This window comes from Crinia signifera, chromosome 4 (genome assembly GCF_055691185.1).
Source record: "Crinia signifera chromosome 4, ASM5569118v1, whole genome shotgun sequence".
Classification (NCBI taxonomy): domain Eukaryota; kingdom Metazoa; phylum Chordata; class Amphibia; order Anura; family Myobatrachidae; genus Crinia; species Crinia signifera.
This window is the reverse complement of record NC_139220.1, coordinates 90,491,988-90,610,539: the sequence shown is the minus strand read 5'-3', so window position 1 is coordinate 90,610,539 and position 118,552 is coordinate 90,491,988. Positions and strand designations below refer to the sequence as shown.

Sequence of the window (118,552 nt, the reverse complement as noted above, 5' to 3'; positions counted from 1 at the left end):
TTCGGTGAAGGCAGCATCTTAACAGATTTACTAAACGTTTGGTTTACAAAGCAATCGATAATCAGCGGCTCTGAGCGATATTTTTATTGCAACGGCAAAAGTAATTAATGTTAAACCAGTGCATTTTAGCATTATTACTGTTGCCCTTTTGTTGCAATTTGTCAAAGCTGTAAAACGCAGGATATTAAATCTACGGCTTATTGTCTAGAACGCAGCCTAATGAGAAACCAGTGACAATGTATTTAGCTGCACACATCAGCGAGACAGGAGACAATATTTTACAGATATATTCTTGTTACTTTATTAGAATCTTATTTACATTTTACAGTGTATCACCCCAGAAAACATTCTTTATAATATTTGTGTATACAACTTTCATAGGATGTTATCCTTTCCAATGAAAACAGACTTTAACAGCATATGTACTTCTATCTTACACATAGTTCTATATACTTACTGCGCAGTAAAGCTGAATTACAGAAGTCGTCAGCAGTGATGAGGCTAAAGTGACACTGTTCGTTATGTAATGGAGGTGTTGCTTTAACCTGTCTCCAGTACAAATAGCAAGGCACATGTGAGGAAACCAAGGAACAATGGTATATATGAACTATACTGATGCTTAACAAATAGATGTCCCTGTCCCCCTCTCCTCCATTGCAAAACAGAACATATATTGAGAAATCAAAATAATATTAAGTGGAAGAGGGGGCTAAAGACTGATAATCTTGACTCATGTACAGCCAAGACAGCCCCTGGCTCACTACACTACACTTGGCCCCCAGCACAAGACTGGCCAGCAGTCCACCATTTTTCATTTGTTTCACAATAAGTGCACTAAACAAATATTTCAAGTCAAAAAGCTATTATCTATATTAAACCCAAGCAATATGTATATATTAATTTAGTAAATACCAAAGAAAATTATTATTATTACTTAATTAGATCCTTCTCAAACTATAACTTAATTTTATTGCCATATACATATTTCATAGTATAGCTTTTGGCCTGACAGAACATCTCAATTACGGTATACATGTTTGGGCTAATGGGAGGCATTCACACACCAGTGGTTCTGTGGTACTGGTGCACAAAAGACCATTCTAGAATTAGATCCTAGCACCGTGATATACTCCCATATTAAAGAGGTTATCCCAAATTCACATATTATGGTAAGAAATAGCGGTTAAACATTATGACCTGTCATATGAACTTCTACATATACAGTACTTGGCCAAGCAGTGGATGGAGCAAGACTGTGTATTGAAAAGACAACACGCTCACAAGTAATGTGACTAGACTGATATGGGGAACACTCAGCAGAGGAAATGATCACAGGACAGGAATGTGGCACATTTGCACTAATATTAGGTGCAAAATCTCATGGCACACACATTGGATGGCAATAATGGGATCATTTTACACCAGCAAAAATGTATCCTAACTTCTGTGGGCAATCAAGTAGATTATGTTGTACAAAAGGTGAGTTTTGGTTTATAAGGGTTATTCAGAATGCAATGGAGAGTGTTCTACTAGCAGTCAGCAGCTGTTACTTGTGGGCGTGATTACAGTATGTGAGGCTAGAATACGCACTTACAGCAGATCCAGACTCACGCCAACTCGCTCACAGACCCACACGGCTGCATACAGAAAACAGTGAGTTTGGGCCGCCAGGGGGATAAGTTTGGTTGCCGGCGTTTCTAGGCCAATCAAATGGTAACTCATGCAGGCGACAAGTTCGTTATGTGATATGACTGACAAGCATTTTTGTACAGACTCACCCCTAAGGCACAAAATAAAGACCCCAGCTTTCCCAAGGTCTGTATAGTCTCAGTATATTGGGCTCTATGATTTCCAGCCACTCTGGCACCCACTTCTATCTATACATTTTTAGATATACTTGATGTGCAAATAGAGTCCATTGGTAAAGTTGCAACAAAACGGTCAGCTCCTTCTGCATAATCAACAGCAAACGTCTGAATGATTTTTATCAGCTCACAAGAACCTCATGAAGCTTCAGCTGAACTGTACGAATAGAACTTGGCAGGTTTCTGGGCTGATCCAATATATCCTCCAACTTCCTCAGGCACCCGGAAGAACATTTCCTGCTCATGCTTCTTCTGTTCTAGGTCATCCTCCAGAGCCTGTTGTAAATATAAATGCTATCTTACTATATTTACAAGCAAGGATAAACCAATTTGACATAATTATATAATCATAGTGTGAAGGTCAGGAAACACAAGTGATCCGGAAAATTAGGACCATTAGAACCCCACCCGTCACATTTTCCAGAGGTAAATGCTTTGCAGTAGAATCTCTAACCCATCTACCATTCCACAGAACCTCGGTAAGGTGATCACTAGGTGTATAGAAGGGAGAAGAAGCACATCGGGCCTCTGCACCCCCTGTTAGACATGTGACAACCATGCTCTAACACTAGCTGTGATTTTAATGCCAACAAGCTGATGTTATTGCATAAAACCTCATGCGTTTCATTGCAAGGTAAAAAAAATTCATATAAAGGGATACAAATAAAAAATTATAATAATGCCAATCAGCCATTAGCAAACCAAAAATAAATTAAAAACTAGTTATTCTCTGCTTAAGCAATATAGATAAAGTGTGTGAAAATTGGTCTGGTTACCAAACATATGGTCCCAAAATGATATATACAGTATGGGTGGTTACAAATACAGACCACATAAACATAACATAAACAGCCTAGACCAAATGTACAGCTAATACTACCAGGATTAACAGGTCAAACACTTTACAAATTATTCATGAGGAACACATATGTGTAACAGGCCGTACACAGGGGGCATTCAGCCATTTTCTGAGTGATTTTACTAAATTACTCTGGAAATGTCTTAAATACGCATGTGCCGGTAAATTACTGTATGTGTAGGCCATAAATCGATTTAAATGTGCGGCCCCGCCGTACTGAATCCGGCAGCGATTAATAACCTGCACGCAGGTTACTAATCAGTTAGGGCCAGTGTAATTAAGGGAGAACACTGACCCTGACACCTCGCTCAGCACACTGCGCTGTGTGCTGTGCGAGACTGAGTAGCTTCACTCAGAACGCTCATCGGCCTGTATTGCAATATTGGGATTACAATAGAACACAGTGGGGAAAGTTGGGCAGGTCAGGTGGTGACCAGTTCATGCTGCGGTGTGTGTGCGCCGATAACTCGGTGATTTGGCAGTAAGTTAGGACATGTGGGATTTATAGAGGATGCCTCCTCATGTATCAACAGCTTTCGTTCCGTTACTTCCTGCACCACAACCAAAACAGAATCTCCCAGTCACCACTAGGTGACAGTATAGCACTGTTAGACCTTTCTATAGTATTTCACAAAGTACCAGGGACATTACTTTAGAACGTGTCTATTCATAGATGTCTAGTACCTCATGAATATTGGCCACAAAGTCTTGTCTCAGACACCTACATGTATTTAACTGCAGCAATTGAAATTTAACGACACCCCCCACCCCCACACAGCAATGAAAACGTATGCTTATAGCCAAATGTAACTATTTGACATCCCAGACGTTCTCCGTGGTAAGGCTGTATTCTCACCTTCTTGCGCGGTCTCAGTTTCTCCCTCCAGTCTCTCAGCATGTGTATATGCGCATCATCCAACACCTTCAGTTTCTGGGTCTCATGTTCCACAAGTAGATGACACTTTTCATTCTAGAAACAAATGAGTGGAAGTCAAAAATAAGTGCTCAGTGAATAACAGCAGGCGAAAGAACCATACAGCCGCAATATTACATCAGAGAGGAAATCCGTGCGGAGTGAACACAGTCAAGCCTTTACTTACCTGTGGGCCTGGTTCTGATTTGTAAGCCAATGCCTACATAGCTCTGCTTTTTACAGCCTATGGACAGTGTGCTCAGTGACGGGGGTGATATCTATCAGCGCTGCTATCTACAGGAGAACATGGCAACGTATGTACGGTCCGTAGGACTGAATATCCAGTCACCTGCAGCTATCCATATCGGCAGCTGCAGGTGTTGTTGCTCACATACCAAAGCAGGCTCCGCATTGGGGGTGAGACACAGTATATCAGCACTAGGCAGACATCTCAGCCCTGCTTCTTCACCTTGGGAAAAATGGGCAAAGCAGGAAGTGTTATACCTGCAGGATAAGTACAGGTATAATACATCTAATATTCTGTTCCTGAGCATCATCGTACAAGGTCTAACACACCCATACTTTGTAGGCATTAGATATAAATCTGTGTATCCTGATTAACTGTGATCACTTTACCTGAAGCTGCTGCAGCTCTCTTGCATTGCTGTCGCACTCTGCCTGCATCTCCTGTTGCTGACATTCGTGTTTCTGCTGCTGCTGTGCTCTCTCTGCTTTCTGCCGCTTCTCCTCCTGCTGAGAGAACTGCAGAAGACAATAAATAAATGAATATGAAAAAGTCATAGAAATAATGAAAAATATATGTTCTACTCTATGGGGAATTCAGTGATCGGTACTTGTGTAGTTTCACAGCGTACTCTATGGGGAATTCAGTGATCGGTACTTGTGTAGTTTCACAGCGCCAGCTCTGCGCTATGCTATGTTTGGATTCTGCCATTTGAATCTTGGCAGCTCGCCAGCTCTAAGCTACGTTATCAGCGTAGTGCCTGTATGGCGCCAGCTCTGCGCTACGCTAACTTTGGATTCAGCATAGCACCAGCAGTAGTGCTCATAGGCTGCTGACGTTGGCCAATGGCTGCCTCACTTTTACGGCTGCCTTACTTTGCTAAGCTAGTGAGTGCCTCTCTCACAGCGCTGGCGTCAGCATGATATCCTGTCTTCTGTGGAGAGGGGATAATGTGGACGCCGGTGGAGAGGCACTCCATCTGTGCGATACGTTGGTGCGTCTGAGACGCCCATGCGTCTTAGTAACTATTGTGGCTGGGTACAGTAACTAGGTGTTCGGGAGCGCGTGTGTCTCATGCACAAAGAGGCATTTGCTAGTGCTCCATGTTACATACTGGCAAATGCCTCCATTTGATACCCCCACTATCCACGGCAGCCTGAAGCGTGGCGAGCGCAGCGATGCGCGTCCTCCCGACCTTTTCATACCCCACTATCTAGACTGGCGTGGAGTTTATTCTCTAAAGTGTGGCGAGCGCAGCGAGCCACCGAGCCCGAAGCGTGGCTAGCTTCACATGTATTCCGCGTCCGCTCGCCACGCTTTGGGCTCGGTGGCTCGCTGCACTCGCCACACTTTATAAAATCAACTCCACGCCAACGTGTATAGTGGGGGTATGAAAAGGTCGGGGGGACGCTGCCGCGTAGTCTAGGGAACTGACAAACAGTACAGGGATGCTCACGCCACTACCGCGGGAACATTTTGCTATGCTAACCACCCGATTCTGAAAAGGTACGCTACGCTAACTACGTAGTGGTGCCGTGAAACTACACAAGTACCCAATTATCTATGCAAATTTTACGAGTGTTTTTTTTTACACTTTGAAGATTCATACTATTCAATTACAGTCCATAAAATTTTCAGTTTTCATTCCATAACATATAAGGCCAGATGTACCAAGCTTAAAAAGTGACAAAACGGAGAGTGATAAACCAAACAACCAATCAGCTGCTACCTGTCATTTTTCAAACACAGCCTATGACCTAGCAGGTTGGAGCCGATTGGCTGGCTGTTTATCACTCTACATTTTATAACTTTTCAAGCTTAGTACATCTAGCCCATAAAGAGATGTGCTAGATGTACTAATTAGCAGCGATAATTTACAACTGCTAACAGATTCACCAGGGGTGGGCTATCCTATTAGCCCCGAGGCCAGCTCACTTACCCCCAACTGCAGCATTTACTATATCATAAAAAAAAAGTCTATAATTGGTGGGCCCAACAATCACCAATTGGGCTAAAATCACTATATTAGCCCAAAATAATAACAGGGCTAATAGAATATGGCCCGCAGAGTGGTATCCAATTAGCCACGATTTACCAAAGCTAATACATGCACTCAGGGCTGTCACAAGAAGCTGGGTATACACTGGAGCGATGGGGATTCGATCTGGCATCGGAACGAATCCCTGTCCTCAAAGATTGCCCGTAATCACTGGAGCGATGTCATTAGCATAATACAGGACACTAGCGATATATGCAGGTTTGATGTGCAGGCACATGTATATCTGACAAACACTGGTCAATTTTTGCCAAATCGAGTTATAGGCCGTCTGATCTGGCAGATTGGACAGTCATATCGCTTAGTGTGCATCCAGCTTTTGCCCCAATGCCGGTGCTTAATGGGGATGGAAGTTCACCTGCCTTAGTCAGAGAAGACCAAATGCTAGATCAGTAACCATTTTCTCTGAGATCGTTGCCACGAAAACCTAGGTCTGACTCTTAAGAGACTCCGTTTTTGGGTGAATAGGGATCATTTTCACATGGAAAAACAAGCTACAATGAATGTGCAGAAAGATATACATTTTATAAAGGGGGTGTGGCAGCTTAATTCTAAATTGCAAATAGATACTCAAAGATGCCCAGTATTTGTTTTATAAAGGGGGGTGATGGGACAAAAAACTGTATTTTCACTTCATTGAAAACAATAAATGCATTTACAGCCCTTGCATTGCAACAGAGTCTGTTCCGAGAACAAATTGTTCCTTTTTTTACGCCTAAATCAGAAATAGGCCAAAGTATATTGACACTTATTACTAGAGATTCCTGTGTTGCAAATACCAAATTAATTTAGTCGATTGAATAAAATAAAAAATAAAAGTGGTTTTGCGCGTATTAAATAATGCTATGATGGGATTATTATGGGGCAGTACAGACGGTGTAATGGTTAGCATTACTGCCTCACAGTGCTGAGGTCATGGATTTGATTCCCACCATGGCTCTAACTGTGCAGAGTTTGTATATTCTCCCCGTACTTGCGTGGGTTTACTCCGGGTACTCCGGTTTCCTCCCACAATCCAAAAATATACTGGTAAGCTAATTGGCTCCCAGCAAAATTAACCCTAGAATGTCTGTGTGCGTGCATATGTGGTAGGGAATATAGATTATAAGCTCCACTGGGGCAGGGACTGATGTGAATGTTCAAATATTCTCTGTAGAGCGCTGCGGAATATGTGTGCGCTATATAAGAAACGTAATAAATAAATGAATAAATTATTATGCTGGAATATGCCCCGATGTGATCTGTGCCATCCACCTGTTTAATCCGCTCTCTCTGCTCAGCAGCACTTAAAGTGCTGATATGTAGGCTCTTCTTGTACATGGCCATACGAGTCTTTCCTTCACTCCTCTGGATTTTTGGCAAGCGGGTTCTTTCCTGCTGCTGCCGCAACCGGAGCTGTTCCATCATACGCAGGTTGTACCGCTGCATCTGCTCTTTTTCCTAGAGGGGGTAAATAGATCTCCTTTACATGAGTCAAGCAAAATGCATGAAGACAAAGCTGCAAGTATCCACAAATGCATTTTTAAATAATGTAAGTAATAAAAGTAGTTTTCCCATGAATGTACATTCTTTACAAATGCTTACTTGTCCCTATTTGTGCAATCTACTAACCAAAGAACGAGGACTGCTATTTTGTAAGAAAAAACAAGGTCAGGTGCTTCTAATGATCAAAGCGTTGGGTATAGCGTTGTTGCATTTCAACTCCTTGTTTGAGAAATACACAACCATCAAAATTCTGTTAAGAGGCCATGGACATAACAAGCATGCAAGGTACTGCGTTGGTGAAGCAAGCTTATGTCAGACAGCTGAGCTGCGTGTTCAACAGGGAGCCAAGCAGTGGCGTAACTATATACATGTGGGCCCCATAGCAAAGGTTTGTAAGGGCCCCTCTTTATCACCAAATGCTGAAAAATGTATACAGCACATGACACTTTGACAGGCAAAGTGGGCCCCTCTCAGCTCTGGGCCCCATAGCAGCTGCATCCCCTGCACCTATGGTAGTTACGCCCCTGGAGCCAAGATTTGATAGCTAACCAAGACTTGTGGATTGAAACAAGAGTGAGAATAAATTTGGGTAAAGCATGCGCTGCAGGATATAAATGATGAAATAAAGCGAATCCTGCACACCAACGCTGCACAGAAGCCTCTCCTCTAAACGTGGGGGTCCACACGGGTTACTTCTGGCCTTTTAAGCTACTAGTGAAGGTCTTTACCCTTAATATTTATGGATGGTTCAGCCATACTTTTTAGTGGCTCTGCAGATGCCTCAACAGTCTGTGGATATCACTAGGGGTAACCACGCACGACGCAAAGAGAATTTACATTGCGCTATTGTGGTTTACCATCTTACAGCTATCAAGGTAATCTGGGAAAAAAAGGGAATCGGTGGAGTAACAAACTATTTTGTACTTAAGGATCAACTGAGATTGGGCCAGCAAAGACTCCTCATCTAAACAAGTGGGCTCTAAGATATAAATGCATTAAATACAGGGGTGTATTACTAAATGACAGAACAGACTGGCAAGCTTTTTTGATGCACAGTGGGATCTTGGAAGACATCACCTTCATATGTTTTAATGGGGATGCGGTCATTTGGTCTACTGCATTATGGTAGAAAGTCATTAGGTCGAATCCATTAGGTCGACATGCTAAAAGGTCGACATGACTAGGTCGACATGGGAAAAGGTCGACATGATTCTAGTTCGAAAGGTCATTAGTTCGACAAGGTCATTAGTTCGACAAGGTCATTAGTTCGACAAGGTCATTAGTTCGACAAGGTCATTAGTTCGACATTGTCTATGTCGACATTCACAAGGTCGACATGGAGTTTTTCACTGTTTTTTGAGCCAACATGTGCCGACAGGCGGTATTTCATGCCCTACCATCCACTAGGGCGTGGTGGGAGAATAAAATAGTGTGCCGAGCGTAGCGAGGCACCGTGCCCGACGCATTGCGAGCGCAGCGAGCGATGCGAGGGGATGCAGTGCACTTTAAACTGTGTCCATGTCGACTGTGTTGACATTCAGGTAAAAAAACAGTGAAAAACCCCATGTCAACCTTGTGAATGTCGACATAGACAATGTCGAACTAATGACCTTGTCGAACTAATGACCTGTCGAACTAATGACCTTTCGACCTAGAATCATGTCGACCTTTTCCCATGTCGACCTAGAATCATGTCGACCTTTTAGCATGTCGACCTAATGACTTTCTACCATAATGCAATAGACCAAATGATCCCAACCCGTTTTAATGGACACAAGCACACTAAAGTCATCAACTAACTAGGATTGTTTTAAGAGCTCACTTAATATTCTGTGGAAACCATTACCAAAGTCAATGAATGAAGAGAAAGAACAGTGAAAACAGTTTAATATTCTGGGGATATGGGGGGACAGGACAAACCTGCCCAAAAAAAAAAACATTTTGACTCTGCTGAGATCTATGAAACAATGTATCAACTGTTAGGGCATACACACGGGGCGATTTCAGCCCCTTTTCTAAGCAAACCCACTTGATCGCTTATAAAAGGAGCACAGAAGACTCCATGTGTCTTGCAGCAATGCCAATGTGCGGTCTGGCCTGTCAGTACTGACCGCGGGGAAAGCCACACCGGTTGTAAAAATCATCACAGTGTATTGAGCGGGTGTCCCGCTTTGTGCTGAGTTTTCATGCTGCAGCACGTCGCTCAGCTAAAAAAGCCGGGTCGCCCAGTGTGTACGGAGTTTTACACAATATAAGCCATAACTACCACTGCATCTAACAATTGAGAATAGTCTCTTGGAACATAGTAGTACTTTATAAACCTATAATGGGATACTGTGTAACTGGCAGTTGGGTTCAAGAATGCATCTCAGCGGTAAATACAGAAACATTCTAGCCCTTTGGAGACTAGGTTATGGTAATAGCAGAGCACACCTTCCACTTATTACATTATAATTTAACCAGTTTAGAATTTAGATTGTATGCTCCTTGTGTGTGTGGCCTTCCTCCCCTCACAGCCAGCTTCTCCTGCACACCACCTATACTCTACACCTCCTCCCGTGCTCTCTGTCGACATAACTTCACTTGTTTGCTGCTTTTCCAACTCTTCCAGCAGCAGTAAACCTGATAGTTGCGCCCATGCTATTGGATACAGGTTTCAGACTTTTGCTGCATACTCCCCTAGCTTCTATAGTTGTATTGTGGTGCTGTTATATGTTTTCTGTAGTGTGCTGTACAGTTTTACTTTGTACTGCCTTATTGCTAGTCCTATGTATAGGGCTGTAGACTACTTGTGGCACCACTGGCATTGGTAAAGTGGGTGCCTCCTGTTTCCAGGGAGGCCCACACCACACTCCCTGCACTCCTGTTTAATTACTTACCTTGCTGCAACAGATACAGAAATCACCAGGAAAATGGCAACGAGGGAGCCATGTTCCTGGAGACTTGCACACGAACGAACGCGTGCACACACACGCACACACACACACACACACAGAGTGGAGGGGGTCTGCATATGGGCCCCCTCCTCTTAATCCTTCCCTCTATGGCACCCTATTAATTAGGTATAATAATGAAGACTGAAAGCCTTTATTTTCTAGGGTGTCAAACACCATCATAATCTCTGAACATGATCTTGTTTTCGCTGACCTAACAAAGGACAATGTACTGTAGAGAGTTTGTGCTTCCCCTCCTACTACTTTAAAAATGGTGACTTTAAAATGTAAAATGCAAAGCTAAATGCCAGGAAATCATAGATAACACCGGTCAGTGGTAAACCCTAGTGTTATTGGCAGACATGAAAGGGCATAATGAGAGTTCATACAAATGCTTGTTTGGCCAACAAATGCAAGAACTACAAAGAATAATGTAATGATTTAGAGGTCAGCAATTTACACCTAGCATGTGAGGAACTGTGCACACATTAATCCTAAGGCTTATTCTAAGCTCAAACAAATCTTGGAAAATTCTTGAAACAGCAGGCCAAAAAAAATAAAAAAAATCTTTAGACAGGGTAATAATTCCAGATTTCATAAGCACATGTGGCCAAGAGTAAAAAGTAAACATTGCATTGCAAAAGCAACAGAGCCACTGACAGGGACAGTCTATAGCTTTCTATATTTCTATATTGTGCGATATTAGCACAATTCCAGGTCTATTAGAACCTGCTGTAAACAGTTATTCCAGCAGATGACCCTCTAAGTCAGGCATGTCCAAACTATGGCCCTCCAGATGTTGTGAAACTACAAGTCCCATCATGCCTTGCCACAGTTTGCTATTAGGGAATGCTAAAATGATTGCAAGGCATGCTGGGATGTGTAGTTTCACAACAGCTGGAGGGCTGCCGTTTGGACATGCCTGCTCTAAGTGAAGCATAACCCGAGAAGCTGCACTTCCACCGACCATAAACCAGCAGAAAAACAAAATATAAAGTTATCGTGTGAAGTATCTCTCTAGAGGTCAACATCCTCTTTCAAGTCCCCAGGTCTTGTTGGCTTCAATGGAAACTATTATAAATACTGTGGAAAGAAAAAGTGTCTATATTGTGGTTTTTGTGGATTATATTTCAATTCACTTACAGAAAATACACTCCTCATTTCCAAGCCACACAAAAATGTGGCACAAATTATCCCATACAGAATGAGGATTATCTTCTGGGCTGTAGAGACACATGCCATAGATCCTCCTCCTCTTACTGACATCTGTGATTATGACATACCAGTTTTCACAATGCCATACAAAACATCAAAATATAAAAACTCAATCAAGTACAAATAAGGGGGAAGAGAAACAATAGCTTCATTAAAAACCAGAACAAAAAAGGCAATTATATTACAAAACTACAGTACAAAAAGGAAATCCATCATGCCAAACAAGCAGGATTCTACAGGTCTCAGTAATAAAATCTGCACTTCAAAACAAAATTCATTAATTTTGAAAAAGGGAGGATGTTTTTGTCTGAAGTTTACAAGACAATAAGTCAGGGGTGTCCAAACTTTTTGCGACGAGGGACAGATTTTGTGAAGTGTAAATGTGTGGGGGCCAACCATTCAGACTGACATTCTTTGAATCATTAATCACATCAAAATGGTCCCCCACTCTGCCCCCATTCACTGTACGTTTCCCACTCTGCACCTATTCACTCTGTCCTCCAGCCTGCCCCCCTTCTCTTAATGTCCATCAGTGCCTCCATTCATTGTATATCCCCAAGCCTGACCCTCCTTCATAGTATGACTCCCATTCACTGTATGAACCCCATTCACTATGTACCCCACTCTGCCTCCATTCACTGTATGTCCCCCAGCCTGCCCCCCCTTCTCTGAATGGCCATCACTGCCTCCATTCACTGTATGTCCCCCAGCCTGAACCTCCTTCACTGTATATCCCCCACTCTGCCCCCTCCCTTCTCTGTATGTTTCCCAGCCCCTTGTGTGAGCCAGAGGAAGGAGAGGCAAAGCAGGCACTGCAAGGACAGGAGATGCTTGGGCTTCAGCTGCTGCCCTCCTCCGCTCTGCATGTTATGGGAGCAAGTTTCCCCCTTGCTGCCCCCCTCCCCAAACACTGCTGTCACTGTGATTGTGGAGTAGGGCGATATACGATTGTAGCAGCAGGGGTAGGACGCCAAACACATCTGACTGTCACGGCCAGCACCTCCTCACTGCAGCAGACAGCAAGGTAAAGGCGTGCTTTAGTGTCCTGTGCTTCCCACATCTGATGCTCTGCCCGCTTCCAGTTGAAGGCTGCGGGCCGCTTGAAATGACAGCACGGGCCGCAATTGGCCCCCGGGTCTGACTATGGACATGCCTGCAATAACTACTTAAGGAAGAAGGATTTCCCCCTTTTTTAAACTTGAAAACTCTAGAGTTTCTCAGTGTCAAGACATGGAAGATTGGGCTATTTATTTCTATCCAGTCATATCCCGGCTTCTAGAATTTCTTTAATGTAGGGTGTTATTGTCAAGTTATCCGTTTGACTAGAAATTCTCAGGGGCCAAATAATATATCATAGGAGACTGCAGCCATTCATATGAAAGTGAACCTGAGTTTCTTGAAGTCATAACTTCAAGGCTTTCTGTACAGTGAGGAATTGTACCCTGGTGATATCACAGACCAGCAGACAATACATTATAACGTGGCACATTGTTTGTAAAAAAAGTGGAGGTTTTTTGAAACATTGGGAGCCATTGTGTAGTTGCTAGTACAAGGAGATGAGGAGGTCCTCTTTTAGCCCGCACTACCAGTAAATACTTAGATACGCTCTTTTACTTATTAAGAACATTTTCAGTTCTAAACAGGAGTTAATTTAGGAGGGGAATTTAATTGCTGCTGTAATTTAGTGATATCAGTCGGGAATACACATATATCTGGGAACTTACCCTGCATCCTATGTGGTTTTATCTGAAAGACCAACATTTTTCATATTGGGGAGGAGTGTAATTGCTTGGAATAAACATCGGCCATGAAATTGTGGTAAAAGGCCTAATCCGGGGCGGAGTTCCTCCTATATCTGCTTTCTTTTCTTACCAGGTGCCAAGGAAATAACAAACACAATTTCTTGGAATACAATGAGCCACAACACATTTAGCTAGGCCTAAATCTGCTGGTATACTAAAGAATAAATCCATTACTGGGATACATATGCAAGTAATGGTTCCCCCCCAAAATGAAGTCTCCACCTGCATAAGCTTCCTACAAGTAGAACTTGAACAGCCCCAGTTTCCTATTTCTCTCGGCTGTAGGAGGATATCTGGGAAGGGTAAGTAGGATTGGGCATGGCACCTGAGACCTCTCCCTCAAACCGTCCCTCAGGTTTCACCAATTTCCACCCAATGGTAAAGACAACCTTCCTTCTTTCTAAATCCGCACTGGCTTATGTGTTCTATATGTGTGCCAGTGTGGATATCCTGTCCTTGGTAGTTATAACATTCTAATGTCTGTTTGCTTTGATGTATGCTCTACATTCCATACAAATGTGTATAAAGTATATAAATATTAATTCAATGCAGACGTTCACCATGAATAGCTGCTCAGCTGAACAAATCCCACATGGCTTACACACTGCAGCGTGAGAGCATGCACTAGTTCTGTACCTTGTCATGCTTCCTTAGCAGCTCATGACGCTGTAAGAAATATTGGTCCTTCAGTTGTTGCTTCATCAGTTGGTGCCTTTCCTGCAGGTGGCGCTCTTCCAGTTCCCAAATGCAGGCTTCTCTATCTTTATGAAGAAAGGAATTTTATAATTAGCCCAAGCAGTAAACCTCTTTACAAAAAACAAAGAAAATCCCACTTTATTTATAGGTCGGAGGTTTACAAAGCTGCTTAGTGGAACCCAACACCAAAATGTTTCACTGACACTTGCATCAGATGCATAGTCACCCTGCAATTAATACTGCATATATTATGCTAAGGTTTGTATTTTGCCCTCTGTAATGTTGTTTCCAAAAGTGCAAATGTATACCGCACATACTGTTCCGGCATTGCGTACATGCCCCTGTGCTGGTGGGTAATTACATGGATTCACGGTCCAAACCTAAGCCAGCTGATGGGACGAGTTGCTCAGGTTGACCATGTTCCTTGCTTAGTACAGATTATGCTTTCTCTCCCATATGCAAATAAATATAATATACAATATAAAATACAGAACATGTTTTATTTTGCGGGAAGATGCAGTCTTTATGCCCTCACAAAATGACTTCCATTTTTCAATGTCCTCTAGAGTCTTTAATTATTTTAATGGGTGTCATGTTGCACCTTGTGAGGCACATTTGTAGATCTCCTGACACCATGTAATATAAACACAGAAAAATGATAATCACAGTCCTAATGTCCTCACTTATTACCACCTTACGACATGAACTAGGCTGAAAGTGGGTGAAGGGTAGCAGGATGGACTTTCTCTCTGCTCTTCCCACCAGGCAATATTACTCCTAAAATCTACAGATATGAAAACCATCTAAGGAGTTAAGGGAGCTCTTAGTGCAGCCGTGTCCAAACTATGGCTCCAGCTGTTGTGAAACTACAAGTCCCATCATGCCTTGCTACAGTTTTGCTATTAGGGTATGCTAAAACTATGGCAAGGCATGCTGGGATGTGTAGTTTCACAGCAGCTGGAGGGCCATAGTTTGGACATGCCTGCCTTGTAGGACATATTAAGCATCCCCCCTTCAGCAATGTCTTAAGGAGCCTGAGTGTGGTAGATTTGCACAACAAACCTTGTCATGCAGTATCAGAAGAGCTGTATTAATAAGGTGTGACAAGTTGTGTGAGGAACAGATCTACTATGTAAAGAGAGGGCGAGCTAAGAAAGACTGGTGACACAGAAGTTAAAAACTACAATGACACAGATGTATTGGCACTACATTTGCACACTGTCACCTTTTGGTTCCCTACAGTCTTGCGGCTCTGCCTTTAGCACCCACCACGCTCTACCCCCGTAAAGTACAAATTTAAAACTATGCCTATAAAATGATTGTCTTTTTTTTTTTTTTGTAAAACCACACAATCAGTAGAGCACAATAGTCCGTCCTGTGTGGTCACCTCTGAGGAGCTGCTGCTTCTTGTTCAGAAACTCCTTCTCCTTGTTATAGATCTCTTTCTTGTTCTCCAAGGTGATGACGCTCATTGCCAGAGACATATCCTCCTTCTGCTTGTTTAAGAACTGCTGCTCCTGCAGGTAGTACACAGAAGAGGCTCAGACGTGAGCAGTGTCAGCAACACAATAAGTTACTAGTCTGGAACATTAATGCAAGGAATTTCCTGATGGGTTCAAATCATGTAAATGCAGCCAGTGTTTAAACTAGTGAAGTTAAAGAAAAGCACAGCCTGCAACTGTGCCGCAGATCTCAGTGCTACATTCCTCAGATTACTGGGAACACAAAAGCCGCAAAGAAACTAATCCAAGAAGCACTTGGCAGATCTGCAGTTTCAGGTTGTGAGTCCTGAATGAGATAGTTCCTTTAAGAACAGAGGTGTAGTGTTACCTTAAAGGTAAGCCATACACCTTGTTCAGGGTCTTGCACAATGACTGCTTTCAATGGGACTTTTTATAAGCAAGACATTTCTATAACTTAGGAAAATTCAGATACCCAGCTGTCCCTTTGAGGGAATCCGGGTGCTAAAATGCCCTTTTAAGAAAATACTGTAAAATTCCCACTTATGGATCTACATACAGTACATGAATGAGGTACAGAATGAACTAGAAACTAAACATAAGCAATGATCATTTCGGACGTAGACGGCCCTTTTCACCACCCATAAATGCATTAAGCAAACACTTATTTGTGATTTCAGCTTCATTATATCTCTCATTGCAACAAACATGCCAGCTAAGCCCCACAAATAGGTCATGTTCTGTTGGTACCGTCGTTTGCTTTCTCTGCGCAAATTCCTCCATTTTCAGTTTCATACTTTCTTTACGTTGGTTCCTTGGCAGTTTCTCCACAGAGGCTTTCACCTGTAGACATGGCAGAGGGCGAAGGGGGAGTGACTTTAGTATAAAAACAGTATGAGCAAGCAGGAAGTATTTAAAAAAGAACATAATTATTTTCCGTTGGAGCGAACACGGCCCTGACACACATAACAAGCTTCCTCTCCAAATTAATCAGACCTAAAAAGTTCTCTGTATATGTAATATTAAAGAAGCCAGTACATTTTTTATAAAAGTGTAACTTCTTTTAATCTATGTAATAAAAAATATATATAATATAAATCATTTGCTGGAGAACACTTAAAAAATATCTTATTAACATATAGCAACGCATTACAATATATTTCCAAAACACATTCTTTTCCCCGGTTTCTCTATTTCTTTGTGCGGCCCGAGCAGGATGAGCATCTGGACATTGGCAATGTGATTTGTTTCATCTTAAAGTAACTTTTTAGTTGGTGTACAGAGCTGTATAAAAGAAATGTCAGCTATATATACGTATTTATCCAGCCAGAGGCCTGTGAAGTTACCGCTCTTTTGTGGATCTTAAGTTGCTCAAGGAACCTTGCATGAGCCCGCTCTTGCTCTATTCGAATACGCTTGGACTCATCCCTCCTTCGCACTGCATGCTCTTGCTCCATGCGCTCAATTTGCTGTTTTTGCTGCCGCTCCAGCATTTCCAGCTCCGTGTCATAGAACTTTTTCTTTGCCTTAGGGACAGAGATCATATAGAAATGTAAGCCTATACTACATAGTGAGCCAGCAATGGCATGCATACGGTTCTCTACATACTCTACAGTCTGTAGAATCATAGGGATGATGTATCAAGCAGTGAATTGAATAGCGTAGCGGACCAGTGGAGAATAGCCGATGGATAGAAACGGATTGGTTGCCAAGTGAAACCTGTTGCTAAGGGAAAAATCTCCACTGGTCCATTTCTCTACTCTTTTCACTGCTTGATACATCGACCCCTATGTTCTCCAAGTTATGGCATTCTGAAGTTGGTATGACATACCCAAACCCCCTGTCCTAAGCAAAAAGATGGCGTTCAAATACTTTAATAAACCAAACACTTGTTGCTCCTATTATATAGTAATAATTTAGTAAAAAGTAATAGTTGCTGTAATTTAACGCAGTTATGAAACAGGAGTGAACATATTATCATATATCATTTTACACACAGTATGTCATTGTTCTGTTATCAGTTATGTAAAGGTAGATAGGATGACTATTATGACTGTATTATGCTTCTATGGTCTTACTGAAGGAAGTTCAAAGAAAAAATGTCTCAAGGTCACAAAAATCTTATCTGTAGATAACTTCTTCATGTAATATAAGGAATATAAATATCTATATAAAGCGACTTGAAAGTTACGTTTCTTCCCTGCTCATCCTTTTTGAATACAAAGCTTTACTTTCAACTTTTTATCTGTAATAATATTTTTTTACTTTTTCTACAATTATTTTAAACTTAAAAAACGAAGCCTTTAATGTTATGTGACAGAAGTCGTACATACATTCATTTCCTGTTCAAAGCGCCGTGTCATCTGCTCCTGCTGCAGCAAATGCTTTGTATTCAGTTGGGTCTGATTCCTGTGCTCCTCTTTCTGTAATAATCTCAATTCCCGCAGCTCCTGGCGCCTAAGATGAAAATAAATAAATATATTCATTCTTGGTTTGGTACCTTCTGCAAGTTTTCCCTATAGGTGTCTCTTTCGCCACCTGCATGGTGATAAAATATTTAAGCTGGTTACACATTAGATGAGTTTGGGACATTGGGATTGGCAGAACCCGGTGGGGGAGCTGGCATCAGCAAGTGCATACACAATATGCCGATGCTGGTCACCGAGCGATGCTGGTAGTGGTGTGTTTGAGTAAGGACCATGCTTTCACTAGTAATACCCACCGCCACCCTGCATGTACAGATGACAAAGCTATCTACCCTCAGCAGTGCACATCGTTAATATAGTGCATGCACATTACATGATATGCACAAAAATATGGTTAACCATGGTTATTCTACATATTGATTAATATATATTCGTCTAGTGTGTACACACCATTAGACTTACAAGATCTTTTAAAATGGTTCCATAATTTATATTATCTTGTATACAGTATATACACAAATCTATATAGTGTTTCTTAATAGTATCAAGAAGGTGCATTAAAGTTCTTTTGGTGTGTTTCCTAGGCCAGGTGCCAATGTAGCATCTGTATACAATATCTAGAATTCAGCCAAAAGTGGGGATTGTTTCCATCTTCCCCTTCCTGGCATATGTTCTTTATAAGCAGCCTTCATTACAATAGAAAGTCCTGGGCTGTTTGTTTTTGTCTTTGAGCAAAGAATGATGACCACCTGCCAGGTACCATAGGAAAGGAAGTGGGAGGCCACATTGCGGTCTTTATTAAAATCAGGTGATACATGTTGCCACAAGCGAACACAACTTTAAAAATTATCCTTTTTTAATTATTTATTATTTAGCAGAAAGCAAGTTAGAAAAAAAAGTGTAGAAAATAAAAAACACATTTATTTGAGAAATCCTTACTTCTTCCTTTTTGCACAAGTACCATTCAACATGATAAGAATTCATGCAATAAAATGCAATAATAAAATAAATCAAATCTGTAAAAGTAGTCTGCTGGGTACCTCAGAAAGCGCATCTCCTCATCTTTTTTGTCATCGTCCCCAATAATCTTCGAGGTTGTGATGCTGACCTCCACACCGTCTACTACATATCTTCTTGTACGTTTCAGAGTCTTGTTGTGAAGGCGAGTATCCTGCAACATGCCAATAGTTATACAAGTTATACCGTATATCCCCGATTTACTTTCACTGCAGCGTTGGAAAATTAATATCATAATTCAATAAATCTGATGTCGTGGACACACAGAATTACTGCTGCATATGTGACAATGGCCCTTATTCTGATCGGTGCGGATATATCCGCGTGCGTTCGGCCCGCCGATGTTTTGTGTCTGCGCATGTGCAGAGGCGTTTCTGCGCATGTGCGAGCGGGGCGTACGGCCAAATCCCGCATGATATGTGAACACTCCGAACAGGGGGTGGAGAGGGGCGTGAAGGGCTATTTGGGCTCATTACCATATGCATACGCCCAGCGTTTCATGGGAGTTCCCATGAAAACGCTGGGCGTACGTATGGTAATGCGGCCGTGACGCACGTGTAGGGGGCGGACATATGACATCGCCGGATGTCAGCTGCCTGCCCAGATCCCTGCTTTTGCACGGAAAAATGTCCGTGTAGTCTGAGGTTGCGGGTGCTGGTGGAGCACACGGTCCTGCATTCGATGGTCTGCGACCATCGAATGATGGGGGAGGTTCCCTTAGATGGAGGAGGCGTATCCCGTGAAAAATACACGTGTGGTCCGTTCGGACAGCTTCTTACCGCATACGGACGGAGTTGGCGATCCGTATGGAAGGCGGGGTTTCGCACGCACGGTCCTGCCCGCATAATCGGCTCCGGCCGCACCGATCAGAATAAGGGCCAATGTGACTATTGTACAGTTTTTTTAAAAAAAAAACTGACAACCTGTAGAGGGCAATCTGTCTCCAATTTAAAGGTAAACTACATTGCAAATATGTAAACAGAGTTTGACGGCAGGCATGAACCACTTGGACCATCTAGTCTGCCCAATTCTTACCCTTTGATCCTTCGTTCTATGTAAGGATAGTCTTAGGTCTATCCCAAGCATGTTTTACATTGAACAATGCCTGTACAAGAACTAAAAAAAAAAGTCTTCATATTTGACTTAATATGATTTATTATTTTGGTACTTATGTATTATCTGGGCGCCCGATTTTTTCATTGCATGCCACTACTTAAGGCATGCGATGCGATTTTTCATTGTAAAGACCCGATTTTTAATTGTATAGTCAACCATGGGTGATTTCATACCCCCACTATCCAACTACGCACGGAGTCGATTTTATATAGAAAAGAATAAGGACATGTAGTTTGCACTAACATGTACTATCAGGAGGCGCAGCAGTGTGCATCACAATAATAAACAATATTTTTTATCAATGTAAAATTTTTATTTAAAACAATAAAAAATGCAATAACAACAATACATATATGTGCACTTTAGAAGTTTTTCAATTGCAATTGTATAACAGACATACAAGACAAACAACATTTAACACACAGAGGCTTTTTTGAGCATCTGTGTGTTAAATGTTGTTTGTCTTGTATGTCTGTTATACAATTGCAATTGAAAAACTTCTAAAGTGCACATATATGTATTGTTATTATTGCATTTTTTATTGTTTTAAATAAAATTTTTACATTGATAAAAAATATTGTTTATTATTGTGATGCACACTGCTGCGCCTCCTGATAGTACATGTTAGTGCAAACTACATGTCCTTAGTTTCTTAGTCCCAGACCCCAAAATTCCTAGTGGCACTGAATTATTAGATGGTCCTTGCTCCCACCATTGGAATTCAAACCCGCCCATTATGTAAATAGCCTTTAATATGAAAGATTTTCAGCAAAGTCTTTCGCCTCCTGAAAATCTCTTGCTCTTTGGGGAAAATAGCTCAGTGTGTGTACGCACTACTTTGGTGAAAGGTATATCTGTCAGAGATTTTGGCAAAGTCTTTTCAAATGAAAATCTTCTAGTGTGTATGGGCCTTTACACTTTGCAAAAGATCTCCAGTAGAGTCTGGCAAAGTTAAGAATATTCCTTAAAATGACCATGAAAAAATGTCAGTGGTACACAATACAATGATCAACATTTTGTAGATTAAAATTATATAAAATAAATCAAACCTAGGTTGGGTTGAATGGACTATAAACATTCTTAACACTATTTCTGCAGTCGCCCCAAACAGCCTTCTTGTTGCACAAGGACCATGTTACGGTTTGTGCTGAGTCGTCTTTGCATGAATGTGTGTCTTAATCACAATGCAACAAAAACTGCAACACTTTAATCTGTGTGACTGTTAAACAGTTTTTATTAACAGCGTACGACTGCCATTTAACATTAAATAACATTTGCTATAGTGGCAAGGGGTGTAATAATTACTCAGGGAAGGAAGGGCCGTCTATGAAGATTTATTTGTTACACAAAATACTTTGGATTCATTTATATCCTTGTACACATGGCAGTATTTACCATACAGAATAACAACACAGCTGCAGCACAGAAGTAGATGTTAATCGTCCAACTTTCAAAATAGTGTTTACCAACCACCATATCGTATGCTGAAGGTACAGCCATGAGAATATGTGGCGCACTGTAACTTATTTTGTAGCCTATAACACCGCAGGCTGCAGAAGTTCTAAATAGGGTTAGGCATGAATGTTTCAGCAATTGCAATTCTTAATATGTACATAGAATTTGTAATTGATCAGACATTGCTAGTAAACAAAGGAGAGGTCAGATGGTGATAACATTTCAGGAATGCTAAGAAGCAGGTTGGTGGAGTGATTCCAGGAATCACCGCTGTGATGCCAGCAAACTGGATGAATCATTTACAGCTTCTTCAAAACCAGAAATGAAACACAAATGTAAGCTATACTGGCTACGTGCACATTGCAGTGATGTTGCACTAGTGTGATACTATGACAGACGCTACCACCACCACCGCACACGTCTACCAATTGTATGTAAATCTGTTTGTCGCGCTCTCTCAATTAGCAAGTTGTTTACCCTTAATCTTTTTTGTCGCAATGCTTCATGGTATAAAACATTTACATGAACCCATCCAGTGACCAAATGGTATAATACTGTTTCTCAGAATTTAGTGAGGAGGAAAACTTGGGGAGACCGCAGAAACATAAGAGCTAGTGTCGGCGTCCATGAATGAGAACAGCAGCAAATGCACCATGACCAGTAATACTGATACCGCGTACAACAATCCAAACAAGCAAGACTTATGTGGGCCATACATTTGACTGACAGTCAGAGAATTAGGAAATTCAACATGGTTTCAAAATGTTCGACATTCTGATATCCAATCATTTCAGGTCAGAATCCTAGTTTCACTTAATCCTGGCATTGGCAAAATGGAGAACTGCGTAGGTACTAGATGTATGGACTACTTTATCTTTCACAAAGTTAGCAGCAATACTCTTTTCTCTGGGTAATGACAAATACCGAGCTAACTGACTTGCCAACTCTGCTACATGCTGCAAAATCATTATCGCTACAGAGAGAATTATTTGGTCAGCTATAGGTTGTTGTTGTTATAATAAATAATAATAATAATAATAAAGTGATTTGTAAGGCAACACAGTGCTTCATAAAGCTGGAGAGAATGAATAAAACAGGGATATAAAAAGTCAGCCAAAGCAAAAAGCTTACATTGTAGTAGGAAAGGGCAGGGTAGAATAGGGCAGGGTAGAATAAGTGGAAGTGGAAGTAGAATAGCAGTGATGATAGAGCAGTGTAAGAAGTAGGGTAGGCGCTAACACACTGATCTTAAGAGTGTTTATAGGTTTGAATGCTGTAAGAGTAAAATTCGACATGCTTTATGTTTTATAACATATGGGTATGGGAAGTGGAGAAGACATAAAGGGATCAATCATATTAGTGCCAATGGGTGTGAGTTGCTGTTCGGGCGCCGTTTAAACTCTGAAAATGGCACCCAAATTAAGCAGATATCGCACCCTTCCCAGGGCCGAATTTTCTTACTTTTAAGCTAAATTAATCCGCAGTAAAGTGCGCCCGGTGCCGTGATGATTCATCTGCACCTAATAGGATCGACCCCTAAGACAGGAGTGGAAGATGAAAGGGCACTAGGGAGACTATACTGTAAATGGATGTGGTTAATAAAGCTTGTGATAGAAGTTCCTTAATACGAACCATTGTAGGAAAGCCAATGGAGGAATTTTCAGAGGGGTGCTGGGATGTAGATTAAAAGAGGATTAGCCAGAACTACAGTATTTAGAATTGATTAAAAGGAAAGATAAGATGATAGAAGAAAGCTTAAGTATTGTCTTAATTTGGAAAAGTGTGTATTCTAGTTTAAAAGGTAATGGAAAGGCAAGTGTCTTGCGATTGTAAGGAGTAATGGGCCCTACACACAGAGCGATATTCAGCCACATTCTGAGCAATTTTACACAATTTTACTAAATCTCCTAGAAAGTGGCTGACTATGGCTGTGTGTGTAGCCCACACAGCAATCCAGATGCACCTGTCTCCAGGACCTTGATGTAGAACAGCCCTGCTGGTTAAATTCAAAGCGATCGCTCCAAAAGGCCCTGCACATCTCCGCATGTGTGGTGACCTTCTGAGCGATCACAGAAGCTGGTGAAGGGTCCAGAGCATTCAACCGTGGCAGTGACTTCCGTACAGCTGAAGGAGGAGGTGGTTTGTGGTGGCTGGAGGAAGCAGCAGGCCCTCAGGAGAGGTGCCACTGGATGCCATGGTGTTCTGTGTGTTGGGTTCCGCTGCTGCAGACACCCGTCCTCTTATTTTAGCCAGTACACACCAGTGGGAACAGCTGCGAGAATGTGTCTTGACATTCTCGGCTCCTCCCCTGAACTGGGAGTTAGTCCCACCCAGCCAATCAGGAGTGGGCATGAGGAAATCTCTGCTCCTGATTGGCGATGACTAACTCATTCTCACTGCTGTCCCCAGGTGTGTACCGGCTAAGAAGAGGACATGATCTTCACTTGATGGCTTGGTGAGTTTAATTTCCTTCCACAGGTACCCAAACTGATTGTACTGGATTCCCACTTGCTGGGACTTGTGGTTCCACAAAAATACATAATTATTAATTTTATTTTTAACACTCCAATCAGTCCGATGCCCACCGCCCTGAGGCCAGCACAGGCTTCAGGCCGGGCAGGGGGTATCCTGTCTATGGAACTCTATGCCCCAAAAAGTTCTAGTATTTTACCAATGTCCCATTAGGTCCCAAAAAATGCAACCTAAATGTTAAGTTCTCCTGCTAATATTATTTAGTATTTATTGCTGTAAATGCAACTGCAAAGCACTGAGTCCTACTGGGAGAAAAGTGCTACATAAATATTACAACTCAGGGGTTCCCAATCTTTTTCCAATCACGGCACCCTAGAGTATCAGAATTTTGCCACGCCCCCCCCCCCCCCCCCAAAAAAAAATATAAAATTAAGTCGTTTGTGTTTATATGTGCTACTTAGGTTCAGTTATGTGTTAAAAGGGCAGGATTTGCTTCGGTTTGTACACATTTTCCGATTGGCAGCCTTCAGCATTGGTTTTGTCCATGAATAATTGATAAAATAATTTGAATTGGTCCTGGGCCACTAGCCGGGGGCACCCCAGCAAGTGTCCAGAGGCACCCTATCAGTGGCGTAACTACTTATATCGTGCCCCCCCACCGCAATTCCCCCCCCCCCCCCATGCCCATACTCTCCCAGCGCTGGCTCCTGCTGCTATAATGAAAAGTGACTCTTAGAAAATGGCCGCCCCCATACTGCAGACAGAAAACAGTCTGCAGTATGGGGGCAGCCATTTTCTAAGTGTCCGTTTTCATTATAGAAGCAGGAGCCGGCGCTAGGAGAGACGGGACTGTGACGGCACGGCAGGCAGGTACCGGCAGACAGCAGCGGGTAACTATAGCCCCGCAGACCCCCGGCGCCCAAACTTTCTCTGCGCCTCCCCGCCACCCCGGGGGGCTGCGGAGCTATGGTTACGCCACTGCACCCTATGGAGTCACGATCTGAAATCCATACACATGGAGATTAACAATTCTTTAGCGAAGACATTTTATAACACTTTAGAAAAGTCAGAGGCAATCTTACCCGGATTGACAATGAGCCAGTCTCTTTATTTATGGAAAGATCAGCAGAAAGGTTCAAGCTGAGGTCCACACTGTCCGAGGCTGAATTACTTCCTGAATCAGAATCCCTTTTGGGTTTACTGCTGAAGAAACGAGAGTCGACACTTCCATTGGAAAGACGATCGTGATGGCTGCCCTTTGGCCTGTGGTTGTTATTTGTAGGTAGTCCATGGTCTTTTTCCCTGCCCTGAATGTGCTTTTCAGGTACCCAGTTGTTCCCTATGTGAGGACCAATTAATGGGTTGATAAAAATTATATCAGGTTTCACATCTTCTGCATCGTTAAGGTTTTGTCCAATGTCCTCAGAAGATATTTTACTTTCAGCTTTGCTGCTTATTGTACTATCAGGACTAGGTAGATTTGACTGTTCTGTGTGAGGCTTTATTCCATTACTTATGGGCTGCTTGTATCCTGCTTTATCCTTCTCCACATTAAAGGGGTATTTGCCATTATTCTTTGCAGTAGGCTAACCAACAGAAAAAACAACATTGTAAACGTCACTGGAAACAGTTCATTTGTATGACAAAGGAAATGTTGTTATACAACCTAACTGGTATCTGGTTGGTGGACAGACAAACGTGGCCAAATGTAATAGTCGCCAAGTTCGATGGCCGTGATGCCACCAAACTCTGCAAAACCACAGCTTGTAAATTATTGCCCCTTTAAAAAATCCTGTTTTGTCTAGAATCCTGCACAGCTGGCAAACTCAGAGGCTATTACAGTCTGCCAACAATGTCCAAGTTGACAGTCAGTAGGTCTCCACCATATTGTTTACTTTCATATTGCCAAAAGGTCAATACGAGTTGTTTTTGCTATTATCTTAACTTATTTATATTTGTATGTATTTATCTCCTGTCCTTAAATTCCCAATACATAGCATGATTCACTGACATGCCAAAAAAACAGAGAACATTGTCAATAAGTGGGATTGCTACTTACAGAGACTGGGTCTGGAGACTCCTCATCTTCTACTTCTCCATTTTCTTCTATTTCATCCAATACTTCAGCTTTCGCTTCGGCTACGAGATCCCGCAGAACTCGGATACCAACTACTTTGCTCACAAAGGGGTGCTGGTACATCAAAACAAACAGGGATGTGCATTAAACACTCACACAGTCTTCAGGCACAATACAGATATCTGGTAAAGGGGAAAGTACTTGCCTATTGTAATCACAACATGAAATTATTATATAGATGCTAGTTTCCTTAGCATGTACAGTAATGGTCGGTATAATGGACAGATGTAAAAAGGTACAAAAATCTTTGTTTGCAGTTCAACATTACTGTGATCAGGTAGTTAACACATTAATGGTAGATTTATCAACAAGAGATATTCTTGTTGTCACTCATTATGAATGATAAATGGTGCTCCAGCCAATCGGCTGCTAACTGTGATGTGACCGGTACTGATTGGCTGGAACACCATCTATTATTTTTACAATAAGAGAGATCAAGAATATCACTGAATGCTAAATCTGCCCCTAAGAACCTGACTGCAAAAGGTAGTGGCAAAATGGGCTGAAATCACTTGCAAAAAAATAGTATGGCACAGAAATTGCGTATCTATCTTCATAACATGTGCAGCGCGTTCGCTTTATTTTTACACTAAACTTAAGATTTCAGTTTGGACATACCTCACCCAAATCTAACATCTGTGGACTACATGCCAAAGCACACAGTATTTCCCCTACATAGAATAAATTGTAACATGGTTTGTTCCAGACAAAAAAAATACTTTTTTTTTTTCAGGCCCCAGGTTTTTGAGGTAAGTTTTTTGTCAGAACCAAGTCTAAAGCGGTAAATTTGCTAAGGTGGAAGTTCTATTAGAGATGGGATGTTGCTATGGGAACCAATCAGATTTGATCATCTTCTAGAAGGTGCTAAATAAGTAAGCAGAATCTGATTGGTTGATATAGGCAACATCATACCCTCCAACATGACCCATCCCATTAGGTACAAAATGCTCTGTTCCTGGACTTCCCTGCTAGTGACAGTTACAGATGTGAGCCTGCAGCACAGACCATTATTCAAAGAGGGGGAGTCACACCTACTGCCAGTGATGTTTGGGGTGGCAGCTGGTGTGGCAGCTGGTGTGGCTCCCCTTTTGAATATTGGACTGTGCTGCAGGCTCACATCTGTAACTGCCACTGGCAGGGAAGTCCAGGAACAGAGCATTTTGTACCTAATGGGATGGGTCATGTTGGAGGGTATGCAACATTCAATCTTCAATAGAACTCCCATCTTAGTAAACTTACCCCAAAGAGTCAGTGGCGCCATCTGGCATGATTTAAGTAGAGATAGATGTGGGCACATCGGTATATGGATGCAATGGCAGCTTGGGCTCAGTCTGCAATGACACCAGTGCAGACAGTACATAACATTCACAAAATAAGGACCTCCCAACTGGAGTATATAAATCGCTGCTTAGAAGAAAACATATTTGAATTAGCAAGAAATTAACATGTCTTTTCAGATATTTGTCTACCTGAGAACACAGCGTGCCACCACACCTCTCCCTCCTGTCTGATGTTTAAAGCATCCTATTCAGCAATGGTACATTTTCTTGTGTGCACTTTAAGATGCATGGTGTAAAAATATACAATATATAGCAACTTCTAAAACTGTAAAACAAGCATGAGGGACAAAAAACAAACAAACTGATATATGCAAAATCTTCAGCTAATCATTAGGGGGAAGAAGAAGCTTGGCTCACCTCCAGAAGTTGTACCGCGCTTGGCCTGGTCTCCGGATTCTTATCGAGAGCTTTTTTCAGGAAGTCCCGGAACTCCTGAGACCTTACAACACCACAACAGTTGGCAAAGTCATTACAGATACAGTACAAAAGGGAACATATCAAAAGCTTGAAGCATTCCTTCTTAGCTTACTCACTTCCCTAGCATATCTGGCTAAGCTCCAGCCCAAAGCTGCAAAGATGAACGCTTTATAAAAGTGGACAGGGGTCCCGAACATACTTATTGTCTAAATATGTAAAAGGAAGGTTTAGGATATTTATAGGAATAAACCTTCATGGATACACACCTAGGATATTGTACTTTAAGATTTTCCACTTATTTTGCTAAATTCCCCAGTTTTTAGATCTCTGTACAATAAAAAAATGGTGGCTCCGGTTTATAGGTCGAGAGTAATTAGTTCGATGTGCACTAGGTCGATACAAGCAATAGGTCGACATTGAAATGGTTGACACAAGTTTTTTACTATTTTTTTCACTCTTAACGATCCACGTGGACTACAATTGGGAATGGTAAAGTCAAAGCATGGCGAAGTGGGGGAATGCGTTACACTAATTGGGGGTCCATTGTTTGCTTGTGTCAACTTTTTGTCAATGTCTACCTTTTCCTGTATTGAACTTTCACTGTTGAACAATTTTAGACCGAATACTCCACAATTTGCATTCTGTTAATCAATATTAATGATCAGGGTTCTACAACAAAACAAAACACATTTTGTCAATCTATACTTTTTGCAATCACATACAAAACGGAAATAACTCAGGGTCACAAACTAAAATGACAACCCTTACCACTTTGAAGGAGCAGAGAGGGTGGGTGGCTCTGATTTGGCAATTTTCAACAAAACACGCATGGGATTAAGTTCATGGTGTGGAGGTTCAATCTGTGCCATTTCAATGAGCGTTATACCCAAAGACCAGATATCCGCTTTGTAGTCATATGGAGCGTCCTTCATAGTCTCACACATCACTACCTCAGGGGCCATCCTGGAAGCAGAGAATGAGAGGTTATGATAAAAAAAGGCATTTCTCTGTTATGTCCACTGCTGTATTTTTCCTAATGTTCTGTACTGCCATAACGGGGTAATGAACAGGGAAAATGTCTGTGTAAATGGAAAGCACATTGCTGCAAAACATTCCTCGTACATCTGGATATGAGTATGCTGCAATGCACAGAACAAAGCAGCTGGCTGTGACATCCAGCATTCCTAACTTAAAGCAGCGATCGCTCCTGGTGCTTACAATGATGTAGGAGAGGGTCCCTTTCATTACGCAGACAAGGGTGAAAGCTCACACGCCAGCTCACTTTTAAGAAGTCCTCATGTCATTACAGCCCTTCTCATTCTCCTGTGATAATGCGCTTTCCCCAATGGCCCAACTAAGGTCCAACTAACGGTGCGTACACACGTACAGATTTTTCTGTCTGATCTATCTGGTGGGAACAAAATACTGGAAATGTATGGGAGCAAATGACAATCAAAAATTTCCATCCAAATGAAGGAAAAAAAGAAAAAAATATATGCTTTGATAAATTTGTTATATCAGAACGATTAAACAATTTGTCTGACTGATCACTATCTGTTTTCAAATGTTTGGGAACAATTTTTTAATTGTCATTTGCTCCCATACATTTCCAGGTTTTTGTTCCCACCAGACCATGAGAATTGTACAGTTAGTGCTAGCTGAGCAAGCTCTTCATATGTTAGAACAATATTGGGGCTCTAGCTAAGTCTGGCATACATTGCACCAGTTTGCACTGTGCATGCCAACAGTAAGGTTCAGACCACCTGGCTAGGCTGTGATAATTCGCTGCAGTTAAACGCCACCCTGCCGACTGCACACCCACCATGCCGCCCGAATAACCACATACGATGCGAGCGCATGTGTATGCTTACATGCCATCCGCCCGTCCCAAGCAGACAAATGCTGGGAGGACCCCAGCGACCACCCCCTACCTGTCACTCAATTTAAAAAAAAAACCCTGGCTGACAGCTAGTGCAGATACAGACAACAGAGGACTGCGACAGCATAGTGAATTAAATGCCCAATTGTGTACATACATACACTCCTTTTAAGCACATCTATTTAGAATTGTTTTCCTTATGCCTATGTGGCTACCTCCACTTGAATTATGCAGTTACACTATTGTTGTATAATTTACGTACATGCCACCATCCCATAAATTAACTAATTGCATTACATTCTCTTTCCAGCTTTCTTTTATGTGCTTAGAAACCGTAATGCTCAGCTGTGGTTATGAGACACAACAGCTGGGACTGCATGGGCCAATAAGTTAATATTTAATGAGGGCAATAGTTTTAGGTTTTATTTACTTTTTTTATCTCTTTAAATCTGTTTTTATATGGGGGTGACTCAAGGCTCTCAAATGGATTTCCGCATATTAAGCGTGTTTCTTACTCACTGGTTACATTGGCTGCACATTTCCCCTTGTTTTCACTAAATACTAAGGAATTCCCCAAAGTGGTCTTGTGGAGCAGCCATACATAGTTCCCCTCACATAACAGAGAGGAGTATAGCCAGACTGCTGCTCTATGAAGAGAACCATGGAGACAAGAACGCACTGTATATAAATCCCCTCTCTCTGTACATTATATTCACTCCTGTAGAATGTTTAGCTCATCCATTCCTGCAATGGCTGACTTCCAGGGAACAGTCTGCCAAAACAACTTGCCCGGCTTAGATGGATCAGAATTGTTTAGTGACTGCTGAAAAGCTACAGGACAGGTTTTCAAATAAAGTAATTCCATGTGTGAAATTATTTAGATTGTTCCCATCTACAGACAATTCAGAGAGCTAACCTATGTGCATCACTCTACATTCCATCCTCACTACAGCTGTATAAGTTTCGCACACTCACCAGTATGGGGTGCCAATGAAGGAGTCTCTCCTTTGCAGAGTCTTCACGTTTCTTGCCGACACTCCGAAGTCCGCTGCAATACAAGAGAGAGAGGGGGGGAGAGAAGGAATCATTGAATATGGTATATAAGAGATCAGCTAGGTGCCATTGCTATCATGCTTGTATTTTTCATTATGATCCCTTGGGATCAGTTTTCTGCTCCATTTAGATCAGCGCTGGATTAAGCCTTTGGGGGGCCCGGGGTCCCTTTAAACAGGGGGCCCCCTCCCACTTGTTATTACTGACCGCAAACTGCACGGGAGATTATTACACTGTCAAAACAGAGTAAAGGCAGTATAAACGTAGTCAGTGGGGGGTAACTGCATGGGGAGGGGGAGATTAACATAAACATAAATATATACATAAAATACCACATGAAAAGCCTGTGTTTGTCCCTCTGTACCTTACTCTGTAGGAGCCCTGACGGGCTCAGCGCTGCCTCTAATTACCAAACCTCCCATGATGAGGCCACTGCTGCTGCGGTCCTTCGTGGGCCTGAGAAGTAGATGATGAGCTCCACCAAGCCTCTCAGCCTCTGACCTCTTGTGCAAAGTCTCATGGGACTTAGTAAACTCTCAGTAATGCATGGCACATGTGTGCAGTCAGTAAGCCTTGGCTCCTGATGCTCAGCACCATTAATAATTGTCACATTGGCAGATAGGCGAAGCTGCAGGACTACCCCACTCCCATGCACACAACGTTTAGCTAAAAAAAAAAAAAAAAAAAAATGTAAAATGACATTTATATTTAGCAATTATATAATACAAGTTATAAAGTTATAATGCAATGTTTAAGTGGGAAGATGTTCTGAGAAATAAATCCCATTATCATAGCTGGAATTTTACTGCTCAAAATGACAATTAAAGACATCCTGGATGGAAACCTCAACTAAATAGTTTTACTTCTTTTTCTCTGCACTTAACAGTTAAACTGGTCATACATCAGAACGACCTGCATAGGACATTATCGTATGCAGGTCATAAGAGTGATTGTATGTGCTTTACACCACACTACGACCACAAGCAAAGCCAATGTATCATATGCACAGCACTTATTTATGGGCGGAGAATCAACTGCTCGACCCGCAGGACTGTGCATCAAGTCGATATTTCTCTCGATGTGCACACAAATCGATCGCATGGCCTGTCGGAAGAATTGTCCCTTCGGGCCTGTGAACATTCAGGTGTATGGCCAGCTTTAAAGAAGCACAAAAGTCTGCATTTCTGGACTTCGCCAACAATAAGATGTTTATATACAGTATAGTGGTAGATGCTCAATTAGTTTATTAATACCACTCAGGTGCATTAGAGGGAGGGGGTAATACTGAGTAAGTAAAAATACATTGTTTCCCCCAGCTCAATGAATGGTATTAGTCTTGAACACTACATGATAAGATGTTCTAAGACTACTTGTGGAATGACATGATTTTTTAGATTTCCAGGAATCCTGTTGCTAGTGCTATGGCTTAGCCTAGTAACTATGCTGTTCAGCTCACAGCTACCTTTGCCCCATTTCCATGCATCATTAATCTGTACTTCACTGTAAGATGCTGGCCTATACTGCAGGTTGTTTAGTAGATCCGCCTGTAGTGTGGCATATAGTACTGCATGCAGCTCTGCAGAACTTCATTGATGTTGCTGCACTTGTTACCCTATTTATACTTCAGTCGACACATGTATTTGCGGAATGTGTGCGCAGGAGCCACATTAACAAGGGTACTTCAAGGAGGAATAAACTATGAGACAGTCAACTGTAGAATGCATAATAATAATAATGCTGTTACTAGCAACTGTGGCTATAGCCGTTATGGCTACAACCCATCAACTGCTAAAGATTGCGGTTGAAGCAGGACAGCTGATAATGAAGAGATACAAGTCTGGGCGTGTTCCCTGGGCAACACACTTCCTTGCATACTGTGTGTTCCCACTGAGACTGGTCAGGCAACCACAACTTGTTTTATTTTGTTGAATTTATGTAGCGTCACTATACAAAACAGTTACCTTTGGTGAGGAATCAACCGATAAAGAACCCTTTTCCATACCTCCCAACAGTCCCGATTTTAGAGGGACAGTCCCGATTGTCAGGGCCTGTCCCGCTGTCCCACCCGCGGGCGGCAGTGTCCCGCGGTGTGGGGGGGGGGGGGGGGGGGCTGTTGGGAGTCCCCCCTCTCAGCTGCTAAGCAGCGGGGAATAAACGCTGTGCGCATGCGCACAGCGTCTATTCCCGCAGCCAGGGGGCTGGGGGCATGGCTAGAGGCTCACAGAGCCTCTGGGTCATGCCCCCATAGCGGCAAAATGGGGGCGTGGCCTCGCAGGGGAGCCGTGAGTATAGGCCACACCCCCAAATTAAACCACCCCCCCCCCCGAAAATTTAAATGCGCCTCCGGCGCGCAGCAGCAGCGTCCCGACTGCTGATCTTCAAATGTTGGGAGGTATGCTTTTCTATAATATTATTTTGCTTTACTATAAAAGTGCCATGTGCACAAAAGGTATTCAGACTTTAGGCTGTGAATTTTTTTCCCCATGTCACCATATGAACATAGAAATCGATGACCACTTGGCCCAACTTATCCTTTTTGTACAATCTCATCTTGATACTTTATTTTGGTAAGGATATTCATATGCCTCTCCAAAGCATTTTTAAAATTGCTCTACTGTCTAAAAGACTCAATATACTATTCGATCTGGGTCCATATTCACCCAATTACAGTGTATTGGGACAAGAAAACGTCCCAGATTCCATGTGTATGACATCCGAGTCCATTTGCATCAAATTTGAGGTCATCAGCGGCACATTGGTATAGCATCCGATAAGGTCCCTGGTCAACCGGATATAAAAAAAATAAATAAAAACACACATACAAAAAGAATGGGTGGCCAATCAGAGGTTGCCCCCAAAATTGCATGCGATTTATAGCATGCAACATATGGCAGATCAAGTGCCAAATCGTAAGTGAGCCCTCCCGGGAAGCTGCAGGGAAGCTCAGGAAAACTGCATCAGACTTGTCCTTAGGAAAATTCGGCCTAGTGTATGGGTGCCTTTAACCTCTACCACCTCTGTTATGCGACTTCTCCCTCAGAGATTTTTGTCCATCTAGCTTCTCAGCTCAGCCATAACTACAGTATTGCAGTTATACCCTATTCTAAACAAAGTTTTTATATCCTGGCACTGACAATAGAATGATGAAATTGGGAACAAATCTATAAGCAGCACACAGGACAGGGGATGTGGCAATGAGCAAGGCAGCAGTCTACATAGGCAGAAAAGAGTGATAACTGCTCAGTGTGTAAAAGAGGGACAGCGAGAGAGCTCTCCATAAAACAGAAAGCTCCCAGAGAGGAAGAAGACTTGGCATATGACAAAACCGAATAATAATAAATATATATGCCGCCCTCCCGGGAATTTGTATAGATAGCTGCAGTATATATATATATATATATATATATATATATATATATATATATATATATATATATATATATACATATACATACATACATATATATACATATATATACATATATATATATATACACATATACATACATACATACACACACACACACACACATATACACACATACATATATATGCTACACGCACGAAGATTGACTCATTTGAGGGTATTCATCTCAATACAATCAAGAGTGATAAATCCCAGGACTGGCTGGCCCGCCTCAGCACACAAATTGAACAGTACCAAAAAGACCTTATTCAATTCAAAAAAGCAAAGTGTGAGACTGTCAATCGTGATTACGCTGAGTTCAAAGTCTATAGCTGGGCGTACGGCCGGGACCAACAAGAAGGGAGAAGACGCACACAACGCAGAAGGTATCAGTTTGACACAGATAGGTCAAGTGATCAACCTTCATCAAGCGACACAGAATGTGCCAAGCGGCCAAGAGGCAGAGGCAGGGGAAACCCGCGCCCCCCTCTAGGAGTTTTAACCCGGGCGAGGAGAGGACCCAACGACGTACTAGAACCCGGCGAGGAGGCCAGTGGGTCAGGCACGCGAAGAAAGAAAGCGTCCCAGAGGACATAACCCACAATTTGTCTTCCAGAATTCTCTCCCCCGCAGAACACGCTGTACTCAACAAAGGTCTTTCCTTCGTGCCCACCTCATCCCCTAATGACTTCGAGGACAAAATCGACCTTTTCAAATTCGGACGGCGTCTAAGACTAAGAGAACACTTTGGCAATAACCCCAGCAACACAGCTGACCCGACGATCAAACTATCCAAAACCTCTATGTTTGATCCGAAATCTAATAATGTGGCTTTGAAATCTTTCCTTGACTATATGGACAACGTGATAGTGTCCACAACCCATAAAACTACAGACCATCCCCAGAACCTTACCACTGATGAAAGGAAAGCCCTCAAAGACCTGGGTGGGTACACGGATGTGGTAATACGTTCAGCTGATAAAGGGGGTGCCTTAGTGATCCAGGATACAGTGGATTACAAATCTGAGATCTACAGACAACTATCAGACGTCACTGTCTACAGAGAACTAAAAGATGATCCGACGGCCCTGTTTAAACAAGAACTGGACAACCTACTCCAAGAGGGAACAACAGCATCCATTATCCCTGACAAGATCAGGGAGGTTTTATCCACCGACCATCCCAAGGTACCCTTACTGTACACAATACCCAAGATCCATAAGGATTCTTCCAAACCACCGGGTCGGCCGATCATCTCGGCAAGAGACTCGTTGTTCTACACTGTGTCACAGTTTCTGGACATGTTCCTGCAACCGGTGGTGCAGAACCAATCCACATACCTGAAAGACACTAATACGTTTTTAAATAACTTGATTGCCTTACCTGTTCTTCCCCCAGGTTGTTCGCTATGCACGATTGATGTGGTCTCATTATACACCTTGATAACGTTATAGTACTTAACATTATATATTTCTTATATCATATTAGACTTGCTAGCCAGTATTAAGTATTGCTAAAATGTTATTGTGTCTCTCTCTTCAGACTGCTGAAACAGTTAAAGTCAAATGTATATCTCTCTAAATCCAGTTTCCATTAGAAAAACTAGACATTACTGAAAATGGGCCCCTTCAATGTAAACCAAGATAGTACAGGAATGTGAGACCTCATATGTTTAAACAAAAGAAGTATGTTCTACTTAGACTTACTGCAAGAGTCAGCATAATATAGAAGCAACGCCCAGTCTATAGAACTTCGCTCCTTTAATGGATATAAGAGATACCATTTATCTTACGGTTTCTTACGTTACTCAAGTCGAACCAAAGTTTTAATTGTTAACCCCACCTTAAGGGGTGTGTTGTATATGAATATGCATGTTTTTTTGTAATGAACACTCCTTTATGGGAGTAAAGAAATGGTGACTTTATGTATAAAAAGGCAACAGCTGATATTAAAAACACATCTCCTTCACCATCATCTGTCTGACGGTCAGCGTAACTGTGTCGTGTGATTTCCAAGTACTGAAACTATCCTGGGGCTCAAAATACAAGCCATCATTTGGGGATCTCGTTCGGGATTGAAAATTTGAAGGAATAGAACTGTGTATTGTTCTCTGCTGAAGCTACGTTACATATCTGAGTGAGTATAATCTGTTTTTAATTATAAGACTGCTTTGCTCGCTCAGATCTGTTAGTTACCTATGTAGTAAGCAGAGTGTAAATGTACATTTCAGTTCTTCCTTGTAGACTTCATTATTATAGAACCAGAAGTACTTCGATATCACACAACATTAAGTATAGCTGTAATATTTTTGTACTGTGTTTGTATTGTCATTGTAACTATGTGTGTCTACTGTGTGTCAGTAACTGTATGTTTTATGTTGGATGACTGGACGCCATCTTCACGAGGCGTGACTGATGATCGATAAACACTGAGTATTACTTCTGGTTAACGCTCAGTTGAAAAGATCTAAAGCGTATTTGTTTGTTTGTCTGTTTGTCTGGTAAACACAATATAAGTCATGAGGTGTAACAGTGTTCACAAGACTGTTAAGACTTTGATAGAAGCTGTAATAGGCAGGACCTGGCTTTCATCAAAGACTGACCCTGGCAGTCAGTTTGAACCAATTAGGATACAGCCCTTATGAAACTAAGTGTGTTTTACGTACATGTTAAGTGTTGCCTGATTGTCTGTCTATGTGTCATTTAAACATCAATAAGCGTAAGGTGTATATAAATCAAGACAGACCTGGGACCACCAAAGATATTTCTACTTTGTAGCCTCTTATAAAGGCTAGGAACTGTCTCTTTGGTGATTAGCAGGTCAATTTCATCTTGAAAAAGCCCTTATGATATAGTGTCTTGTGTCTATGTAATCATGTCTCATAATGTATCACATGGAACATGTTCAGAATGTAAATGCAGCATAGTTCTAGAATTTATTTTACCTGGCCTGCAATATAGAGAACCAAAAGTGCTTGCAGTAAAACCACAAGCACATTTTAAAGTACAAATGAAGAAATTGATATTGACAGTGTGCAGACTTTGTTAAGTGATCAAACAAACCCACACTTTAGCAATTGTTATAAGCAGCAGAGGAAGTGCTTAAATAGAAATAGACGACATCAGCACGTTGCATTAAGGACACAACACGCTCTAGATCATATTTAAAGTGCTCAGAACAGGGTGCCTGCCCAGGTTATGAAAGTGGTATCATTGTATTGTCCTGATAAGTGGTTATGATATTTTGACTTAGATTGAATACAGGGAACTGAAAGCCGCATCTATATTAAACTTCAGCCAATAGGGCACAGTATACCTTTCTGCACAACGTTATACACTGCTTTCCGCAAGTGGATAAGGCCACACCCAGAGGGATTAATTACCCCAATGGGAGGAAAAAGTGGAAGGTTCAGGGAGCGCTCCCCCTAGAGGTTGTGGCAGAAAGGGAAGGTAACAAATCGATCGGTTCGATTTTAAGAAGGGTTAATTTTTCCTACAAATGGAACTTTAAATCCTGTCGCATGGAAGCAATTTCAAGTGACGAACGCTCATTGGCTACAGAAAAAAGGTTATATAGATACAGTTAATATATGGCTTACAGTGTCACAAGAATTAGATGATGAGAAAAGAAAAGTTAAGGAGTTGTCATTTGCCATAATCACTTACCAAGACATAATGCACCACCACAAGTAGATAATCAGGTAGATAATGCACCATTTGTACACCAACCACCACAGGTAATTGAGCAACCCCAGGCAGTGGGGGGGACAGAGCATAGAAGAACTAGACTTGTTCGCAGCAGGGGGCACCACTCCCAAAACCACAATTACAACAGCAGGTAGAAATACAGCTGGTATAGCCAGGTCAGGCATAGGGACTGAGGAATTGTATCCAACTTCAGATTTGCAGGCCCTTAAAATTGAAAAGTATTGTCCACAGAGGAAGTGTCCATTATGTGTGTTTTGTATACCAGAAGGAGGCACAAAATGTCCAAATTGTGGGAATTGGGTAGGGTCAGAGGTTTTTACCATGTGACCCAGAAGTAAGATCTGTAATAAGGCTAAAAGATTATAACTAAAGTCCACCCAAAGATGGGTTATCTGAGGCTAGGACACGCAAACAATTAAGAATAAAAATAAGTATCTTAAACAAAGACAGACAGTATAAAAATCCAGATAAAAATAATGGCAACCAAAGTAACTATAAGAAGAAATTAAAGTTTTGTTTTTTATTTAAAAATCCTAGGAATAAATAAATATGTGCCCAGATCAAATAACTGATCTGAGAAAAAAAAAAAAAAAAAACTTTATGTTTGAAAGTCTGTAAGTTGGTAATTTTGGAAAATATCCTGGCCAGGAGAATAAATAAATATTTTAAATTTTCCCTATATTACCAATGAGCAGAATCAAATGTACAGTTTTGTGTTCAAAGTAATGAACTAAAATCATCAAGTTTGTGACATTACATGTGTGTAATGTTTAGTGTACATTTCAAATTCATATGTATGCAATTATGATCTTTGCATTTGGTGAATTTTAATACTAAAGTGTATTTGAACATTCAGTATTTAACATTTAAGCACGTTAAGGATTTAACTGACTGCATGACAGCCAAAGGTCACGAAAGGTTACGTAGCTGCAGTATGTAACAGTGAATGTCTTTTTATATTCAATGCATAGGACGTCGACAACAGCTGCTATTGTAGTACGCTAGCTAAAAGAATCATTTTTTAGGATTGAATGCACTAACTTTAAAATTGTTTTTTATTTTTATTTTAGAAATCTGATCAGTATTTAAGTTGTATGTTTTATTTGTTTTTTAAAACAATTATGTGACAGTAACATTTGTTTTTTTTGTCTCCTTAGTTAAAGATACGAGCTGACTGCTATTTCTGTTCTTTGTTTTATAGAATCATAGCAAACTTTTCAGTACAATTAAGTGTATTTTTTGCATATCAGATATTTCTTATTTTTCATTGGGTATTACTACTTGAATTTTTCCTTAAAGTAAGAAAATATGTGGATATATGCACACATACTCAAACACATATGTGTGCATTTAATAAGAACTTAGTATTTGAAGGGAATGTTATACTTCTTTACTATGACATTATTTGGAAATTTAGTTTTTCGTTAAAAAAATGTAGTGCTAAGATAAACACAGTTCCTATTGGTCATATGTGACTATGTTATCTTTCATAGCCTAATATGAACAATGATACTTTACTGGAACATTGTTGCAAGCCACAGAGTGGCGCATTCCTGTTTTGGATATTTCATTAGAAATTTTATGTTCTGTGTTTAGTTTGTATGGTCTCTCCGGATTAGCTTTCTAGGTTTTGCATTAGTTTTTGGGGTTTTACCTTATTCAATCGTTCTTGTATCTGTGAGCACAGTTGCTCCTATGGATCTATAGTTTAAGTGTTCTGTTAGGCTGCACAAGTGTAGCTTGTGTGCTCATTAGTGGATTTTATAGTCTGTTTTGTGTCATTTGTGGGTATAGGCAGTTTCTCTCTTATCACCTTACAGTCTCCACTGCTACTTTGTAACAAATATAAATCCAATATATCCAAGGACTTACTACCTCAAATAGAGGCTGTATGTGTTTCTCTCCCAATCATCTATCACAGATTCTGCTGAAGTTATCCTCCCAGACTGGATCACATCCCAAGTACCGGACAAGCTGTGGTCTAAGGGAAAGATGGACACTGGCAAGCTGAACGTACAACCTGTCCAACTGCAACTAAAGTCAGGAGCAGTGCCAGTATCCGTAAAGCAAAATCCACTGAATCCTGATCAAAGAGTCGCCATCACCAAGCAACTACAAGCTTATCTACATTCCGGCATCCTTGTTCAATGTAGATCCGAATGGTCGACGCCTTTGTTTCATGAATAATTCATGATCTAAGAGAGGTCAACAAGAGACTGCTAATTAATTGTCCCATTGTGCCTAATCCACACACCTTGCTGAATCAGATCCCACCATCAGGGGCCTGGTTTACGGTGAGCGATCTGGCAAATGCTATGCCTATCACTAAAGACTCTCAAGAACTGTTAGCTTTTACACATGATGGCAAACAATACTGCTGGACAAGATTGCCTCAAGGGGGCGCCACTAGCCCCAGTGACTACTCTGAAGCAATGTCACTGGTTCTCCAGGCTTGGAGACCCTTTTACTCAGAAGAAACTCAGCTTATCCAGTATGTTGATGACCTCCTATTAACTACAGCTCTGTAAGCAAAAAGTTGTCTTCCTTGGACATTGTATCTCTCAAGGCATCAAACACCTGACAGAAGACAGAAAGAAGCTAATACTACAAGCTAAAATTCCAAAGACTGTTAAACAAGTCAGGTCATTCCTGGGCCTGGTGGGCTACTGCAGGGACTGGATACCTCTTGCATCAGTTTACATGCAAACATTATACAATGCAATCAAAACAGATGGTCCACATCCAACAGATGAAGACATGGCTCAAGCAGTTCAGCAATTAAAGTTGGCCATTGCCTCTTCACCTGCCCTAGGCCTACCAGACTATTCTAAACCTTTTACCTTGTATTGCCATGAGGAAAGAGGACATGCTTTGGGAGTGTTAACAACAGATCCACGGAACAAGACAAAGACTTCTTGCTTACTATTCCAGCAGGCTTGACAATATCATTCAAGGATCACCTACATGTATTAAAGCTGTAGCAGCGGCTGCTGTATTGAAGGATAAGTGCATAGACATTGTTCTTAATCATGAACTAACCATACAAGTACCACATGCTGTAACAGAAATCCTACAACAAGCAAGAACCAAACATCTTTCAGCAGCTAGACTCACCAAGTACGAAGTGTCCCTATTGAGTGCAACCAATGTGGCAATCAAGAGGTGTCTCACTCTAAATCCAGCAACGCTCCTCCCAGCCCTGTTGCCAGAACAGAAGGAGTATGAACATAAAATGTTCAAAAGGAGGGAGAATGAGAAAGAATGAGGGAACAAGCACCTTCGGGCAGCACAGTATCGTCTACAACAGCCCAGAGAATGGAAGTAGATGCAGAAGGTGACGGTGAGGACAAAGATGAAAATACTTGTACTCAAAATTTTTCTCATGACTGTCTTGCTTTGATGGAACAAGAAACCCAGACATTGCCACACGTCCAAGATATGCCCATACCCAATGCTCATTACGAACTATATGTTGATGGGTCCAGGTACTATGAAAATGGCACACCCTACACTGGATATGCCGTCACTACCGACACTGAAGTAGTAACTTCTGGAGCCCTACCAGCACACTTATCAGCACAAGCAGCTGAACTTGTGGCCCTTACTAAAGCATTGGAGCACGCAGAGCATACAACAGCGAACATTTATACAGATTCCAGATATAGCTGGGGAGTGACAATGGACTATGTGTTGATCTGGAAAAAGCAGAGACTTTAAAACAGTTACAGGTAAACAGATACAACATGCTGACCTCATTTAAAAAAAAAAAAAAAAAAACTTTTTCAAGCATTAATGAAGCCATACAAAGTTGCCATCATCAAGATTCAAGCACACACAAAGAATCAAACAAAAGAAACAAGAGGAAACAATCTTGCAGATGCAGAAGCTAAGAGAGCAGCAAAAGCCCAGCCAGTAGGAAAAAGACACAGATTCTACAGTAGAGAACAATCCTCATCATCTCCAGCCAGGAGATTGGGTATATCTCAAAAGACATGTTCGGAAATCACTTGAGCCCAGATTTGATGGTCCATTCCAGGTTCTACTGACTACACCAACATCAGTGAAGCTAGAAGGAAGGGATACACTCATCCCATTGTAATCAATTATGAGTTAAGTTTGATGATGCAGTTTGCTGAAATGTTATTGGGGCCCAAATCTGATAAAAGTCTATGGGGATGTATTATGTGTTTGGCAACCACAATAGTGGCAATAATATGGTTATGTACAGTACTAGAGGTACCAGATTATGCTAATAACAACAGTACAGTACAAAGCACCTCCATAGTCTATCCCAGAGCACATTATGTGAGAAAAAGGGAAGTAGCAAACCCTGATCATGAATGTAGAAATTTACCACACATCTCAAGGTGTATTTGTGAGTATTGTAGACAGTCACCTGAGGAGACATGTATAGAATGGTGTAAGGCCCCTACTGGAGAAAACCGAAATATGTTGTTGCAATTACATAATTTGGTAGGGAATGCCCTTAACACTACTGCTCTCAAGGTCCTACCTCAGGATGAGGAGAGTGGACATTTATCCCCATCACATTTGAAGAATGGGCACTATTTGAAGATGAACCATTCAAAGCATCAGTAAGCCAATACTTACGCAAGGAATCCCCTAAACTGCTAGCACACCTAATTACCCCAAATGTATCTTTTTGCATTGAATTGAAAAAAAAGAAAAAGGGTGAAACCATACTTGGCTATAATAAACAAAAGATTTCCCCCTCAAACACCTACTTAGGAACATTTCATCCTTGCTCAAAGGCCCCTTTTAGAGTTGGTAGTGCCCCTGACACCTTCAAATTAGGATTACCTCCATACCAAATGTTTTTAACACCATATGATGATAAACCTGCACTAAGGGAAATGTTAAATATTGGAGTGTGGCCAGGGCCAGGATTCCCTAGTTGGATGAATGAGACAGGAAGCAATCCTGACCAGATCGTAGTTAATGGTACAGTAGCAGGAAAAGGATTGATTAACCTAAAACAAATGTGGGATAGCATACCTCCAATTCTCCCAAATAATTTGTATTTTTTATGTGGGAAATACGCCTACAAGTGGCTTGTTTATGGTGACTATGGAAATTGTACACTAGGACGCATAGTACCTGCAGCGCAAGTGATAAAGCATGAAGATCTAAAAAACATAATCAAAGGCCAAGAAGGCCTGGTAGGGAAGTATAATCCCATACACAGGGACAGAAGGGAAATAAAAGAAGCAGGGAAAAAGGCAAGAAAGCTAATCTACACACCCTGGCATGAGAGAATGGGATTTTTGGACCTATTTGGGTCAAAATCATATTATAGAGTTGAATCACTTGCAATGTTATTAGATAACATTACTGAAATATATGATAACACCTTCAGATATGTAGGTAGAAAAATCCAAGAGGTAATAAAAAGAACAGTTACAACACAGATTAGTTCTGGACCACTTAACGGCACAGACAGGAGGCTATTGTATGACCTTATATACTCAGACAGGAATATTGTGTTGTACATTTATTACCAATGAGACTGACAATGCTCAAGAGACAATAGAAAAACATATACAAGAGATAGAAGAGGAAAAACGAATTTATGCCACTGAGCATAATACACCTGACACTCTAGGAGGAAATTGGGGCTGGCTATCATTCTTGAATCCATCCACATGGTTTTCGGGAATCAGTGGATGGTTTATGGGAATTCTCATGTTCAGCCTTAAAAATTATAGGATTATGCATACTGGTTTATATTGTTGTCAAGATATTGATGTGTGTTTTCTCTGTCTGTTTGAAACAGTGCCAGTCTGCAATAACTACAACCAAGTACAAACAACTCATATCTGGAAGGACACAGAAAGCAGAGGATCAGTCTATTCCGATGGATGTGAGCGAACAGCCAGTTGCTCTCTGACGGCAGGGAGAAGCTACCTTGTTCTCAGGGCTATAACCCACTAGAACCATCTGATGTGACTAATCCTTAGCATAGTGTAGGCAGTTTGTATTGTAAGATGTCCGACCACTATGAGTTTTTTTCTTACAGTTATAATAATTTTTTTGTATGTTTTGTTTACTACTGTATGTAAACAATGTAATCTCATTTGTAATGTTTAATTATTATAAAAAGGAGGGAAAATGATAACGTTATAGTACTTAACATTATATATTTCTTATATCATATTAGACTTGCTAGCCAGTATTAAGTATTGCTAAAATGTTATTGTGTCTCTCTCTTCAGACTGCTGAAACAGTTAAAGTCAAATGTATATCTCTCTAAATCCAGTTTCCATTAGAAAAACTAGACATTACTGAAAATGGGCCCCTTCAATGTAAACCAAGATAGTACAGGAATGTGAGACCTCATATGTTTAAACAAAAGAAGTATGTTCTACTTAGACTTACTGCAAGAGTCAGCATAATATAGAAGCAACGCCCAGTCTATAGAACTTCGCTCCTTTAATGGATATAAGAGATACCATTTATCTTACGGTTTCTTACGTTACTCAAGTCGAACCAAAGTTTTAATTGTTAACCCCACCTTAAGGGGTGTGTTGTATATATTCATATACAACACACCCCTTAAGGTGGGGTTAACAATTAAAACTTTGGTTTTTTTGTAATGAACACTCCTTTATGGGAGTAAAGAAATGGTGACTTTATGTATAAAAAGGCAACAGCTGATATTAAAAACACATCTCCTTCACCATCATCTGTCTGACGGTCAGCGTAACTGTGTCGTGTGATTTCCAAGTACTGAAACTATCCTGGGGCTCAAAATACAAGCCATCAACCTCGATTCCACATCATCGTGGCATTGAAGCGGTTAAACGTGCTGTTGTAGCAAGTGATTTGTACAAGGGTCCTGATGCACTGTTCTTTATACAGCTGCTAGATCTGTCATTGTCGAGAAATTATTTCCTGTTCGACAATAAGTTCTATTTGCAATGCTCGGGGGTCGCGATGGGTTCTTGCGTGGCCCCCAGCCTTGCAAATATTTTTATGCATGAAATAGAACGCGACATTTTTCTCTCTAACCCTGCAATTGCATCAGCCATCATTGCGTTCTATCGCTACATAGACGATATCTTTGTGATCTGGTCTAAAAGTGCTGATGAGTTCCATGACCTTATGACGTTTGCCAATAGTTGTGACAGTTCCATTAAGTTCACCTACACCTGCCATCCCACAACTATAAACTTTTTGGATGTCACTGTGACGCTTAATTCCAATAATCAATTGAACACGACTCTGTTTAAAAAACCCACGGACCGTAACACTATTCTCCTCAGCACCAGCCATCATCCTCCATCACTTAAGTGGGGTCTCCCCTACTCCCAATTTTTGCGAGCATTCAGAATTTGCAGCAGGATTGAGGATGCAGAGGTAGAGATTAATTCCATGATTAAAGATTTTCTTTCTAGAGGTTACCCGTACACATTACTCAAAAACACTAAAGCCAAGGTGCTCAGCCTCGACAGGCATACTGTCCTGAACACAGCTACCACTAAAAATCTTGACAACAAAATTGTCTGGACTCAAAAGTATACCACCAGTAGTAGTGAACTAGTTAAATCTGCCAAGAAAATCTGGCCCCTGGTTTCCACGAACAAATCCCTTCCCAGCTTGCGCAACAGCTCCTTCTTGCCCTCTTACAGGAGGGGTAAAAATTTGAAGGACTGGGTAGTACACAATGATGTGAGTAAACATGTACAGAAACCACAACGGCATTTTTTATCCCGTAAGAATGGCAATTTTAAATGCATTGGCTGTATAACCTGCTCTAGTCTTGAGACTGGTGACCATTTCTTCCATCCGAGAACGGGAGAAAAATTTCTCATCAAATATCCCCTCACGTGTAGCAGTCGACACGTTATTTATTATATTAAATGTCCATGTGGTCTTTTGTACATTGGCAAGACCATTACTCAATTCAAGGAACGCATTGCCAACCATAGGTCAGCCATTAGAGCTGCCCTAGAAGGGAAAGGTGCCGAGCAACCGGTTGCGAGGCACTTCAAAGAGTTCAAACACACATTACCCTCAATACGCTATAAAATGATCGATAGCATACCACCATCCATCAGAGGGGGTGACCGTGATAAATTACTGCTGAGATTGGAGGCAAGGTGGATAGATCGCTTACAGACGGTTCATCCACTAGGTCTCAATGAGCACCTCTCGCTATTGTGTTTCCTCTAATTTTCATGTTACTATATCTTCTACATTACAGCTTACATCTGTACCTTGGTACTTTTGTATCTGTGTCATGTCCGTTTCTCTGTATGGTCGACACCAGTGTCATGTTGATTGTTTCATGTTGACGAATATGTCCATTTTTTCATTTAAGTGCGTACAGTTGCAACAGTATTTTGCTATTTTATATCGCATTTCCCACGAAGCCTATTACATGTTCTTGCCAGTTGATTTCGTTATATTAATGCATTTATCTTCAATGATTTTTCATAGATTTCCTTTATATTTTTTTCTTTTTCACTAGATATTTGGGCTACTTGTCACTCTCCCACATACACGCCCCCTGCCCTGACTGACACCGCCACATCATCGGCGCCAGGATGACGTCACAGGGTCCAGGTTGGCGCACTCACAGGGAGTCATTCTTGTCACTGGGTGGTTTGCACTTGACTGTTTGCATAAAAGTAAGTACTTCAGTTGTATCTTGCATGTCTTGATAAAGGGTTTGAGTACCCGAAACGTTGACTTACCGCATTGCCTTTGGCTTATTTATTTTGCGATGTACCTGATGTCAGTTTGACGAGTGCCGCACATCACAGTGTCTGCTACATATTCTCTATCTAGAGATTGCGCGCACCGCACAAGTTGTTTGATGTACGGATGAGTGCTGGGCATTTCTGCTATATATATTCCACGTCTGTTCTACAAACGAGGAGCCCGGGCACCACCACCGTTTGTTTCATTTGATCCAAGACTTTCCACTCAGCTGCTGCTGGCTCTCTTGCCCTGATCCTAAGGGCATGACTGAGCAGGAACCTGTTCCAGGCTTCAAGGAACTTTCTCTACAGATTGGACACTCACTGGTCCTAACAGATTCGGATGCTGACCAGATACTTTTCAAAGACCAACTAAAGGATGTTGGCTCGGGTGATACGATTGAGCAACTCATCACCACACTTACACGCCTGAAGAAACGTGAAGTCGACTTTTATCTCCACGGGGTCACTTTGTCAGATTATTTTAGAGAGAAGAAAATCCCTAGAGGTTTCAGGATAAAGAACATTCCTACTATTGGCCGCTCAAATCCTGAATTCTGCAAGAAATGGACAGCGGTCCTAAATAAATGTTCCTATGACCTTATCCTGCTCGTAATTGAGGAATCCAAGAGGGAACTAACTGCTACACGCACGAAGATTGACTCATTTGAGGGTATTCATCTCAATACAATCAAGAGTGATAAATCCCAGGACTGGCTGGCCCGCCTCAGCACACAAATTGAACAGTACCAAAAAGACCTTATTCAATTCAAAAAAGCAAAGTGTGAGACTGTCAATCGTGATTACGCTGAGTTCAAAGTCTATAGCTGGGCGTACGGCCGGGACCAACAAGAAGGGAGAAGACGCACACAACGCAGAAGGTATCAGTTTGACACAGATAGGTCAAGTGATCAACCTTCATCAAGCGACACAGAATGTGCCAAGCGGCCAAGAGGCAGAGGCAGGGGAAACCCGCGCCCCCCTCTAGGAGTTTTAACCCGGGCGAGGAGAGGACCCAACGACGTACTAGAACCCGGCGAGGAGGCCAGTGGGTCAGGCACGCGAAGAAAGAAAGCGTCCCAGAGGACATAACCCACAATTTGTCTTCCAGAATTCTCTCCCCCGCAGAACACGCTGTACTCAACAAAGGTCTTTCCTTCGTGCCCACCTCATCCCCTAATGACTTCGAGGACAAAATCGACCTTTTCAAATTCGGACGGCGTCTAAGACTAAGAGAACACTTTGGCAATAACCCCAGCAACACAGCTGACCCGACGATCAAACTATCCAAAACCTCTATGTTTGATCCGAAATCTAATAATGTGGCTTTGAAATCTTTCCTTGACTATATGGACAACGTGATAGTGTCCACAACCCATAAAACTACAGACCATCCCCAGAACCTTACCACTGATGAAAGGAAAGCCCTCAAAGACCTGGGTGGGTACACGGATGTGGTAATACGTTCAGCTGATAAAGGGGGTGCCTTAGTGATCCAGGATACAGTGGATTACAAATCTGAGATCTACAGACAACTATCAGACGTCACTGTCTACAGAGAACTAAAAGATGATCCGACGGCCCTGTTTAAACAAGAACTGGACAACCTACTCCAAGAGGGAACAACAGCATCCATTATCCCTGACAAGATCAGGGAGGTTTTATCCACCGACCATCCCAAGGTACCCTTACTGTACACAATACCCAAGATCCATAAGGATTCTTCCAAACCACCGGGTCGGCCGATCATCTCGGCAAGAGACTCGTTGTTCTACACTGTGTCACAGTTTCTGGACATGTTCCTGCAACCGGTGGTGCAGAACCAATCCACATACCTGAAAGACACTAATACGTTTTTAAATAACTTGATTGCCTTACCTGTTCTTCCCCCAGGTTGTTCGCTATGCACGATTGATGTGGTCTCATTATACACCTCGATTCCACATCATCGTGGCATTGAAGCGGTTAAACGTGCTGTTGTAGCAAGTGATTTGTACAAGGGTCCTGATGCACTGTTCTTTATACAGCTGCTAGATCTGTCATTGTCGAGAAATTATTTCCTGTTCGACAATAAGTTCTATTTGCAATGCTCGGGGGTCGCGATGGGTTCTTGCGTGGCCCCCAGCCTTGCAAATATTTTTATGCATGAAATAGAACGCGACATTTTTCTCTCTAACCCTGCAATTGCATCAGCCATCATTGCGTTCTATCGCTACATAGACGATATCTTTGTGATCTGGTCTAAAAGTGCTGATGAGTTCCATGACCTTATGACGTTTGCCAATAGTTGTGACAGTTCCATTAAGTTCACCTACACCTGCCATCCCACAACTATAAACTTTTTGGATGTCACTGTGACGCTTAATTCCAATAATCAATTGAACACGACTCTGTTTAAAAAACCCACGGACCGTAACACTATTCTCCTCAGCACCAGCCATCATCCTCCATCACTTAAGTGGGGTCTCCCCTACTCCCAATTTTTGCGAGCATTCAGAATTTGCAGCAGGATTGAGGATGCAGAGGTAGAGATTAATTCCATGATTAAAGATTTTCTTTCTAGAGGTTACCCGTACACATTACTCAAAAACACTAAAGCCAAGGTGCTCAGCCTCGACAGGCATACTGTCCTGAACACAGCTACCACTAAAAATCTTGACAACAAAATTGTCTGGACTCAAAAGTATACCACCAGTAGTAGTGAACTAGTTAAATCTGCCAAGAAAATCTGGCCCCTGGTTTCCACGAACAAATCCCTTCCCAGCTTGCGCAACAGCTCCTTCTTGCCCTCTTACAGGAGGGGTAAAAATTTGAAGGACTGGGTAGTACACAATGATGTGAGTAAACATGTACAGAAACCACAACGGCATTTTTTATCCCGTAAGAATGGCAATTTTAAATGCATTGGCTGTATAACCTGCTCTAGTCTTGAGACTGGTGACCATTTCTTCCATCCGAGAACGGGAGAAAAATTTCTCATCAAATATCCCCTCACGTGTAGCAGTCGACACGTTATTTATTATATTAAATGTCCATGTGGTCTTTTGTACATTGGCAAGACCATTACTCAATTCAAGGAACGCATTGCCAACCATAGGTCAGCCATTAGAGCTGCCCTAGAAGGGAAAGGTGCCGAGCAACCGGTTGCGAGGCACTTCAAAGAGTTCAAACACACATTACCCTCAATACGCTATAAAATGATCGATAGCATACCACCATCCATCAGAGGGGGTGACCGTGATAAATTACTGCTGAGATTGGAGGCAAGGTGGATAGATCGCTTACAGACGGTTCATCCACTAGGTCTCAATGAGCACCTCTCGCTATTGTGTTTCCTCTAATTTTCATGTTACTATATCTTCTACATTACAGCTTACATCTGTACCTTGGTACTTTTGTATCTGTGTCATGTCCGTTTCTCTGTATGGTCGACACCAGTGTCATGTTGATTGTTTCATGTTGACGAATATGTCCATTTTTTCATTTAAGTGCGTACAGTTGCAACAGTATTTTGCTATTTTATATCGCATTTCCCACGAAGCCTATTACATGTTCTTGCCAGTTGATTTCGTTATATTAATGCATTTATCTTCAATGATTTTTCATAGATTTCCTTTATATTTTTTTCTTTTTCACTAGATATTTGGGCTACTTGTCACTCTCCCACATACACGCCCCCTGCCCTGACTGACACCGCCACATCATCGGCGCCAGGATGACGTCACAGGGTCCAGGTTGGCGCACTCACAGGGAGTCATTCTTGTCACTGGGTGGTTTGCACTTGACTGTTTGCATAAAAGTAAGTACTTCAGTTGTATCTTGCATGTCTTGATAAAGGGTTTGAGTACCCGAAACGTTGACTTACCGCATTGCCTTTGGCTTATTTATTTTGCGATGTACCTGATGTCAGTTTGACGAGTGCCGCACATCACAGTGTCTGCTACATATTCTCTATCTAGAGATTGCGCGCACCGCACAAGTTGTTTGATGTACGGATGAGTGCTGGGCATTTCTGCTATATATATATATATATATATATATATATATATATATATATACATACATATATATATATATATATATACACATATATATATATATATATATATATATATATATATATATATATATATATATATATATATATACACACATATACATACATACATACACACACACACACACACACACATATACACACATACATATATATATAAATGTTGCACAAAACCTGGCATGCCAGGAAAGGCGGTTTGGTGCAACCGCAGTAACGATGTATGAAGACACATGAGTATTGTTACTGCTGTAATTTAGCAGGTGCAAGCTGTCCACCCAGCTAGGAAAAGGATCAAACACAAGGGTCTGTTTCAGGAGAACTATTTTATGAAGCTCGACTTTTGCTTGTAAAATATATTTTCTATTCTCTATGGTCGTTTTATTAGCAGGGATGCATCTTTACAGGATCTCAGCAGTTCTGAGACGCTCACATTTCTGCTTACCGTTCCCAGCAACAAGGAGGATTCCTGGAGTAAATCAGGGTTGCCGACTTTAACATTCTCCTCTCCGGGAGAAGCCCGGAGAGGAGAGTTTCAGCAGCCGCTCAGGGGGCGGGGCTTATGAGTGACATCACTAAGTCCCGCCCCCATACTGTTAAAAGCAGCGAATTCAGGGATCTCCATTGAGGGGGCGGGGCTAAAATGACGCGATTGTGCCCTTTTAGCTCCGCCCCCTCCTCTGAGACCCGAGGATTGCGGCATTTTAATGCCGCGATCCGGGGGTCAGCGGGGTCCCCCCTGAATCCGGGAGGGTTGCCCACCCTTCCGGGGGCCGGGAGGGGGTACCCGATTTTCGGGAGACTCCCGGAAATTCCGGGAGGGTCGGCAACCCTGGAGTAAATTTGTACACTTCAGACCTGTTCTTTTAGATCTTTGCTTGCGACTATATATATTTGAAGTATAATAGTTCTTTAATGTTCTGATTTTCTACTGCAAATTCATGTAAATTGAGTTATAATTGATCTAAAACATGTCTATGTATGCAGCATTGCGGTGGCTTCATCCTGTAATATCCTGTTTACAGCTGCTGCAGCTTCCAGAGATCGGCTGCATTGTGAAGGGGGCAAGAAGTAGCCCTTAGGCTTCTATAGAGTAGTGCTAGAATAAGCTGGCATTAAAGTGGTAGTGGAAACACAGTGGTCCCACATTGATACATCTGAATATGTGGTAAAAACCCTGAAAATAATGTTTTTACCGTATTTCCTGTTTGATACATCCAGGCCATTAAGCCTAATTCAGCATGGATCACTAATGCTCAAATAGAGCAATAACCGAGCAAGCCCATCTCTACCCCATGCATTCCTGTCAGTTTGACTGACTGAAAGCTGGTGATTGGGGATGGAAACCTGCTATTTTCTGGGTGTGCCCAGTCCTTGTTGTGGAGGGTCTGTGATGTCTCAGTCACAGATTAGTGGAAGCTTTAGATCTACTCACAATTGTGCAGACGGCAATTTAGCAAGCAGCATTTTTATTTCTGTCTGGGCTGTGACTTTCTCCTCACAGTCCACTGGGAACTATAGGACCTTATTCACCTTAACCAGAATTTTTGGGTGAAGTGAAACCATGTGCCACATTATGTAAAATAGAAAGTCAGTCTAAGGGACTACAGGGGATGTGGGGCAGCAATGGAGCATTGTGGGATGTGGTCCGGGCAATGGCGGCGTACCTGGACCATTTGGGTGGGGGGCATAGCAGTTGTGGCCCAAAATAAGATGGTGGTTCCCGCAACTGGCTTTGTAAAATGTTGGAAGGCCCCGGCGTGCGAGGTGGCTTGGCCCTGTGCTGGGTGGCCCCTGGTAAAATTTTACAAGTCTACAACTGAAGCTAAAATAGGTTTGTGGGGGGGGGTGCCTGAGATGAGTCCCGTGAGGGAGATGGGGGTGCCAGCAGGCCCCTTTACCATAAGCCTGTGAGGATTATGTCTCATTCAGCGGTGGGTAAATATGCAGTGGCCTGTGGTGAGCCCCGGAGGGTATGAGGGGTCAGCAGAACCCTTTTTACCATAAGCCCTTGGGCTTATGTCTCACGAAGGCTGTGGTGTGTAGATGGGGAGGGTGGAGGGTATGGGATGCCCCGCGGGCGGGTGGGTAAACAGTGGTGGGCGGACAGTCCAGGTAACACTCCTTGCTGCAGAACAGGAAAGTCTGTTGCTGGGTAGCGGCGCCCCGCTCCCAGAGTTCTTACCGACTTGGTTAGTTTGCAGAGTGAGTGCAGCGGTGTTGATGCTGGGTATCGCGTCCTCGCTGTTAGGGCAGTGGTGAGTAACGTTCACCTCGCTGCCTGAAGTCTGTGAGCCCTTCCGTCTGTGTGGAAGCGGCTTCCACAGTTACCTGACCCGGACGCTAACTTCCGGGTTAGCGCGATGATGTCACCGGGGGGAAGCTGTGCGCTCGACTCCGCACGGAGGAGACTTAGGTGATTCCGTGATGGTAGTAGTTGTGGGTGCTGCGTGTGTCTGTCCAACGCGTTTCAGCCACTATGGGCCTTTATCCTTGATAAAGGGCCTTTATCCTTGATAAAGGCCCATAGTGGCTGAAACGCGTTGGACAGACACACGCAGCACCCACAACTACTACCATCAAGGGATCACCTAAGTCTCCTCCGTGCGGAGTCGAGCGCACAGCTTCCCCCCGGTGACATCATCGCGCTAACCCGGAAGTTAGCGTCCGGGTCAGGTAACTGTGGAAGCCGCTTCCACACAGACGGAAGGGCTCACAGACTTCAGGCAGCGAGGTGAACGTTACTCACCACTGCCCTAACAGCGAGGACGCGATACCCAGCATCAACACCGCTGCACTCACTCTGCAATCTAACCAAGTCGGTAAGAACTCTGGGAGCGGGGCGCCGCTACCCAGCAACAGACTTTCCTGTTCTGCAGCAAGGAGTGTTACCTGGACTGTCCGCCCCCCACTGTTTACCCACCCGCCCGCGGGGCATCCCATACCCTCCACCCTCCCCATCTACACACCACAGCCTTCGTGAGACATAAGCCCAAGGGCTTATGGTAAAAAGGGTTCTGCTGACCCCTCATACCCTCCGGGGCTCACCACAGGCCACTGCATATTTACCCACCGCTGAATGAGACATAATCCTCACAGGCTTATGGTAAAGGGGCCTGCTGGCACCCCCATCTCCCTCACGGGACTCATCTCAGGCACCCCCACCACAAACTTACTTTACCCCATTTATATGTATACTGTATATTATGTCTTATGAACAATAAACATATTATTCAGAACACCAGCATTTTGTCATTTATTCTCACATAATACACAACCAAGGTGAGCGCTTAACAATTACTATTTGTTTAAACCTACGATTTGAGTACGGACCACTCAGTTAAGCTGCCCCACATACAGAGGGATAAGCGCAGTAACCTCCACCAAATCTATGAAGCTAAAATAGGCTAATAATTACGCCAGTACTTGTCACTATTTTATCACATTTATCGCCTAAATGTTAGCGATTTATAGCTTTCATTTTCTGGCAAAATGTATTTTCAAAAGGTACCCATTAATTAAGATATGAAAGAAAACTTATTGCCCTTAATGCCTGATTGGAGCCAGTCTCTGCGACAAATAAGAAATAAAATGATTGCAGAAGATGTTATCACTTTAATTCTCTGTTCAGACCCTGGCAGCTGATACTTTACATACGCAATCATTAGACTGTAAGAGGATAGTAGGGTGGGGGGGATCCCAGGCCTCACTCTCCTTGAAAGTTCTGCATCATGTAGCCACCCCTGCTACCTATTAGTACACCTCTTAAGGTGCCCATACACGGTGCGATGAACTCCATGCTTTTAGTACTAGATTGCATGGCATCTAGGGATGCAGTGTTTAATGGTCATCTCCATGATAACGCTGGGTGTTCCCATGCAAATGCCGGTGGGACAAAGTGTGCCGGGGGCGGGGCGAATCAACCAGAATCAGGTCCGGAGTCTCCATTCTTTACGGAATGCTACTTTGACTGTGTCTATAAATTGTTACAGATATAACTCTTCCCTATTGCTGGTGCTCCTGGACAGCTGTATATTTTATGTACAGTACAGCACTGGGGAAGATAAAAACTTGTGGAGGAAACTTCTGGGAAACCATGGCTTCAGGAAAAAATAATTAAATGGACTCTCTTTGGGCTTATCGCACAGGGGGTAACCCATTGAGTACAGACACTTAACTTAAAATTTATGGGATAGCTGTGGGTTTACCAGGTGGGATAACTGACTTATAGATGAATATGCCTTAAACCAGGCTTGTCCAACCCACGGCCCACGGGCCACATGCGGCCTAGGTCGGGTAGTAATGCGGCCCAGTGCATTTTAAGAAATTCTAAGTATAATATAGGGCAGGGTTCGCCAACCCGTCGCTCGCAAGCGACGGGTAGCTCGCCGGGTGTTTTCAAGTAGCTCGGCGTGTTTCAGTGACCTCCTGCCGCGTAGACTGAGGTTCCTTGCTTGGCGGCAGGAGGTCAGGAAGTGATTTAATGCCGCGTTTGTAGCCCTGACTTTGCGGCAGTGACCTCCTGCAGCGTAGCGGTTGGCGGCAGGAGGTCTCAGAGTGCAGCGTGACCTCCTGACGTCCCCAGCGTATAAATTTGCGCACTTTCTATAGACGCCACAGACTCTGCTCAAGAGTCAGTCCTGCGCCACAGCCTCTGCTCTGCGTTAGGTAAAAATTTCGTTTTCACTGCTTGAGGTACACACCTTGATGATTAATAATTAATGAGCATCAAGGTGTGGGGCATATGTTTAATGGGCATCATTTGTGTGGCATATGTTTAATGAGCATCAATGTGTGGGGCATATGTATAAAGGAGCTTCACGCTGTGGGGCATTTGTATAATGGAGCTTCACATTGTGGGGCATATGTATAATGGAGCATCACGGTGTGGCATATGTATAATGGTGCATCACGGTGTGGGACATATAGATAATGGTGCATGAGAGTGTGTGTGGTATATGTATAATGGAGCTTAATGTGGGGCATATGTATAATGGAGCATCACGGTGTGACATATGTTTAATGGAGTATAAAGTTCTGGGGCACATGTATAATGGTGCATCACGGTGTGGGGCATTTGTATAATGGAGTATCATGCTGTGGGGCATATGTATAATGGGCATCATGGGTGTGGCATATGTATAATGAGCATCCAGGTGTGGGGTATATATATAATGGAGCATATTTATAATGGGCATCACAGTATGCGGCATAGGTATAATGGGCATCACGGACTGCACTATTGGGGTCATGTGTATCTGGCACTGTACTATTGGGGGCATATATGTATCACACCTCCATTTTCCATGGCCGCACCCCATGTGGCTACAGCTCTTAAGAGAGCTGACCATGCCCTCATATTGGATGATCAGGTATCGTTACTGTTATTTTATTTTATGTGCGGCCCAAACCAAATTTTCAACTTCTAATGTGGCCCAGGGAAGGTGAAAGGTTGGACAACCCTGCCTTAAACCCTGAGCTTTAGCCAAGGCTAACTGAATCTGCCCATGACAGACCAGTTTGTAAAGGGAAAACCTACGTTTAGAATGGCAGAGACACAAAGAGTTTCGTTAAACTATTTTAACAAATGTTATCCCAATTATGATTTGTAAATTAGCAAGATTCTTTTAAAAAATGGACCTCATAGGATTGCATGGTGCAAACGGTGGCATTGCGTGGTGTGCTATGTTGGACACATGTATGGAAATCTGCTTGTTCTGCCAGCAACAACGTAAGTGCACACATGCAGCATCTGTTTAGCAATGAAGCTATACAGTACAGCAGGTTCATAATGGTCCGATACCTGTGCTCACCAAGAGGATACTGAAAACCTGTAATGCAGGAAATGAGTGGCTAAAGTTACGGTACTTTCCTTAAAGTGATTAAATGGTCAAATGTACATTTAAAAAAAAACAGGCAGCACCGGAGGCAAAATTTGAAGACCGGATACTATAGTCCCATCCAGGGCCGGTGCAAGGGTTTGTGGCACCCTAGGCAAAACTTGTGTGCGCCACTTCACACCCCTCCCCCCCCTTCATGGTCGGGAACGCTCTGCCGGCTCACCTCGAACATGTTGCGGCAGCGGGTAACATCCAGGATGCCAGCCGGGGAGGAATCGGAGCTGGACGAGCTGTCTGAGGGAGTGGCGGCCGGGGATGTGTCCGGGGGTTCCGGCCTATGGGAGAGCACAGCAGAGCAGCACTACAGGTGACAGGTGCAGGCAGGAATCGCTATGCCATTGGGCAGCTTGAGGGCAGGTAGCCCAGGTCGCCATTGATCTCCCGTCCCTGGCCTCCTCTGTTTCTTCCCCTTCCTCGGTCAGGTCTTCTACGCAGCGGTAGAAGGCAGGAGGACTCCCCTGGCAGCGGATATCCTCCGGCCCAACAATTTGCTGCGCCCGGCCACCCTCAGCCCAAAGCAGCTGCTGACAGGCCGGCCCCGGGAGCAGTGCAGCGGGCGCCGCCTGGTCCCTTTGAGGCGCTCCAAGTGTCTCCCCTGCCAAGACCCATTATATTGAATTGTTGGGCTGAAGAGGCGCCCTCCGGTGGCCGGCGCCCTAGGCAACTGCCTAAAAGCTGCCTAGTGGTAGCGCCGGCCCTGGTCCCATCTTGGGTGTGGGAAGGGTCAGCTCTATCATTTGGGTACATGGATCAGAATAAGTGTTCACCAGTGGGTCCCATCTCACAGTCCAGCACGGTGGGTCCCATCTCACAGTCCAGCAACAGCTGCAGATGCACCGTCATTTGCTGCAGCACATATGGAGTGCTACCAAACAGGAGCCATCCTCTCCTCTATTGCACAAGTTAGCAGGTCTATTGGGATATAGCAAATTATATATGCGGGTGCACCACAGAGCTCTGTTGGAAGAGCAGTGGTCATATTTGGATCCCACTGTGAACCAACTACACATGTTCTTCTATAGATGCAGGTGCCCCTTCAGGGCTTGGAGCCTGGAGGCTGGTGACTCCATTGCCTCTGGGAGTTATGCCCTTGCTGAGTAATCTCTTCTGTTTCAATTTCAGCATTAAGTTTTTGTACGATGGAATTCCTGCTTAACTGAGTAAATTAGTAATAACCAGTGACTGCTCTCAACTCTGTGGAGGAGGGGGGCTGCCACGATGCGAGACCCCCCTCTGGCTTCTTTGGTACTGCACATGCGCTGACCCCAAGCCCATTTTAAGAGGACTACTGAAGAGAAACAGCGTGTGCTATTTGTTTCATAGGTACCATACCTGCATTATACGCAGGAGCCGCACACACCGCCGTTTTAGTAAGACTTCAGCAAAGCACATCATAATAATCCATTATGCAATGTAGAGCTCTCTAAGACCACATAATACATAAATAACCCTTCAGTCCTAGCGTACGTGTACAACATTACCATGCACAGATTATAAATAGGAACTGTAAAATAGACCTTAATCTCACAGTAGTCACGTGATCACAGACTATTACTGACCTGTGCTTATAATCTAAAAACAGCTTCCTCGTTACTAATCTATAGCCACAACCCCGATATCTGGGGGGAGAGAGCAGGTAAGCAATTATGGCGGGTGGGGCTGTGGAAATGAGGGTGGTATTATGGGCAAAGGAAGGAAATCCTTTGCGTAGATATGCCACCATATGGGTGAAATTTTATCAAAAATCCTAAAAAGTAAAAGCAGAGATGTTGCCTGTAGCATTCCCAGCTATAACATTCTAGACTGTACTAGATAAAAGATAATTAGATTATATTCAGTAGTTGAGGGGAAAATGGAAAGTTCTCTACCAATATTAAGGGGCACATTTATTTTTTACATTGATCTGTAAATTCTTTCAAGACACTAGCAGCAGTTATTTCTTTTAGTAATATCTGCTGGATTGTATAATATGTATGTGCGGATTTCTTACAGGCCACAAATAGTGCCTGGGAGCAGGAACACTACGCACATATAGTAAATAGTAGTAGAATCACATTCTTCATAAATAGACTCTATTTACCTTTATACGCACACAGTCTGCATTCTGTGCAGCGCTGTCAGATTGTTGACACGGACACATCACATGGTGCAATAACATGCTAAACCTGCATGCCTCTGTCCACCCTGGTATGCTGCAGGGCTCATGTTCTAGATCAAAGACACTACTAGAGGACTTCTGGCTGGTTAGATATTTGACATCATACAGTGGCAGCTTTTGTTGTACCTTTAGATCTTTCCCTGATTACCTTAAAAATCAATACATACAGCCAAAACAAGGGGTGTAGAGAACCATCATGTGCAAGATTGGCACCTTATAAATGATGCTGGGTTACAGGTTAGCATTTTACAGTGGGAATAGCACTAAAACGGACAAGAATGAAGGTGCACTAGAGCATCTGTACTCAATGTGCTGTCTGTCTGTAAGGTGAGCTGACCTGTCTGAGTTCTTACACATTTCCTTCCTGTTTCTAGCTTATTGACTTTCTTTAGGATGTACCAACCTCTTGCGGTACCATTCTGCCACCCATCAGAACAATCCTAATTGCATATGTACAGGTTGAGTATCCCGTATCCAAAATGCTCGGGACCAGGAGAATTTTGGATAACGGATTATTCCGTATTTCGGAATATTTTAATATTTCAATGATGTATTTTGAAGTATCTTGCATATATGCTGTATAAACACATAATATACACACAAATATATTTTATTACCACATAAAATACACACAAATATATTTTAATTGTTCAAAAAACAAGGTTTCAAAACGTGAAACAAAATGTGTGTACTATCTCAGCACTGAATTTGAATGCCAAGCAATCATTGTCTTGCACATATATAGTGCCAGTTACATATCATGTCCCCAGTGATGCTGTTACAAATGTCCCCAGTGAGTTTTTAGCAAAAAAAAATTTTTTTCACTTTCTGGAATGTCCGTATTTCGGAATAATTCGGATAACGGATACTCGGATACGGGATACTCGACCTGTACTAACATATATGATTTGTATTGCAATGGGCAGCTCTCCTGATAAAAGCTGCTGTCCCTGGACTTGTGGGTTTATGACCTGGGACTACGCATGCACATTGTGATGCAGGCAGCAGTGGGGCATGCTGGGAGAGATCAGTGTCTGATTATTACATTGTGGTGCAGGGCTTTTAATACATTTCTTATGGTAAATATGGTAAAAACATTATTTTCAGGGTTTCTTGCTGCATTTCATGAACTAAAACCCTGCCGACTATGGACTTCTCTACACGGCACTGTGCGACGGAAGGTCTGGAATTCCAGAGACCAACGGCCAACACAAAGCGCAGCTCTTAGTGCAATGTAGCTATTCCCTGAATGGGAACGGTATGATGATCATTTCCAAAGGGCCTGAGCTTGATGAATTGGAAATTTGTACTGGACATGAAGCATAAATAAAAAAAAAACAAAAAAACAACACCTTCCAGCAAGTGTATATGCGCTAAATGCTGGTCTGCATTAGTCTCATTTGGATGACCATTCCCTTAAGCAACCCCCACCCCCCCTCCATAAGCAGTGCAAAGAACACAATGATAGTTAGAAATACCAATAGCTAGATAAATAGATTTTGCACACACTTTCTTAACCTCTACTGTCTTTGCAGAATCCAGTTCAGTGCAGATGAATCAAACATTTATCCTGATTTATGGTAAATGAATACTTAAGTTCCTGCAGGATGATGCCAAGACTCACAAGAACACTGCGCACGCTTACATAAAGCATGCCTAAAGTGACTTTGGCACAGCACCATCTGAATAAGAACATTTATTATTCCTAGAACTGCATCTTACATTCTGCTACACAGTCTTCCAGAGGGGAACTTTCACATAATTCCTGTAGCAATGTTAAGGGTTGGCTTACCTAATTATACAACTAATTACAATGTGGAGGGCCTCTAGGGATATTGTACTTCAGCTAAACGGGATTAAAATTAAACTGTTAAACTCCTGGCAAAAAAGAATAAGTTGCATAAAAGATTCCCTGAAGAGTGAAGCCGTTCTCATCGGCTGGGTTAAGTGTGTGATATAACACTGCAGTAGCGCAAGCTTGTGCCTCTTCACTGGGATGTGAATACACCGACGACTTAGCGGACTACGTAAACACGATTGGTTTACCAGCACCAGTAAGGAAGGATAAAAGAGGAAAGTAGCGCGTACCAATAAAAAATTACAGACATAATGGATAATGAATAATAAAAATCTCTCATGTACGGCCCTTTGTATACACCACTGTGTGAATATTAGTAAATATTGGTTCAGATCCGCTCCTATTATACCGCCTGAATAATGTCCCAATTTGGGATGATGCCGTTCTTAAGAGGGAATGAGTTAGCTTTCCAGTGGATTCAAAAAGGTGTTAATGGAGGTAGATATATTTACCACTGCGGGTCCCCTTGGAGTCTTATATCCATTAGGATTGCATGAAAAGCTGTGATCTCCGTTGGGTGAAGTAGGTGGAACTTTCTCCGCTTTAGGAATCGCGATGACTTGTGGAAAGAGATGTATATTTTTCCCAAATAGGTAGTTCTCCGAAATGTAAGGAGATAGAGACGGCTGGTTGGATCCAAAAGATGCACAGTAGTGATGGCAGTTAGGGTCCTTGAGAGTAGTAGGTGGAACTTTCTCCGCTTTAGGAATCGCGATGACTTGTGGAAAGAGATGTATATTTTTCCCAAATAGGTAGTTCTCCGAAATGTAAGGAGATAGAGACGGCTGGTTGGATCCAAAAGATGCACAGTAGTGATGGCAGTTAGGGTCCTTGAGAGTAGCAGCTTCCAACGTGTTTCACTGCCTCTAGGGGCAGCTTTTTCCATCTCTATCTCCTTACATTTCGGAGAACTACCCATTTGGGAAAAATATACATCTCTTTCCACAAGTCATCGCGATTCCTAAAGTGGAGAAAGTTCCACCTACTTCTCCCAACGGAGATCATAGCTTTTCATGCAATCCTAATGGATATAAGACTCCAAGGGGACCCGCAGTGGTAAATATATCTACCTCCATTAGCACCTTTTTGAATCCAGTGGAAAGCTAACTCATTCCCTCTTAAGAACGGCATCATCCCAAATTGGGACATTATTCAGGCGGTATAATAGGAGCGGATCCTAACCAATATTTACTAATATTCACACAGTGGCGTATACAAAGGGCCATACATGAGAGATTTTTATTATTCATTACCAATTATGTCTATGTAATTTTTTATTGTGATATGTATGTACATTAAATGTTTTTTTACCTTAATTCCTCATTGGTAAGCGCTACTTTCTTCTTTTATCCTTTTTTCTCTATCTAGGGACCCACTCAGTCCCTCTAAGTAGCAGCTTCACTTTGACCTCACATCCCACAGCAGCGCCCTCTGACCGCCTTAGGGTGGTCTTTTTTCTGGACCAGTAAGGAAGGGCCTGCAGCTCAGCACAGAGTCACATTATGGCAGAAAGCTTCTCAAACCATTGATAACTTTAGCGGATAGCTGAAGTGAAATAGTTATTTATTAATACACAAATGTGTCTCTCTGCATGGATACAACACAACAATAGGTCTGTAATTATTCCAGTCCATCGCGATACTGCACTTACGGTTATTATTATTATGCAACAAATGTGTGCAGAAGTTTCTAACGCTGTATCAAAAGTGCTAGTATGCAGCTGCTACGGATTTTCTTCCAAGTTCTGTAGTGCTTTGTGTTCAGAGTCAGACTCTGTCGCACACATATATACAAGTGTTGCATATCAAGTTAATCAGTGCAGTCTCATGTAACTAACTGTTTTGTTGCATTGTGGCTAAGACACAAATTTGGGTGATAAAGACACAAAAACCATGGCAAACCAAGTCGAGTCGCACAGGACCTGGCAAGTCACCTGTTCCACTTTGCATACTGAGGCTACGTGTATGTAGATAGTTGGCTGCAGACCCAAGACTGTCAGGGTTGTGGCTCTGTAGGATGTGGAAAGCCAGAATTGTCCAAAGATTGACAAAAGGACAGCAAGTACAATGGCTCTCACCCAGTTTAATGGCTCCATCTTGTGTTAGCAGCACATTCCCTGCTTTCAAGTCCCGATGGATGATCTTCATGCTATGGAGGTATGCCAGCGCTTCCAACATCTGTTTGCAGATGGCCTGGATCTGAGGTTCTGTCAATCCACGGTCCAATTCTGTCAGCAGAAAAGTAAACCCTCAAAATCATTAGCTCACACAATGAATTGCACATGTTAATGAGAGCACAGGAAAAAATTATTCATACATTTGCAAGTAAGGGTGCAGAATTTTATAGATGTCTATCTTCATCTATATACTGTATCTATTTAGCTATATCCTCAAATAGTGCCACTGTTACAAGGCCATCAGGGCACATGCACAGCAGGAAGAAAAATAGTCATCTGCAAAAGCAATGGGTTTGCCTACAGCTCAGTCCCATTGTACTATTTTGAGAACATTAAAGGGCTGTACACACGGTGAGATATTGGCTTATGCACAATTTTGGCTAGATGCACTGGAGATTTTGACTAATCGATGTGGTCTAAATAATGATAGTTTATGATCTAGTTAAAATTGACTTGCCTGCACAGTCAATCTATGCTAAGCAATCTATGCTAGACAATATTAAACTAAGCAGAAGAATAATAGGGAGATGTTGGCTAATCTTCTAGAAGCTTTTGACTTTGTGGTGAAAATCTCCTGCCAAAATCTCTCCGTGTGTACACCCCTTTACACTAACGGTCAGAAATGTCCCTGTTGGCCAGATATTGTGACACAGGACAAAGGTTGACAATCACTAGCCTATTAACAGGCATGTTTTATTTTTTGTTGGCTTAGCAACTATGACACATCTATTTGCAGAAAGGAAGACTTTCCACTGTATGTTTTTAGTAATCAATGTGCAGACTCCAGTGTAGAACACATTACTGGAGGCAGATGGGTCAGGGAGCATACATAAGAAACATCCCAGCAAACTGCTCTCCAGGGAAAAGCATCTAGTTTAAAACTTAAAGTTTATGGACTGTTTAAGTCATACATAGCCCTGTAAAAGTTACAATTGCTAAATCTAATGTAACGGCCCCACATTCTTCAAACATGAACAGAAGCTTACAATTATTTCCATTACAATTTTTACTGTCCTAATGGGTCGATTCAGTATCACTCGGTGTGATCCGAATTAATCCCCAGTCCCAATGGTCGGAGTTTGTTCATTCGCATTCCTGCGCATGTGCAAACACCAGCACCGAGCGGCTTTGGCGAGTTACATACTCGCTGGGTTGTTCGCTGGGGGTAGGGAGCACTGCGGGTGCCTGCAGGGGAACACCCAGCATTTTATGAACGCAGACGGGCCGTTACATTACGTCGGCGCCCGATTCCCTCTTCGGCAGACTATGACGGAAATAGAAGTTCCGTTTTTCTCTCCCCTTCTGCCAAAAGCGAGGGGATGTGTAGGTCTATAGGAACCATTGCAGGTCTTGGCCAATAGGCACACATTTATTTCCCCCGTGACATTTGGTAGTGGTCCTGGGAGGTATTGAGCGAAGAGGAACTCCCTTTTGAAACAAAATAACACATTACTGTACATATCACCTAGTCACACAAAGTCAGTTACATATGTACAGGTATTGTTACATACCAAGCATTACTGCATCCACTGCTCCTCCTTGGCAAAACTCAATCATGATCTGTAAAACAATGACGAGACCCAATCAGAGCATATCATTTTTATAGATGTAAAACATTAATGGAATATTTAATGGCCAAACATAACCTGGTCATGAACCAGGCAACACATTCCAACCCAATGTTTCAGAGAAAATATGGATTACATGTCTTTTTGTTTATAAAATATCACAACAAAATAAAATGTAAACAAGTATAGCCCCGTACACACGGTAAGATTAATTTTCTATTCAATCCTGATCCGATCCCAATAGATTAGAAAATATAGTACAGATCTGTACTATATATTCTTGCCTGTATATCAGGACCGAATGCGGCTAAAAAAAAACATTCCATTTGGACTATACAAGCAAAATCAAATAGAAAGTTAGACAAAGTTGAAGAGTGTGTACAGGGCTTAAGTAACTCAATAGATACACCACAAACTTCAATGAGATATCTGCTCTTGTTTATGGATCTTTTCATGTGAGGGTAAGCTTCATGAGTAAAAACGGTACTTGTGAGTTATCGGGGCTGCCGATTTTTTCATCGCGCCCGAAATCGTGGGCATCGCGTCGGTCACGGCCATTATAAGGGGCCGCGACCGACGCGATGCCCACGATTTCCCATAGACAGTAATGTTAAAAGACGCGATGGACCCGATTTCCCATAGACAGCAATGTTAAAATAAAATGACAATGTGAAATTGGCCAATATGGCCATTTCACATCGGATATGTTTAAAAAAAAAAAGTTTCATGGCCCCCCACCACCGTTAACGCCACCCCGCTATTGACGCCAACCCGAAGCGTGGCGAGCGCAGCGAGCCCGCGAGGGGCGGTGGTACGCGTCCTCCGACCTTTTCATACCCCTACTATCCACGTCGGCGTGGAGTTGAGAAAAGAATAGTGTGGCGAGCGCAGCGAGCCACCGAGCCCGAAGCGTGGCGAGCGCAGCGAGCCCCGCGAGGGGATGCGGACACCTGTGAAGCCCGCAAGGGGACGCGGATACCTGTGAAGGTATCCGCGTCCGCTCGCCACGCTTCGGGCTCGGTGGCTCGCTGCGCTCGCCACACTATTCTATACTCAACTCCACGCCGACGTGGATAGTAGGGGTATGAAAAGGTCGGAGGACGCGTACCGCCGCCCTCGCCACGCTTCGGGTTGGCGTCAATAGCGGAGTGGCGTTAACGGTGGTGGGGGGCCATGAAACATTTTTTTTTAAAACATATCCAATGTGAAATGGCCATATTGGCCAATTTCACATTGTCATTTTATTTTAACATTACTGTCTATGGGAAATCGGGTCCATCGTGTCTTTTAACATTACGGTCTATGGGAAATCGCGGGCATCGCGGCCCCTTATAACGGCCACGACCGGCGCGATGCCCCCGATTTGGGGCTAAATCGCGGGCATCGCGTCGGTCGGGTGTCCTTAAGTTAACTAAACTTAAGGACAAAATCGGCAGCCCGGATAATTCACAAGTACCGTAAAAACCAGTTATGTTAAACTGTAAATAACGATCACTGTTTTACGCTGCATTGAGAGACTGCAGAATGTACAGTTATGTGCTGAGCAGGATCAGCAGATTACAGTGCACACACAGGTTTATTATGTCCTCCACTTATGACGCATCTCCTAAGATAGTAACAGCCTGGTGGGATACAACTGCTTCCTCAAGATAATATCTGGGCAGGAAATCATGTGATTTAACCCCTTCGCTTACCAAACATTACAGCTTGCGGATAATGGATTCAATATTTTTTTTTGGGGGGGGGGGGGTCTTTTGAACTCATCAAATTGTATAAATGAAATGAAATAAAACATGTAGATTAATGCCAAGAGCTCCTTGACTTATCGTAAAAATTCCCAAGTTTTTAAACAAGAATGGGTGGCATTTATCTTAAGTGGACGAAGAAGTATCAAGGCCATGGGTCTATTATGACCAGTATTCAATGCTCTGGATCATGGGTCTTCAAACTGTGGCCCTCCAGATGTTGTGAAACTACAAATCCCAGCATGCCTTGCCACAGTTTTGCTATAAGGGAGTGTTAAAACTGTGGCAAGGCATGCTGGGATTTGTAGTTTCGAAACATCTGGAGGGCCACAGTTTGAAGACCCATGCTCTGGATTCACCATTTTTTTAGGTGTATTGGGCTGTTTTCATGTTCTGCGGTGAAGCTTTTCAATGAAAATATGATTCCCCCTATTCAACGATCACTGTTCGCCGAAAGCGAACAGTGAATGCCGGCTAGTTCTCTGTTCCATGTGTGCTGCAATTCGCTGGTGTACTCCAAAGGGGTTGTGCCTCTAATTTGCCGAGAGTGTATTCCATGCTAGGATGGAGAACTGCTTTCACCGTGATTTTTGCCGTGTTTCACCGTTTTGCATTCACCATCTTTTTTGGTGAACTGTAATGTGTTCTTTTAAAATAGAAAGGTTTTCTATTTGTTTTTTTTGGTGTCCAAAAATCAGTTTGGTACTTGTTCCCTGGCACGGCCACAATCGCGGGCATCGTGTGTCATTTTTAGTGGTATACGACGCGACCGACGCGATGCCCCCAATTTTCCTATTGAAATGCATTGAAAATAGTCAAAATTGCGTTGGTCGCGTCGTATGCGGCTAAAAAAGCCTTAAATGGTCCAGACGCGATGCCCACGATTTCCCCATAGGAAACAATGTTAAATGGCTCAATGTACCCGCGATGCCCCCGATTTCTCATAGGGAACAATGTTAAATGGCTCAATGTACCCGCGATGCCCCCGATTTCTCATAGGGAACAATGTTAAATACCTCAATTTCACCAAATCATCATAGGGAACAATGGTAAATGGGCCAGAAAGCCCCAAAAACACCCCAGAACAGTGAAATGTCCCCCCAAAAGTACTTTATGCTACCCCACAATCAACGCGAACCCGAAGCGTGGCGAGCCCGCGAGGGGCGGCGGTACGCGTCCTCCGACCTTTTCATACCCCCACTATCCCCTAGGGCGTGGAGTTTAGAATAGAATAGTGTGGCGAGCGTAGCGAGCCACCGAGCCCGAAGCGTGGCGAGCACAGCGAGCCCCGCGAGGGGACGCGGATACCTTCACAGGTAAACGCGTCCCTTCGTGGGCTTCACAGGTATCCGCGTGCGCTCGCCACGCTTCGGGCTCGGTGGCTCGCTGCGCTCGCCACACTATTCTATTCTCAACTCCACGCCCTAGTGGATAGTAGGGGTATGAAAAGGTCGGAGGACGCGTACCGCCGCCCCTCGCGGGCTCGCTGCGCTCGCCACGCTTCGGGTTCGCGTTGATCGTGGGGTGTCGTAAAATACTTTTGGGGGGACATTTCACTGTTCAGGGGTGTTTTGGGGGGTTTATGGCCCATTTAACATTGTTCCCTATGATGATTTGGGTAAATTGACCCATTTAACATTGTTTCCTATGGGAAATCGGGGGCATCGCGGCTAAATTGAGGCATTTAACATTGTTCCCTATGGGGAAATCGCGGGCATCGCGTCGCGACCATCGCACCCGATTTTTTAGTGCTTGCGATGGCCGCGATGCCCCCGATTTTTCCTCACGATGCCCACGATCATGATCGTTGTGGCCGTGCTAGGAAACAAGTACCATCAGTTTTTTTATTATTTGAAGGATCTTGCTACTTTTATTAAAAAAGCCCATAAATATTTTTAATTTTCTTTTTCATGACGTCAGCAGGGGGGCGGGGACCCGCTCATTAGATATTCACTGCACTTGGTCCCACTCATTACATATGCACCTTCTGTGCCTGTCTCCCCACCAGCCACCCTTCTCCTCCCTGATAATAGTTGCAGAGACCCCCAGCCTGCTCGTGGGTGGCATGCAGCGGGGTCTGGCAGTGCAGGGTCGGATATCACTGGCGGGCAGGGGGTCCCTGCAGCGTATGTGAATTCAGCGGCAGAGTTCCTGTGGCAGATGGGAACTAGGAGTTTCCATCCGCCGCTGATCTCACATACACTGCAGGGACCCCCTGCTCGCCAGCGCTACCAACCTGACCCTGCCAGACCCCGCTGCATGCCACCCACCAGCGGGCAGGGGGCCCCTGCAGCCATCTGTCCCTCTGCTGTGGCCTCCCTGACCCCCTCCTGCCTTGCTACAGGCTGGCTGGCAAGCCATCATGCCTGCACTGCCGTGTCACCGTTCTGGGTGATTTTCGCAGTCAGAGGCACCGAGCCCCTGAGGCATTGATTAGAGTGCATGGCGGGGCAAACGTTGAATCAAAATTCCAGCGTAGCCTGGCGAACGCAGGCGAAAGTGTTACAGTGTATGCTGCCCCTGAGCTTGCCGGTGCATTGAATACTACTGTATTATGTGTTCACATTAAAAGGTTATGCATCTCACTAGATCAGTTTTTCCCCCAACTCCTGTCCTTACAGCGTCTTCATTATTGGGTGACCGTTTAAAAGACTGCTAAGAATTTTACTTGTGAAAACAGTGGAGATCTGTAAAGAATGTATGGTTATGGGTCCCTGAATTGGAAACACTGCTGTAAGTACAGTGGCATCTATTAAGATAGTACAGTGGCATCTGTACCACCCAGTAAAAGTGCACTGATCACTCTCCTGCTGTCCTTCACTTCTTCTGCAGCCCCAGCTGAGAATCAAGGGTTTGGGAGCAACAGGGGATGCTCAGAGCCACAATTGCTAGGTTCAGTATCCGTAGCTTGCTGCAAGTGGCATTTTAAGTGCTTATTACTAAATACAGCTGCCAAGGTGATTGGTAAAGCAATCTCTGCACAGGAGAAGATGGGAATCACACAGCAGGGGTAGAGCATTATACTCAGAAATAAGCAGAAAAACCAAGGTGTCCCAGCCATCTGCAGTTTTAGTTTAACAGTCATATGTTCAATAAAGTTATTTGAATACATATTTTATGCAGCAGCCTCTCATTTGTCAACAAGTGAGCCCTGATGAGTAAAGACAGAATAAAGGATTACTTCATTCTATGATGGGACAGATAGTTGAGGTTACAAGAAGTGGCTGTTTTTACCTATGAGATACAAGTAAAATCCACCACTTTAGTGAAGCCAGATGCAGTCTGTGAGATGGCACTGGCTTCACTGTGACTGACAGTGACTTCCCATTGGAAGTCCGACCTGCCAGTCACCAAGGCAGTCCCATTGGGAGGTGTTCCTTCCCTCCGGGATGCGCCTCTATGGGCTATTGAGCGTCAGCCCCCGAAATCTTGGGAATGCGCCTACGTTTGTTCCGCACACGCGCTGGTACTGGTCACCTGTATTATAGGGAGGGGGGAAGGGGGGATGGTGTATCTGCATCTCGGCCAGCGGCAGCCCCCCTCCTGAAAAAAGGTACGAGCCGTCACTGGTTACAACCTTAAATATCCCACGCACTGTGCAATACTGGACAAGGATCTGGCATCACAAGGTAGTATATGTTCAAGAAAGAAAAAGTTTAGAAACTAATCCAGCAAGATGGAAAGAAAACATGATCAATTGGTGGTAAATGTTTTTTTTAACATGAAGGTGGGAACACACTGAAATAAAACAGTCATCAATAGCTGCTGCAAAATGTTTTTTTCATTTAGATCTCTTGCTGCTGCACAGGTCACAAACACAAACTGTACGTGGGCGCGACATCTAATTATAGGCACATGGTTACTCTTATTGGAAAGTAATATTACAGGTTAGTCTACAAGGGAAAGAAAGAGCGAGTAAGCCATTCTTTACTTTTGATCTGCAGTCTTCACAAATCCTTATTATGATCGGTCATTGGGAAAGACAATTGTGTGCAGAGCAGTCAAAGACAAATGTGCTGGAACTGGAACGCAAGCACCGAAGCAGACATTGCAAGGACAGTTTAGCCCAAGTTTTTATAATGAACACGCTCTACCCGTTTCCTCCTCCGCAGACGTTCTTTGTCTATAGAATAACTATTGTGAAGGTCACGACACAGCTGTGTTTAAGTGATCAAGACCATAAGTAGACTACACTGTTTGTATGCACTAAGCCTATACATTTACTCACCAGTGCGTATATAATGTGAAAACTCTAATCTGTACATGTAACAATATTAAAGCCTGTAAACCTATGCATGATTACCAATGTTAAAGACCTAGGTCTATAAATAGTAAGTTTATAATGGAACAAGAAAATAAAACAGGGAAGGTGGCTGTAATTGCGCTTCTCAGGTATTGGTATAGTTGCTAATGTGGTATGGGAAGGGAGAAGGTGGGGAGTTGGCCTCTACTGTAGGCATGTATACGTTTCGCACAATCATGTGTCTAGTGTGGGAAGAGGGGGTGAGAGGAGAGTGTGCAACTGCTATGTGGAGTGATGTGGATGTGATAAACCACGATGATGATGTAGAAGAGGTTGGATGTATCGCGGAAGGGGATATGTTTGGAGATGTGTAGGGTAATGATCAGTTATGGTGCGTTTATTAAATGTGTTGCATATGGTATCCTTTTATTCGCTGGTTGAGCTTGGACCGGGGATGCATAAGGTGTGGGGGAACTACACCACACATCAGTGCGAAGCAGAATTGTACTTAATCTGTGACTTTACATCATTTATACTACAACAAAAGTTCTATTGTTAAGTGACTTGGACTACTCAGGCCACACCCCTCACAGGGAGTATCCGCTCACTCTGGAGCGAAATTCCTCGTGAGAGGGAAGTACTCTGTGCGGAATTCAAACCTCGTCGTCTTTGACTTGGACCAATGTAAGCTAGGAGGGACAGACGCTAAACTCGCATATAAAGTACACGTCCGGGAATCACTACCTGTGGTGGAGCATCTAAATCAGTGGTTCTCAAACTCGGTCCCCAGGACACCACAAAGTTCACGTTTTTTCAAGTCACCCAACAAGTGCACTCATTACTGACTGACATTTTAAAAGAGCCACATGTTGAGCTAATTATTTCACATGAATCTGTGAGGAGACCTGCAAAACATCCACTGTGTGGGTTCCTGAGGACCGACTTTGAGAGCCTGTGATCTAAGCCATGATATATGGTGGTAAAATGCTAGCTGTATGGGGATACATCTATATCAGACTCGGTCATCAAGTTTTCACAGTGAAATAGTCATTGATACACAGACAATAGGTGTTCTCTATTGCATAATGGTCCACCAGATTACAAAGGTTCTTGGTTGACCGTATGATATGGTCACACCGCAATGTTGGCCTGAGGTCAGGAGGATGGAAAGTGAAGAACAAGAAAAAATAAGTTAGGATATGTCTGGAGGGATACATACAGATAACCAGCAGTTAAGAATACCGATGCCTGTATCCTGAACAAATAAATCTCAACAAGGGTCAGGTAAGTATACTTACCCAGCCCCAGCAGAATAACTCTCCACCCATAACCCATTCACCATAACCCACTAGTGCCTAACTCTAACTCTGCTGCCTAAACCTAACCCAAACATGCAGCCTAGCCCTGACCTTCCCCCTGCTACTGCCTAAAACTACCCCCCCGTGGCCTGACCCATAACCAACATACTTATGACCAGCATCCTGGTGTCGGCAACCTAATTGATGTTGGGATTCCAGCACCGGTATAGTGAGCATCGGCATCCTGACCACCAGGACGCTAAAGTCATCACAGTTTGGACTGTACAGTGTGGATATAATTGGATTGGAAAGGTTTATAATTAATATAACAAACTGACTACAGAGGAACACAGCTGCAACAAAGTATCTTTAATCCACTGCTGGAGGTTAACTTTGATTTACACTGTAAATCAAACTGGAAAGACAAACAAGTAATGGAGACATGAAGGACAAAATAATGGTCATTATCTCTGGAAACCATTGGATAGAACAGTTAAGTTGTAAGCTTCAACTCTCTGCCTTTGCTGCTAAATCTGCAATAAGAAACTTATCATAATTGTATCTCCCAATATGGCCTGGCTGCATCTGTAACCTTATATGGGACTATTCTATAATAGATGAGTGGGATTGTTGCCCATCATATCACCGATCATGCAGACGGAGTCAATTCTTGAAGAGTTTTGGTACATCTTGTAACTCAATCGGATTATGTATCTCAAACTTTTATGAGGAAGAAGCAGGCGGACAGCTGTGCATCTTAGCACTGTTGCTGAATGCTCAATATGAATCATAACACATCTGGAGCAGTCTTACCTTCTATGGTCATGCAGGACATTTCAATAACTCAAATTGTGCCTCAACTGGGTGACGTGGGGTCCTTTTACCTACTCAAGCTCCCACTCTACCATGTGAGAAGAATCCAACTGGTCCTCTTACGGAGGGATATACTGTTGCTTATGCTGCCTCTAAACCTATTCTCTTTGCTCCAGACAACAAGGGTACGACAACCATGGCCAAGTTTGTAACACATAGATCTAGACAGGAGAAGGCTTATTATTAGGTATAGATTTCAAACTACTTATCTTAGTTATGCTGTATATATAGAGGTCAGTCAATACATTTTTTTTTTTTACACAAGCAATGGTGATGTAAATGAGTAAATAAAAAGGTGCACATTTGCATTGGATTTGTTAATGAATGCCCATGATGACATCACAAAGTGCTTTATATATCCTGAAACTGGCATACACTAGTGTCTGACTGTTTGGGGTCTATACGAAATCGTAGGATATCGGACCAATTCTCTAGAATACACGCTCTCAGTTATCACATTATTAACCACTGATGGTGTGATTACTGCTTATACAAGGTGATTACAGCTGAATGCACATATTACAGAAATAAGAAAACTGTAACGAGGGAATGTATTTTCTCTACTTTTTGGTACATTCGTGCAAGTTGAAAGAGTTCCAAGTTATCAAACTAGACAACAGAATCATAAAGTGCCAGAACTACACCTCCTCCATGCTCAATATTTACAGAATCTTTATTAATAACTCCTGTGTTTACACCTGTGCCTTTAATGAAGCTTGTAACATACAGTATGTCTAGGAAAAGCTTCTTCCCCCTGTAAACCCCTAATGATTGGTTCTTACAGCTGAGGACTAGAAAGCTGGTCTTACTTGAAATTCTGGTTCTGTGTGTACTGGAAAGATAAGCAACGCTTCCAATGTGATAATGTAATTGGCATGTTAACTATGGAATCTGCCATTAACACATGCAATTTTGTGAGGCACGGCACAAAGGTGGTGGTATGTGCTGCTAGAGAGGTCACAGGAGAAATGTGTGGGACGTTACAGGGTGCTTGATGAAAGCAAAGTGTTACAACAGGAATGAGGAAGAAATCTGTACAATGAGGAAGAAATCTTACAAGAAAAATTGGTGGTGGTGGAAGTGTTATTATAGAGGTGAAAGATGCACAATGGGTAATAGAGGCAGTGCATTTCTATCCCCAGGCGAAAGGTTAACCATTTAAGGTGTGGCACAACTGCACATTTTCCTGTAGAAAATTCAAGTTTAAACATGTATTTGCGCATTCTGCTTCAATTCAAGCGAGTCTATGAATGACTCCTGTACAAAAAACCCCAAAAGTTTTGTAAATACTGAACTAAATAAGAAACCATATACCAAAAATATTTATACAATGTATTAGACCAAAATGGTTATTGCCACATGCTTTCTGCCCATACATTTGAGCGATCGGATGCGATGGGACATCAGATTGCATCGTGTGTGTCCCTTTTTTCCAGCACCGGATGTCATATGCACACCTGTCACATGTCATCGGGTGCTGGAAGAGGGCTGGCAGGCGTCGGTGTAGCGGAGTGGGCAGGAGGAGGGCTGGAGTTCGGCGGTAGTCAGCGGTGGGGAGGCAGAATTTGAAAAAAAAAAAAAAACATTTCAAAACAATGGGCGAGAAAGAATTCTCAGTCAATCAGAGGCCTCACATTCAGGCTTTTGCAATGTTTTTTTTTTTTTTTCAAATTCTGTCACCCGCATTGTGAGCGATCACATGAGGTTAAAAACCACATGTGATTTATCAAAATTGCCTGCCATATCTCACAAGTGTACGGGCACCATTAGCTTTACATCTCTTGTAGGCTTGTGGGCACTGTTGCAAAAAGTACATACTGGATGTGTGTATGCATTCAGTCCATTAAACTGCACTACCCTTTGGCTACTTGTTAGTGGCCACCACCCTTGTGCTTATTTATTGCATTTATGAAGCTGAGCTGCTGGCCCGGACCTTGGCTTATCATTCCTATTCTGTACAAGAGAAGTCAGAATAGACCTGGGGTCTGTACATAATAATTTCCTAAACTGCGGCTAGCTGGGAATCCCATCCTTTGTGTTTCTAACAACAAAGTCGACAGGTCTTTGAATGGGTTCCCATTAGAGGACATGGTTTTCAGGTAGCTAGAGCATTTTGAATAAAACAGTTTTGATATAAAAGCAAAGGAGGTTACGGCTTCAAGTACAAGAATGTCTCAAATCAACAATGAAATAATTGCCAAGGAGGGGCTTTCAGGCTGTTCTCACAGGTGTGAATTATTAGGTTGACAGTAAATAGGTCAGCCATTATTGTTCGGCAGGCAAAAGAGTTGACACATGATCAAGGTCGACAAGCAATAGGTCAACATGCGTTTTTCAATTCTTTTGGCGTCTATGTCGACATGAACCCCCAATTAGTGCAACACATACCCCTCGCTTGGCTCGCCATGCTTGGTACACTATTCGAATCTCTTTCTATGCCCACATTAAGTAACAAGTCATTTAACAAGTCAACTTTTTTCCATGTGTCGACCTAGACCAGGGCAATATCTTACCCGGATAAACCATTTATGTAACAAGCAAATGTCAGCACAGTTGGTGTCATTATTTATTCAGTTTCCTATTTAGCGCAGCATATTTCTTTGCGCAAAGTGGGTAATAACAAACAGTGGTAGGAGGGCCCTGCTCGCACACTTACGATACTGCCTCACAGCACTACTGTTGTTGGTTCAATTCCCATGGCCACAACTATGTGGAATTTGTATCTTCTCCCCAGGGCTTGTGCTCTTCTCCGACCACTAAGGTTTCCGCCCACAATCAAAAAATATACTGGTAGGGTACCCAGGTGTAAACTGATAGAGGATGCCATCCTGACTCTACACTGTTGGAATGTCAAATATAGACACACCTTGATGCATCTGATAAGGAAATACCATTTTGCCCGCTCATGCATTTCTGAGACACACCTCGGAGTGCTATCCAGGATAATCAATGCAGGCAGAGCTGGACAAATGCACGACAGATGAGTGTGTCCCATTCCCTGCATTCTCCTTGTGGAATCTATGGCATACATTTAACCCCTCATTCCACAGGCTCAGCTGCAACAGGAAGCTAAGGACACAGTCAGCACACGCATCCAAAGAATATTCTTTATTATTATTATTATTATATTTTTATTTATAAAAGGCGCCACAAGTGGTACGCAGCGACCCACATATAGAACACATTAGAACAGTACAGGGTACACAGAACTAGACATAACAGCGACAGAAGAACAAAAACAGAGCACAATTAACAGCACGAACCTTAGTACACAATACAGCTGAGATATAGAAAAGGGAGTGAGAAGAGATGCAGGTACAGATTGTATGCAAGAGAGCTGTAATTGAAATGCAAGAAGAGTGCTGTGAGAACAGGAGGGAAGGGGGCTCTGCTCTAAGGAGCTTACAGTCTAGAGCAGGGCTGGGCAATTGCGGCCCTCTAGATGTTGAGGAACTACACATCCCAGGATGCTTTGCATTAGTTTTGCTATGTGGCCATGCTGGGATGTGTAGTTCCTCAACATCTAGAGGGCCGCAATTGCCCAGCCCTGGTCTAGAGGGAGGGAGAGACAGACAGGTGACATGAGGTGCAGGTAAGGAGACCTGGAGGCGGAAGTGAGCATGGCAGGGATGGTCAGGACATGAGGCAACAGCTAGAGAGAATGGGCAAAGTAGTCCTCTTCCTCCACCTATCCTCCTCTCCCCCCTCCACATGCAGCATAACTTCTACCATAGAGGGATTAAATAATGCTGTGGTATGTGACATTTAAATACTGATCAATTAAGATCATGCATTACTGGCATGTAAAAAGATTGGTCCATTTATGGTTATGGTTACAACCATAAAATGCTTTTCCTAGCAGTTCTGTATTCCTCCATTGTCGGTGTGTGGATCAATGGATTGACAATTTTATGGTCAATAGTTATTAAAAGGACAGGACAACAGATTAAAAGTCGATCGTGCTACGCTGACATTATAAGACAATGGTCTATACCTTTTTTGGTAAAATCTTTTATATTTCTATGTTATATGACCACCATCAGTACCAATGTGTAGGCTTGCCATGCTTCGGGCAAGGGCGAATGCTCACGATAGGTTACTAGTGTTCATTCTAGCACCCGCTATCTTTGAAAACCCATGTAGTTCCTCTTCCCTGCCTGGGGTGTCGCTGTCTGCTGTGGTGTTTCTAGCACAGGTCTGGTTTGCATATCAGTGCTGATATAGAGACCACACTGTGCTAGAAGCACTACAGCAGACAGCGACACCCAGGCAGGGAAGAGGAACTGCATCAGTTTTCAAAGATAGCGGGTGCTAGAATGAACACTAGGTTACTATTCTCAATTTCACAAGGATAGTAAAATTAGCATTAGCATACATTTGCAGTTACACTACAGGACTTTCAAAAAGTAGAGACTACCTCCACCACTGAATTTAGAACCTAAGTAAGGTCGGTTTCACACACTCCGGCTCCTGCCGGACGGTGAAATCCCGCACGGCCAGGGAGCCGTGCCGCACACAGTAGTTTATCATGAAGGGGATCGGGTGAGCACAGTAGCGGGAGGCGGGTCCGAGACTGGATAGGGACAGGTGAGTGTGGCGGGTGGGTATGGGAGGATTTCCAGCTATTCCATTAATCCACCTGGGTTTCTGCAGGTTGAAACATTTCGACCTGCCGCAAAAAAAAAAAAACAAACAAAAAAACAGCTAGCATTGAATAGATCGGAAACTCTTCCGATCTATTCATGTCGAAAACTGCTTTCTTTTTGGCAAGACGGTAGTTTCGGCATCAATTGAATAAACCTCATTAGCTATTACTACAGTTATTTCTCAGCTAAAAGCATCCTTTCATAGAATTTGCCTCTTCACACTCCTGACAGCGTCAGCATTTCATTAATTTCAAACCCACACACTAGTCTGGAAATAATGAGGATTCACAAGTAACACTCATATCAACTAAAGGTCATATTTACATTCTGGTGTCCGAGACTAATTTCCAGACTGACCAGTTGCATCTAGCAGTCAACGCTAAGAACTGTATCAGCAATCAGCAGGACCACCGCACTGCATTACACATTGTGCATCTTGGCCCTAGATGCAGCTAACATTTTTAGTTCTTACTTTGAGCTGTAAGCCAAATAACACACTGCTTGTTGGTATCCAAAGAATTTGTGCGATTGCAAAGTAGGACACAGTCACGTTAAAAGGATGAATGCATGCATTCCACAAGTATGTCTGTATGCAGTAGATCCACGTTCCAGGGTGGCTTGTTGTGAACCATATTTATGTAAATTGACATAACTTGGCAAAAAAAATACAACAGTATTACAGTAGAAAAAAATAATTATATTCATAAGCAAGTTGTAAAGACACATTCAACCATCCCCTGAAAAATGAAATGTTGGGCTCTTACATAGATGGTCACTGATGAAAGGGAACCTCTGCCAGGGGAGCCGCAGAGGCAATCAGCAATCATAAGGGGGGTGGGGGGGGACTGGAGCGCACACCGGGCGATTTATCGTCGGTGCACACTCCAATCACTGGAAATATGGTCGCTCAGCCCGTGTGATATAGCCCGTGTGTATGCACCTTAACAGATAAATGACGATTATGTAGTCATATTCTCTACTGTAATGGATGTAGTTTTCTTTCCCAGTAAGGTCAGTTGTCCAGTGGTGGACCTTGTGGGTGGTGAGCCCAGTTGCAAAAATATAATTTGGTCCCCCCTCTTCCACCTCAACCCAAGTTAACACAATACAACATGGCAGTGGGTGACAGGGAGAGGTAGCAGAAGGCTAAGTGAGAAACAGAAAAACAATGGGTGACAGGGACAGAAGTGGGCCCCTTATACCTCAAGGGCCCAGACCACTGCACCAATGGTAGTTCTGCCTATGCAGTTGTACATTATTATGAATTAGTAATCTATTTAGGTAATGTTTATCGGTTTTCAATTGCCAACATAACGTCACAAAGAGGGGCCTCAAGGGTACTTGTGTACTTTCACGGCGCCCAATAGATCGGATGCGATACCAGCCGCTATATCAGATGCGATACCGGCCGCTATATCAGATGCGATACCGGCCGCTATATCAGATGCGATACCGGCCGCTATATCAGATGCGATACCGGCCGCTAGATCAGATGCGATACCGGCCGCTAGATCAGATGCGATACCGGCCGCTAGATCAGATGCGATACCGGCCGCTAGATCAGATGCGATACCGGCCGCTAGATCAGATGCGATACCGGCCGCTAGATCAGATGCGATACCGGCCGCTAGATCAGATGCGATACCGGCCGCTAGATCAGATGCGATACCGGCCGCTAGATCAGATGCGATACCGGCCGCTAGATCAGATGCGATACCGGCCGCTAGATCAGATGCGATACCGGCCGCTAGATCAGATGCAATACCGGCCGCTAGATCAGATGCAATACCGGCCGCTAGATCAGATGCAATACCGGCCGCTATATCAAACATTGTGTACTTGCTCCTGATGAAGCCGGTGACACCGGGGAAACGCGTTGAGCACCTGTGAAAACTGCTGTTCCTATCTGCCACCCACCCGCCTGCCAAGTGACCTGTCCACCCATCCCACGGAGGATCCTCATAATTCCTGGATTACAAATCATTTTTTATGGGATAACTGCATGATCCCTAATCCTTCCAGATGCATTCAAGAGGACACTCATACTGGGAAACCTTTAGTCCTTGAAAATATAGGACAACCACAGGACATTGTGTCACAGAACCTGGCAAAACAAAACCGGGCCCAATGGGATGGTAATATACAGCCTATTCACATTGTTTTTCACAATTGAACTCACCCTAAGCTAAAAACTTAAATTCAAATCAGATTATCCCCGTGATAGCTAGCTCAAAATTGTGTATCATTAACTACACCACTAGAGTGATTTACCTTTTTTACTTCTTTTAATACTTATTCTAATTGATGTTATTAATAAATTGTTATACTTTTGAGAACCGTGTACTGTATTTGTCTTAAAACAGCCAGCGCTGGCACAACTTTCTTTTTTGTTAACTAAGTGATTGATGTCCAGTTCTAGATATTAGCAGACAAGTTAGTGGGCTTCCATAAAATTATGACATTATCTATTAAAATATTACATCTATTAAACTTTTTAGAAAAATATTGAATGTCCCAATGAGAACGATTTTAGCAAAGTTTGCCACTAACTAGAGGAAAAGCTTTGTATATATATATATATATATAAAAATCTACACACACTATAACATATACACATCACAAGCAGGTGTGGTGCAAAAGGTCAGTGTCTAGGTGGATCCCAAATGGGTGACATGCATACAGTTGTGATGTGAAAGGTAGACAGGACACGGAAATGGACGACACAAGATTTCCTTATCACTGAACCTCTCTTTAGGGGCCGCATTCATCCAACTACACCTAAACCGGAGTGTGAGCTCCTAGTAGGTGCTGGAAAAGCGCTATCCAATGTGTTTTCATAAAAGCTTAGATAGATAGACCAATGGCAATCTCCATAAAGATCGATGTGCATGGTAAGTGCAGCGTGCTGAGTGCAGAAAGATACACTTAGCACCTGTCGCAGTGACACGTGATGCAGCTAGATTTCATTAAAATAAATGTTCACATAGATATATGCACTATCATAGGTGAGTGAAGAAACAGAACTATAATCCATACCAACCACATGAAATAATTCAAGATGCCAAAAAAAAAAAAAAAAAAGTCCTTTAATCTTCTCATGAATGTGTAAGCCTGACAAACAGACCCGCGTATAACACGATTTACCTGCTTGCAGCCAACTCATTTGTGAGAGTGAAGTACCAGGCTCCTCGCTCAGTAACCTTAAACTGAACACAATCAATCCCATCATTACATGAAAATTTTTAAAATTGGTAAATTTAGTGTACAATTTTATTTAAAAAAAAAAAAAAAAAGCCAACACTTTATTCTAAATGAAGTAACACGTTTTTACTAAATTAGTAATATTATCCTTCATTGCTAGCCTAGGTTAATAAATAAAAACATAAATGTAAAAAATGTGATAATTTGTATTGACCAATGATCTCTATGGGTAGAGGGCATGGGAATAAATCTAAAGAGTCAAGCAGATGCCAGTCAGAAAAAGTGCAATCATACATTCGTTCCTTGTTGATTTGAAGGAACACATTAGTGATGTAAAAAGTAGTCATCAGACTTGCAGTCCAGCAGGACGAAGAAGAAAGAATCCACACTCACAAGCAAGTCTGTTACTTTCTGATATTTTCCTCACTCTATACAAAAGGTCTCCTTGATGACAATACAAAGAAAGCAAGCAGCTTTCTGTGCGTTCGTGGTGGGGAAACATTCTCCGTAGGTGGGGATGCAAGAATAAGGTTTTTGTGCAAGGTTTTAAATCCTGCACCAACAAGTGCACAATGTGACTATTCAAGGGACACGTTATCTACCCACTAACCCTTCTCAGCGCCTTCATGCATATGAATAGATGCTTTGCCTTTGTGCTGGGTATAGGAACATATTCATCCAGCGGGCAATATGAACCCAATTCAATGCTAGATGAGCAACACCACAGCACCATACTGACATCTTGTAATTCATTACAAAAGATAAAAACTATTTATTATACACTAGCTAAAAGCCTATCAAAATGACAGCTTAGAGCGAGATGTACCAAGCTGAAAATGCAGTAAAACCTTAGTTTTACCACATTTTCATATGTATTAAACCCCGGCTGCACCGATACCGCCGGACAGGGTATCGCCACCTTTGGGTGGCAATACCCTATAGAAGCATATGGGCTTCTTTTCGCCGCCTCCGTCAACCCCCTCCCTCCGCCTTACCTTCCTGCAGGTCCTCCTGGACCCCGGAAGTTAAACCCCTCCTCCCCCGACGCAGCCAGATGTCCTTCCAGCTGCAGGGGGGAGGAGGAGGTTCCGGGGACAGCCACGCTGAGCTGTCCCGGCTGCAGGGGACCAGTAGAGGTGGTTGAAAGGTGATGGAGCCCCCCCGCACACCACAGTACAGGTATCGCGCGGGGGGGGGGGGGGCTCCGTCACCGCACCGTGATGCCAGCCGCATATGTTAGTACAGGGGTGTGGCGAAGGGCAGTGATGTATATTAATACATCCCGCCCTAAGTCCTTTATCTGCTCCAACTTCCAAACTCTGTCTTCTCAGCTCCATATGGCAACAACCAGGAAGTTTGAAACATATTTCGGTTTCAATTTCTGTTAAGGAGTAATTTGGGTCTACAGCAAGTTGGTTGACAGTCATTAGGTCGACATGGGTCAAGGTCCACAGTCAAAAGGCCAACATGGGGTTTTTCACTGTTTTTTTGAGCCGACAGGCGGTATGTCATGCACTACCATCCACTAGGTCGTGGTGGGAGAATGAAATAGTGTGCCGAGCGCATCGAGGCACCGTGCCCGAAGCATTGCGAGCGAAGAAATCGGGTAAAAAAAACTGTGAAAAACCGCATGTCGACTTTTTGACTGTCGACCTTGTCCCATGTCGACCAACTTGCTGTAGCCCAAACGATCCTAACCCTTTGGAATGTTGAGTGGCCTCTATTGGTCAGTGCCAGTACTTCAGCTCAAAAAGGTGTGGAGGATTCAGCCTTACATATGGGATCCAGTCAGTATCCCGGCGGTCGAAATCCCAGCACTTTGTCCCTCTATGGGTGTGCACGACACCCATAGAGGGAGAATAAATTAGTGTGCCGAGCGCAGCGTGCCCGCAAGGGGGGGCGATCCACGTCCCCCCACCTTGTTGGGAATTCGGCGTCGGGATTTTGACCGCCAGGATTCCGATCGTCTGGATTTCATACCGATCCCTTACATATATAGCGATTACTGTTTTGTACTCTTAATCAGGAAACTCATTGGCCCTTATTCAGATCGGATCGCAGTACAAATTTGTTCTTAAAATGGGCAAAACCATGTGCACTGCAGGTGGGGCAGATGTAACATGTATAGAGAGTTAGATTTGGGGAAGTTATTTTGTTTCTGTGCAGGGTAAATACTGGCTGCATTATTTTTACACTGCAATTTAGATTTCAGTTTCAACACACCCCACCCAAATGTAACTCACTCTGCACATGTTACATCTGCCCCACCCGCAGTGCACATGGTTTTGGCCATTTTGAGAACAAATTTGTACTGCAATCAGATCTGAATAAGGGCCATTGTCTTTATATATGATTGCAGTTTGTGTGCGGAAAGCATGGAGAATAGGATATCGACCATAAGAGGAAGTTGGCAAATTGATCACGACTCTCCACTCTGTTGAGACTGCTCTTAGTCGGTGTCCAGAATGGTCAGTGGCCCATGCTAATACCTTGTTTGAACAACTTAATCTTGTCAACAACTGCAAAGACACTATAACAGGCAAATTCAAGCTGAGATGTTTAATGTACATTCTGATTGTGATCATTCTTAAAGAATAGCGTAAGCATTATTCCTTTAAGAAACAAGTTGTACAGGCTATGCTAAAGTCACTGCCTACAAGATGTTCGGAAAGACAAATAAGGAGGCCAGAGTGTAAAGAAGCACTACCTTTTTTTTTTCCTAAGCATAAAGAACGTTTAATAATGACATCTAAACATTATTTTAGTTCTCTGGAATCAATGTTGAAACGGATAGGAAAAAGAAAAAAAAAAAAGAAGCTTGGTCCAGTTCTTTGATGGAGCTTTCCAAAAATCTGGGAAACAGGGATACCATTGGGGGAAATTTGCGAAGATGTTAGTCGTATTTCACATGGGATGTTGCTATGGGCAACCAATCAGAAACTACTTCTCATTTTTTTTAGCACCTTCTAGAACAGTGGTAGCCAACTCCAGTCCTCGAGAGCTTCCAAAAGCCACATTTTCCAGACAACCAAGCGGCTGCACAGGTGCACTCATTACTCACTGACACATTTCAAAAGCAAATTACTTCACTTGTGATTCTGTGAGGAGATCTGGAAAACATTAACTGTTGGTAGATCTTGAGGACTGGAGTTGGCTACCCCAGTTCTAGAAGATAATAGAAAGTAGCTAATTTGTTGCCCATAGCAACATCCCATGTGAAATACAACTCACACCTTAATAAATTTCTCCCATTAATATGATTGTTATTAATAGGTAAGCGTAATGCTGCTCATTGCTATATCAGTTTCCTGTTAAACATAGGACGCAAAGACTTGTTGCACAATGGTAGGTGCAATGTCCCTGTTAAAAAGTGAGGATCTGAGTTTTTGGGGGTTATTCAATCCGTTGTCACAACTGCCGGGCTGGCCCCACAGCCATGACCCAGTCCCGTTCTGAGCCGGCTCCACTGCAGCTCGGCAGGCGGGATTCAATGTCCCACTTGCCGAGCTCCAAAAAGGGGGCATGGCCGCGAGATGCGGCCGGAAATAGTCGAGCTGTGGCCAGGAGCTCGACAATTCCCAGCAGAACGAGTCAGACTGCTTGTGAAGTCGGGCACGTTCTGCAGAGATCCCTGTTCAATGCCGTTGGGGAAGACAGTATTGAATAGGTCCCAGCCGCTATTTCCCCTGTTGAGAATAGTGGCGAGAGATTAAATAACAGCATTGGAAACCTTAAAATGTTCTGCCAAGATTAGTTGTTTAATATTTACACCCAACCTTACTAAAAGGCGATCGCACCAGCAATTTTCCTTTTGTAATACCATTCGGTGCAACTTTATCGTGTTTTGCAGAGGCACGTGACCAGGTACATGAAGAGTTAACCGCTGTAACTTGAGGAATTCTCATACGTTTAACCTGCATAAGATTCACCCACAAGATAAACATTACATAGCTGGAGCTTTTATGGAACTGAAAACCTGAAACAGTGATAGATTCAACTCCATGATTACATTTAGGTTTTGTTTTTTTCCTTTCTTATACGTTTGTTTTCCCCAGAAACACAATGGACCTTTTTACCCGAACACTGAAACAATGTCAAACAGTAATCCGGAAGGATCCTCAATGAGCTACAATTGCTTACACCTAACGTGGGAGCTTCTATTTCCTATATGTGACTGCTGGTGTATCTGCATACAAAATGCAACGCTACTGTGTCTTAAGTGAAAAACAGCCACTGACACAGCATTTCGTGTGCAGGTACAGCCGCAGTTGCACACTGCATATCATTTTAAGCATCTGAAGCTGCACATAGGAGGTATTCAATATGTGCAGATATTTCGGGCAATTGGAAATATCAGGCACTTTGCAACAGGAGTAGGCCTTTCGACCTATATGCCAACATGACGTGACTAGAAGGGCTGTTTAAACATGCAAGGTGGGTAGATTTATGCGGGCACATCTATTTATATGTACTTTCTGGCAGATCAGATTCATCAGATCAAACTGGCTAGCAAACATAAGACTGTGGGCCAGATGTATCAAGCTTCAAAAAGTGATCAAGTGGAGAGAGAAAAAACAACCAGCCAATCAGCTCCTACCTGTCATTTTTTAAACCCAGCCTGTAACATGGTAGTAAGGAGCGAATTGGCTGGCTGTTCATCACTCTTTGAAGCTTGATACATCTGGCCCTGTATGCATAAAACTTCAATGTCAAAAACAACTTCCTTCCACAATCCTCTGAATTGTAGTAAACTATGACAATGTACACAGGCACAAACTAAGCCTTTTCCCAGCATTAGTCACTGGCACACAATGCAAGCAGTATCATTATGAAATGAGAGGTAACCTTTTGTAAACTAAAACATTTATGGATTTGTGAAATGGCTTAGCAAGTCAGCAGACAGGACAACTTTACGGTTAATATGCAACCATGGCCAGACTTATGCTAGGCACACGTTACACCCATAAAACAGCATTTTCTGTGCAAAGCCTTTTCATCAAAGTCAAGCCAAAAACAAGGTGATTTTGCTCAGCTAGTATGGACAACGATTATGGGGAAACCCGCTGGGCTGAAAATCACTCAGTGTATACACACTGAGCGTTTTTTTGGTACGTTTAGCGATTTTACCAGGGTGGATGACTTTCCATAGAAGGAAAGGTGTTACCCAGTCGCTCATATACTGGCAATACCAGCAGATGATAAACACTGGGCGACTTTTGAGCTGAAAGCAGTACAAACGACAAAACTGAGCTGCTCATAGCTCAAAGTCGCCCAGTGTGTATAGGCCTTTGGGTTTTGTCTAGAATGTGGAATTATGCTTACACCTGTATCAGAGACTAAAGGCCCCAACAAATCACTTTGAGACTCCACAACTGTACCATGGGCATGTTCTACATGCCATAGATATTCCATAATGTGACGCTTTTCACCTTAAGAGTGGTATCCAATCAGCCACTGTGCTAACCGACAGGCCTGGGGCTATCCTCAGGCAAACAAAACAAAATCCCTGCTAAGTATGCATTGTTTTCCCCTTAAGGAACCCCCCCCCCCAAAAAAAATAGATAGGGTTTTTTGCGAATCCTATGTTATTGGGGGGGAGGGGCAAAACTGCATAGGGAGAGGAAATTAAAAAAAAACGCAAGAACCTTCTATTTTCTATTTTACCTAGTCCACAAGACTCATCCAATAGTGTTGCACTATACTATTTTTAGGTACAAGGCTCACTGGTAGCAGGTGCTTTCCCTGTCTTGGGCATACTGCCCTATACAGTACTATATACTTTTTATCTACTGTACCTCAGAGTTAAAAGTTGGAGTAGGATTGTCTGAAGGAGATCTCTTATTTTGGCCATATTCTGGTATGAAGAATACCATTATTCCATCGTGATACTATGGTATGTCTGTTTTTGTTTTTTTTAAATCATACTGCACTACACTGTTAAGTCTATTGGATTTCCCAAGCCACCCGCTATCGCGGCTTTGACAGACTGGTGGTTAACAAATATACCATGGAGAGCATCACCGTAAAAGAACAGTAACAAGGCAACTCATCGACTTACCCACAGCTTGTTCTCAAAATAAAATGCACCGAGCAGCTTTACTATGTTGGGGTGATTGCAAGTGGCCAGTATTTCGATTTCAACCATGTAGTCCTCCAACTCCTCCTCATTCTTGGTCTCTATAACTTTGGCAGCTGCAAAGATGCCAGTTTCCCTGTTCTTGGCCTAAAGAAAGCAGTTAAAATAAATAGGGTTATTGGTTTTCATCAACATTCATCTGAAGTTCAATATGTCAATTTGTATTCTTAGCGTCAAAAATGCCAAAATGAGCTACTTAAAATTTATCAAATTTATTTGTACATGCATACTTGACACGTACATTTTTTTCTTTTACATAAACTTTGGTCTCCACTAGAATAATGCTGGGTACACACCAGGACGACTAGGGCCCGATCCCCTCAATCTAGATCCAATTCCGACCAATTGGATGTAGATTGTGTGGTGATTGGGCCCTTTTCTGTCCTGGTGTGGACCGATACCGATCCGATGCGCGGTCCCGCGGGTCGGTCGGTCGTTATTCAGATCCTACCTGCTGCAGGTAGGATCTGAATAACGACCATACTGCCGGGTGCGGGTCGCCATTGGATCGGACCCGCTCAGGGTGCACATCGTGAGCGGGTCGTGCCCCCCCGCATCATCGTGAGCGGGTCTGAAGAAACACTGGCGACCCGCTCACAATGTGCATCGTGAGCGGGTCGTCGTGGTGTGTACCCTACATTAGGGAGCAGGAGAGCAGCAAATAAACTGTGGATGTTCTATCAACTCAAACCTAAGAAAAACCACCCAGGAGAAAATACAAATAAAACAAGATCGGATATGCAAATTGAGTGGCACAAACCCCCTATGGGAGGCATGTCCAAAGTCCGGCCCGTGGGCCAATTGCGGCCCGTGCCGTCATTTCAAGTGACCCGCAGCCTCAAGCCAGAAGCGGGCGGAGCATCAGATTCAGGAGGCACAGCACAGGACACTAAAGGTGGGGCCCCGGCGAGCACACCTTTACCTTGCTGTCTGCAGCAGTGAGGATTTGCCGGCCGCCACAGTGAGATGGGTTTGGCGGCTTTCAGGAGAGTGAGCGTCCGACCCATGGACATTCAGAGAACGGGGGGGGGGGAAGCTACGGGACAGAGTGGATGGGTGCAGAGTGGGGAACATACAGTGAATATACAGTAAAGGAGGGGTAGGCAGGGGAACATACAGTGAATGGGGGGCATACAGTGAAGGAGGGGCAGGCTGGGGGACATACAGAGAAGGATGGTCAGTCAGGGGAATATAATGTGAAGGGGGCATAGTGGAGGACATACAGTGAATGGGGGTGGGCTGGAGGAAATACAGAGAAGGGGCAGGCTGGGGGACATACAATGAATGGGGGCAGAATAGGGGACCATTCTGATGTGATTAATGATTCAAAGAATGTCAGGCTGAATGGTCGACCCCCCACATTTTCACCACCAAAACTGGCCCTCGTTGCAAAAAGTTTGGACACCCCTGCCCTACGGTCTTCAGATTTGACCGATCCAAACAGACAATGGGACAGAAAGTTCAAATTGATCATAATTACATTCTGGAGGCTGATGGGAGTCGCACATAAATCCTGTTAATGGCATGCCTTGCGCCTAAATACCTTCTGCTTCTATACTTAGCAGACTGAATGGACTCTCCTTTGGGATATACGGTTGTTAGGTCACCAGCACTGTTGCTGTGTACACACGGGGTAATATGAATGCTGGGGATATATTGCTAGCAATATATCCCCAGCAATCATATTGCTCAGTGTCTCCTTTTCATCAGCGATGAAAAGGAGACACTGCTACGGGGCGGAGGGGGAGCGCAGCAGCAGCAGACGGGGAGGAGGGAGGGAGCAGCGGCACAGGGCTGGGGAGATCAACGCTGATCTCCCCGTGCTGACCTCAGCGACCATATTGCCAGCGATTTTACATGAAATTGCACCCATGTGTACTCACCTTAAGGTAGACATGCATTTGGTTGATCACTGAAGGTCGCCATGAGCAAAGGTTGACACATGGAAAGGTTGACCTTTGGCTTAGGTCGACATGTGGTATTTTAATGCCCTACCATCCACTAGGGCGTGGTGGGAGAATAAAATAGTATGCCAAGCATAGCCAGGACACGGTGCACTGATACTACAGTATGTTGACATTCGATGCAAAAGAAAAGCGAAAATGTCGACCTTTTGACTGTAACCTAGTCCATGTCGACCTAAGCTGATGTGGACCTTCCCACGTGTCGACCTTCAGTGGTTGACCCAATGCATGTCGACCCTATGATCAATTCCCTTCTTTTGGTACCCTAGCCAAGTAAATAACTATTTAGCTTCATTCTTAGTTATATTGTCATAGCAACTTTATATTTGATTGATTTCATACTACTTACAAATTATTTTGTTACTAATTGCTTACAAGTTTATTTTATGCACTTTGGTATAAAAAAAAAAAGGAAGGAAGAATAATTTGACCAACTCTTAGTTGAAAAAAATGAACACATAAAATTCACAATTTCTGACCCGCTTGACATTTCTCCACATACGGGATCCAGTATCAGAGACTACATACATACATATTGTAGGAAGTCAACAGGAAAAGTGCTTGATGGCAGGTATGTGCCACTGAGACTGCTGATGTCAGTGGTATAAATCCCAGACAGGGCTGAAATGAGTGGCACGGTCTGGGTTTTGGGATGCTTGTGTTGGTTTGCCACTAGCCATTCCTATACTACACACCAGGTTAACTGCTGAGCTGGGAGTTTGGGTGCAGTTCCGGAGTTGATTAATTAGTTTTGGGACTGAGGGGCAGATTTATTAAGCTTGGAGAAGAGATAAACTGGAGAAAAGGTAAAAGGAGATAAAGCACCAGCCAATCAACTCCCAACTGTCTTTTTCAAACACAGCTGATTGGCTGGTGCTCTCCAGTTTATCTCTTCTCCAAGCTTAATAAATCTGCCCCAGTGTGTTGAAGAAAGCAAGCCAGAGAGAGAGCTGTTGCTGCTATGGTCTGTCTGGGACCTGCTAATACAGAGACAGGGTGAGTGCCTTGGTCTATGCCTGCCTGTTCTGAAGCTGAAAAAAAAACAGAGAGACTGTGTTCAAATTGAATGGAACTAATGCCTGGTACACACCAGGACGACTAGGGCCCGATCCCATCAATCTAGATCCAATTCTGACCAATTGGATGCAGATTGTGTGGTGATTGGGCCCTTTTCTGTCCTGGTGTGGACCGATACCGATCCGATGCGTGGTCCCGCAGGTCGGTCGGTCATTATTCAGATCCTACCTGCAGCAGGTAGGATCTTAAGACCGACCATACAGCCGGGTGCGGGTCGCCACGGTGCACATCATGAGTGGGTCGTGCCCCTCCCGCATCATCGTGAGCGGGTCTGAAGAAACACTGACGACCCGCTCACAATGTGCATCGTGAGCGGGTCGTCGTGGTGTGTACCCCACATTAGTTTACCTATTGCTGCAGAAGAAAAGCCGGTTTTGTTTTGGACTTAATCTGCTGCTGATAAGCCTCCTGTTAATTTGCTTATTAATAAAACCCTGTCTTGCTGCAACCTATTTTTATTTATCTATCTGTACAGATACATCATCGCTGCAGTCACGCCAAACCACTCCTCTTGGAATGCCATGTCCCATGAGACTCTGCTGGTGCAGGGTGTCTTTTTTGCAAAATGCATCTGTCACACCGGTATGCAGTCATCAGATCTACAATGTCTAGGTCGACATTGGTCAAAAGGTCAACATGGTTAAAAGGTCACTCAGACAGTGTCCATACCGACAGACACCCCAAAAAAAACCATGAAAAACTCATGTCAACCTTATGACCTTGGGTAACATACCGTAACTTGTCACACCGCAATGTGGATAGAGCCACAGACCCCGCACCCCCCAACAGTTCTGTAAACTGCATTTTCCACAAAATAAAGACACCAGACCTGGATGCTCATTCCCGCCAGGCATCTCAAGCTGGGTGGCATATTGAGGCTATGTAGAAAAATCTATAGCATATGTAAGTTCTACTAGTTTTCCATTATCATCTTAAGCATGGCCTTGCTTTTTTAACATGTTCCCTCTTCATCCCCAGTTTGTATTAATGCTAAAATAAAAATGAACCATTGGCATATAAATTATTCTCTGCAGCAAAACATTACACTGGTCGTTAGATGTTCTACGCTGCCACAAATTCTGCAGCAATGGTGCTGAAAGCGTAGGACAGCATACAGTATGTCCTGTGTAAAGTAAAGAAAACCTACCTTTAGCCAACAACGTGAAGTTGTCTTGCCCTGGTGTGGTTAAAGTAAATACACCCTTACTGCCTCAATGCAAAAACAACGGAGGTCATTTGGGACAGTTGCTGCAGTGTCCTTCATTATTTGCTAATCGGGAAATGCTGTCACCTCTAAATCAAAGTAAAACTATTGGCTGTTCACGCTGGATTGCTCTGGTAGGTTTGTGCCAATGCCAACATTTACAAATTCTTACCTGATATAACAAAGGACATTTTATTCTTCCTTGGAGTGATTAATCTCAAAATTGTACTGTGATTTTAAACTATTTATCTCACCTCTAATCCCCAGAACTGTTTCAGCAACAAAAAAAAAACAAATTACTTATTATGCAACTTTGCTCACATTTTAACTGCAATTGTATTCTAAAAGTAAAACTAAAAAATGACAATGTCCATGCTACAGATGCTGTACAAAAGGGTTACCATTTAGGGCAGTACAGACGGTGTAATGGTTAGCATTACTGCCTCACAGCACTGAGGTCATGGGTTCCATTCCCACCATGGCCCTAACTGTGCAGAGTTTGTATAGTCTCCACGTGCTTGCGTGGGAATCGTCCGGGTACTCAGTTTTCCTCCCTCATTCCAAAAGTATACTGGTAGGCTAATGGGCTCCCAACAAAATTAACCCTAGAATGTCTGTGTGTGCGTGTACATGTGGTAGGGAATATAGCTCCACGGGGCACGGAATGTTCGAATATTCTCTGTAAAGCGCTGCGGAATATGTGTGCGCTATATAAAAAACTGTTCATATATAATAGTGGTGTTATTACACAATGCCACTTGGCAAGTATTGTATTTAGCAAAGTTTCAGCTCAAAGCAGCATTCTGCTAAAATCTATCTATTCACACGCTTAGAATTTTCCCTGTTTTCGATTCGATTTTGATTATAGAAGCAAAATCGAATCCACATCGAATGGTTTTTAGGACACTTTTGATCTGCATTCGATTCGATGCGCGCTCCCGTTTTCTCAAAATCGAATAGAAAAATCTACTGTGCAGCCAAGGAAAACTCGAATTCGATCCAGTAAATCGAATGAGTACATTGTGAGATCGAATCGATTGCAAAACTACAGATCTAATGCCAAATACAATGGGATGATCTAATGCCAGATCTAATAGAAAAATCAGATCTAACATCAAATCTAAAGCAAATCTAAGCGTGTGTACAGAGCTTAAAACATACTTGCCTACCTGACCATCTCCATGCGGGAGAAAATACTCTGTTCCTGGACTTCCCTGGTAATGTATGATTGCCATCACCTGTCGTGAAACACCTTTACCTAGCTCACCACAGGTGATGGCAATCATACATTACCAGGGAAGTCCAGGAACAGAGCATTTTCTCCCGCATGGAGAGGGCCAGGTAGGCAAGTATGATATAAAAAAAGTGTTAGACAAGAACCAGTTCTCTGGGAGAGGAAGGGCTTCTTCCTAACGAGTGATAACAAGCATAACAATAAGCTTGCCATCACTCTTTAGGAAGAAGTAGTTACTCATCTTAAATGGTGATCCAATCGACCAGCTCCCAATTGTCATTTTTCTAACACAGCCTGTAACATACCAGGAGCTAATTGGTTGGAGGACCTTTTAAGACTGATAACCAGTGAAGCCTAAATCACTCGTTATTACATGGGGACCAAAAGATCTGACGCCTTGTAAAAGTACATACCGTGGTTGCATGAAAAAAAAAAAAAGAGCAGCACACTGGAAGCCCAGTGACGTAAGTTCATCCCAGTAGCAAGATAAATATTGGTGGCCACCCCATACACCAGGCATTCCACGGTATCAAAAAAGCACACCAACAGTGCATGGTTTAGTGATATCCAGGCTTCAGCACAGATGGTTAAATCAAAATAACTGCAGTACTAATTAAGTCACCTGTGGTCAAGCCCTTCATTGTTGGTGTGCTTTGAGGACCATGGTTGGGAATGCCTGCCATACACATGCACACACACACACACAGCACCTTGTATAAATATATATATATGTGTGTGTGTATTTGTGTGTTATGTATATTATGTGTAAAATAAAGAGACTGACACCTATGGTCCTGTTGGAAGGGAGAGTCAGCCACAGAAGCGAAATTGACTGCTTCCAATGAACTGATTCAAACTTGCAGGGGGAGGAGGAGAGGTGCCCCCATGGGAGCAGGAGCCCAGCAGCAGATGACTCCATTGCCTCCCAGAGGCATGAGCATCTGTCTGCCCCTTCCTAGTATTAATATAAATATTTAAACCTGACCTCCTCAGCATCATAACGCTAACCACCCGACACCCCCATCCTGCAGCTTAACCATAACCACCCACATCCTAACCCCCCCCCCCCCCACCCACTGTAAGTAGCGGGTTATTCTGATTGATTCGGTCCCCGAACCGATGTTTTGCGCAGATGCATTTCTGCGCATATGCAGATGCAGGGTGCGAGCAGGCATGGTGAACTACATGTTCACAGTCTCGCTCGCACCTAGCAATGCCAGCAGAGGGGCACAGCCCATGGGAACACCCAGCACTTCATGGGCGGTCCCAGAAAGTTTCTGGGCATTCCTAGGGAAATCCGGCCATGCGGGCAGAGTCTGGGGGACTCACAAGGCTGCACATTTCGCAGCCTTAGGAGTCAACCAGAATAACGGCCTTAGTGAGAAGGTCCACATCCCATCACAGGAGCTAATTGCATGATTGTACAAAAGAGCGGCATGTACAGTATTGTTTAGCAATTGTGTTTTTATTTTCTTTTAATGTTAGTAGCAGAATGCAATAAACAATTGAAATGGAAGCCGCTTGCTCCATTTACCCCCAAGTACACACTAGCATTTTAATTTCGGTACTTGTTTCCTAGCACGGCCACAAATCTTGACCATCGGGGGTAATTTTAGTGGCCTGCGACGCGACCGACGCGATGCCCCCGATTTTTCCATTGAAATGCATTGAAAACAGTGAAAAATCGGGTCGGTCGCGTCGTGTGCGCCTAAAAATGCTTAAATGGTCCACCCGCGATTTCCCCATAGGGAACAATGTTAAATGCCTCAATTTAGCCGCGATGCCCCCGATTTCCTATAGGAAACAATGTTAAATGGGTCAATTTACCCAAATCATCATAGGGAAGCATGGTAAATGGGCCAGAAAGCCCAAAAAACACCCCTAACCAGTGAAATGTCCCCCCAAAAGTAGTTCACGCCACCCCGCGATGAACGTGAACCCGAAGCGTGGCGAGCGCAGCGAGTCCGCGGCGGTACGCGTCCTCCGACCTTTTCATACCCCTACTATCCACTAGGGCATGGAGTGAGAATAGAATAGTGTGGCGAGCGCAGCGAGCCCGAAACGTGGCGAGCGCCACGAGGGGACGCGGATACCTTCACAGGTAAACGCGTCCCTTCGCGGGCTTCACAGGTATCCGCGTCCGCTCGCCACGCTTCGGGCTCGGTGGCTCGCTGCGCTCGCCACACTATTCTATTCTCACTCCACGCCCTAGTGGATAGTAGGGGTATGAAAAGGTCGGAGGACGCGTACTGCCGCCGCTCGCCACGCTTCGGGTTCACGTTGATCACGTGGTGGCGTAAACTACTTTTGGGGGGACATTTCAATGTTCAGGGGTGTTTTTGGCCCATTTACCATTGTTCCTATGATAATTTGGGTAAATTGAGCCATTTCACATTGTTTCCTATGGGAAATCGTGGTCATCGCGGGTAAATTGAGGCATTTAACATTGTTCTCTATGGGGAAATCGCGGGCATCGCGTCTGGCCCATCGCACCAGATTTTTTTGCGCATGCGATGCCCGCGATGGCCCCGATTTTACCCCCGATGACCGCGATTATGATCGTTGTGGCCGTGCTAGGAAACAAGTACCTTAATTTCTTATTGGGAGTGAAAATAATAGTAGGGGCCCGTGCTTGCTATTGGAGTAAAAGTTCTTTCCTTTTTAGGGGGTAACTTTGATCGTAAATGTCCCTCCTTTCTGGTGTCCAAATATAGATCTTAACCTCAGAATAAAACAGAAGAAGTCTCATGGTGCAGTTTCAATACAAGTATTATAGTGACTTATTAAAAATGATGAGATGCCCGTACCGTATAAGGGCCTCTTTTAGGCCAACAATTGCACGTAGAACGGGGGTCAAGCGCTTGAGTCTCCGTATCAAAAGGATCTTCCTTATCCCTCAGAAATAAAAGTATAGAGGGGAAAACTCATAGCGTAAAGAGTCAATTTTATTCAACAACACAGATAAAGACAAAAATTTTCTTATATAAAAGCCTGGTACCGTATCTGGCCTTTTAACAAAAGGCTAATTCAGGAGCTTAGTGTGGGGGTCAGATGTTAAGACCCGGGTAGACCTCCTCAGCCGATCTCCACAAAGTAGTCCAAATGCCAGGTCCAGATACAGGTCCAGGTACCTCCTACCACCAACGCGTTTCGACTTAGAAGTCTTCCAAGGATTTTATATAAGAAAAATTTTGTCTTTATGTGTTGTTGAATAAAATTTACTCTTTACGCTATGAGTTTTCCCCCTCTATACTTTTATTTCTGAGGGATAGGGAAGGTCCTGTTGATGCGAAGACTCAAGCGTGTATAATATATATATATATATTTTTTTTTTTACACAAATCAGCCAGGTTGGACTCTGTGCTTTGTTACACTGGGTACTACTATTCAAATGTAATGTCATTAAAAGGTTTATGGCATTTGTAACTTAAATTACCTTTTGACTTCAATTAAAACATTTTGAGAAAAAAAAATAGGGGGCTCTCTTCAAAATATAAAAGTAGGCCTATAAAGGATGAAAGTGATCCAACTGAACATACAAAACTGGGGAACAGGAAAGCCAGTTCGGATATTACACCACAAAGCTTGTGGTGTACGTAATTTCCCAGAATTGTGCAAGGGTCGTGCTGGGAAAGCACATGTAATTTTCAACTTCAAATAAAAAAACTATTTCGAACCAAATGAGAAGTAGTAATGGAAGCTTACTGCACCTATTAATTAAATAAGAAGTTCAAAAAAACCCAGAAGATGCTGTACATGATCTAACCAAATACCGATTTCAAACATGTAGAAATTCTCACACTAGTATGACTGTACACACTAATCACGTAGTATATATTAATGGGGTGTGTAGAAAAGTATATACATGTGACTATTTTCAGAAGTTCAATATTCTTCAGGTTTGAATATTAAAAATAATTACCTCACACCATGAAGTTTATATGACTTATCAAAAGGGGGAATTCAATTGTTTAAGTTGCGATAATTATATTCAATTGTTTTGGGTGCCCTCTATCGCTCACCAATTAGTCAGTGTCTAGCCACGTAACACTGTCAATACTAAATTAATGGGTGCGATGGGAAAAGTGTTGTGTAGGAGTCCAAACAGTAGACTTGGAAATTTCAGCTGACCACCTCTAGTGACTTTGAGCTGAAAAGTGTGCCGCTGCAGCTATTCATGCCCAGAGCAACAACTGAATCACCCGATAGAGCGTCCAAAAATCAATAGCAATGTTAAAATCAAATCAAACTCCCCCCAAATGCTCTTGGAAAATACCATGAGCATCCACATTTATAATTATTATAATAAACAGCTAATTTTTTGTAACTGCTTGTTAAACCCACAAAGCTATTTTATCCTGCATGTACATCAAATGCAGATATTGGCATCTCAATGTATCTGCATAGCAATCGACAACAAAGTCTATTTCAAATTTAAAAAAATTATAAAAAAAAAAAAAAAATCGTTCATTTTGTATAGCTCTTTTCTTGTGCTGTAATGCTCTCAACACATATTCTGGAGGTTAGCTATGATTACGTTGTCCAGTCCCAACATCTTTATTTAACCAGAGTATTATAAAAATCAGTTTACAGTTGGGCTGATGCAACAATCAAGGGTAATCCACAGTGCAGGGCTCCACATACCACGATTTATTTCACTACCACTCGGACTTTCATTTTTCCTCCTTTTACTTTTTTTCACAAATACAACAGACTAGGAGTTTAACGGCATACTCTCTCACCATATTTAGATACATTCATTGCCCCCGATCAAGTCCTGAAGGACGAAAGGATAGTATAGAGGACAAATTTGCATACAGTAGTAGTCTTTTGCAGATGTATCTTTTTTGGCTGTAAATATTTTTAAAGATGATCACACAGATGTAAAGTAAGTGTTGAATGTAAATAAAAAGAAAACAAATGGAGGATACTCGGCAAATGACAGGAAATTGGTAACCTTTGTTTTAGAACTCTTGGCCATACACCACTCGTCTTCTTCCCTCTGAGATGTCACCAGCAATTCATCCCCCCCCCGCCTCTGCCTTTGAAGCATGGGACCACGGGCAGCAGGATCGCATGCGGTCCTTTTGCATGCAATATATTGCATGTGATTACCTCCCAGCCTGCCCAGCTCAGAAGTAATCCAAGAGATTACTTGTGCAGCCGGCGAGACTCGCAGGCTCTGGTGCGATGTGCACAGGACTGCCTATTCCATCGGACCTTCTGTCACTCACCTGCAATTTGGGCTCTAATCCGGTGATTGATCATCACAAATTGCCAAGTGTATGGGGCACTTTACAGAAGGACTCTGCAAAACCCAATAAGAGCTGATAAACCATGTATTCCTATTTTGGTCATAGTATTAATACTGTAGGGACAGGTAGCATTTAATCCTCCATGACCTGCGTTATTAGTAGTTACATTAGCTTTTAAATCCTATTCAGCAAAATTCCATCTCCTGTCCTGCTATTGCTGATAAGAAATGGCATGATTTCATGGCTCAAAAGGTAAGGACACCTCAAACCACTGCAAAAGGTCATGTACTTGTTATTAAAAGAATAAAAAAAAGTTGACAGTACCAAACGAATCCTTGTAAACAAGTTCCATAAAATCGCTACAAATAATTTATTAGGATTACCTTGTTCCTGTCAACTCAGACTCTATTGTACCGCTATTAGGCCGACAGGGATTTGATAATTGCTGTAGTAATGTGGACAAAAGTTACACACAAATAGGAACACAGAGAAAACTTCTATGCTTGCTTCTACTCATTATTTTGGTCTATAGGGGAGATTTATCATATTTTGGCTAGAGAAAGTACCAACCAATCATTGTCAATTGTACAGACTATGCAAAAAAATATAAATAAAAAACAGTTAAAAGCTGATTGGTTAGCGGCCTTGGCACACAAAGCAGCCCCCAGAGCCACAACAACACATGGATTTGGATATTTATCCAATGTATTATCACAAGGATGGCTCAAGGTGCTCATACACAGTGCGTTTTTCGGGTGCAATGCGCGCATCTGCGAACAGCACATCGCATAGCACAGAAAGTATGTGCAGCCCGTGCTTTAAAGGTGACAATACACGGTACAATATTTCCGTGCGTTTTGATCTAGATTGCATTGCATCACATGCGATTTGCATGTGATGCTGCACAGATTTTATATGCTGTGCGATGGGATGCCCACAGGAGTGCGTCTGAAATTAGAGGGCATGGTCTGCCAAAAGGGGTGTGGCCTATAATGTGCTTCTAGCCATGCCCCCGGCCCCTCTGGCTGCGGGAATAGATGCTATTTATCGCTGCTCAGCGAGTGACAGGGGGGGACTCCCAACTCCACCACCCACCGGCCGCAGAACACTGCCGGCCTGCGGAAAATGGGACAATTGGGAGGTTTGAGGCAATATTAAGCTATACTGAACAGTACAAGGACATTACAGATAGCAATATGTACTCCTGCCCACACCCAGCAGTTATTTGTTAGAAAAAAAAAAAAATAATAAGTTGCACAAACGTTTTTACAGTTATTAAAGAAGAAGTTCATACAGCGATCAAGCTGATCGAAAACAAAAAGCATTCAGTTTTTTCTGAGGAAGTTCCCAACAGGACAAAAACTATTATTATTATTTTTTTTTTTTTTAAATGGAACCTTCACTTGTGCTATTCAAATCACACAATACAGCAACAGTAGGTAATGCCAATGCATATCAGAAAGGACAATAACATTTATTTACAAATAGAATACTGGGTGTTTTAAAAGAAAAGTCTAATCTCTTGCACCCCTCTTCTGCCCCCGTATTCACACACACTTCAGGTGAGCCCTTCCAAAAATAGTATAAAAAGCTATTTCCAGCGAAGATCCACCATTATCTCTTGTAATGGTGTGTACACACGGTACTTTTTGCCTTCCGATGTTGACGATATAGTCAACATCGGAACGGAATCGGACGCAGATCCGATCCGATTCGCGTTCACATATCGCAAGGCAGAAAGTCTTGTCTGCCATGACTATATAGTGCAGACCTGCACTATAGTCAGACTTGTATGCAAATCGGATGTGCCTTCAGATACTATCCACGATCCGATCTGATCGTGGATAATATCTTAAGGCACATCTGACAGTGTGTACACACCATAACAGTAGCAGAATATATTTATAAAATAGAACATTTTATTTAAAAATAGAAAAGTAAAAACATTAACAAACACAAGGAAAGTAAAAAAAAACATTTGCATAGATGGGCAATAAACTTAACATAGAAATATTTAAAAAAAAAAGAAAGAAAAATATCTTGTAGTAGAGCAATATTGTTACTTTAAACTTCACTAACCATGGCTTTAGATACTACAGCTAGAGTATGGTGTGGTGGGAAATCAAACTGCAACATATTATCCAGATACCAGAAAGTCATACTGTGAAAGTAAATAGAGAGACCTGACAACACAATAAGGAAATGCTAAATCACTGCTGAAAGGAACAGATGACTGTCCAGAAATACAAATTATGTTAGGGTTTGCACTCAAACCTGGATTTATCCTAGATTGGTATAAAGGGCATAATAATGCACATCATAATCTGCTGTTAAAGCAGAGAATACTATTCACCCAGAAATTGCTGGCATAAAGGGCAACATCATTTTAATAAATAATAGCAGTTGTAGTGTACACATCTGCAAAAAACTTAAAGGGCACCTTATACATACCAATCTAAGATCTTTACACCCCTCTAAGACTATAGCCTTCTACCTGGGACATGAGGCTTGGCCCAGGACTCAGCTACTGTATATCCGACATGTTTTGGATGTCCAGCACCCACAATGCTGGTTGATACCAGGGTTATTTCCTGGACTTAGTCAGGTTGCCTGTATTTGAAAGGCATGACCAAGGTCATAAATGACCCGCGTCATGCCTCAAAGGAGTTGGCAAGTACAGTAGGTTTAGAGATTATATAGTTTCCAAAAGCTCACTGTGATATGGAAGAATTGGGTCACTGGAAGACTCGGATCTGGTGTGAACGGCGATGACCAATGACCTCAGTGCTGCGAGGCATAATGATAACCATTACACCATCCGATTCTGTTGCCTTCTGGATTTTATGAACTTCTAGTGTAAATAGAGAATATGAATATCAGCATCACTAGAAAGAATTCCACACTTTAATATTCGTGTAGATTAAATATTTGCTCAATGCATGGTTTATTTAGGGTTATCTCACTGTGGACTAGATTTCAGTGTGGTTTATATTAGATAAACACACAATTTGATATAGGACAATTCCCATATTCCAACAGAAAAGTGGGAATACCAGCACAGGATCACAAAAGGGGAAGGAATTTGGGTACTTGTGTATTATCTGGGCGCCCGATATATCGCATGCCACTAATTAAGGCATGCGATGTGATTGGACCCAATTTTGAGCATTATAATGGCATGCGAAGCGACGCGATTATACATTATACAGGCACCCTGATACCTGATTACAATGTTAAATGCACCCCCATACCAGATTGATAATTGTACACCCACCCTGATGGGTGATTAGTATGTGAAATGCCATCCCCCCCCCCCCCATTGTTAACGCCACCCCAGTATCAACGCCAATCCAAAGCATGGCAAGCGCAGCGAGCCCGCGAGGGGCGGCGGTACGCATCCTCTGACCTTTTCATACCCCCACTATCCACATCGGCGTGGAGTTGACGTTAAATAGTGTGGCGAGCGCAGCGAGCCACCGAGCCCCGCAAGGGGACACAGAATATATGTGAAGTAATCCGTGTCCGCTTGCCACGCTTCGGGCTCGATGGCTCGCCACACTATATAAAATCAACGCCACGCCGACGTGGATAGTGGGGGTATGAAAAGGATGGAGGACGCGCACCGCTCGCCACGCTTCAGGTTGGTGCTGATAGTGGGGTGGCCATTTAACATAGTAATTACCCATCAGGGTGGGTGTACAATAAAAAAAAAAAAAGTGCCGCTCGCGGCGGTTTGAATGTCCCACTATTCAGGAGTCTATCAGGGCTCCCGAGTCGGGAGCCAATGGCAGATGGCTGCAGCGAGCCAATCAGCGCTCGCCGCACCGTACTCAGCCTCGCCCCCGCTGTCTGACGCCAGATGCCGCCGGGAGGGCGAGCAAAAAGGAAGTCCCCCGGCTGAGGAGCAAGAGGACGCCGGAAGCCTCCGGAGGACAGCGCAGAAGACTGCGGCAGGGAAAAGAGCTCCTACGGCCGCTGAAGAGGTCAGAAGACGCTTGGGGCGGCAAAGAGGAAAAGCAGGCCAGTGGCAGAAGAAAGATGGCGGCTGGATCCGGAGAGGCCAGCAGGGGTGGAAAGCAGAAAAGCTGACGAAGCTTCCCCCAGCGGCCTCTCCCAACAGCAGGTAGTCGGCCCCAGGCCACCTACCCCTCCCTAGAGCACCGGGTGATCGGGCACTAGGCCCGTGGGTACAGATCAGGCCCCTCCGGCCTGTGAGCATGATAGTCGGGCCCTCTGGCATTTCATTCCCTCCTGGCCCTTATTGCATTTAGCTGGGCCCTCCTATTGTTGGGGGGTCGTCTTATACGGCCTGTCATCTAATACGCCGGCAAATACGGTATGTATAATTTGGGTGGGTCCCTTGAAGAGGGTTTTTAAGCTATATCTGACAGAGCTTAAGATTTATGCTTATTTACGATGCATTGAAATATCCACAAGCTGACTATTTATGCAAAAACCTCCAATAAACTTATTTTACTATGGGGTATAGTGCGTAGAATTTTGAGGGAAAAAAATAATTTATTCCATTTTGGAAGAAGACTAACATAACAAAACATGGAAAAAGTGGAGCGCTGTGAATACTTTCCAGATGCACTGTATCTCAGACAGGTTCAAATTTTCGGTGTCCCAAACAAGTTTTTCGGACTACAAAAATGTAACTAATGTTTACAACTGTACCACTGCTGCAATGTACAAAAACATATTACTACAGCAGATAGCCACTACGGCCAGATGGGATGGGGGGAGTTACAGGAGGACGGCTGCCTCTTGGGAGTATCGTAAATATGAAGAAGTGCCCTGTAGATTAATGTAACTGTGATGTTGCAGTATTTTCCATCAGACTGAAAAACGCCACCGAAAAGGAACACGGCCAAAAAGACATTTTGAATGAAACCTGAAAGCCTGTGGAAGATTTGATTGTATACTGCGCTAAAATATATTATAAGAAACAATAGTAGCCTCCTACTCCAGCAATGTGTACATAACATTCAGGAGAGGGCGATCCCAGCAGACACCAGCTCTTGACTCTAGAGATCACGGACGGGCTTGAGTAACCATCACAATCATATTAATGCAAAATAGAAAAACAAACAGACAGATATAGTATTTGCTGAGCTGGGGACGGAAACAAAAGGGGGTGATTCAGGTTGGCTCGCAAAGCACATTGGTTTGCTAATGGACTGCAGGGGGGCAGATGTAACATGTGCAGAGAGAGATGTGTGGGGTGTGTAATTCAAACAGATATCTATATTTCAGTGTCAAAATAAAGCAGCCAGTATTTACCCTGCACAGAATGAAAATAACGCACCCAAATATAACTCTATGCACATGTTACATCTGCCCCACCTGCAGTGCACATGGTTTTGCCCATTAGCAAACCAAATGTTCTTTGCAAACTAACCTGAATCAGGCCCAAAATGCAGATTAAAATTTTCAATGTAGCTAGGCTTATATGCATATGTGCATGTGTCCACTATAAAATACTTCTGGTAGCACTATCAATGACACACACACACACACAAAGAGAAACCACTACGGGACCTTGAAAATTTAAGACGACAGATACTGCAATATGTACAACATGCGTTTCCCTTAATTAAGTCGGGATGGACTGCAAGTGCTTGAGATCTAGAGAAGTGGTTCCCAATCAGGGTTGGTGTACTAGAACCAAATCAAATTATTTATGGTTCAAGTGACTGGCAGCGACTAGCTCTAGTTTTGATTATCGTAAAATATGTGGACAATCTGAATGACAACCGTGTCCATCACCACATAAATCATTTCAAGGATCGCCTAAAAAGCACAATCTACTAAAACCGGTCCGCGAAATCTACCAACGGTCCACATTTTCCAAATCATCTAGCTGTAGTCATTACTATCTTTCACATTTTCAATCATGCTGCATTCATCCCTACTATAGATCCACAGGTTGCCTGACAAACATGAAGTGTTGGTAGATCTCGAGGACAGGTTTGGTCACCCCTGCACTAGTGGGCTGTGATTGAGGAAAGTTTGGAAACCGACGGTCTATAGCGCTACTGTATTGTATAAAACAAACCAGCAAACCCAGTTATACCGTGTTCTCATTGCGAGTGCCGGGGGACTGCAGGGACGGACCCCTGTTCTCACTGCAAGGCAAATTCCCGGGTGAAGAAGTTCTATCCGGTAATTTGCCTTTTAAAACAAGTTTTTAGGTCGATGAGAATGGGTCAACCCGTGTCTGCAAACCCAGATCTCAAACACTGGTAAAAAGAAGGGTTTTACCAGTGTATGAGACCCGTTCACACTGCAAAAAAAAACTGGGTTAAAAGGCAAAATTTCAGAGTCTACATGCTAGACCCGGGAATTTGGATGCAGTGAGAACGGGGTATTACACAGGTATCCCTGTGGTAATGATAGTGGGTAGTAGTACAGCAGAGCATAAATTACATTCACCTGGCAACAAACAATGTGAGAAGTACTTTGAATACAGATAGAAAATCCATCAAGTATTGTACAGTCAGCACACATCAACTTCTCTGTAGAAAAAGTATTAACCGGTGGAAGTTACATAGTTATCCACTAAACAGGAATACAGTGTAGTAGCCAGTATAGCACTTCTGCAGTTTTACTTCCTTCGCACAGTACTGCCATTACATGACTGGTTACTGAGAAGTGTTCAGAACTACGAGATGAATTAAGGCATACTCAGGGGTCACACTGCCACGCAGTCATCACCCCTCTGACATCCAAGAACCGCACATCAACACATCTTCGTAGATATTTAAAAAAAAAAAAAAAAGAGTCAGCAAATGCTCAGCTGACAAACATAATAATCCTGCTCTTCGGCACTGCAAGTCTAAACTGTGCATTCAGTGAAACAGAACACACACACACACACACACTAGCTGAGGTACCCAGCGTGGCTTGGGTTTGGTTGTGCAATTAGCAATACTTGAACTTTATCCTTCTGCTGTTTTAAGCTTGATAGATCCTCCAACAGACCCAGAAGGTGGTCATTTGTGTTGATGGAGTTTCGCTTTTAGCCATAATCCCCAAACTTTTGCTGAGCAGCAATCTTTTTTTTAAAGTTTTTAGGAGGGCAATGCCTTTGCCTTTTTTCTCTATCTGTAACATTTAGTAAACGATATTTCTTAATATATTTTTTTTTTTTAAAATCTGGTATTTTTAGCATTCTACAGGTGGAACTCAAAAAATTAGAATATCGTGTAAAAGTTCATTATTTCAGTCATTCAACTGAAAGGTGAAACGAATATATTATATAGACTTATTACATACAAAGTGAGATATTTCAAGCCTGTTATAGTTTTTATGATTACATCTTACAGGTTATGAAAACCCCAAATCCAAAATCTCAGAAAATTAGTACATACAGGTTGAGTATCCCTTATCCGAAATGCTCGGGACTAGGATAATTTGTATAAGAGATCACTTCGGATTTGGGACTATTTTATTCTTCTTATACACACTGATGGGTATGCTTCAAACAGCGATATCCACAATCCTCTCCCCCCCCCCCCCCCATCCCCCCTGAAGTGGAGATGAGCAGGGTTTGCGTTCCCAGCTGCCTGGAAACTTGGACACGCATTTGCTGGAGATACCCTGTAGAAGCCTATGGGCTTACCTCCACACCGCTGTGTGAGGGATGCGTCATGTATCCCTCACGGCCGGTGCCATCACTCTGCACATGCACAGAGGGACTCCCAGCTCTTTTGTGCTTCGTGTAAGACCGCCAGCGAAGGGACTTTGCAATTTACCACACTAGTAGGCTTTGCAGCATGTATAATGTCCAGGTGTCATTTTATAAAAAGAAAAACAAAACAAAAATATTTTTAAAGCATTTTTCTTTTAGTGCATCCTGCCCTAGGCGAGGTACATTTACTATATATGACAAACATAACTGGTTATGTATTTGATATGTACAGTATTTTAGATCGTTTGCATTAAAAAAAAATTGGCCATTATAAAATAGGGGTTAGACCATAAACGTGTGTGTGTGTCTGATGATTATGTAGCTTTATCAACACAGGCAGCGAGGCCTCAGGCGTGAGATAAGAGTAGGGCGTGCACAGGATGTAGCTTTCAGTTTGGATGGAGACTTCTCACTTACCACAAGTAATTAAGAAACAAGTCTAAAATTATATTTAGAAAAAAAAAAACCACCACACATTCTGGAGGATATAATACACACATATACTTGCAGCCATCTGCCAACATTCAGCCAATGAAGAAAATGATTTACTAATTAATAAACGGGGCTATTGTTTAACCACTGCATATATTACCTTAGCATTGAGCATCAACAGAATGCAATCATCCATTTTCGATCACAAAAAGCAGCTGCATACTGTAGTTTCTATGCCGTTTGCTAGAAAGTCAGATTTGCCAGGCTCCAGAATGCAGAGTATTCCAGAATTTGGCCCCAATTGCAAGCAATATCTTCAGATGCCAATAGTTAATATCCTACAGTCCACACGCTCATGCAAAGTCTGATGACGACACATGAGCCGTAGCTAGTCAAAATCCTGAACAACAATTCCGATATAGAGTAAATATGCCCCAGGTATGTTATGGTAGATGTTAGAGATTACTGTAACCAGAAAGCCACAATGTATTTACATAGATTAAATAACAGCTAAAATTATATACTCAGATGCAAATATTTTCAGATACTGTGAAACCTTACAAGAACACACATATACAGTAGCCCAAAAAAAAAAAAAAACCCCAAAGCTATAAAACACACATAAAATATATATTATCTATATACACACACACACACACACACACACACACCGATTAATACAACTGCTTTCACGCTATTTGTTCCTAGGCAATACACAGTGTGCCTCTAAAGGGGTGGTGAGATCTAGAGGTTAGCCAAAATCTCCCAGTTTTTCTTTTGCTTAGTCAATATTGTATAGCATAGATTGACTGTGCAGGCAAGGCAATTTTGACTAGATTATAGACCAGGGCTCAACAAAACCAGGTGCCAGGTCACCACAGCGACCAGATTCTGCTTCCTGGTCCCGGGCTCAACAAAACCAGGTGCCAGGTCGCCACAGCGACCAGATTCTGCTTCCTGGTCCCGGGCTCAACAAAACCAGGTGCCAGGTCGCCACATCGACCAGATTCTGCTTCCTGGTGACCAAATTTGCCAGGAAGCAGATCGCTTTGGGCAGTCAGTGTTGGCTTGCGTTAATGCTGGGCAGAGCGCTGGATAATCCACCCGGCTCAGGCTGTATCAGATCAGGTCAGCCGCGCGGCTATTTCAAAACTCGAGGCTGCACACGTACCAATCGGAGCAGTTCGGCAGCCAGTCAGGAGCAGGTGCAGTGGTAGAGCCCGATTGGCTGTTGGATTGCGAACTTCCTCAAGTTTTAAATTAGCGCGCCGCAGACCTGATCTGATACAGCGTAGTCCGGGCCTCCCTGCCATCTCTGAAGACTTTTAAAATTTAGAGCAGCAGCAGCTACTAGTTACTTTGCAGTCAGAAGTGTGGTACATTGGAGCCGCTACATCCCGCAGTGGAAGTGGTCATCGCCGATGTCAAAGACCTACCCAAAAAACACCTGAGAATGTCTAAATTTTAACACACACACACACACACACACAGAAAACGTCATGTTTCCACCCCTTAACACCAGCTTCCTTTCAATCAAACTGCGACATCTAGGCTTATGGATATATTTTTCCGCTATTTGGTCCCACACATGCAGTTGTTCAATAAGGTTAATTTACAAATTCTGACTAGGGATCCCTATGCTGAATTAGGCCCAATATTATGTGCTTAAGCTTGCCATTACTGAAACCAGCATTGTAGTCCATGTCCCTGCATCCAAAGCAGTGTTATCTTGTATCCATAACTACATCAATGTACGGTAATCCCAGCTGATTTTAAACAAGAAGCAACTGTAAGACCAAGGCTGCACAATTTTGCTCCTGCTGCAAATACGAGGCTAGAAATGTAACATGTTCAGTTTCTAAGTCCTACGGGGCCAAATGCCTCAGAGGACACTGCCTTCGTAAAAGTCATGCAACATCTTGTGCTTAGGAGAACTTTGGCCGACTTGGCAAAGCTTCACTATTGAAGTCAATGGTCTGGGAAGGCTTTTATTATATGGACAAAGCTGGTAATTTGGGGGTGGGGGGGGATGCTAAACTAACAGGGACATATGCAACTCACAGTTTTGCTATTTGGCCATGCTAAAACTGATGCAGGGCATGCTGGGATGTGTAGTTCAACAACAGCTGGAGTGTCAAGGTTAGCCATCACTGACAGACAGATGGTTGACAAGCATTTAGCTGTCACATGAAAGGGTTAACATAAGTTTAATTTTTCAAGTTTTGGTGTAAAAATTTTAGATTTTATCACATGAACCCCAAATTAGTGTACCGCTGAACTTGCCAGTTACCAGCTTCACCAATCGCAATCGATTAGGCGGGATGTACTAGAGGAAAATATACCGCATTTTAAAATGTAATAAATACCCGGCTGCCGTGTTTTTGCGGCATAGGGTATCGTATAGAAGCCTATGGGCTTCTTGACGTCGCCCGCACTCCGGGCCATACCTCCCCCTAGAAAATACAGCCGGAGGTCCTTCCGGCTTCAGAGGGGAGAAGGAGGAGGGGCAAAGGGCTTCTACTTCCTGGCCAGAGAGAGCCTGGAAATGTGACTGAAACACACCACAGGTATCATGGGGCCTCCATCACCGCACTGCGATGCTGATCACATATGTGATCAACATTGGTGCGATGGGCGGCGCTGTATTTTAATACATCCCGCCCAGTAACACGCTGAGATGTAGGCTAAGCGATTTAAGAAAGGCGATTTTCCGAAGTCTAGATCACCCTTAAGGGGTGTACACACAGAGCAAATTTGTGCTATTTTCTAAGCAATCTGACTCGATTGCTTAGAAAGTAAGCACAGATGTCTCCGTGTGTATGCTCCAAGAGATTAAATATCTCTTGCTAACTAAGTCAGTGCATGCAGTCAAAATCTAGTCAAATTGCTTAGCAAATGACTGCAAATCTCTGTGTGTACAGAATGAGAGAGACAGATCACAATCTCTCATTCTGAACCATTACCCTGACTTTTTTTGCTTAAGCAAAATAGCTTGGCAAAATCGCTGCATGTGTATGTGCTCCCCATGGGAGATCTTGACACCAGCAAAATTGCTTAGCACAGATCTCTACGTGTGTATGCCCCTTTACACACGAAGAGATGCCTGTCACCACTCGCAAACAGCATTGAATACCTGCCTTTGAGTTCATGCAGTTAACTAGCGGGCTATAGCGACTTACGAGCCATCGCTTGGGTGCATACACACAGAATGATCTGTGCTTACTTTCTAAGTAATCTAGTTGGATCACTTAGAAAAGAGCACAAAGATTTGGTGTGTGTGTGTGTGTGTGTGTGTGTGTGTGTGTGTGTGTGTGTGTGTGTGTGTGTGTGTGTGTGTGTTAAGATTCTTTTTTAAAAACTCATGTGTCAACCTTTTGTCTATGTTGACCATATGGTGTCAACCGCATGTGGTGTTTCGGGAAAATTTTAATAGATTCCATACTGCACAATTCCATTCCCATATATGCTGTTTTAAAGACGCATGGTGTAACTCAGATTAAATGTTCTTATTTGTTACAGAGATTAAAGGTAAAGCACTGCCCTTTTTAAAAAGGTACAGAGATGAAGCACTTTAAGTTTACCAAGCTGAGGTTCCCTGGTTTAAAAGAAGACATGAAGAGTGGAGAGACTGATTAAATAGAAATAGCTGTATTCAGGTCCTATGTACCAAACTATTAACATTGGCATTACACACCACTGTTACTGTATAGACCAGGGGTTCCCAATCTTTTTTGAATCACGGCACCCTAGAGTAGCAGAATTTGTCCACGGCACCCCTAGGCCCCCAAAAATATATATAAAATTAAGTAGATTGTGTTTGTATGTGCTTCTTAGGTTCAGTTATGTGGTAAAGGGCAGGATTTGCTTCTGATTGTACACATTTTATGATTGGCAGCCACCAGCACTGGTTTTATCCATAAATAATTGATCATGAATAATTTGAATTGGTCCTGGACCACCAACCCGTGGCACCCCTGCAAGTGTCCCGAGGCACCCCAGGGAGCCACGGCACACAGTTTGGGAACCACTGGTATAGACCCTTTCACAACGGACAGTAGTTGAACAATAACCTGACTGAACAAAAATAAACTGTTAGAGATTTCTGGTTTTCCCTACAGAATACAAAAACAAACCAACAACAAACAAAAAATGACAAATTGAGAAGAGACGATTCCAGGGGTTATTTCCTCCATAAGCCAAAACATTTGTTTATTTTGAATGGATAATCTGAACAAATAATATATGGATAAGTGGAAAGGTGGTATGTGGGGAGAGATTACAACCAGGCATTCATGCAGACAATTTAGGAAACCCTACTGCTATCTGAAAGTTTGCTTAGAAATTATTTCAACTCAGCGCCTCTCTGATCCACAGAGTACCAAGAGGAAAAGTATTTACCCGCTAACCACAGCACACTAATATCAACACACGTATTAACATTGATACTATATCATACATATTGGACGTACTGTATGAAGCTAAGAATAAACAATATATGTTCATGAAAAGCTTCTACTAAAATAACATTTGGAGCATTTCTGAAGGAATGCTGCAATAATGAAATACCCTCTGATTAAAGCCAAACCCATTACAAACGTCCATTGTACAGTCATTACAATTAAATAATAGTTTGACATTTAAACATCCTCCAGAAAAATAACACGCGGTTTATCTTTTACAGAACAGAACTTTAGCTGCCGGGTGCAGGCAAAGAATGGCCACATTATCTGGTAATAATATTGGTATGGGTATGTAGGTTTCACAGGACAGTAAAAGTCATTATTTATAACAACCCCCCTCTTCTCCCAACAGACAGGGAACAGAGTAGATTTAGGACATGAATGAACATTGCATTGTTAATGTCATATACTTCCAGGTATATACTGTAGTTCAGTATTTTTCAATCATTGTGCCATGGCACCAGGGCCGGCGCCACCACTAGGCAGCTTTAGGCATTTGCTTAGACCGCCGGCCACTGGAGGGCAGTAATGAGCTGCAGCGGCAGGAAAGGTCCCGCCAGCTCCGAGGAAAGCAGGAGGAAGAAAGCTGCACGCACCTGCCAAGTTATTCAGGTGAGTGAGCCATAGGCCTCCGCCCCCAGCCCCCCTGCCTGAAGCCCGCCCGTGTATGTTACTCCCATCCCCCGATGCTCTTCTTTCGTCAGCGGCAATCTTCAGCAGGTGGTGGGCCGCACCCCCCCCCCCCAGCAACAATCTTTGGCGGGTGGGGGCCGCAGACCCCCCCCCCCCCAATGCGCCGTGGAGCAGATAGGCGGTCGCATCCATCCATCCCGTGCAGCAGATGGTCGGCGGCCGCATTCCCCCCCCGGACCGGGTCAGGGAGGGGGCCCTGTGTGGTCTTGAGCTGTTCTCGAGTTTCCCCCCCAGATCTAGAGAAGCCCAAACCAGTGTGCAACCACCAACAGTTCAACTGTAATTAACTGGTCTCTTCCTTTCATGTAAATGGCCAATGTATTTTATTTTTGTTACCTGTGAGGATCAGTGTGATTGTTTTTTTTTTTTTTTTTTATATGAAGGCCAATAGGTTTGTTTTTTTTCTATGGGGGCAAAGGGTTTCTCATGGTGTGCATTGGCAATTTTAAAATCTTATTTAGTGTACCGCAAGGTAAAAAGGTTGATATCACTGTTGTGTTATAATGAACACTTATGATCACTAGTGGATGTAAATTCATCTGTAGATACTAAAGCATGGTGGCAAGCAGTTAGCATGTCGACATTAGCACTAAGGGAGGCTATACCTACGGTAGTAATTTATTTTTGACATGCTGAGTATGTCGACATCACTAAAATGACAGTCTCGCGTCAGCATTATGATCATCAACATGAACAGAATATACTAAACCCACCATGGTACGTGCATACATGTGTCATATGATACAGGCATGTGCACAAATATCAGCATCATTACATACATGTAATGTAAAAAGAAGCAAGGAAGTGGGAACAGCTGATGTCCAGAACATGGTTTAACCCAACACAGGGAAACTTGCACTACTTGATAGGAAACTTTTGCCATAGACAGACATTTGACTCCTGCTAAATGTTTCCTTATGCCAGGTTACATGTGTTGTGTTAGTGTAGCCCATGTTCTGGGCTCTCCCCACGGGTGACAGAAATACATGCAGCTCCACCGTGTCCGGCTGGCCGGCGGGTCACGCAGAGCACAGTGCCCCCGGACTGAGTGCAGGTGTGCCCGAGTACAGCTACAGCAGCAGCAGGCGCCCCGCTCACCTTGTACACCTTGCCGAATGCTCCGTCCCCCAGCTCCCCGACTATATCCCACACCAGGTTGGGGTCCAGGTCCCTCCGGACGTGCTCGTATTCCCGCAGCCGCCTCTTGTCCGCCGTGAAGCGCAAAATGCGGCGGAAGTTGGCGAAAGCCATGACCGGAGCGGGGTAGAGCCGAGCCCCGGGCAGGCTCCGGAGTACGGTCCCTGGTGCTGTTGTTGTATATACGGGACGCTGCTGAGAGCCGGCTGGTAGAGAAACCAGGCACCGGCTCCGCCCATCACCCACCCATCACACGCCCAGGGGCGGAGCCCGGCAGCCCATGCTGGAAGTACACCTAGGCCGGGCGTGTCCGCCTCCCTCATCGCTGCTATAAAGCGCTCTCACCGCTGCCAGATGTATTTTTGGACACAGGGTTGGGGAGAGGAGGTGGTAGTACATAGGCACCTAGCAGCGGCACCTGCGCTTCCAACCTATAATTATGTCAATGTAGCCGATGTGAGTGTCTGTGGTGGCTCCGACCGTGCATTGCATGATGGCAGTCCTGGATTCACACTCCTGGGCTGCACCCCTGGGAGTTTCTGCCAGCAAACACTTTCTAATTTAATATTTGTTTTATTGGAGTGAGCTATGCTTTGGTGCTTGTAATTGTGTAGAAACTTTTGGTACTTGTTTCCTAGAACGGCGCCCATCGCGGGCATCGCATGCCATTATAATGGCATGCGATGCGACTGATGCGATGGCCGCGATTTTACATAGAAATGCATGGTAAAATGTAAATCGCGTCGGTCGCATCGCATGCGGCCAAAAAATCGCATGCGATGCGACCGACGCGATTACCGATTTTACATAGGGAACAATGTTAAATGGCCCAATTGACCCGATTTCACATAGGGAACAATGTTAAATGGCCCACAGACCCCAAATAGCCACCCTGAATGTGAAATGGCCCCCCCAATTGTTAATGCCACCCCACAAACAACGTCAACCTGAAGCGTGGCGAGCGCAGCGGTACGCGTCCTCCGACCTTTTCATAACCCCACTATCCACGTCGGCGTGGAGTTGAGAATAGAAAGTGTGGCGAGCCCGAAGCGTGGCGAGCGGATGCGGAATACGAGCCCGAAGCGTGGCGAGTGGACGCGGAATACATGTTAAGTAATCCGTGTCCGCTCGCCACGCTTCGGGAGCGTGTTCCGCGGGGCTCGCCACGCTTCGGGCTCGGTGGCTCGCTGCGCTCGTCACACTTTCTATTCTCAACTCCACGCCGACGTGGATAGTGGGGGTATGAAAAGGTCGGAGGACGCGTACCGCCGCCCCTCGCGGGCTCGCTGCGCTCGCCGCGCTTCGGGTTGACGTTGATCGTGGGGTGGCGTTAACAATTGGGGGGGCCATTTCACACTTCAGGGTGGGTATTTGGGGTCTGTGGGCTATTTAACATTGTTCCCTATGTGAATTCGCAGTGATTTTTTGACCGCATGCGATGCGACCGACGCGATTTTTTTCCTTGCGATGCCTAAGATCAAAATCGTGGGCGCCGTTCTAGGAAACAAGTACCAAACTTTTTATTTTGTGGTAAAGATGTTGACACCCAGTGTTGGGGTGAAGGTGCATACTCGCTATACGATTCACTCTCCGAGCAACAGCGTTAACAATATCGGCAGAGCATCCAGGTGAACAATATACTGCATAGGATATGTGGTTATTAGGTCAACACAGTAAAGGTCAACATGCATTGGGTCAACCACTGAAGATTGACACAAGCTTTAGGTTACTGGCTAGGCCGACAGTGAAAAGATTGACATGGGTTTCTCCATGTTGACCGTCTATCTATGTTGACCTTAGGCATGTCAACCTATTTGAGATGTCAACCTAAGCCATGTCAACCTTATTCTAGTTCACTCTTTCTAACAAAATCCTTCTTAGATGGACAAAACCATGTGCACTGCAGGTGGGGCAGATGTAACTTGTGCAGAGAATTAGATTTGGGTGGGGTTTTACTTCAAAGTGAGATCTATATTGTAGTGTAAAAATAAAACAGCCAGTATTTACCCTGCACAGAAACAAAATAACTCAACCAAATCTAATTCTCTCTGCACATTTTACATCTGCCCCCTGCAGTGCACATGGTTTTGTCCATCTAAGAAGGAATTTGTCAGAAAAAGTGAACCAAAATAACCCACAGAATGCATACACGCTAGACCAGGACTGGGCAATTGTGGCCCTCCAGATGTGGATGAACTACACATCCCAGCATGCCTTGCATCAGTTTCAGCATGGCCACATAGCAAAACTAATGCAAAGCATCCTGGGATGTGTAGTTCATCAACATCCGGAGGGCCGCAATTGCCCAGCCCTGCGCTAGACTATACTGTATGTATGATATTTCGTTAATAAAAGGTAGATTCGTTAATGAAAGGTAGAAGCAACAAAAATAGTTGGTTTTGAGGGCATTTTTCTGAACACCAGCATATTTGTGGAGTAAGCAGCAACTTGTATTCTGCAACCTGTGCCTAATTTGACTCCGAAGTTGCATGCCATCTGCAATGAGACTTCAGGTGCTGGAAGAGGGGTGGTGGTGGAGCGTGCACCTGAGCACTGGCGGCTGTGGAGCGGGCAGACCGGAGCGGTGGAGCATGAAAGACCTGTGAAGTACCGCTTTCAGGGGCTCAGCAGCGGCAGCAAATGAATTTGAAACACTGGACGGCCGTCTGATTGGCTGACAGAGGGCTCTCTCTGTCAGAGGGCCGTCCAGTGTTTCAAATTCATCTTCTGCCGCTGCTGAGCCCCGCCACCTGAAAGCACTCCTTCACAGGGCTTTCAGGCTCCACCACTTTGGTCCCCAGCTCCACAGCCGCCAGCGCTCAGGTACCGGCTTCTTCGCCGCCAGCGCTCAGATCCCCTCTCCTTAAGCGCTCAAGTGCCCGCTCCACTGATGCCCCAAACACTCTGATCCCTGCTCTGCCGCCGCCAGCGCTCTGATCCCCACCTCGTCCCCGCCCCCCGAACCCACCGCTGATAGTATTCGAGCAATCGCATGTGGTTAAAAACCACATGCGATTGCTCATGCAATTCGATAAATATTATGTGCAGCATATATTATATTATATCATCTATATATATATATATATATATAGAGAAAGAGATACCCAGCGCAATTAAGTCCACCACAGTCTTTAAATCAGGTCCAATCCACAATCACCAATGTGTGCAGCTCCAAACAATAGGATCCAACCACGAATCCAGGGCATATGTTTTGTAAGAGAAAAAATAGATAGAGCGCACAGTCAAAAAACCATATGTAAATTTGTAATAGTTTTTACTGATATTTTTAGCAGGGATAAAAAATGACATACATGGGATATAAAAGATAAATTGCCACAATACGGCGTTTGTCACCAGCACAGCGGGGTTAACCAGATTTTCAGGAACACGCGGGGTGATCAGCCCAGCGGGGTTCGTCCACCCGCCGCAGTCAGGACAGAGCCGAGAAAGTCTTTTCACCGGACCAGAGGATGTCAGCCGTCAGCAAAGGAAGGTAGCCACGCCCAACGCGTTTCGACAGAGGTCTTCTTCAGGGGGTGTGAATATATAATATCCATCGACGCAACATTCAACGGCGTTGAATTTCCCCCTAATAATTCCTACATTCATTAGATTTATCGGCCAGATGTGGCTGAAATCGAATGATTGCATGGAATAGCTCACATGTGTATGGGCAGCATTATTGACCTCCTTTCTCATCTGTACATGCAGTTCACTTTTGCCTGTGTCGTTTATGACTTTTTCGTACACACACTGAACGATAGGCACCTAAATATATTTTTTCCTAAAACATTGTCAGCGGTAAAGCCTCATACACATTAGACCAGGGGTTCAGAGAGAGCTGTATGAGTGATATTGTTTACAATATCACCTAGTGTATACAGTCCATATCGCTAAAGATGCACGCTCCAGCGCATTAACGACACCCTCCCACGTCCTGCATGTACAGACAAGGGAGGTCCTTATTAAAGACTGTCATGCTGTAGCCATAGCATGACCGTCGATCCCCCATGGCATAGCTCCCCCCAGCATCGTCGAGTGTGTATGCACTTGCCGATGCTGGGTCCCCATCGCCACCAATAACGCAGGGATTGACTAGTGTGTAGGGGGCTTAAAGCAAACTCTTTATCTTTACAAAGAGTTCAGTGTATGCTCTATATTCATTCTGTAGTTCCAGGGAGATTTAGGGAATTCATTAACGATATTATCGCATAGTGTAAATGCAGCTTTAATGTTGGACTGATTGCTCAGAGGGAGGCCTCATTCTAAAACATATTCCTATAATATTTAATGCACTCTGTATTTAAAGTAGCTATCTTTTTATAAACCGGGGTCCCACTATTCCCAAATCCAGGGCTTAACCCCTTCCCGCCGCAGCCTGTTTTTGCCTTCCTGACAGAGCCCTTTTTTTCAAATCTGACATGTATCACATAAGTGGGGATAACTTTTTTTTGCTTTTACTTATCCCAGTGATTTTGAGATTGTTTTCTCGTGACACATTGTACTTCAAGTTAGTGGTAAATTTGGGTCGATACAGTCTGTGTTTTTTTGTGAAAAATACCAAAATGTCGTAAAAAAATTGCAAATTTAGCAATTTTCAAAATGTTAAATTTTCTGCTTGTGAGACAAATAATCATACCACTCAAAATAGTTAATAACTAACATAGACCATATGTATACTTTATGTTTCCATCATTATTTCAACCTCCTAGGCTTAAAATATGAATAGCAAATTCTCAAATTTTCAAGAAAATTTCAAACACTGATTTTTTTAGGGACCAGTTCAGTTCTGATGTGACTTTGAGGGACTTGTATGTGAGACACCCCCATAAATGATGTCATTTCAAAAACTGCACCCCTCACAGTATTCAAAACAGCATTTTGGAAGTTTGTTAACCCTTTAGGTGTTTCACAGGAATTAAAACAAAGTGTAGGTGAAATTTCAAAATTTCATTTTTTTTGCAGATTTTCAATTTTAATACATTTTTCTAAGGAACACAGTAGATTTTACTAGAGAAATGTGACTAAAAATTGATTCCCCCAATTCTTTTGTTTTCATAAATATCCTATATGTGGCCCTAGTGTGCACGTTGACCAAACCACAGGCTTCATAATAGAAGGAGCACCTACTTGATTTTGGAGCCTCCTTTTTATGAGATTATTTTTTAGGCACCATGTAGGTTTCTAGGCACCATAAGATGCTAAAAGTAAGGAACCCCCCCACAAGTGACCCCATTTTGCAAACTACACCCCTCAGGGAATTCATCTAGGGGTATAGTGTACATTTCAAACCCCCAGGGGTTTCACCAATTGTGGTACAACTGGGCAGTGAAAATTAAAAATTAAATTTTTTACACAAAAATGCAGTTCTGGCTCAAAATTTTTCATTTTCACAAGGAATGAAGGAGACAAAGCACCCCAAAATCTGTGCCCCAATTTCTCCCGAGTACAACAATGCCTCACATGTGATCAAAAAATACCATTTGGGTGCATGGCAGGACTCAGAAGGGAAGGAGTGATATTTGGATTTTGCAGCACAGATTCTGGTGGAAGGTTGGTGGGTGCTATGTCGCATTAGCAAGACCCCCGAAGCACCAATACAGTGGAACCCCCCACAAGTGACCCCATTTTGCAAACTACACCCCTCAGGGAATTCAACTAGGGGTATAGTGTACATTTCAAACCCCCAGGGGTTTCACCAATTGTGGTACAACTGGGCAGTGAAAATTAAAAATTAAATTTTTTACACAAAAATGCAGTTCTGGCTCAAAATTTTTCATTTTCACAAGGAATGAAGGAGACAAAGCACCCCAAAATCTGTGCCCCAATTTCTCCCGAGTACGGCAATGCCTCACATGTGACCAAAAAATACCATTTGGGTGCATGGCAGGACTCAGAAGGGAAGGAGTGATATTTGGATTTTGCAGCACAGATTCTGGTGGAATGTTGGTGGGTGCTATGTCGCATTAGCAAGACCCCCGAAGCACCAATACAGTGGAACCCCCCACAAGTGACCCCATTTTGCAAACTACACCCCTCAGGGAATTCAACTAGGGGTATAGTGTACATTTCAAACCCCCAGGGGTTTCACCAATTGTGGTACAACTGGGCAGTGAAAATTAAAAATTAAATTTTTTACACAAAAATGCAGTTCTGGCTCAAAATTTTTCATTTTCACAAGGAATGAAGGAGACAAAGCACCCCAAAATCTGTGCCCCAATTTCTCCCGAGTACGGCAATGCCTCACATGTGACCAAAAAATACCATTTGGGTGCATGGCAGGACTCAAAAGGGAAGGAGTGATATTTGGATTTTGCAGCACAGATTCTGGTGGAATGTTGGTGGGTGCTATGTCGCATTAGCAAGACCCCCGAAGCACCAATACAGTGGAACCCCCCCACAAGTGACCCCATTTTGCAAACTACACCCCTCAGGGAATTCAACTAGGGGTATAGTGTACATTTCAAACCCCCAGGGGTTTCACCAATTGTGGTACAACTGGGCAGTGAAAATGAAAAATTAAATTTTTTACACAAAAATGCAGTTCTGGCTCAAAATTTTTCATTTTCACAAGGAATGAAGGAGACAGAGCACCCCAAAATCTGTGCCCCAATTTCTCCGGAGTACGGCAATGCCTCACATGTGACCAAAAAATACCATTTGGGTGCATGGCAGGACTCAGAAGGGAAGGAGTGATATTTGGATTTTGCAGCACAGATTCTGGTGGAATGTTGGTGGGTGCTATGTCGCATTAGCAAGACCCCCGAAGCACCAATACAGTGGAACCCCCCCACAAGTGACCCCATTTTGCAAACTACACCCCTCAGGGAATTCAACTAGGGGTATAGTGTACATTTCAAACCCCAAGGGG

At 43.2% G+C, this 118,552-nt stretch overlaps 1 protein-coding gene across 1 annotated transcript; it reads right to left on the bottom strand.

The window, feature by feature from the left end:
• Positions 1-281: 281 nt before the first annotated feature.
• On the bottom strand, positions 282-111,894 carry STK10 (serine/threonine kinase 10). Its single transcript, XM_083181984.1, has 19 exons — positions 111,643-111,894; positions 86,455-86,619; positions 64,334-64,382; positions 62,724-62,873; positions 30,763-30,835; positions 28,677-28,871; positions 27,849-27,930; positions 26,074-26,205; positions 25,097-25,600; positions 18,995-19,125; positions 17,862-17,985; positions 16,875-17,054; positions 16,279-16,371; positions 15,456-15,585; positions 14,009-14,133; positions 7,192-7,377; positions 4,274-4,399; positions 3,581-3,694; positions 282-2,141 (listed from the first exon to the last, which is right to left on the bottom strand). Exons 1-19 carry the CDS (start codon positions 111,793-111,795, stop codon positions 2,004-2,006), a joined length of 2,850 nt encoding a protein of 949 aa, XP_083038110.1. The 5' UTR covers positions 111,796-111,894; the 3' UTR covers positions 282-2,003.
• Between the last annotated feature and the right edge of the window lie 6,658 nt (positions 111,895-118,552).

Coding starts and splice junctions, on each gene's coding strand:
- STK10 (XM_083181984.1), bottom strand. CDS start 111,795: ATGGCTTTCGCCAACTTCCGCCGCATTTTGCGCTTCACGGCGGACAAG. Junction 7,378..14,008: donor TGCTAAGGAAGCATGACAAG/GTACAGAACTAG, acceptor TACCCCCTCTAG/GAAAAAGAGCAGATGCAGCG. Junction 2,142..3,580: donor AACTGAGACCGCGCAAGAAG/GTGAGAATACAG, acceptor TATTTACAACAG/GCTCTGGAGGATGACCTAGA.